We start from the raw sequence: 144179 nt of genomic DNA, 5'->3' as shown, positions 1-144179 counted from the left end.
CTTTAATAATCACTTTCGAAAGATACGTAAATATAAACAGTTTCATCAGGATGAAAGAAAAAAGAATGACAGCTTCTCTGAGAGAGATTATACGTTTTGAGTGATTAAAGAAAATTTTATACCTGACTTGTTATCCTTTAGTTTATTTCTTCAAAAATTTATTTGTGTTCTATTTATTTTATAAAATAATAGATTATATGAAAAAAAATAGTATATCTTATAAATAATTTTGTAAATCTGTCTTTATCTTTCGATATATACATATATAGCAATGGTGTCATATATAAATGTAGTATTATATTATTTTATATAATTTTATTTAATTATATAATAGTTATATTAATTCGTATAACTAAATCCAAACGAGCTATAGATATATTCTATTTATTATATACATTATATAGATAGATATATTCTAAGATGATTAAGGAGGACTCTTTGATTTGTATAATATATTATTATTTTTTCTCATTGCTAATTTTATTAGAGAAAAGCGTAACTTAAGTCATGTAATTAAATATAATAAATCTTCCTTGTGCGAATATGATCTACGTCCCAGGGAGAAATGTTATAATCTGATAGAATTTATCAGTGACTTTATTAACGATAATAGTCAATTATTATTATTAATAAAATCGTCTAGTTAAATTCATATTAATTTTCACGCTCATCTATATTCTAATTTCATTTAATCTTATACTATCTTTAATAATACTCATTCCTAAAAGTACATAGCATTCGAATAGCATTTTCTTAGCCAATTTATGAAAATTAAATATATATTATTTTTATATTAATCAGTATAAATTAATATAGATATCTAATATTTATTAATTAATATGGATTGATTACAATTAAGAAGATTAAATACAGTAATAATAATGAGTGAAACTCGACCGTTTATATACAATCAATTAGGGAAAAATCCATGCCATTTCATACCATGCCATTTAATACAATGCCGTTAATACAATATGTATCATTTTTTACACTATTGTGTAAGTTAATAAGTTACAATATAATAGAATAACATTCAATACATAATAAAAGAAAACAACTTAATATATTTTTTATTACATTTAAATCAACATTATTCTGAAATTAAATATACTCGCGTTTTCTTGTTAACTATTATTGGCTTTTTTTACTGTTTTAAAATGTATTATATATTTTGCCATTCAGACCAAAGAAAGACTATACAACTTTGTCTCTCTGTGTGTGTATGTATGTATGTGTGTGGAAACTTCCAGTAGGATTTTATCTCTCTCTTCCGTGCAATCCTGTAAGTTCTCGGTCTGACGAAGAAACAGTTGATCAGTTTCTTCGTCATCTTTTTCTCCCTTTCTTTTTCGCTCTCCCCCCCCCTCTCTCTCTCTCTCTCTCTCTCTCTCTTTCTTATCTCTATCTTCCTTTCTTTCTTTCCTTTTAACAACGCCAGGCAGTGGCCAACATATGATCGCATATATGAGACGACAGTGGCCAAGTCACGTTTAGGGCACCGACAGGGTAGTCAAGCGGCAGGGAATTCCCTTCGAATCTCTCCCTCCCTCCCCGCCCGTAATGGAGGCAGCCCCCACGGTAGGGGCTCACCTGCCGCCAGGTGTGACTCCCGGCTTGCTCGCCATCTGCATGAGGGGCTCGTGCCGTGCGCGGGGGCCGTTTCCTCTTTACTTTCCTCGTGCGAGCGCGTGATTAACACACGCACACACGTATGCGAAGAACCGTAAAACTTAGCACGCGACCACGTTCGTGCAGGACATACGTCACGGGGAAACGAGCGTAGCGGCGGTTAACCGAGCATAGGGTTACCTCGGTCAAGTCGAATTCTCTGCTTCGCTCGAGCTGAATAGGAAGTATAAATAATGAAATATAATAATATAAGACAATAGAGCGAACTTAAATGAAACCTCATTTAGCTTTAAAAGCATAACTGTAGAAATAGATTTTCTACAGTTTTCTTCCATCAAACAAGTAATAGTACATATATCCAAAATATTCTAAAATATACTTTACGAAAATGAGAATGTTTTCTCAAATAATTTGATTTATTATAAAAAACTTAAATATTTTATTAATCTAATGAATTAAGGGGTTACATATGTTTGACAGACCTAAAATTAGTCAAAATTAACGAATTTTTTAATGAAACATAATTTTACCTATAACAATAAAAATTCATTAATTTCGACCTAGTTTTAAGACCTGTCAAATGTATGTAGCCTCGTAAAATAATATAATTAATCTCGGAATACATGTAAAATTGTCAAGCTTTTTTTCTACTTATGAAGTATTTTAATAATAATGATGAAATATTGATAATGCTTCTTTCCACGCTTTTCTTAATATATTTCATTTTATTATTCCATATTTTCATCCATGTACATTTATATACTATACGAGGATTTATTTATTTTATTTTAAATATTCCACAGATTGAATGATGAATTAGAATATGGAGACAGAATAAATTGATCAATGTTAGCACATAATATTGCGAAATATTCACGAATGACAAAATTCATGAATAAATGGAGGGGTAAAAATCACAGGGGTGTAAGTCAAATTTTTAAAAATATTTTTTCGTGTGCATAAATGCAATTTATATATTGTATAGATTGCATCTATGCACACGAGAAAAAATTTAAAAAAATTTGACTTGCACTATGACTGTTACCTCTCCAAATACATGTATACATATTTTATATTTATTATAACATTTATTATAACATTTTATTATTCTGCACATTTGCACATAGGAACTTATTCTTATAATAAATTCTTTGTCAATTGATGTCTTGTCACATAACAAATAATAATATGTCATATATAATTAAATTAGCTTTTGAACTTTACTCGCTTCAATCATATTCAGCCCCGATAGTAATGCTCATATCGTCGGAGATGATTTTCGTTTGGTGGTACCATCGATTCGTATCCAAGACGACTGTAATTGAAAATCACAATATATCAGAATTAATCAGAATGATGGAAAGAAATTGAAAACGCAATATAGCGTGTGACAAAATTGAATTTATTAGCGGTCGCAATTATCTCAAATACTTCTTCTAAAGTTTCCTTATTTATTTTCGAGAAAAAATTAAATCACTAATTTGATTTAAAGTATTGTTAAGCGAAATTAATCTTTTACCCCCGATCCAAGGACATAAATGGAGTATCCGCGTATCCCGCATTTCAGCGTTAAATGTGACCGAGCAATTCTCAATTTGGAACAACATTGAATGCAACTGTCGATCAGAGCGCCACATTTAGCGCTAAACGCGGGGAAAGCAATTAATTTTGCAATTAATTCGATCATTATTTATTGGCATATATCGAATGGTTCTCACTTATCTCTCCGGTATGCACAATCACTTCCAGCCTCTTGCATGTGTAGTAACACTCCCGCGGCGGATCTAAAAGCCACAATTTTTCACCTTTTATCTGCGCCTGCCAGGACGGATAGTCCACATCGTCCACCTTGAAAAATTTCATATTCTCGAAATATAATACGATTAATGACAGTCGTCTGTACACTTAAACACACATACGCGTGTGCACATTTAAATATTAAATATATATATTTACATATCAATACAAATACAGTTAAGAATAAGATTTATATGTATATATTTATTTAAGAAATATATAATACAAAATAATTAATAAATCTCTATCAAAGTATGTTGTGCATGTCAATAAACAATTTTGACAGACATTGTTCTTCATTTAAAAATGTCGTTATATGATTGTTATGTAATAAAATAGGTTTCATATAATTTTCTATAAAACCTACATGCATCGGTGCGCCATAGCCATTGCTGCCCATAAAAATCCAATCCGTTTTCTTGCTTTCGGCAGTGGCGGGAAGAAAATATGGTCTCTGGTAATGCTGCCTTAATATCATGCCGATTTTCTCGTCGCAATTGCTCCTGAGAGGAAGGAAACAACGAGATAGCGTTATAGAATAGAAGAATAAAATTAGAGAAAATTACAATAAATATTATTTTTTCCTTTCTGACAGTTTCATTGAGTTTTCAGAAACAGGAAATCGGTCGGTCTCATCGAAATTTTCTATGGACAACCTTTCGATCGGCATGATACTGGAAATGATGTGATTTTCTTTGTAATCCTATTTGCGAAATCGTACGCGAACGTTGGTAATATGAGGGAACATCGGAAGCCGTGAAAATACTCGCAGGTAAGTATACTTTTAACTCGCGACAAGATACGTGGAGTTTCTCAGAACCTATAGAGCTCATCTTTTACGCTTTCTTTCTTGTTTGCATAAAAAATATACATATAACTCAAAGCAATCTTAATGCAAAATCTTTTTCTATTTTTTTTTCTATCTTTATCTTTTAAGGAAACTAGAAAGAAAAAATTTTCGGAAAATATCTAAATGAAAAATAAAAAATAAAAACTCATTACGAATTGCGACAACTCTCACCACGTCGCTTAAACGCAGTTTTCTAAATGCTGTTTATTTTGAAATCATTTTTCCATCACCTAATATATTATATTAATCGATGCGGCAGACTCTGCATAGACATAAGATAATGATACCGAGAAAATATTGTCATTAATAAAACACTTTCAACTTTCGTCATGTATGAGAACCGAGAGAAGAGAAATAGAAATGAGGAGAGTATATCTAATTATTTTGTAATTATTTTCTTCTTCGTCTAATATTATATTAATCGAGCAGCGTACACTGAACGCCGAAGGAATAATATCGCGAGAATTATCATTAGCGAAATGCTTTTCGCTTTATCTATTTATAACAATTAAGGGGAGAGAAAAAGAAGAAGCAAATAAATTTAATAATATATCAATCGATATGGAGTAAAGCGGAGATAAGCTAATAATACAGATAAAATCGCCGATTAGCGAAATAATCCGCTTTCCACTTCTTTCAATTACAACAATTAAGGATGAACAAAAGACGGTTTATTTAGCGTAGCAAATCTCTCTAAAATATTAATAGCGCGGGAAAATCAAATGTGCGATGAACACCGATGACACGCGTTTCTTCAAAATTATTCATTATATTAAAAAATATTGTTCCCACGCGTTCCCACAGGTTTACCGATTCCCGGAATGTAGGCGCGAGCCCGTGTTTTGCTTTGATTCGCTCGCTCGAGTCGCGCTTATGCCCCTCTCCGCGCCTAGCTTCAGGGTAGTCGGAGCTCGGATTCGGAACGCGTCGACGGAATCGCGCGTGTATGTCTCCAGTATCAATTTGTAATTCGCGCGCTCCCGCGCGCACACAACGGAGCCAGGGGGTCGATTCTGTATCTTGGGACGAGGTGAAAATTACAAAAGTGAGGAAATTCACTAGAGAATCTACAATTTCATTTGTCGAAATCTAGTAAATCTGTTCACTTTTGTAATTTTCACCTCGTCTCAAAATACAGAATCGACCCCCAGGCCTCTCATCCCCCCCACCCTTATCCCCCCCCCAACGCTACCTTTCTACTTATGACCGACATCTCAAGTGGCAATACCAGCAAACTAGTAGCACCCCTCTGACCTCTCAAGCAACCTACACAATCAGTGGACTAATCTGGCCATATTGCTCTCTGAAAAGAGGCAGGAGCCAATAAAAATAAAGAAGAAGAAGAAGAAGAAGCGCGTGTATGTTTCTCTCTCTCTCTCTCTCTCTCTCTCTCTCTCTCTCTCTCTCTCTCTCTCTCTTTCGCGCGTCGAAATCGTGTCGAACGCACGAATTGGGAATTTAGTGATCGGCCAGTTAATTGCGTGTGCGCGTCAATTACCATATATCGTCGCGATCGATGGCTCCGTCAATAGATATGTTCGTCGCGTTTAGCTCCGAAGCTCGCGCCGTCCGTTTCGGAATCGTTCAGATTCCAGTACCCCCTCCCGATCGATCGATCCGTTTACTGGAACGCGGGATTTTCTCGGCGGATCTTCCGGCCGATCGAATGACTGACCGTCGAGCGATCGCGTAAGCATAATAATGTCCAGCGAGAATTTTTCCGAAAAGAGGTTACGCCTGACGGTAGCATCGCATCGGTGTGAAGTCGGGTAATCTTGCTGCTCGTTTGAATCTTGCCGTTAGCCCGCGCTAATCGTGTGTCTGACGTCATCGGGATGTATCTCATGCATATATAATTACTTCGGTCATCGATTTCTTGCGGGATTTATTCGGACAAGGTGCGTCGCGAGTGCGATAAATGTATTATGCAATGATTTGGAGGCTTCCTGCGAGATTCCAAGGTTCCAATTCGCCTATAATGGGAAATCCGCTTCCGCACGTAAGTAGTACATACATCACAACGATGTAGTGAATAAGAGTTTCGTTCTATGTAAGAACATATCGTGTTCGAATTACATTTTTATGGAAATAAGTGTCGCATGTATTGCAAAAACAAACATGTATTGAAAGTTGTAATTAGGCATTAGTCTGATAAAATTTTTCATTTGCGTTTGTCGGACAATTTTTCGATGAATTTTTGAGTACCGAAGTGACGTTGAAGTCAGGTTATTCTGATTTTTCGTTTGTTTAGGCAGAAAACCCACTTAGCGTCTATTTCTATCAATGTAATAAATAGAAGAATTAGAAAAGATAAGAAATAAGTTAAAATTAATCTTGATAGAAATAGACATTCGGGTCAAAATTTAAGATATAGAATTGTATTCATAATTTTAATATTAAAGTATTTGAAGAATTAGTATATATTATCATTTTACGATTTCAAGTTAGAATTTTAAAATGGACTTAACGTCGTCGTGAGTGATTATTTCGATCGTTGACACGTTTAATTCGAAAGAAAGTATCGTCGCGGATATTACATATTGTGACTGTTTCGTCAAGTGAACTCCGTGCGACCGTACATCGCTCGTGCAATGGAATTTCCACGGATCGATCACCTTCGGGCGAGTTAGTTAATACCCTCGGTAATAATTGGCAGCGATTTCTACATTTGCCACGGTCATTAGTCGTAGTTGATCTCTTGATTGAAACTGCAAAATTAATGCTATAATTATAACGTTATATGATTTGCATGTTAAAAATCCCTCTCGTCTCGTCGTATTTGAATTACGACGTTAAAACCAGACGAGCTATATAATTTGTGTCAGGTTTCAGGATAAAATTTTATTTATCCTGAAATTTAAATTTATTTATTTATAATTTCTACGTACCGTGTAATACGAAAAATATTTCAAGCGTCAGAAGATACATCCGTTGTGTAAAAGATATAGATATTAAATGAATATTTTAAAATACCCGGTAAATAGAGACCTGATATCCGACGCAAATTATGGATTATCTAAATTGGTCTTTAGTCGTTAAATATCGTGTAAAACGAACATGTGTGTGTATCGATAATACCGAGAAAAAGTATCGGGCGACCATCACATTGTACGTAATAGAGTTGACGAATTTTGGCATCCCTGCACGATATCGGGGCCCTAGGCTGCACCTAATTAAAAATTCACCGCCGTAAAGAATAAACGGACAGTGTCACGTCGCGTTAATTAGCCGTGAATTTTTACACATTTTATCATACCTTTATTAAACTTGCGTTAATTAAATTCGCCGAAATTTGTCGCGCTACCGCGCGAGGGGTCGAGCGAGGTCCTACGCGATTGTTTAGAGCGTGTCGTTAATTAAGTACGTGTTCGTTCGAAAAAAAATGGCAATCGCACCGCGCGATCGGCGAGTAGAGATTCATTTATTACAGACTACATGAGTTGTTTGTTTAATTTCGCCCTCGCGCGGCGCAATGATTCGATGCGCCCGTTGCGCAATAATAATTGGCACTCGCTTTGGCATTCGTCTCGCATTCGTTCTCCCCCCCCCCCCTCGGTGAATGGAACAACGGAAAAATGACAATTACGAATTGCCCGAGTAAAATGTCATTTATTCGCCGTCTGCGCACGGCAATTTTAAATTGATATTCTATATTTTCGATAATTATGCTTACTAGGACGCGCCGCGGAGGAATGCGGCAACGGCGGTGAGCGAATTCATATTTTACATTTGCGCGACTGATTTACCTCGCTCGCGATTATTTTAATGTCATTGGGAGCGCGATGGTTTTCCGATAATGAAATTAATAATTATTATAAAATTGCTTAAAAATAACGAACATTCGTTTATATATCAGAGCCGTAAGGAGCTCATAAAAAATTCGTTATTAATTCACTACCAATTTGAAAAATTTGTTACTGAAATTCCTCGTAATACTTTTCACGTTTTTAATTATTTTTTATCATTCAAGTTTCGAGAAAATTGCATTAATATATCGATTTTGTTACGTTGAAAAATCATATTATCACTTATCTCATTAATCTTCGTCTTTGCATGGAATTGAAAATCTAACGAGCTCATAAATTATCTCATGGATTCATAATCTCGAATAGCAATAGAATAATTTCGATAATTTCGAACTGAATATGAAACGCAGTTATCGAGGTTTCTTTAAAATTTATCCAGAAAGGATAAAAGATTTAATGATCGGAAATATACGCATATATCGGGCATACCACAAAAAGAGATTGTTCAATGACTCTCTTCGTCCCTCCTTACGCATTCAAGGATCGAATGCGAGTCCGAGTTACTTACCATCCGACGTACCAGGGCGTCGTACCCTTTTCCATCATGGCTCGATCGGGGCTCATGTCGAAGACGTCCTGTAGACTCCGAAATTCCGTCTTGTACGGGAAAAACTGGCAACTCGCTTCCGCCCCGTCGTAGAGCGTTTTGAAAAACGAGAAGGAGAACACTTTAGGTGCCGTCCAGTTCGCCATTGCGTCGCTTATCACCACTGGTTTTCCTGAATACGCGTAGCTGATTACAAGTAAAGTACAATCGTGGAGAGATACCAAATTATTAATCACACGCACAGAGATATTATTGCCAAGTGTGTCGTAAATAAATAATAAAATTATAAACAGATAGAATTTTTCAGCAAGTTGTGATTATGACAAATTAATTCTTAGAAAGATTATAAGTTCTTTTTTTTTTAAATAATGATGCGGTGCATTAATCTTTAAGAAAGCTCATTGTTAGCAGCGTTAAGTAAACAAGTTAGTTAATAAAAAGATAAGCAAATACTTTTTTATAAATTATATCTAAAATCGGGATTGACTTTTTAAATATATTTCATTATTGTTCAAGTAAATAAATTAACAAGGTTAATAATTATATTAGGTTTTTATAAGCGATAATTGAGACACAATTCGAAATATTTTAACAATGACCTTTATGTCGTATAAGTAAATTAATTGAGACTAAAAGAACTTTTTGTATGTTGTTACGGAGTGATATTCTGAAAATTCTGAGAATATCGCGCATAAATTACTGAGTTAACAAAATATGCAGGATGCGTTTTAATACCGTTGTTCAAAGATCGTTGGATCGACGGCGGAGAGTTTGTCAACCTGTTGAACATCCTGGCAGATCGAACAGTCTTCCGGCGGTCGGAAAAGTTTTAGCACAAATGAGGGCGTCGTTATCCAGCACTGAAACAACGACTCACAGTTATCTGAGATTCACTCAGGTCTATAACTCGTAACAAAGATCCCCGTAACATTAATTCGCAATTAATGTCTGATAAAAATCGATTCTTTGTTTTGGATTGGATCTTTGATTCTTAGTCTCGCAATTTTGACCGACCAAATCTGAGTTTCGTCTTTTTGCTGTCTTAAGTATCACCAATTTATCTGGATAAAAACAGTCTGCGATCCGTGCTTTGTGACGTTCAATCGAGGAATTAATACGGAATCTGCGTCGAGGAAGATATGCATCGCATCGAGATAGAAACGTAAATTGTCGAACAACGTAGAATTTGTCTTACCTTGGTGTATTGATACGTTAGCACATGAGTCCTCGCAAGTTGTACCGTGATCCACGTGGCGATCAGCAAGAAGAGCCACAGGTGCCTCGCGCGGACTTTTATCAGTTTCGTCGGTCTCAGTCGCGAACGGGCGCGAAGAAGCAGCCAGGCCTTAACTGGATGTCTCAGGTCGTCTATTTTTCCCAATATCGCGCTCAGTTCCTTTCGCGCGAGGTCCGTGGATTTTTTCGAAGAGTCAGCGCTGACCGCGTTGTCACTTGTATTTGTCATGACGAAACGACTCCGTATTTTAACAGAATTGACGATGAATTAATGATCTGTATCTCTCTTTTTCACGAAAATTTTTGAATCTTAATTTTAAATTAACTTAACGAATTGATATATGTCTGATTAATTATAATTTTATAATTACATATAAAATTAATTATTTGGAACACGTGAATTACAATTTGTAATTCTGTTGCTTCAGAAAATGGGTTTAAATCGAGATAAATGTCACGGTATATCACGCAAGATTTGTTAGAAAACGAAATCTTTTTTTTATTTTTACGCAATCGCAACAATTACTTATTGTGTATTCGAACGGCTCCAGTAGTTGTGATGGCTAACGTAAAACTGGGACGCGGTCCTTACCTGCTGCTCCAGCGAGCCAAGCTCCCCTCTCGCATTCACCCTCGTATGGGGGTGGCAACAGCAACGAGTTCACGGGGGTGTGAAACGAAAATCAGTGCCCATCGATCAGTGTCAATCGGGTCGCCGATTGGTTTCGATCGAATCGGTTTGGCGCAATAGAAAGTGGATTGTTTCGCGAGTGCTTAACCCACTTCTCTCTCTTTGTCCCTTTCATTCGATTTTCCTCTCGCGGAAACTTCAAAACTTTTTTTCGGAGATTTCTGGACGCGTGATTTCTTAATACTGAAAAAAATGTAGATAGGTTGTGAAATGAATACTTGTTACTCTTGCTTAATTTCACGAAGAAAAAAAATTTATAATAATTTAGGAGAAGATAAAACAATGGATTAAGAACAATTTAAAGATAATTTGAATTATAATGAAAATGAAAAAAAAAAGGACCAAGAGAGAGATTGAATTTATAAAGAACAGAGAGTCGATTTTGCCGATTAATTAATATTTCGCTATCGTGCCACATGAGCGCGCACAATTTATACGAAAAGTAAGAAATAAAGAAAGAAGGAAGATTAAAGCCAAGGGAATTATGGGGTAAATTTTCCGCTTTTCCGTTTCATGGGGGAACGTGGGCGCGACGCCTGTTATCTCGGGTTGCAGCTGGCCCCGCTCATCGAAGTGTACAGACTTCGCCGACTTAAAATACGATTGACCTACTTCACATTATTCCTTATACTTCGCGCAACCTGCCCGGACGACGCAGAATCTTCCCTCGTCGGGGAAGAAATACGTGAGAAGAATATATACCCGCTTTGGAAAAAAATTTATTTATAAAAATATATGTCCGCTTGAAACAATACTTTTATCCAACTGTTGCTTTCCGACCGTGCAAAAAGGGTTGTAAGCACGGATTTGGTATATTATAATGAAGAGAAATAAGTCAGGCGAGAGTAAACACAAGCTAGAAAATTTATAGCAACTATCGCACTTAAGTCGCTTTTAATAAAATAAATTATTACGATTTACTTATTTACGCGCGCGTGATATACGCATATATTTTTATTGATTTTTAATCCGGTAATAGACGAATTTTAACGTGGACTTTTTTTCCGCTCGTATTTGAACGTTTCACGAAGTTTTGCGAAAACCACCTCGCGGACCCGTGACTGTCAATCCGGCCGCACTTCGGTTGAAACTTTTCTTCGAAATTCGTTTTTCCGCGCGTGGAAACGGTACTTGCGAAACAATTTCGATGCGATTGGAAACGTGTGTGCGGGCGAGATTCGCTCGGGCGATACGCGAACGAGATTACGCGCGAGGAACGGATTTTACAATTGCAAATTGTCAATCCGCACGGCAATCCGCGTCTTAATTAACAATTAGCCCCGCGCCGAACCGGTTTCGTTCCGTGTGAGTTCGCCTTTTATGGAATAAAACCGCGCGCATCTGCCCTTACGTGCCCTTTTTTTCCTTCTCTTTTTTTCGTGCCCGCTTCTTTCTTTTTCGTGTAAAAAGCGCACGACGAGCGAATCGCACGCGAATCTCGTTATCTCGGCGACGAGGCGTACTCTTCCCAGACACGCAATAAAATCGCAATCGAAGGGACGAAAGTCAAAAATGCGATTACATGCTCTACGAACGTTTAATCCCTTAAACTGCGCGTTCCTCTTCGGCTTGCGATTCGACGAAAAATATATATTTCCGCAACGAGCCTCAATTATTTAAACACACAAGTCTTTGGTAAGTTTTTTTTTATTATTTCTCGCACTACGCTTTATTTCGTTTGAAAGCTGGAAATGTTTTTCATTTTTTCGCACTCGTCGTTGATTAAAATTAAAAATAACATCTTTTTAAATTGTGTATTTAAAAAATATAAGAAATAAATTGTTATATAAAATATATCAAAAAAATCACAAATAACATTTTACAAATTTGGTGTGTACAAGATGTCCCATTTTAATTTAAACAGTTAAATATTTCGAAAAATATGGAATCCTGAAGAATGAAAAAAAATGATAAGAGATCTTTTTTGTAGAGCGGTAAATTTACTACAGAAAATCTATGTGGCGCAATGCTGTATTACTGTTTGTTAAATAGTTATAAAATTTTTTCTATCTTACTAAATGAAAAATAAAAATCGCGATGAACGACCTGTTAATATTAATATTAAGGGCTAAAATTTGAACAGGTATCTTATTTTACCTTCCTGCAAGTATATATGCTATTAGTGAAATGAAAAAAAAAGTTGCTCCAAAATGACACACCCTAATATATATGTATATATATATATATATATATATATATATATATATATATATATATATATCTTTCTTTTCTGTTTAATAATAAATGAGGGAAATAGGAAGAAGAGGATTTTCGAGGGATAAAAAGACGCACGCGCACGTGTCAGCGCAATTTAATTCTTTAATTGTTGTCAGTCGGATTCGAAATACACCAGTCGATCTTTATTATAATTATTATTGTATATATGTGGTACTCTTTCGAGAGATATAAACAATACATAATACAACGACGAAATAATGACAACATCTGCCTCTTCTTTGTATAACCATCTTAAAAATTATACATACATATACAATCCGTCAGTGGGAATCGCACTCGCAATTGAATCGCGTGTGAAACACATGTGAGTTAAATGAAAGCGATGATTTTTTTATCCCCAGCAAGTTTTTCCCCGGGGGATGAGACGAGGGAGAGGTTCGCTCGTTCTTTTTTTATTGTATTTTTCGTGGTGCAGGCTTTTGCGCTCCCGTTATCGGAAGTGCAAAGTTACGCCAGCAGTTCCCTGAAAACTGAATAATGATCGCGATAGATCGATCGTTGACGCGATTGTTGACGATTGAGCATCCTGATCGTGACATTTTGGAAACATATCGACAATCAGAATAGCATCGTCTCCTTAATGGTCCTAAGAAATATTATTATAGAAGGATTACGAAACTGACTGTACACTTACGTCAACTAAAGTGCTCGATATCATGATATTACGCGTCCAAAAAGAATCGTATTATTTTATTACGAAAAACATCCAGAATAAACGTAAACGGGATTTTTTCTTTCTTCTATAGGACTTTTGAGATCCTCGACTCGTAAACTTTTTCAATTAAGAAATTCTCAAGATTCTACAAGATTTAAGATTTCCGGGTGTTCAAAAAATTTGTATGGATCTATAAATTTTTTTTCATCCCTAGTTATAGAAGATATTTTCCATTCTTGGCCTTTAGAGATCTACAAATCCCGCGCGTTCTAATTCTCGGATTTTTCGTTTCTTTCAGTAACAATTAAGTATAACAATAACTCGTTCGACAGCAGATTTTTTTGGACGCCGGTGTACGTAACGCAAAAATCTACAGCTATGGAAGATCCTAATCGTCGCGCGCGAATAATCCTCTCCCTTCGCATCCCCTGCCCCCCATCATCGCTCCGTAACGTTTTTATAATTAACACTAAACGCGTGATGGTAAGTGGTGAAGATGGTGATCATAATGGTGGTGGTGGTGATGGTGATGGTGATGGTGATGGTGATGGTGAAGGTTCTCTAATACATCTAAGATGCACACCCATGCTTATTTAATGCTCCGTTAATTTAAATACGTATGCAGCACAGTAGACTATCATTTTTCTATTCGTTAATGCACGTGTTACATGTGTGTAATGGTAATGCGTGAGTACGATTTTATTAATTTTTTTTCTTTCTTCACTTCCGCCCCCTTTCTCCAACCCCCCTCTTCTCGCTCCCTGTTCGAGTTTAATAGACGGCCTCGTCGAGCGGATCGTCGATCTACTTGTAGTAAGTCATCTCTCTCGCGATTGTTTTCCCCCTTTCTCAGTTAAAGTGGCGCGGCGGGTATTTCGCTCCCCCGGATATAATAATTCGACGTTTCCAAGTAGGGAAGTACAATATGGTTTTCGAGGCGACGGCGCCGTGGATCGTCGTCGATCGTCGATCGCGCGCGTTTCGCGAAAGTGCACCGACGACGCACCGATCGAGGCCGGCAGTCTCTCTACCCTCTCTCCTTTTTTCTTCCTCCTTTCGACGTGTCGCGTAAGAATGCTTGCGGGGCGCGAGACGAGATATATTCGGTCCTTCGTCCTGCCTGTCCGTTTTCTCTCTCTTTTTTTTCAGTCGCTAAAACGGGGATCGAAACCGATGTGAGTAATCTCCGCGAGATCAGATTTCTCCGCGCCTATGCCGGGACGCGTTGGAAAACGACCGACAATTTTTCCCGCCGTTTGTAGCGCCGGAAATTGAGATAACTCATCGAAATTACGACGATTCCCCTGAATCTCTTATTCCAAGAGTTAAACGATGATGACCGCGCGGGATTCATCCTTTTTTTCCTTTTTTTTTTCTTTCTTCCTTTAACGCTATCAGTCTTTTCAAACCGCCAGCGATTGACAGCGATCGCGATCGGTGAATGCGTGGGATGAGTCGATCGGGAAACGGGTTGATGATGCGTGTGTCGTGAAAAATCGCTCTCGATCGAATAAAAAACCGTTCGGCGAAGAATCTCCTCCCGGGGTAAGGGGAAGGGGCCCCCGCCGAATTTACTGAGTAGTGTCCCCCCGTTTTTAGGCCGACACGACGATTGTTCTTTTTTCCTTTTTTCGGGGAGGATCGGAGTCCTTACCGCGAACCTCGCGAGATCGCCGGTTTCCGATTATATTTCGTAGCAAAACAGGTCCGTGTGTCGGGTGTCGGAATTCGAGGCGACGAATAATCGGGCGTTCGGCTTAATTAGTTAGGTCGTTATTTCAAGATGTCGGAAATCGGGATCGACGCGGCGCTCAATTTCGACCCCTGCTCCTCCCCGCGCAGTTAAAATTCGCAGAAAATAACGCAGAACGTATACGAATAACAGGCGGTCGAGTCGATACGTACATATGGCCGAATAAATCGCGAGAAATAGACGCGGGAATAAATACCGGCGTATATCCGAATCGGTCGAATCGATTGGGCGAACTTGAGAACAAATTGGAGCCGTCGTAAACGAATGATATGTCACGTAGAATCGTAAAATTGCATAATCGCTACATACTTTGTGATAAATACGATTTTCGATAACGGCGAACATCGACAATTATCACTGCAATTCGATTTAATTTACCAGCAATTTATAAAATTGAATTATTATTGACTGTATTATGATGGAAAATAAATATTCAGTGAATAATTGTCACAAACAGAAAAATTTATAATAATTTCATTATTAACCCTTAAATGCCACACCTCTCAAGAATCTCGTAAATGACACATGGGGCCTAAAAGACCCCAGCATGAAAAATGTCTCCTTACTCATTGATTTTTTGAAGTTATGAAAATTATGTTCAATGTTGTTCAAGGCTTAGAAAAGAGAATAAAATGCTTATATTGTTAAAATTTCAATTTCAACATAGTATAAAAAATTAAGTAAACTGAGTACTGCTAAGTGTACAACCGGGTAGGTCAATCACTCAACTATCATCAATGGGAGCATGAGCTCCATTTTTGGGGGGAATATTTGAAAATATATCATTCTAAAGGGTCTGGGGTCCGCTGGACCCCGGGTGGCATTTAAGGGTTAAATTAATTAATATTCATTGATTAATGTTATTAAATTAATATTAAAGTTGAAAATGAACGATGCGTGAGATGTAAGCGTATATCGACTCCGCTTCTTGGCTAGAAAACGATCGATATTAAAGTTCAACCACATCGAAAGAGGAGCGTACAAAAGTGTATCATGTTCTTCCCCATCGCATCGCACATCGGGGGGGAATCATAGGTCGCGATATCTACGATGGGTCGATGGGATTATCGAAGATTGAGCGATTACGTGTAGTGTATACAACATTGCGTGAATAAATTGCATATCCTCGTGATAACAATTATAGTCTCTCGCGTACGAGGATAATGACGAACGATCGCGAAACGAAGTTCCGTCGAAGGACTCTATACGGGGTGTCCGAAATGTCCGAGTGGACAGAAGATATACGACATTGAAAATGGTTAATCGTTAAGAGGATAGTTAAAAATTCTTCAATGTCTTTACGTGTCTTTTCGTTAAAAATTTATATTACAAGTCTCGCGAAGGATTCATAGCAAAGATGGCAAAAGGTGAGTCGTCTACCCCGTATAAGCCGTGAGAAGGTGCGAAATGACTCGTACGATTCCTACGTCGCATAAAACTCGAACGATCTATCGCAACTGTGAACCGTGAATGAAAAGAGCGTCTTCGCGCCCTTGCGAACGGTTTTGTACAAACGTGAGTGATTGATTTTTTTTACGTGCTATATAGGTGCAAGCACCTGCTGTGCCGCGGGGCCCAACAATCGGATCCTTTTCTCGGACGAAACGCAGCGGCGCAAGATAAAAACGAGTAATTATTAAAAATCCACTCCCCGGACCCTTTCTCCTGCCGTTTAATTCACATGCCGCCGGGTGTTCAATGACACGAACGGTCGATACAGCCGGAAAATAGACGCGACACAATGATTCGCTGCTATTCCGGTGCGACTGTAAATGAATTTTTCAACACCCCGCGAACAGTATAGTCATTAAAACCATTATCGTGTCCCACTCTCTCCGTTTTTATGCAGGTTGTTAGATAATCGGTCGATACAGCCGGAAAGTAGACGTGACAACAAATCGATACTCTTCCGGTTGACTTTTTAAACACCTTGTTTTTCTTATCAACCCCTTACTGTTGATTGTGCGCGCAGGCGTCACTTTTGGAAATTGACTTTTCTCGCAAGTATAATTTCGGACATTAAGGAGCTCGCAGAGTTCCGTTCAACCGCTGTTTTCCTGAGTAACATAATACCTAATATAATTGTATCGTTACAATTAAATCGCGCAACATTTTGCGCTGCGGCTTAGGCGAATATATCTGGCAGCTTGCGGTGTGTGTATGTGTGTGTGTGTTGCGGCTCTCAACAACTCAATATTATATACTAAAATATGTAATATGTTCTCTCGATAACACGCCGGCTCCTTTAAAGATCTCAATATACTATATTTAATATATAATATCAACTTTTTCTCTCAGCGTCGTCGTGGTGTATCAAGTATAATAATTTAATAACTACAGCCGAGCTGTGTCAATTCAAAGACATCCGATTGTTAGGTCCGCGCGAGTGAATGCGTATAATACAGTGACGCGAGGGGGTGCCAAGATGCGCCTAGTGTTGCCTCCACCCTTCTTCGAGGCCCGCCCTTCCGCGTCGAAAGGGTCGCCTCGCTTTGTGAATGTTATAATTAACACCGACAGTGGTATCGTACGAAGTTAGACTGCGTCCTTACTCCTTCGCAACTTCTGCAATACGTAATTAAAAATAAAAAGCAACAGAATTAATGTTTACGGTGATTTTTCTTTCTGAAAAATGTAGGGGATTTGAGATTCTTCAATTTATTTTTTCTTCCAAAGCAGTATGATTACTTTTTCCATGCTACTGTCTAATTATGATTTGTAAAATCTAATTATAGTTCATAGATAGAATGTTGTAAGAATAGAAAAATTATAGATTTAATTACTTGGCGAAAAGTGTTACGGGAATTATACCCAGTGATACCACTGCCGGGTTAAGTGATAAACTATCGTTCGTCGCGCATTTGTATAAATTCTACATTTTCGTCGCTTTTCGCCTCGGCTACGCCGAACCTGGGGTGCAGAAAGCTACCTCACTTTTAATACTCGTCGAGCGCTTCCGCTCGACGCGCGACGTCTTTTTACATCCTTATAAAATCGCCGGGAAACAGTTTTTTCTACATACGCCCTCCGAAGCTGCCGCCGCTTCCTCCCTTCGTTCTTCTCATCTTCCGTGTCTCTCTGCTTTGTAGAAAATTATAAACACCGGAGTTACGCGGGACAGTATAGTGTACACACACAAAGAATGAAAAGCGGATATCAAAACCTCGGTCTAGTCGTCGATCGATCAGATAAATCGTGATCGCTGTGATCTCGGAAGGTCTCGCGGTGCTGTCGAAGCCCGAAAATTGAATTTCGGGAAAGGTCTCGGCGCCCCACACTGGGAAAAAACCCAAGAGAGTCTCGAGTGTCGTAACGTGGTATATATATTAATATGTACATTAAAATACTCGATATACGTTTACTTGACCGCGACAAATAGCCGCGGGCAGCTATTAATCAAGTATCTCCGTCGCCCATTTCGAATTTCGGCCTGTGAGAAATTAACGTCGCAATTAATACGCAACGCGTTGGCGATGATGGGAACCGCGGACGCAAATATCGCGTCGACTTTGGAAACGTCCGTCGAAAATCCCCGCATCGATTAATCTCCTCGTCGGCGCATCCACGACAGGCGCCCCCCATTCAGGGCGTCTAAAATGCGACTAACTCGCGGATTTTGCACAGCACGGTGTAGTATCAAAATTCATAGAAACGATGAGGTCACTCGTTGCATGCTCTTTTCTTCTTTTTACCGTGGGTATATGCAGTATAAAATTCTACAAAAAACACGAGGTCCAAAAGTTGCGCGCCGCCGAGGAGACAGATCTGCGTTCGCTTCGTATTTGCATTAATCCTTTCCTCGGGATTTTCGGACACTCGAGAGTGCACGCGAGACTTCTCGCCAGTCGTCGGGATTGTTCGTTGCCTCGATCGTAAAGATGCACAGGGATGTTATAGTTTGATTAGCAAGTTCGATCAATAATTTCCGTATTATTCCGATTTATAATAATTTAACGATGTCAATGACAACCTTTTAATTAATAATTTCGGTTTCCGTGTTCAGATCAATGTAAATTTTAGTACAAAAATTGCTGATTATTCTCTAAATAGAAATCAATAGTCTAAATAACATAAAACCAAACAAGCTGGAAATTTCTGCTTTACACCTTGCACGTAAGTTTTATTCGAAATATATCGAATTTAGGCACGTTTGAAATTTCCGAAGCACCTTAAAAATTCAGAAACCGACGGGGAACTAAATGTGCGGATACGAGCAACGAGTCCCGACGAGATCGATCGACCTCGAGATCGCGACCTCGTGTCGCTCGCCAAATGGTCCAAAATCTTCTAAGGATCGCGCCAGTACCGCGCAATAACACTACGGCGCTTACTAAAATCACGCTTGTGTTTATCACGAGCGCAACGGATCTGCTAGCCAGTCCGAGCGAGCGATAAGCTCGAAGGTTTCCTTTCCTCCCTCACCCTTAATCGGCGAGAGAGAGAGAGACATCAGTCAGCTCGTTCGAGTGCAATTTCACACAGTCTCTCGTTAATTCGCGTGACAATTTAACGCGACATCCGCGCCGAGATGGAAATGATCGTATGGAGAGTTGCCGCTGGATATTGTTCTCGACGAAGTCCAGATCGTTCGCTCGGCGATCAAATCTCGTCGAGCGAAGAAAAAAAAGAGTGCAAATCCTAAACAAATCGTGTAAAAGAAAATAATTGTTAACCGGCAATACTTTTCGAAAAATAAGAGCGATATATTTTTCAGGTAATGCCTTAGAAGCTAAAAAATGTACAAGTTCGAGCGAGGAAAATGCGCGGTGAATATAAGAATAATAAATTAAACGGTCTTCTTTCGCAAAATTTTATCCATTTTCTTAAATTCTAGAAAAGGGGAAGGATGCTAATTTCTAGAGATGGCGTCTTCAAAAGAACGGAAAGCAACGTGAAAAGTAAGCGGCTTACATTATACCAAATAACTAAAATAATTATAGAGTTATTTTCGAGTAACGCATTGCGTCGTCTCTCTCTAAAAATTTGCATAATGCGGAATAAAAATTTGCATATTACAGAGGCTGCTAGGTGAAAATTCTTCGGTAATATAAAAAACTGTAAAAAAAAGAAATTAAATACGCGAAATAAAGGTCACTTTTTCCAGGACTCACACCAACATTTCCATTTCTAAATATTACGGATGATCCAGTCCAAGTTTCTCTGCGCTCAATTCCCCTCGAGAACGTCGCCACGGAATAAAGTGAGTGGTACGTGATAGAATAACGCTTTTTTATACAGCCGTCCGATTGGCGACGATCGTCCACCTTAACAAAACCAATCGAACTCGTCCCGCGATCGACGATAATGAAGGCTGAATTCGACGTCGTGTTATCGCGCGACGTCAATTTTTAAGACTACAATCCGGATGGTAAATTTTTATGTCTAAATTACGTAATGTAAATTTTTCTGCCTTTCCATGCCTTTGCATGTAGTAATAATGTACCACATTTTGCATAAATAGATAACATATCAAGTTTAAGTTTCAGCTAATTTTTGAAATCTATGATTCTATTCTTATATTTGCGTTTCCGAAATTTTTGTTTAATCTGAATCTCCTTTGACGATGAAATATAATCTCGAAGGTTTCGCGGATAGACGATCGTCGTCGGGTCTTCTCACGGAGAGCAACCATTGTTCCATCGCGTGTTCCTCTCTGATCAACTGTCATAATATTACTTTTAAGAAATAGAGAACAGGGATATATATATATTTTATATCTATAATATGTATATCGGCTAATTAATATGTCACCTTGTAACCATCGAATAACGTTAACACACACAAAAAACACATACATTCTCTCTCTTTCTCTCATTTCGCTATTGGGTTCTCTTGCCACGTGTTCCATAGGCTCGACGTACATTGGTCTCGCAGCTCGCTAATTGTAATCTATGTAATTGTGTCATATAGCAATAGAGTAAAAGGCTCTAAGGCGCCGCGCCGATCAACCGCAGATTGCGTTTTTAGGACAAAACGTCGACTAAAGGTGGAGACCCACCTTTATTACGTGAGCTCGCATCTTATTATATATTGCACTATAAACAATAATAGCGAAGCATCGATGTTAATAGCATGACACTGATTGTTATTGTTAGTCATTAGTTAGTCATTAGTGTTGTTTCATTGATTTTATACAGAGATACAATGTTTTTATTTGCTCGGATTTGTCGAGCGATCCATATAATATTTTATTCATTCAGTTATTCTATAAATTATTACACCATGTAAATATCACGCTTCTCTCAAATAAAAATATACAAAATAGCATATACGTGCGCGTATATAAAAAAGTAAAATGTAAAAAATAAAATATACCTTTCTAATTTATACTTTTCTACTTAAAAATAAATCATGCTCCTCTAAAAAATTCCCCCTTTAAAAACGTCGAATGGTTTAAATTACAACTTTCCTCCTTGCGTTGTCCGGATATATAAATCCAGGGTGTAGTCGTGTCCATTCAACGGTACAATACTACCGTGGTGAGACAATACTAGCATGAGCTCGCGTGTACACGATGATGCGTCTCCACCTCGACACGCGCACTTTCGTTCGTACGTTTTGCGCACACGGACAGGATTCACGCGTACCTCAAAAGTTAAAAGTATACTCCCTAAAGTCACACACGTTGCAACAGTGCAGCAGCTCATATAATAAATCAGCATCCTTGTGCCACACCCACAGCCTCAGAAGTTTACATTAATACAGTCATGTGCTAAATTCTACGCCAATGTGTCGCCAGTGTATATATAATATATATGTATATATAATATATATAATTATATATAATTATATATAATATATTTATTTATACTTATATGTTCATGTCTCCTCGAATATTTATAATGAGCGCACGCACGCGCGCGACGATTGGTGGGTATCCAAGTATTACAAAGAAGCAAGTGCAACTCTCTCTTATAGTGGTAACGGGATTAATTACTAATTGGCTCTTATGATATTTCTCCGCTAACAGAAGTATATATACAGATTTTTTTCTATTCGTTTGAATTGAATGCCATTTCTCCGAGGATTGTAAGGTCTTCTCTGTATCGTTTGATGAACTTAAATCCACGAATAATTATAATAACTCGTCGAATAGTTTGTCATCGTCATAATTATGATAATTATCAAACAATTTAATAATTTTAATAATATCGAACACAGGATATTATGTTATTTAATTGTCTATCGTACGTTCCATCGAAAGAAAAACAAATATTATACATATAGGTATATAACTAAATATAATTATGTATATTTATAATATGTAAGATTAATCTTGATATAATTAATTGATATATAAAATTAATTAATAATTATATATTATTAACATTTACAATAATTAGTTAATTTTATATATCACTTAAATATAATAATGTTAATTTTATATATTATACATATATAAAATTATATATATGTATGTATATATATATATATATATGTGTGTTTATTTCCTTTGTATTATACATATATTTCCATTAATTTATTCAGTTGCAAAATCATGGGTGATCCTTTCTTTAAGTCGCCATGGCGCTTCTTCGCCTTTACTTATTTATAATACTTACATAGACACACCTAACTTATTATTAGCACAGTACTTCGCGATGATCGGTATACGCTCGCGCTTTTGCCGCCGCTAATACCATCTTAAAATATATATACTTAGGGGGTATGTGTGTGTACATGTATACGTGTACGCATGCGCGTATATATGTGCCGTGTTTATAATATATTAATACGCAGACATATATATGTATATATTAATTTAGATTTGTGCCATGAAGGTATTAGAGCCATTAGTGCGACTACTGCTGCGGATGTGGTTGGACGTCTCTCTCTCTCTCTCTCTCTCTCTCTCTCTCTCTCTCTCTCTCTCTCTCTCTCTCTCTCTCTCTCTCTCTCCTCTCTCTCTCTCTCTCTCTCTCTCTCCCTCTCCTCTCTCTCTCTCTCCCCCTCTCTCTCTCCTCTCCTCTCCTCTCTCTCTCTCTCTCCTCTCTCTCCCTCTCTCTCTCTCTCTCTCTCTCTCTCTCTCCTCTCTCGCACTGATAACTATTATCGTATATCAAGATTGCAGGTGCGTGCATCTGCAAGTGCGTTCTCGCGTTTGCCGGATCTACTTGGTGGGCACGACTCGTTCCGCTGCGTTTCCCTCCTCGCTACCGATCTCGATCTTTATTATCCCGATGATGGGGTTCTCGGACTTCGATAAAAATGCGTCAAGGTCGGCCGGAGCTCTTCTCAATTCATGTGTACTTAATCGAAGTGTACCAAAGACGTTTCGATTATATATCTTAGGCGCGCCCCTTTGATCTCGACCCCTTTCTCCTTTCTCGGTTATTTAAAGTTCGTGCCGTTATAACGCGCCGCTCGTACGCTGTGTGAACGCTGGAGAGACCGTGGGAAAAGGGTTTTTCTCGCGTCGTCAAAACTAAGGCAGAACGCGCATCGTTTCGCGCATTATCCCGGCGAGCGTGATCGGGATCGGTTGGGATTTTTTCCAGCACGATCTTCAGCTTCCGCTCCCGTTTTCGAATCCGATCTTTCAATCCACTCGTCGCGTTAGTAGCGTATCCTCACTCGCGAGTACCGGAAGGGATACGTCGTTTTTCCGTTCCTCCACTTGTTGATCCGTCAATCCGCTCGTTCGTTTCATCATCGGTCCGTTTATCCCCTGTCAGCTGCCGTTTCTATATACATCCTCGTTCGTAGTCTCAAGTAGATCAATATACACTTCGTCCTCGTTCTCCGACTTGAAAGCTGCCTGTCTTTATCACCCTATAGCTTCACATTCAGCTGCCATTCGTCCGATTAACTCGACGTAGTTAACTTTCCGCATTCTTCTCTTCAAGATTCTTCCTAATATCATAATATGGACGTCTGTTTCCAATGGTAAAGCGTAATGTCTGATCGCCCTTCCGCCTCTAGCCGTGGCTCGGAAGTGGTGCGCGTCGCGTAATTCTTCGATACCTAATAATACTTTCGCGCGTATTCTCTCGACAATACTCCGAGTACAAACCGAATACTCGAATACTTTCCTTCTATCTCGGATCATCAACGATTCTCCGAATTTCTATGCTTCCCACATTTTCCAATATAATCGCTATATTCTCGATATTCTCCCTCTGTCTTAACACTCTGCGACAAACGTTTCGTTTAACTCGTTCTACATCCAGCTAACTCGACCACGACGTCACCAACCGGCGATCTCGGGGCCCGAATAAATTACAACGGGTGTCCGTTTTGCGCTCCCTTACGTCGTCATCGAGCAGAATCCGCGTCCCGGGGATTTTTAAGTCGAGAAGTCTTCCTCAGATCTCTCGTTCACCTTCGACCCTCCGAGATCCCGCGCAGGAGTCATTTCGCATCTCGGGGCGGGGGGGATGCGAGAGACACGACGTCCTCCTCCCGTCACATCTCCGCTACATGGACAGGCACGGAGATGGAGACAAAGGCGGCGGCCGCTCGACGCGGCCGTGGGACACGACGAGGCCGTGGTTCCTAGCGAGGTCCTCCCGGCGGTCCCGCGTAGGACCCGCTCGTAGAACCCGTTATACCCAGGAGTCGCCGGCGGCGGCGGCGGCGGCGGCGGTCGAGCTCGGCGGCGGCACCTGATTCGCCACCGTCGCCGCCACCGACGTGGCGCCGGTACCGTCCGGCACCATCCCGACGCCGTCCGGCACCCACTGGCCGCCTCCGCCGCCGCCGCCTGGTCCAGCTATGCCGCCGCCGCCCCCGGGTATCGCGGCACCGCCGCCGGCCTGACCCACCTGGCCACCCTGGCCCACCCCCAGCTCGTACTGCCGCTTCTTTTTCTTCTCCAAGTTAACTTGCGCGTAGAGCGGCTCACCGGGTTTCGGTTGCTGCAACACACACACAAGCCAACGGTTAGCCAACTGGTGGTCGCGCGTCTCTCTTGCGAGGGGGGGTGGGCGAGGGTGGGGGGAGAACCGCGCGGCGCCTCGGCCCTTCGGAAACGCTGAAAGAAGCTTAGACACTTTTGGGGGTGATATTTCACGCACACTGTACCCTCGATTGTCCAGATATTCGCAACTTGCTGATGGGACAATAACAATAATTGCTACATGTAAATGCGAAACATTTTTATAGAGATATTTAAATAACTTTTTAAAAAACATGTATATTATTGAAAAAATTACTTTTCGAGTAATTTTTGTTTGTGTCTCATAAACTGATGTCACTTGCATCCTGTTTTTTATCTTTGCAATTACTTCCTGTATTCCGGATAATCGAGAGTACACTGTAACGTGTTGGCAAAACCACGAAAAAGATGTGATATGTTTGGCCTTTATTTGCAATCAGGTATATAGGCTATCTAATATACATATTTTCAAGTAATCGTTCTCTTTTGTTACATTTTAGTGTATCTCGGCTAAATACAGAATATATAAATATATTCCGACGGTGACGTAAGTAATTCGTAGCTGAAATACACATGATATAAAGACGCACATGAAATCGCGTGTATTGTGTATACGTGTGTATATGTGTACGCTACAAAATTATACATAATATTTAACCTGTGCACAGGTTCCTTCCTGCGACCACAGCATGTGAAATAAAATTCTATCGCGAATGTCCTCCATTGCCTCGCGCTACGAAAATGAAATCTTCCATCACAAAAGATCGCCAATTTATATTCCTACGTCGCGTCAGCGAGCTGAACAATTTGACGTGATTCTCAATTAAGCTTCATATTCAACGGTATTATCCATAAAATAAATTTTCATAGGACAGAATATACCGAGGGGTTAATAATTTTACGGCGTCGTATGTGGCGTGCGAATACCCATATTAATTATACTCTGTGTATATTGTAACTTACGTATACAAGATTAATATAATCATTTCCTAAGCTTATATACAAAATCGGGTATACAGTACAGACTATAGGCTACGTAATAATTTAGTTGTAAATGCGTGTTATATCTCGCTAATAAAATATATAACTAAACTAGCAGGGCACTGGGAAAATTGCGTAGGAAACCGAGTTCGCTTCCTAGGCTCATACGAATGCTTCTTTTCTCGATAATGAATCGATATATATGAAACCATTTTCTTATCATTACGCTACAAGTTAAAATAATTGTCATTGTTAGTGACGGTGTGAGGGTGTTCGTTTTTTTAGGCAGTGATTACGTCAGCCGTAGCTCCTCATTGTCAGTGTAAATTTGTGCGCTCTTCCGGAGACAGAGCTGTGTACAACATGATGCGAATATCTCGAGTATTCTCGCTTGGACCTAAAATCGTTAGTAGCAACATTGCGCGGGTGCGTTTTCTAAGGCTACATCACGCGAGATATATCCTCCTCTCTCGCGGTCGATTAAATTAATTAGCAAGTTGAAAAATTGTTATGAAAACCGTGCAAAAAGTTTCAGGATTTAGAAAGTGGCTACGCGGCGTTTATTAAAAAGTGAGAGTTTGGTCCAGTCTCGTACGGTAATTCGTGTGAACGTTGCGTTAATACTTATGTGAATTCTTGTACAACCAGATTCGCATTAATGAACGTACATCATATATGACGACTAATTTTACCTTTTAACTTGAATGTATAGTAACATTTATTTATTAGAAATATTTTTGTTCGAATTTTAATGCACTAGAAAAACATTAGAAAATGTTCATTTTATTACACATAATTTTTTGTTGCATCTACTGAAGAAAAAGCGCGATAAAAATGGAAACTTTACAAGGTCATCCAAACTGCAGGAAGACAATCACTGATAAATTATTTAATTAGATTGTGTACAGTGGTGTTTATCACGATAAATTACAATGGCTGTGTATTTTCGATTAAAAGTTACGGAGTGACGTTTGTTCGTTTTGGCACAATCGATTGCGCCAAAAGCTGCGTCGATCGTCCTAGGTAACTACTTTTGTCGTTTGAATCACTTTGCGAGCCTAAGTAAAGTCAAACACTAACTACAAAGTTAAATATAATTATTTATTGGTGTATACGATTCATCTGGTGTATTCAAGGAAGTCATGTCGAAAGACTATAGTTTCTTAAATTCTATTCTGTATAACGAATATTTAGAAATTATGATAGCAACGAATAATCGAGGTTAATAGGACGAAATTTCGTCAGTCTTAAGAAAGAAGTTGTCAAAATTGACAAATTTTTGTGAAATTTATTTATTTCTGTTATCGAATTAAGTAATGTTTTATACAAAATAACGATCGAATTTAAACAGGTGTAATAGATAAACGTAGAATGAAGTATCCGAAATGTAGAAAAATTTGTATAAATTTGCGACAGTATTATATAAACACGAAATGTAATTCCACATTCAAAAAGTGAAATTTTTTTATAATTATATTTTCATAAATCTGCTTTTTTTTATTATTTATTAAATATTAGTGAACTTTTTCGTAAGACTGACGGCTCAGATTGCATATAACGTGTGATTTCTTTCCCTACGCTTCAAATACACTTTTCTCATCCTATGGTGTGTCTACGCGGCGTATATTTATCTAGTGATGCTGTTAGTTATTATTACTTACTGATTGATATATAGTAGGTCGACCGACATTATTCGAATTCATGTTTGCTCGCTGGATCGTTCGATCCTCGTATCTTGTGCTTCCCTGGCTCGCCATCGGTCGATTCAGAGTGCTGCAATCATAGCTGTATTTTAACGTAGAATCGAGTTGCTCGAGAGAAAAGAGGGAGGACTCCGCATAATAAATATCGCGAATAATCATAAATAAATTCACGTAACAAAACGAATAAATCATAAACGAAAGATAAGCGGAGTCCCAGAAATGAAAATACCAGAAAGAAATATCATAAATTCATACTCAGGAGAAATCAAAGTAATTTAATTTAATGACGATAAAATAATGTTTTCGATAATTAAATGTAAATAAAAACAGAGAAATAAGATTAATTAAAAAATACAGAAAGTTAAATAACACATAATGTCAAGTATTTCAAAACTTAATTTAAAATATTGTTCTATTATTTATATTTATAATTTAATTTTAAAAAATCTTTCAATAATAACTGTTAAATGAATTTGATATTTATTTGGCCCCTTCGATATTTTAATTAGCCATTATTGCGGCAGCTTATCAGCCATGTATGTAACTAATTTTATACGTTTTGCTCCATCACAGATGATAATTACCTGTTAGCGTTGTTGGGTGAATTAGGCCCTGAATTCCTGGCGGCGACGGTTTTCGTGACGAAGTCTTGCTCCTTCCAGCCGTGCTTCTTATACACATCCCGCAGTTCTTGATGTTGCCACATAGTAAACAATACTTGTCCTAAAAACACGCGTAAATACGATAATCTCTTCCTCTCGTATATACATATAATAATATAATAATGTATAATAATGTATTATGCGCACAATTAATTAAATCGGTTACATATTTTCATGATGCGTTTGTATTATCTATTTAGATAATTATTTTGGATCTATATCCTGCCCCAAAGTGTTACCTGCAAATTTAAGAACGCGCGGCGTGTATTTCTGGCGTTGCCTGGTGATGTTCATCAGTCTGTCGACACCGCCGGCGTCGAGCAATGACCGCGAGAACTCGGCGTTTTTCTTGATGACCTCGTTCAGAGTCGCGAGCACCGCGGCGATCGTGTCGTCGCTCGTGCCCTGATCGTGCTGATTATTTCCAGACGGTAGCTTCTGGATGAGATCCCTCATCGCGTATTTGCCTATTAGCTCCTTATTGCGTTGGTCTATCGCCAAGTTTCTGAGCGCGGTCGCGACCGCGCAGACTACTCGGTCCACCTAGCCGCAGAAAATACATTATTAGCCACAATATTCAATTTTACTTATTTTGAAGAATAATTGAGTATCTCAGTTTTAGTAATACTTAAATCTATAACTAACTTAAGATCTAAATATCAGAAATTAGAAAAGATATCTTTCCATTATTTACTGCAGTAAAATATAATTTACGTATCATCCACTAATATCTTTTGACAAATATAATCGAAATCTAGAAATATAAAAAATATAATTAAATATCGGAAATATTTATATACATGAAATTTTATATATGAAATAATAAATGTTAGTTTGAGCAATAAAGAAAATAAGTGAAATAATTAGATTAATGTTGGATAATAATTTCGTTGAGGCAGCCCAAATATACTCTAACTAATTTAATTGTTTATTTAAATTAGTTAAACATATATACATTTTATAATCCCGGGTCCCCTTTGGGTATTCACGGTTAAATATTTTACACAGCGTAATTACCTCCATTCTCAAGAGCTCCACTAATATAGGGAGACCTTTTTCCTTGCGTACGGCCGCGCGAATCTCGATGCTCGGCTGCCAGTAACAGGCCGCGAGATTTTGCAGGGCCCCGGCGGCGGCCTCCAGCGTTTCCGGATTCGAACACGTTTGCAGGAGACTGAGATACGATTGGACCACTTCCGGCTGCCAGAGCAATTCCATTCCCCTGACTGGCTCGGTCCGCGGACTCGTCGTACGTGACGCGGTGGTCTCCTTTTGGACCGGCTGACCGTCCTTCTTCTTCTTGCTCCCGCCGAAGCAGCCCAGATTCTCACCTACAGCAGAATGACAGAGGATTCGTATTAATAAGTCGCCAGGAAACTGAGAATATTATAAAGCCAAGAGGCAGTTGTCACATTGATTGATTTTTACTTGAGATTCGGGACCAGATTGATTTGTGTTCCAATTATCGAGTCGTTTTCCGTAAGATTCCTTATTCCGCGATATTGCATCTTGCAGCAGCGTTGCAGAGATATATTGAGCGATATTGAGAAAAGTACGACTCGCGTGTTCGTATTCCTAAGGCGCCTGTTACTTCTAAATTTTCTAACTAACCCGCTAACAATAAGTTAAACGAAATACTTATCTACGCAACAAACAAAATTAGAAACTAAACTGTAAATACCATACTTTGCAGCAAGCTCGTTGAATTTGTTCGTGGTCGGTCAATTTTGCTTTTCAATTTTAGCAATTTTGCAATAATACACAGTGTATACAGAGGTATAAATCATCGCTTCAAAACGTAGCGGTTACAACATCAAATAAAAAGAAAAAGAAATTATTTTTACAGGGAAAATATATAAACTCATGTATATAACGTGGTCAGCTTACGATCTGGCAAGGCGGCGACGCATGCAATAACTATGTTTTCGAAAACGGAAAACTAATAATTTATCAATGGAATTGCAAGAGGGGGCTTACCTTGACATAAACTGTATGCTAAAAAGATTGAAACACAGTTTAATCCATGCTGAACTAGGATTCGTAAAAAATCTGTATGATTCGTCAACTAAATTCCGAAAAATCAACCAAAAAGAAAAGGAACTCTAAGTGTTCAACTAGGATACATGTGTAATTAACTGTTGTCTAAAACAGAAAAAGAAACAGAAAACTCAACGGATACAGACAGAGGTACGCAAAGATATACGGGATCGCCGTCGTGTATGTACATTTCCGGGTACACTGTTTATATCCATCCGTCTTGAAAAACATTAAAAAGCAAATTAATCAAAATCAAAAGAGACAGTCTGAGAATTAATTGTGGAAGGATTGTGAAAACGTACAGTTATCTATCTACGGGCAAACCATCTACTCTTATAATTGCAACGTTTTGCTATCGCCACTTTTCTAAGTACGTTATTTATGGTTTACGGAGCGATACAAATTTCGTCCTCACGCTACCTCACTTCGGTAAACCCCGCGGCCCCGGAAGTTTTAATCAAATTTAATACGCTACGTAAACTAACTATGTATAAACTACCGACTACGCGCCAGTAAAATATCAGCGAGCGGTCCGTGTCTGCGCGAAATGTGAGTGGTAGAATTAATGGTACAATTTTCATTCAGGCCAATGTTGCTTATTTCGCAAGCAAATGTAATCGTAAGTATTTTAACGACTCGCGCGTAAATATTTCACACGATTTTTACGGGGGAAAATCGGAATTCTCGATAACGTGGAGATTTAAAGATTCAGATCTACGAAGATTGCGCGCGCGCTGAAACAAGAGATTTCGACAAATTGTCTTGTTTGAATTTAGCGTGAGATAATTAACCGTTCTTTTAAGGACGCGTCGCGACAGTTTCGCACAATGGCTGGAAAAGTGTCTGCAACAGGGAAGCTGCGTGTCCCCTCCGATCTAATTTCATGGTTGGTTTAAGGGGTGAATCATTTACCTCCTATCCTCACTCCTCCCTCCCAATCTTTACATACACACACATGCGCGCACACACACACACACACACACACAAGCACACACGTACACAGACGCGCAACGTCTGACTGTGGCCACATGCATATCGAGGGAGACTCGTGTTGTGGGAAAACATACACTCGTTCCAAAAACAACGCTCGAGGTATCCCTCTGTCTTCGCAATTTATTTTTCCTCGTTAAAGTACACTATTAAGTACTACGTTTACACGTTTACGGTCTGTGCAAATTACTTTTATGATAAAATAATTTCACGATTGCACATTTATTTGTTTACTCTCGATACGAGGGATCTACAAACGGTCCAATTCTTCAAGAACTCGTAAAAATTATTTCTAATTTAATTCATATAATTTAATTTAATTAAGCTTAATCTGATTGAGGGATATAAAAACACATTTCGGATTCTCTAATTTCCAAGATTTTTTTAGGTAAAATTAAAACCTCTGACGGAAGATATTCTTTGCTTATAATGTGATAATTAGGTGTGAAAAAAGTAAACGAAAAAGAGAGCCAAATAAATTAAAGTAAACCTAATAAATTAAAACTGGGATATTTGTGTGTGTAAAAGTTTTACTTTTATATCCTTCAATTAGATTAAATGTAGCTTAAATTTAAATTAAAGTGTATTAATTTTTTCCAGTTTTTTTTCCATCCCCCTTCGAAAAAGATAGAAAGAAATCTAGATCGCTGTCGCGCATCGAATCCTTCAAAAAATTCTCTTATCGTACTTCCCGAGCTCACCTTTCGCGGGCGCGGTGACTCTGTTCTGCATCGTGGACTGGATCGGGTGTTTATCGTAATTGGGGTCCTCCACCTCCTGGCAGCGGTAGCTCAGATTCCTCAGGATGCACACGCAGTTCTCGACGATCTTGTTGCTGATGTTGGACTTCTCGATCGCCGAGCGCATCACGTAGAGCAGAGCGTCCACCAGGCCCTCGCACTCGCGCAGGTTCTTCCGCGCGTACTCGCCCGCGCTCGATACGTTTCTCAGCACGCCGGACGCGTTCCTAAATACGGTGGACCAGCAGGTCTCGCCGCACGACGAGCTCGGGTCCCAGCCGCTGTGAGGTATTATTATGTTGTTCACCACCATCGTCACGCCGTCGTCGATGATCGATCTCTTCAGGTCCTGAAATTGATCGCCAGGTGTTAAAAGTCAGCACTTCGCGACCTCGAAGAGTCTCGCCCGATAAAAAGGTCCTGTTCTGATCGAAGTTATAATTAACTCGGTCACCTTGGGGTTTTTTATACCCCAATTAAAATCATTACATATTGCATATTTTTCATTGTTCTATAATTTATTAGTATTTGAGGACAATACGTATATAGATTTACTCAATATTTTCTGAAAAAAGTAGAGAAAAACCAAAAAATATTTTAAAAAGCACATTAAAATTACTGTGACATGAGCTTTATTTTTTTTGACAGGTATAAAAATCAGTCCAGGTGACCGTTTCTGGGTTAAACGACTGAACCGCGAGTCTGCGTAAATAAAATTATATTTTGTTGCAAACAGTACTAAGACAGAGAGAGAAAAAGAAAAAGAAGTCATTAATATAAATAGATTTGAACACGCTTCTAGTTTTTATAACAATTTCGTGCGGTTCGGCGGGTCACTCACTTCGCACGATGACAGATTCCACAGTACCCCCGTAACCAGCTCCTTGACCTCCGCGTCGGACGTCCGTCGCAGCAGATTGATCAGGGCCGGCACGCCGCCCGCGTTCTTGATCGCGCGCTTGTTCTCGTCGTTCTGCCGGCCGTACGACAGATTCCGCAGCGCGCCGCACGCGTTCCTGTACACGTCCGGATTGTCGTGGTCCAGCAGCTGCACCAGCGGCGGTATGCCGCCCAAGCTGCGCGTCTTCTGCTTATTCGGGTCGTCCATGTAGCAGAGGTGCTGCAGATACGCGGCCGCGTTCGCCTTGATTATGTTGTTCGGGTTGCTCAGGAAGCCGATCACCTCGGACAGGTTCGGGTCCCGCCAGCGCATGGACTTCTGGTCGTCGTCGAGCGGACTCGCCATACCCGGCACCACCGGATGACGCGATTGCAGTCGCTGCAGGTGCACCTCGTCCTCGAAGATGCCGGGCGGCACGGCCGACGTGAGGGGCACCCCTGGGTGACCCTCCTCGTAGCCAGGCACGTCACTTGGCACCGGCCCGACCCCCACGGCGGGCCCGTACCCCACGGGACCGTATGGCGACGGTGACACGTAGCCATAGGCCACTTTGCTCTCGTCTGAAACGGGACAGGCCATCGATTACTAATCGTGTTACGATCTAACGTCGTTCTTACTCGAAGTTGCCGTCGAACTAAGACGAAGAGTCTCACTCTCGGAGGCGCATAATTCACTTACGTTATCTTTAGCGATAACCGCTTATCTTCACTTCGGGATTCGATAGTGCTTTTCAAAAGATTCGCATAGGGTTTGCCATTTTAAATGGAAAATATCTCGAAAAATATAGAAGACATGAAAAAACGTTTTAAACAACTTTGGTTTGAAACGTTTTTTCGTATCTTCCATATTTTTCGAGAAATTTGTTTGGAACATTTAAAATGACACACTCTGTATATGCTTTAAAAAGATATAATATCGTATATAAATATAGTACATATAATATCAATAGTTTTACTCATTTATTAAAATTTTTCAAATTTTTAATCACTTATGACAAATATTAATTTTAATTGCAAAGAGGCACTTTATTTCATATTTTACGATTTATTTTCCATTTGACCTCGGAAATGAAACAGACACCGAAAAAGGAGCGATGTGATTCCGAATTAAAACCATATATACCGTTAAAAATGATATATCACGGGTCTAAAAATATAATTTTATATCGTATTACGTGGCAGATTAAATGGTCTCTTATACGTGTCACATGTCTAGCCAAACGATCGTGAAAAGAAGATAACGTTATTTTTCAATCAGGTTTAATGGAATATGGATAGCCTTAATAAGTCACATAAAGTCATTAAGAGTTCGAGGGAGGCGGGGAGGGGCGGGAAGTACTAATCTGCGTTTAGATATTAAAAGAGCCGTTTAACAGATGGGAAGGGAAAAACGGAGGCCGGAGGGACGCGAGTTAGATAAATGGTGGATGTGACCTCCATCACGGGGGAAGACGTTGAGAGGGCTCGCCGGGACCATTCGTTATTCCGCGTGTTGCCGATCCGATCTTGAGCGAACGTGAAGTAACGTCAGGAGATAATCGAAGTGAATTATGCGGCATCCCCCCGCGTCGTATGCGTAAAGCGCCGTTTTCGCCGTTACCGTTTTCGCACGTGACGCGATCTTAATCGCGGTCGTGGCGAACGTTAAAATCGAGTTCGCCGTCCCGGCGCGCGAGACCTTCTCGGATCGCACTTGTTGGAGTCTCTCTGTTCACCTACCATACTGATCTCCAGGACCACCGGGACTCGGAGTAATACGATAATGGTCCTGCAAAGCGGGGTTTAAGCCGGGGTCGATGTCGTTATAGCTACCCTCCACGTAAGGTGCACCCTTGCGCATGTACTCTACGGAAAACAGATCACCGTGTTTATGTTGTTATCGAAGATTCACTTCGTGCGTGCCGCCTCTCCTCCGAGACGTCTTAGAAACGAGGTATATAACGTTTTCGAAACAACGTTACGTTTAATAATCTCCCTCGGCGCGGAGGAAAAGTTTTTCTTCGAAATGATCATTTATCTGTTATAATACCAGTTGCTATTTTTCAATCATTTTACGCATATATACATACTTATTGGACAATATGTCAAATTGAATTGAATATATTATTTATTATAATCTATACTTTATCATTATATTACATATATTATAACAAATAATATATGTTAAATTTTATTTCGATATATTATTCAATAAGTTTCTATATATACGTATTATATTATTTATTATAGTATAATATAATTTCACTTGTTAATTTTAAGCTTTTAGATTATTATACATATATATAACGATCTAGGCAGAATATCACAATAATAAATAATATATTTGCTTATTTCGCTCGTCGATAATGTTTGCGACAGTTGAAAATTACCAAATCGAACGAGAAAAAGGCACTGATGAGCTACGTACCGTGTGGCGGAGAAGCACGACTGTGTTCCGACGGGCTGTGAGGGCTGTGGGGAGAATGCGAGCGCGGCATGTAGATGCCATGGGGTCCCGGATACCCCGGCTGCGGCGGGTAGCCCAGGTACGGGTCGTAATGGTCGAAGCTGACCATGTACGGATCCGCGGGGTAGCGGGGGTCCGCGTGCTGATAATCTTGTGACATCAACGGCACCGACATGTAACTGACCGCCCCCGGATCCGGCTCCATGTGGGAAACCTCGCGCACGACTTTCGTCACAGTCGTCACCTGAGGAAGGAAGCGGGGCGCCGTGTCATCGCCGTTTCTCTCTTTCGCGCGTGTTCATTCGACAGGATTTTTCGCCGCGCGAAACACGTACGTTAATATCCGCGTTCGCGCGCGTCGTACTACGATGCGCGTTGTACGAAATCCGATTATATCGACATCGACGATGGCGGGATTAGATTTCCGAAATAGGGCGCGACAAAAGTCCCGGTGATTTCGGATGAAATTCACTGAGCAAATTCACTTCGTTTTCATTTTTAACGTACGTTTAGGCATAGGAAGACATTAGAGACAAATGTAAATAGAAAACTCGCTCTTGAAATGATATATAGATATAAAAATTATTAAAACAAAATAAATATTATACACTGTTAAATTCAACATCAAAGTATACTAAATTTGAGTAATTTTTAACCATTTCTATAGGTCGCTGCTGCTCAATATATTAATTTAATTTAACGTTATTTTAACTAAAAACTAAATCAATGAGGTTTTAAAATAATACTACAATATTTTAAAATAATAAATTTCGACACACAGTTAAAATTTAAAAATAACCAAATTTCATCTAATTCAAGGTATTGATTTAAATTTCATCCTTTATAATATTTAACAGTGTAATAAAGAATTTTTAAATTTCCTTTAATGCAATGCTGCTTTACTGAATTGTGCTCTTATAATAACTGTCGACGGGTAAATAAACTTTCGGAAGAACGGGTCGCGCGCGAAATTTCGGAAGTATATCGGCCGGAGAGTCGGTCTCACTTGTTGAGAAGTCTGTTGCTTGTGGGTTCGGATAAGCAGCGGATCCTCCTGGACGGACAGATGAGACGAGTGCAACGAGTGGGTGTCCGCCTGTCCGTTACTTCCATGGTAGTCCGTGTCGCCCTGTCCGCTACGGCAGGTAAATCAGAGAAATGAGAGATCGACAGAAATTGCGTATCGTAGCGTTGTGTGATATCGCAAATTACTATATAGCGAGCTTACGTGTATTGCGGCATGTCGGGGGCTTTCTCCTGTAGGACGCGTCTGAAAAACGAAACGTTTCACTTTGAGACTCGCTATACATATATCTCGGCATGCAAGGAAATGCTTTATGAAATACTAACGTAGGTACTGTTTAAGAGAAGGCAGCTAGAAGAAAGTGAAAGAGAAAGGGGGAAATATCTTGCGATAATTGACATTTTATAATACTAGCGAAGCTATAAATTCTACAGGGTATTATTTTCTGAAACAAGGGTAGCACTTTAATACTGACTGTCAAAGCTGTAATTTCGACATTGAGGCCTCTGGTAGGCCCAAAGTCGAAAAGTGCATGGTTGTTTATAAAACAAGAGTCACATTACAAAATAAGCCATAATACTAAAAAATAAATAAATATAAAAACTATAATATATTAAAAATTAATAGAGGTATAATGATCGACCCAACTGGCCAAGTTTTATTGCTCAAAACAACGCTACGTTTCGACCGTAGATTCCGGTCCTTTTCAAGCGTGTGCGTACTCACAAATATTGATTGGTCAGACATAATGTTCAAACTATGTCGAATCTAAAAACTAAGCAACACAGTTGAGAGCTCCGCAATGAATATAAAAGAATATAAAAAAGAATGTAAATAACTACTTATATAAACTTGAACTTACATATTTGTGCGTTGAAATTAAAACAATAGAATACTTGTTAAACGGCATAAATTCGTTGTGTCGGAGCCGTGCGGTGGCAAATTCCACACTGACAAACTTGAAAATATGAGACAGACGCGTGTCGTCAATAACAAACTATGTCGTGGAGAGAGAAGTGGCGAAGAAGGAGAAAAACAATTAAATTTCCTTTATAATGTGTTCGTAGAGAACATTAAGATTCTCCGTGTCCTTTTGTAAGTTAATGGTGTCATCGAATTTTTTAATACAAAAGACATCTCCGCCAATTCCCTCTTTCTGATCTGTCTCTCTTTATGGATTAAGGTAAAGGTACCAATACCCGGACATGTACCTATATCCGGACATCTTTATTATTTATAAGTATAACGCGAATTAAAATCAAAGATAAAAGTATTTTTTCTTGTAGTTTAAAACTTCAGTTATAATATCCAAACGTTATTTTCATAAATTTATATTTTTTTAAAGGTATCCAGACACAGATACGTGTCCAGGTATTGGTACATTTCTTATGCTTAAGTGTCCGGGTATTGGTACCTTTACCTTACTTGTGGTTTTTTCCAATCGAAATCGTGGCCGTAAGGATATTCGGTGCTCGCTCACTACGGACTGTTTGCCCGTGTGTTTTCTGACATCATTCTACCGGGTCGATCATTATACCTCTATTAATTTTTAATTATTCACTGGCGACTCAAGCTCTCCTGTTGTATAATATATTAATATATTATATATTTTATTATTACATTTCTAATAATATAATTTCAGATGGGACACAAATAAAACTGTCCCTCACAAACCGAAATAATCGATATTTTTATGATTGAACTAGAGCAGACAAATAAAAAATGAATAACTTGGTTTTTAATAGCGTATTATTTTTATACTTAAATCTTTTTAATATAATATAATTTATATTATTTTTTTAATGTATTAATACTTATTAAAATTGTTCTTAAGCGTGAAAATAAAACTATCACAGCCACAAATGGATGACACTGATGACAGCGCCCTTGCGGAAACTTATGCGTCACTCAGATATGGTTGATATCGCAGTCAAAGTGATAGTTTTACACGGCGGTATTTCATTCATGTTTGAAATAATAAACCACCGATCAGAATATAGCACACGCAAGATAATTAACAAGATAATTACATGAAACAGGTTAACGAACTTTCAGCCGTATTCTTCGATCGATTCAGGATTGATTTCTTATTAGCGAAATCTTTTACCATGATCTATTTTGAATTTCTTTTAAATTAATATTAAACGAAGACCAATGTCTTGTTGCTTTATATCCTTTACATATACAGGGTGAATTTTAATGGATGTCCCATTCACAATTGTCATCTACCAATTTGTCTCAATTTTCTTTCTATATATATAAAAAAATTTTCCATTTTGTAACGAAGACGTAAAGTTTAACAATTATTCTATATAAGTGAAGTGCTCTTTATCAAAAAAAGGATGCTCGATGAAGTATTGATGGTAAAAGGATGGGACATCCATTAAAATTCACCCTGTATATATAAAAAAACTGCTCTCGATATTTTCAGGAAAAATTGATCGAAGAACACGCGAATTATCTCATAAAACACACAAAAGTCGTTTGTGTGGCGACGAGCAACACTTTGCGCGCGCGTGATTGACGCGTAATGAAAAGCAAACCAAGTATACAAAACGAAGGGATGCACACAGCAGCTAGGCGCGACGGTGATCTCGAGGAGAATGATACGAATTGCGTCGGAGCATCCTCTCCTTCTCGGCCACGTCACGCCGGTCATGCTAAATGATTGCACAAACATGCGTCGATGTGCGGGGCGGTATTACTCACTCCGAAAGCGTTAACGTACGTCTTAGCGGGATTTAGCGGGTTATTAGAAATTACGCGACAATGTCGGGTCAATTAGCGCTAATTAGGCCGCCCCGACAATTTAGAATGCGCGCTCGTAACGGTTTACGCGCGCGAGGATATCATTTATGGAGATCGGTCGCCGATAAACGCGGTCGCCTTCGTCACCCGTGGAAATTGACATCCTTTGTAAGGTTTTATTACACCAATTGTCGGGTTAATAAGATTACGCACGCGCGCGCGCGCGCGTAAATCGCCGTAGCGATAGCAGATCGATACAGAGAGAATTCGTAATTAATGGGATAAAATTGATCGTACGCTCCCGCGAGTTTCAGCGTGAGTAAACCGCATGATTAATGCATGATTAGTCACCTCTGCGTGATCTCAGTGCGAGTTATGTTGTGCTCCTGTCTCTGCTCAATCCGGCGATTCACCAGCCTAATGGTTGATCATTCGCAGAATTATCAAAATCGTTCGTTCTCGTCTTTAATTCTCGCGTCTAGTGTCGTTGTAACTGTCTTTTTCGCCGGAGACGCACCATCGTGCGGCCTCGGGGGCTTTTTTTCAACGTTTACGATATTTAAATACGAGAGGAGCCGTTCTCGAATTAAAGGCAATTCGGCGCGGAGTTCCGCTGGATAATCCAGAGGAGAAAACGAGGCTTCGTTGTTTATTTGCAAGCCCGCGGCCGGAACCCTTTTTAATCCTTCACGTTAGGTAACTTTGTAATTATACCTGAATTATCGCAAAGGAAAGTTGACGTCAAAGTCGTCAGGGAGTAAGACTGGAGTTTACCGCGAGAGAGCCCGAGAAAATGTTGCGCGAATTACTGGCGGAATTTATTGCGGATATATAGGTATACCACAGATTGTTGAGGAAACAAAATGGAAATGCCGAAAATGGAAGAGTGTAATGATCCAGGGGAGATCTACGCGATCGATGGTAATGAATAGCTTGGAGATGACATTACGACGAGACATACAATGTTAATTTCTTATCGTACACGATAATCGGGGAAGCGTGTGAGAATTCTGCCGCGGTTTTAATTTAACATAGAGAAAGACACTTACAGACAGGAGTCAACCAGCTGATTATTTGACATACCAGCTGATTTGCGTCTCGTGCTCCCGAGCAGTGGATGATGTCCCCTGAAAGAAGAAAGAATGAAAATGTTACTTCGGAAAATAATCTATTTACGTATCTTCCATCAAAAGTAAACTTAGAAAAAAGTTCCATCTATTTATACATGAGATTCTTATCGAATAAATATAAATCATAAATTAAAACGCACATGAAGTTACGTTTCGATCTAATATAATAAAATCCGTATAGAGAATATTGCATTATCCATACTCCATAGATAGATACATAATTTGAAACTGACAAATCACGTTTAGCGTTAAATACGAAGTCAAAACGACGACAGCCGAATATTGGCCGACGCGGTTATATCTCTCCCTCATCCGTTTATCGTAATTCTTTATTTGTATTATTATACCTTGCGAAGCTCTAGCAATTGATTTAGGCGCCGTAACCCGTAATTAGTTGTTGGTTCACCGTATAACGTATATCTCGCCCATCGGCGGAAAAATCCTTTTAATTCATCACTTAACACGTCCGAGACCTTCCGGGCAGCGATTAATTTCTCGCCCGCGGCGGACGCCCCTTTTCATCACGCTTTTCGATTTATCGCGGATTTTCCGTGGCCGGCTACAAAAAAATTAGCGCCCATTGAGAAAAAAAGATAGAGAGAAAGTAAAAGAGAAAAAGAGAGAAAGAGAGAGAGAGAGAGAGAGAGAGAGAGAGAGAGAAGGCTTTGGGAATCATTGCTCGCAGCGCGAAATAAACTCGCGATATTCAATCGAAGATAGAAAAAAGATCGACGAAAATAATCCGGCGTGTTTCTCTCCCATGAGAGAGGAACTGTCGACTCCGCGAACGGACCGGTCGATTTTCGGAATAATCGAGCGGGGTTACAATCGAGCGTGAGGCAAAAACGGGACGGAAAACTCTGCCGCGCGCGAGGGACGGTCGGACCGATAATTAATTTATGCCCCAAATGCTTTATTAATGAAAGCACTTGATTGCCAGCGGCGAAATGAACACTGCCCGTCGCGGTGGAAAAATAACGAACTCCATTCGGGTTATCGTTTGACCAAGTACACAGTACACTGCATGAATTTGTGAAATCATAATTCGTTTAATTTACGCGGCGTACGTCTCGCGAAAAGAGTTTTAGTTTCGAGAGACGTGATGGCGCAAAATTTTCGGGCAATTAGACCGAGCCGGTATTTACGATTCACGATTAACCGTCCATAATTTCCTGCTTCTTATTACCATTTACCTCATTTACATTACATCGACATTGATATTAATGTTTTTCATACTTGTTCGTTACGATTGGAAATTTTTACATTATGTGCCCCCTGCTTCTATATTTTACATCTCATGTATGTAAACCTCTTTCCCCCGATATTGTAATTTATTATGTACATTGTATTGTGATTACTTCGTTATTATTGATCATTTCATAAGCCGCTGGAGGGGGAGGGGGGTACCGCAATTTCCGCATGTCGATGCTTCCGCAAACGCGGGAGTAAAATTCATTCTTAAAGATCCATCTCGTCGTTGCATGCAGGGAAAGAGTTAGAGAGGCGTTCACAAAGGCTCGCAAGATCGCGCGCGCGAGCGATGACAATTCTCGTGAATTAATAAAACGGCATATTAACAATCATGCGCGGATGGCGCGCGTCGCGCCGGAAGCGGAAGCGGAAAGAGAGGAGGAGGACGACGAAGAGGAGACAAGCCCGTCGTTTATCTCCGCCATCTCCTGCCGCGGGAGGAGAAAAATCGCGGATCGTCCCGACTCGTTGAATCATATCGAACGGGGCCGTAATGCGGAAATTTAATGTACATACATCCGAAAAAGATATTAATTACACGAGTAAATGCGTCGCGTGAGAGATGGGCTCCCCCGTCCTTCCCTCCCCGCCCCCTGTTTGGTAATATATATCCTACAACGACACAGTGGCTTGCGCCCCGCATTGAAACAGTTGAACCGTTAATTACGACGGATATTCACCGGCGTTAATTTAAAATTGCCATTAACGCGCGCGCAATGATAGAAAACCAATTACTGTCGCATTTGAACGATAATGGGAAATAACGTATGGCGGGGAACGGGGGAGGGGCAGGGGGCAGGAAGTCCTCCGGGGAAACAGACGGATAATCCGTTGTTAATTCATCCAATGCGTAATATTAATTTTTTCTTATCGGCAATAAAGATAATGCGAGAGTGTATGAAGCTTGTCACCGCAGGTGTGAAACGCGTGATCGAATATTTACGAAACAAGGCATCGGCCAATAGAAATCAGACATAGACTAGAGTTCCTATATAAGTATAGAGTTGTGCGAATACCGTAGCTTTGTCTCACTCCCACTAACGTCTTGCCGATAAATTGCGGACCAATGTACAGTATGTTACAGCTTTGTCTCACTCCCACTTATAGCTTTGTCTCACTTCCACTAAAGAACCGGAAGCGCTGATCAGGAAATAGCGGAGCCAATCAGCGAAAGGAACACCATTGGCTTAACTCTTCCTTGATCAACTCTAACATAGACACTCCATGCCTGCGAAGACGGGCGTTGATCACGCTTCGATCACGCGTTTCGCGCGCGGAAACCGTTCCTCGGTCGCGGCCAGGAATGCAGTGAGCCTACAGAACCCACGAGAGCGACACATCGAGCGCGATAATATTGGAACAAATCCGAAACTGTGAAATCGGAGCGGTAGCTCCAAAGTTCGGAGCGAAGGGCATCAAAATCGCCACGTTCGCGAATTTAATAAAGTGAAGAGAACTCTACCAACAACTATCAGTTTCGCGTTTCCTCTCCTCGTCTACGCGGAGTGTACTCCGACCGGGATATTGCGCCCCGACGCGTACAGAGCGGACCCCGGCAATATTGATACGAACCAGAGAGGAAAAAAAAAATCAGTCAGATCGGACGTAACATCGCGTTTTATCTTCGAATTTGGAAAATCTCATAATATTTAAGCAGAAATAATGCGACATGAAAATTGAATGAAAAACACGCAACAGCATTTTGCTGCGAAGCACCGATTACTTTCGACCGCGTTTGATCTGCTTTCAACTGATCTCCACGTCGCACTCAATAATCTGCTTCGGGCTAATAATGTCCGCGCTGTATTTGACGATTCGCCGCGGATCGGCGGTTTTTATAGGATTTAGCGGTCGATTTTCGCTCCGCCCGCAGCGATTTTCGTTCGCGTATACGCGATTGATAACAAATTTTTCACCGCGCGGTCTCGCGATAATCCAGCTCCGAGCCCGAGGTAATAATGCTCGGCGTTTGGCACCGCCTCGGATCGGGACAAATTTTTAAATCGGATTTAATAATTTATTTCAAGCCGTCGACGTTCATTTCGCTCGCGGGCGCGATCGCAGGCGCGGACCTGTCCCGCTTCCGTTTGACGATCCGCGTCGGATCTGTAATTCTCTGGCGACTGCCGCGTGGGACCGCGGACGAGAATGTAGGGCGACGCCCGCCCGCGGGCGGATTTATCCCCGTAATGGTGTCGGGCATATTAGATTTTTTTTACACGTCACGACAGATTCACGAGCGCCTGCCTTTTCGCGTCCGCCTTTTCGCGGTACGGAGAGGCTCCGTTTCGAGGACGGAACGAAAATCAACGTTCCGCTGCCGGCGACGGCGATGGTCTCCGCGCGATCGACGAAGATTTCTCCTCCGAAAGGGGTTCTCTCGGCCGGAAAATTTCAGCGCGACAAGCCGACATCCGGGGGTCGCGGATTTTTAATTAAATTCACATCGACCGCCTCGGCGAAAATATCAAACTTCGCATTAAATTTCTATTAACCCTTCGCCCGAACCCCGAGAGAATTTTTCATTAAAATTAATGTGCATTCGCGATTAAAATTCTTATTTCCATGACAATCGGAGAAAAAAGTTTTTTTAATTATCCTTAATTATATACTGGACTACCTTTATCTATCTTATATGTATATATCTAGTCAATATACTTCCTCTTGAAATAAGACTTAAGATCACGTTTTTATATATTTAAAGCTAATTTGAAAACGTTAAAAATCGCCTCTGTGCGTTCGCTCGGATAAACCGAGCTGACGACTCGGCAATTCTGGGTCAGTCTGCGTTTTGCCCCGGTTTTTCTCACCGCACTTTCGCTCCTTTATTATATCGCGGATTCTTTTCTTCTCCCCGCAGGCAGTCGGCAACAATCGAGTCGCACGCGCGTTACGATTACGACCGCGATTAGAAATTCGTATTTTTCCGGTCTTTGTCCGCGACGCGCGAGACGCGCCAGGGCGTCTCGCGCGCGGCCGATTCGCGGTGTGCGACGTGTGTGCGTGCTCGAATGCAAAATAAAGATCTCGCCGGGCGATAATGGACGTACGTATGTAAATACGATATGTAATTACACGTAAGGGGGAGGCCGGTATTCTCGAAAGGCCGTACGCTGCCGTGTAATTTACCCTTCCCCTCCCCCTCGTACCCCCCTTTGGATTTCATTTGCGAAATAGCGTCGATCTGTCCGCCGTATAAACTTCTATCCCGCGGCACTCGCGAATATAAAACTCGCGACGAGAAATTTAAATGGCCGAGGAAAAGACTGTGTATCCGCGCAATCCCCGCGTGACTTTTTCCCTTCGCTCCCCCCTTCGTGGAATTGTTAAATTCTCTTCTCGTGACAACGTCGCGTACCTTGGGGGCACGCCGGAAGTTTATTTATCCCCGTTTTATGCGGGGACACGGAACACGCGAGACGCGGAGAGATATAGAGAGATTTATAATTGACTGTGTGTCGAGAGTAAATATTTTTCCCCGATCCCCGTAATCGTTATCTCAATAAAATTTTGCATTTTATCCCTTTTAAACGTGTAACTGTTGTGTGAAATTTTTTATGCTTTTACTGGCGGAATACTTTGATTTAAAAACACGTTAAATCTGTCTCTCAATCCGATAAATAATCAGCGAATTTCTTCCTCGAGAAATGTTTAATTTAAATTCAGCTTCTCCCCAAATTAGCCGGAGAGCATGTAGCTCATAAACAAGTGATTTTCTTTATTTATTAATTAATTGTATTTTTTATCAAAGTGCACGCGAATTAATTGATATCGGACAGAACGCGTAACCGGATTCCGTATGCGTGTTCTGTCGCGATTGCTGAGCAAATCGCGGAAAAACACGGAAAATCTCGATTATTCGGTTCGAGAGAGAAAAAGAGAGAGAGAGAGAGAGAGAGAGAGAGAGAAGTCGAATCGGGAAACGTAAAAACGTGCCAACGTGCATTATATCGGTGATCGATGCAGCGCGAGAGTCCGCTCGATAAGAGCAATCTGTTCCGCTTCGAGCTATCCGTCACGGAGGGTGAAGGGTGGACAGAGTGGTGCGGGTGTAACTCGAAAATCCCCCTCTTTGCTCTCCGGTAAATCTCGCGCGATCAGCCTCGAACTCGCGTCGCTATTATTTCGTGCGCTTTCCCATAAATTTTCCGCGAAATTATGACGCGAAAAATCACCGCGGCGAAAACGACCGCCGCGAGTGCATTATTATATTTTTTTTTTAACGCGCAATGCGGCATTGCGCGATTCTTCTTCATTATGCGCGAAACGCAAAAATATCCGTGATGTTGACGATTTCACGTCCGAGTAAATGTTTTTCCCGACGCGGACGTGGCTTCGCATTAATGCAATTGATGTTTTTTGTTTCCGTTATCGTGCTGGTATAATTCAAATTATTTGGCATCTTCCTGGCATACCTAACTAAGTTTAATTGACTAACGATTAATTAATTCAAAAAAAGAGGTCTGATTGGCGTCTAACTGCCCCTGCAAATGCGTAAATATAATAGATATAATAATTACGGTTTATATATGTTAAAGATTAAATATGTAACATATTTTAAACCGCATATCTTGAATGTAGACATATACATTTAAGTAATATATTAAGAAATATATATATATCTTATACATTTAATACCTTATACATTTAATATCTTATGTACATTTCAGACGTATATATTTCTTAAGAAATACGAACTATTTAGGTTCAATTGTCAATTGACTTTCGGAATTAATTAATTTCTGTCTGGGCGAGAGAGCACCGTATAAAATTTAAAGATGGGAGAATTGATAAAAATATATACGGTTACCTTGCGTGAGAAAGTTCATTCACTTTTTATTCATTCGTAAGTACACACACGTTTCGCTTATGCAACTCCTAATTATTACTCTTACTTTCAGTTATGCCATTGTACATTTTTATAACCGCGCCCGCGCCCGCGCCGTTGCGTCGCTAATTCGAGAGCAGCTGTACTCCTTCCGTTCCTCATCCTTCGAGGCCGGGACGCAGATGTGGGTCGGCCCGTGCTCATCCCAGGTGATCCGTCTGAAATCCGTCCCCGACGCGACGGATTTCAGACGTTCGTGTCCGTCGATCCAACCGTCCATAATTATCCATGCACGGTCGGCTCTCCGCGCGGGGCGTAGGCGAGGGGAAGAGGAAGGGGAAGGAGGGGAGGAAAGACACTCCCGTCTGGGGAAAAAGGGCTTTTCGCCGAAGGAGAGAGTTTCTTCCTCCTGGCGCGATTGAGTTCGCACGGCGCGCACGAGGATGGGGGAACACCATCAATCAATCGCACGTTCTAGGAACTATCTCGCGATCGATGCCGGGGCCACCCCCGAAGTCCGGTTCCCTCTCTCGCTCCGTCGCGTTCCTCGACAGCGGCGGCGTCGCGGCGTCGTCGTTGTCGTCGTCGTCGGCGTCGTCGGTTGACGCCTACCTATCTCTACCTACCTATACCCTACCTCGGGTAGGTATTGTACGGTTTCGACATATTCTCTCTCTTCCGTCGTGCACGCGCTTTATCGCCTAACGCAGAATCGACGACGTCGGCTTACCCGGCTCGGATCCCGGCGCGGCGCGATTGCGACGTTTGTTCGAATTTTCGCAGATCCTTCGATCCCCCCTTCCCCCCTCTGTCCCCCCGGCGCGCGCGACTCTCGAGATGTAAATCCGGGAGAACGAAGAAGGATCGAGCTTCGCACTCCTCTCGTCGCGCGTACCCCCGTCGTCGATCTTTTTCTTCTGTATATTTAAAGTAGCTCGAAGCGCCCGGGCGACTTAATCCTCCGGTGGATTCTCTGGCGATTTCACGACGTACTTTGACGACGTCTCTGAGCTTTGTGTAAACGTCGGATCGTTTCAAGTCCTTTCCTATTTTCTTTTTTTCCCTCTCTCGCTCTCCCTCGTTCCGACAACTTTCTAACGTTTGTCTTCAAATTAAGGCCTGTTGACTTAAAGTCGAACTGAAATTACATCGGGAGCAAGATTTTCTTGCTCACCACCACCGCGAGACTTAATTCGCGAGTCTCCAGTTTTTTTTATTGTTACCCAAAAATTGATGTGTCACATTAACATCCCCATTTGCTCAAAACACTATCGATGCTTCTAATAAAAAAGTTTCCAACAAAAAGTTCTCATTAAAAAATGATATTCATCTAATAGAAAGCATATTAGACACACAGAAACGAGGTCTCCTTTCCTCGCAATATGTCTTCGCGCGATAGCGAAGCTTTATTTCACGTTCACCCCTTACTGAAACGAGCGGGCGGTGTTCTCTTATAAGGGCGGGAGGGAGGCGGTGGAGGAAAGCCGGGACGGAAAAAGGGACGGAGTGCATCGCAGTGCGCGCACGCAGGAAGTAAGTACGAGCGCGAGAAGCGTGCAGCGCGTTGCTCGCGCGAGAGGAACGGGGCGGAGCGAAGCTAAAGGGTGACGAAGAATACTATGGGGAGTAGAAAGAGGCACACGCATACACACATACACGGGAGAGTGGACGAGGGGGAAGCGAGAGAGGGGGAGGGGGAGGAGGAAAGCAGACGACGACGGTATCGCGAGGGAATGAGAACTCCGCGCCGCAACCTCGTTCTCTATTCCGCGGCACTGGCGCGTTGTTGAAAAGCTGCTCTCTCGCCCTTTCTGAACTTTTTTTTCTCTCTTTCTCTCTTCCGCTCTTTCTCTTTCGTTCCCTTTCGCCGTCGGGAAACGGAACGATCGTGACCGCGACGCGTGCGCCGGCGTTCGGCAAAATTCACGCGACGATCTCAGTTAACTCTCGCGGGATCTGCGACACGCGCACGGGATATCTTCCTTCTTCCTTTTTTCAAGAAAATGAGAGTTCAGAAATGAGCGAAAAAGTAAGCGAAAGAAATTGAATGTAATAGGAATCAGAAAGTGGGAAGGAAAAGAGTGATTTAAGAATACCTTTTTTTAGGTGTCATACTGACACTTACAACCAAGCGAAGAAACATTTCTTGTGCAAATGTGCTATTGGAAAATTAGAACGAAAATAGCTTTAATCCCTGTTGAACTTATCACGTGTAAATGTGATAAGAAAATTTTTTAACAAGAAATGAAAAATCCATGATATTTATATCAGAATAAAATAAAGGTGAGAGAGAGAAAAAAATCCGTACTAAAAATTTACTATAAGTGATAAAAACTTCATTTAAATCCTATATATACAATTTCAGTCGATATGTATGAAATATGACAATTTCAGGAATAGGATATTGGCTTCGCTGTAACCGCTTGAAATCCGTCCGAGCCGTTCTCGTTATTAAAATACGAATGATTCTGCGAATACCACTGGTGACGCGTTAAAATTTTATGACACTGTCAATATTGCACTTGCAAATGGTGTTACAGCGTAAGAAAACGTACGCGCGTTTGAACGTGTTCGGTTAAAAATCGCGTTTTGTGATACACGAGTGTCGTATCGTCCGTAAGCTCGAACGTGCCAGATCTGCGCGAAGTGAACGAATGGAACGAATAATGAATGGAGGGCAATAACGTATCGATAATAACCCGCAGGCTTTTACGCTTGTTATTAATACACGTCGTTTTCCTTGATTAATTCTTCCGCGTCGCGTCGCGTCGATCGATTAATACATAAGCGGCGGTAATAAGAGGAGTGTCATGGGCGTCGATGCGGATGTTCTCTGCCGGAGGATTCCGTCATCGGTCATTAAGTGATTGACGACACAGCCGTGAATATCCGCCCGCGGAAAAGCGATGCGACGTACAACGCGCCCGGTCGAGAAAAATGTCGAGGGGGGTCGTCGGTGTGGCGCGGGGGGCCGGTCCTCCTTGTCTCTCTTGTCCCTCGGCGCGGATCCCCCGGCCGTCTCTCTTCGCTCCCTCTACTAATCTCCCTGACTCTCCGACTCACGGTTGTTCCCCGCCGTTCCCCCGTTCCCCTTCCGACGGCGCGCTGTCGTGTCCCCCCTTCTCGCTGTGGCGTACAACGAGGTCGATGTGTGTTTGAATGAATGAACGTAGAGACATGGGAATGCACGCATGTGCGTGGCCCCCAACCAGACATCGGCGTACGTGCGTACGCCGTATATCGGCGTATACCGGGTGTCCCGGGACCATCACACACACGCTACGCTCGTTCTTTCGATCGCTTTTCCTTTTTCGTTGGCGAATGTCCGCTTGACGAAAACGCCGAGGCAGAAATCGAGAGAGAATCTTCAACTTTGTGTATAGAATTCCTTTATAAAGCTGCGAAATAAAATTCCGTTGAAGCAAATTCCGTCCGGAGATTAGTCGAGAATCGCAATTTTGTTGCTTATTTTCTTTCTCTCTCTTTCTCTCTGCCCTCTCCCCTTTTCTTGTAATTTTTCCGAAAAGAAGAATTCTTCAAAGGTCTTTTATTTTCGGTGATTTATCGTTATAAAGAAGTGGAAGAGCATTCTCGAAATTCTTTTGACAAGAGAAAAGGACACCCTTTAATTTTGGACACCCCATGTATGCGTTTCTATGCCGGCGCACGAGGGTGCCGGAGCACAGGGTCGAAGAATGAGCAGGGAAGAAAATCGCAGGAACCCGCATTGACGGCGCCGTCATGTCGGTCGAGACGTCGTTGAAATATGGAAGAATCGAAAGAACCAGAGGGAAAAAGTAATTAGGATCAAACAAACCAAAGGAAATTGGACAAATATCATATTTGCTCCGTAATTTTTATCTCGTATAACTGATGTTAATGATGGAAATGATATTTTTATACGATACAATTGCTTTTCCATGACGAACCGCACGTGCTATTCAATTGCTATTCAAAGCTTATTTCTGACGTAAAAATTTGTAACAAATATTAGTATGATATTTCACACTATATACATGAAATGATATCCGTTATTAAAATTCGTAATTGCGAAATATCTTTCACATATATGTATAATAAAAGAATATAATAAATTTATTATAACAAAAAAGAGAAAAAGCACATAGAAAATTACTGTAACAATTTCTGTTTTAAATTTATTATAAAATCTATTGTACTCGTTTATGTTCCGCCAATATGGAACTACATTTCCGTAATTAATATTTGCGAATCAAATAATTCCGGAAACGCGTGTGTGCGAGACGGTTACGAGATTGCTGAATTAATTTTCCCCCAAAGAGTTCTCCCCCAGCCCCCCCCTCGCCCCCGTCCCGCATAAATCCCACCCGCGCGTATCCATCCATCAATCTTCATCTTTCATCGCCGGTGTGAAAAATGTCGAACCACTTATCTCGCCGTCCCGATTAACGGCTCCGGGGTGAAATCGCTCGCTCGAACGTGTCGCGTTTAGCGTGGATTAACATCGCAGAGATCGCGAGCGAGCGGAACGCGACGTTCTCGTTTCACCGGTTTCCCCGCTTCCGGTCCCGGAGCGACGAGACAAACGGCGAGAAACTTCGCATTCGCATCTCGAGTGCGTCGCGACGCACCTCGGGGAACAAAAGCGCCCGGTGAGAATGAGGGAAACGCAAAGGGAACGACAGAACGATGAAGAGACCTGCGCGCGCGCGCGTTCTTTTTGTCGTAGCCAGGAAGCCATCGAAGATGAGAGCCATTTCCTGGCCCCTAGGAAGAATTCCGGTGACATATAGAAGTCCTTCGCCTTTTTTTTCTTTTCTCGCAGGGGCGCCCTCGAGGTCGCCGCCCGTAGATGCCGGGTGAGCACGACCGTCCGGTAAAAACGGACGTACATTTCGCCCGTGAGACGTCGGACGGGGAGGGAGTCACGGGGACAAAAGTGCTGAATGGGCACGGGTGAGACGAACAGTCGTGCTTAATTAACGATTATCGTACGACTGTCATTCGTGCGTCGCGACCCGTTAAGACTCGCTCGTTAGCGAATTATCTTTAAAAGCGCAAAAATATCTGCGTTGTTCTAGTTTCCATTCGTCGCCCAGTAGTGCGATTTGTAATTTGTATTATTCAAAATTGTACGACCCCGCGTAATAATCTCCTTAGGCCCTGCGCACACTAGAGCACATATTAGGAATAAGAATAAATATTAAATATTAGGATATGTATATATTCCTATTTATATCTTATATTTTATCCTTTTCCATTGTGCGTCGTTTAATTATTTTTTTTCTAATTCTGATTCCTAAAGGGCCTTATTTTTTTAGGTTTACGTATAATAATTTGGATTATAATCGGATTGTAATTCCTCCAAAAATTATTACAGCCGATTTACAATTAGTTTATAATTGGTTTAATAATAATCCTGGGATGCCGCTTTGTATAATGTTCAATTATCTAATAATTTTCCCACACCAGTACTGCAAAATACGGGTGCTCTTCGCGAAATTAGTTCCCTTATCGCCGAGTGCAGCGCGCCATTTCGGTGCGAGATGCGCTTTTCCGTATAACTACGGCCGATATTCCGGCGGGCCGTTGGGACGTGCCACGGTGGTGCAATGCTAGCGGAATACAGGTATACTGTACAATAATGCCCGACGAAGTAGGGCGTTAAGAAGTTGTCCCCCGATCCAATATGCTTGCCTCGGTGAAAGCGCGACGCATCAGCGCATCAGCGCGAATCATCGACGCGGTTTTGTTAATCGCGCGCGTCGCGGTTTTTTTCTTCTTTACTTTTGCAATCGTCCTCTCGGAATACGCCGTTATTCGCGGAATCGCGGAGACTTGGCCGCGAGCCTGCGTGGCCATTTCCGAAATTGAGTATACGCGATGTGTTTCGCCACTTGCCTGTCCATTTCGGGAATTGGTAATTAATATAACCCCCCCCCCCTAATTACGTATTTTAGCGACGACGAGAATATATCAGCTCATCTGAGAATATTGCTGAACATTTCCGATGACAAATAACCGTGATAAAACCAGATTCCCAGATCCAGGATTAACTCGAGCACAAGATTTCATCTTTTCATCGGGAATTCAATGGCGCGTTTCGTGCTCGACGGACAACGATCGGTCCCCTTCGAAGTTATACACGTCGCTCATTCCGGATCGAATAAGCCGCGAGCAGATATCGACGAAACGTTATACGTCCGAAATTCGAAATTCTCCGTAGAGTCAAAATTAGCCGGTACGAATTCGGCACGGAGGGAATAGGGGGGGAGCGGGGTACGGGGAAGAAAGCGCGACATCCTCTCTCCGAGTCTCCTCTGATAAATTCATTCCGGGTCAGTCCGGGGAGGTCGACTCCACCGCTACTATTCACCATGCGGCTGAATCAGCGCTAATGGGTCGGCGAAAGGGGAAGGGGAGAGACGGCGCCGACCCCCCCCGGTCGGACTGCAATCTTGGGCTGAATTTCAGCGACGCAGCTCAGGTATTTCCGATTACGCGCTACTTGAGAATTCCGCTTGATTGCCCTAATCGCCCGCGTGTCGATTTCCTGCTCGCCGCGCCCGTTTTTCCTGTTCCCCCCTCTCCCCCCTCGCGTCGTATCGCGACATGTCGCTCGTCGAACGTATACAATAGGTGCTTTCCATTTACATCAAAACTCAGATAATTCTCACTTGTGACGTCGTTCTATCCTTTTTTGGCAATTAATGAATAATAAAGACAGAATGACATCACAAGTGAGAATTATCTGAGTTTTGATGTAAATGGAAAGCAACTAATGTTTGCGTTTAGTGGCATCCCTCGCTGAGATATTTAAACGTTCGAACCCCTAAACCTAAAACCTAAAACATATACTTAATGTTGATGAAACAACTGTGCGTTATCGTGGTTAATGCTCATTTCGCACCGTTGCGTTATCGTTCGCGATTAACTTATGCGCGCGAGCACCCGCGCGCGCAGTTTAACGCAATGTCGGCAGAATTAGTACATCGAAATACGCCCGCTGCAAAACGGTCCGTATTGCGCAAACACGCCCCGCGAATAATTCAGATTGCGCAAATGCGCATTTAAATTTCGGATTAATTATTTGTAATTCGCACATGTGTATAATTGCGCGCGCGCGGGCGACGTTTCGTTAAATTTATACGCGATTTTATCGTACTTATAGAAACGAGTAGCGGCAGTTACGCACTATAATTCCGCTCAAACAGATATACCCGCTCGATGTTATTAATTATGTTGTTAATTGTATACGCGAGCGCATTCCTATACGTAAACTACATTTACGTCACTCTCGCTATTTTCCCGGACGAGCTTCCCGACTCTTCTTTCCTCCTCCGGCCGCGCGCTCCCTTTATTTATTCCAGTGGAATTCCGGTGTTGAATTATAGATTCGGTCATTGCCATCGGAAAAACGGCGCGACCGGCGTGGCGCGTTGGGGATTGCGTTTAGCGTGCGATCGAGACCTAATCGCGTGAATGATTAAAGACATCGCGACGAGGGATGCGGAGCGGCACGGAGGCTGCACGGAGGGCACCTTCTTTCCCCGAGCAGGAAAGTACTCCCGGCTCTTTACGCCGAAGTAGCTCTCCTTTATTATTAATCCTAAACGCACCATCGGACCGCAGGAATGTGGAACGGAACGGAAATGAACTCGGAGAATTCCGAAAATCTTGTGGCGTTTATCACGCCGGATTAACGAAGTCCTGTCTCAAATTTAACTGTTGTATTATTTCGGCGGTTAAAACTGCCTCTTTAATCATTGGCAAATGTCATCGCGTTGCTACTCTATTTCCTTTACTGAAATCTTTGATTATTATGTGCTCTTACTGTTCAGAACTATTAGTTTATATTTAATAATATTATAGAAAAATATTAATATGTATTACTATTATTAGTTTTTATTTATTTTTAAAAGCATTTTTTCATTAAAATTAAAAGGGCAAGGATCATTAGCACAAAAAAAGGTTAGTTTAATAACAAATAAAATATTATTAATATAATGAGAATTGGTACGTTTAAGTTTTATATATATTGAAAATATTAATATGTAGTATAAAAACATTAATATATGGTTACTTGTTCTCATATATTATTCTTGTTATCTTTCGTTTCTCGAATATATACAAGTTCTTGTGTTGCAGAAAAAATTCGAGAGTGTCAGGTGCGAGGAGAACAAATTGTCTGAGGACGCGTTTGTCTAAGAACGCTAGTAAACCGACGCGGCGTAAGATTAACATCACACTCCTATCTCGAGCTCGTATGTGTTATAATTGCTAAAGTTAACAATAACATCGAGTTATCCGGAGGATGAAGAAGCGACGCGGGATAACAAAACTAAACGGCGGCGTATATCGTGCCGCTTGTTGTTTAAGGTGGTCCTTTCGTGAGAACAAGTATTAGATAGGTACCTAAATTTGATATATGTTAAATATACAGTAATAAGGGGCATGTGTACGAAAAATCAAGTAAGGTTACCGACACTTTACAAGAAATAAGTCATTCTAAATGTGCGTTCGCGGAGCGTGCCATTGTCATTCTATAATCCTTGTTTACATCTAATGAACGAGAAAGATAGAATGATGCAAATCGTCACGTCCGAGGTTTTCAACGAATAAATACATGTACTTAGCGATCAGATGAATACATTATTCATGTCTTAAAATATTCCCTGAAGTTTCCGGATTTCGTACATACCTTGAAAATAAGGGCTTGCCGAATGTTTTGCTCTGATATATGAGGTTAAATAAGTAGTGGTCCAATCGCATATTGCTTTACTCGTACTGTCATGCCTGACCTAACCTAAATCGAGTCCAACCGCACTACTATTGTGATATTTTTTTAATTAGTAAATAATTAAATACGATTAAATCGTGCGTGTAAAATTATATTATATTATTATAATTATTGGGATGTTGTGTAATGTTTGTCAATATGTTTGTTTTCAATTACCTCATGACGGACTGTTACTTGACTAGCTGGGTCCGCGAAAGGACCACCTTTCTACCAAATTGCACGTCCAATTTTTGTGATAGACGCAAGACGGATAGAAGATAACGCTCGCGGCGTAAACGTGGGAACGCGTCACGTCACAGCCGTCGTCTCTCTGACAAGGAAAGATCTCCAACTCGGAAATTTAAAAAATTATGAAACTTTAGCAATATTTAAAGGATGTTCTGTTATGTAATAAGCTATTTTTTTGTTGCCCGAATTCACCCTGAAGTAAATCAACCCCCGGAGATTGGCCCATTTTTTACATTCGTTTTATAAAATTATATAAAATTACATAAATACAAATTTATATGTTTACAATATTTTTGTATATTTACATGTTTACACTTCTCTAATGTTATATGTTTATATAATACTCCCATGTTTATTTGTTCGTGTATTTATAATATAAATAATGTAATTAAATACACGTTATTATAATTTTATATGATTTTATACAAGTAAATAAAGTTTAAGTAAAACACGTATTAATGTATAATGTGTTATAAAAAAAATCGTGTTAAAAATATAAGAATATTGAAAATTTATTCCTCCCGTTTTGTTTATATATTTTTTATAATTCCTCAAACAATCGATAAGTTTTCTAATCTCATTAAAAGAAACAAGTTTTCTCTGCAAGTTTGTTCTATTTCCTTTTGCTGGGGAATAATAAAACAAAAACGAACAGGTCAATTTCTATATAAGAATAAACTCGGGCAGCAAAAGAATCAGCAAAAAAAGAAGCAGCAAAAACTATAATAGCTTATTACATAACAGAATATCCTCTATATATAATTGTCAGTTTCATAATTTTTTGAATTCCCGAGTTGGAGATCTTTTCTCGATCGAGAAATTGATGCGCGATGCATTCCAACATTCGTCGACAAGTCGTTCCTTTCGTGAGATAAAAATGATAACCGATACTATCAGCCCCTCCCACCCACAGTGACATCGGTACTTTTATTGAGATATATGCGATAAAATAGTTCGCTAAAACTGTTGCGCTTTTCCTGTTATATATATCCTCGGGCGCCTGGAAAAAAATTTCCATTAAATGTATATAACTTATTGTACATACAATACTCAAATGTCAATAATATTTTATCTGTCATAAAATGAACTCTTTCTATTCTAATAATCCCCGCTGTTTTAATTTTGAAATAAAAAAAAATACCTTTAAAAATACGAGAGCGAGAACCAATATTAGTTATATTTAATAATAAATAAATATTAACTCGTAATATAAAACATTAATGTATATTGCACATCGTTGCACATGTAATGCGTACAATATGAATTATAAATTGTATATTTTTTAATAGAGATTCTTTTTCAGTGAAAGAATATATAACAGGAATGAATAATAAACAGTATTTTTTTCGATTCTATTGGCAAACATAACTGGAATCCTTTCCTGATTCGTTCTCTCTTCTACTTCCAACAAAAAATTTTTATAATAGAAGAGATCTCTCGAGCGGCACACTCTCTGCATGCTTTTGCCCGTTTTAGATAAAATTAACGCGCATTAATTAACGTAACCGCGATTAGTATTCCTCTCATTTTCGAGCGTTGACATTTCGGATAAAGCGCCCGGCGTGTTTTGAATAAAAATCAGCATAATTCAGAGGGGTTATATTGTAGCCGGGGTAGTTTGCCGTGCGGCAATCGTGCAATCGCCGCGTGGCATGTGACACTGACAGCGCTATTTCCGCGGTTAACAATCGTCGCGGTCGTCGGCATCCCCAGTCATTATGAACGTTAAATATGTCGGTTCAATAAAGTCAGTTGCAGCAGAGAGAGAGAGAGAGCACAGAGAACGTTGGATGTCACTCCAGCCATTGGACAGACTTCATGGCTACATCCCGAGGAAGCTCCCCCGCCGTTGCGGAAAAGAAAATTATAGGTATTGCGGGCCAATAGGAAACGTTTCACCGCAAAAAATATATGACAATCATATTTTCTGTATATTTTCATTTTTATAAATAATCTACCGTTTTTTATGTGTTATATAAGTTATATAGATATAATATTAAATATATATATAATTTATATAAATACTCTATACAGAAATGTTAAATTTACTATTTTTAAATAATATTTATAATTGATAAAATTACTTAATTACGCTGTTAATATAAATTAGGTATAGTTAAGTAACTTTCGTGTAATGCAAGTAAATGTAACTGTAATTCGTTTAACTTTACATCACATTTCGCAGCACTTCCGTGTTACGCAAGAAAATATAATTATAAGTAATACCCTGACATAAATTTTATTTATATATATAAATTTCATTTATGTTAAAACATTTATAATTATTTACTTGCGTAACGTAATGAAAGAATCGCGAGTTAAGTTGCGACGCGAATTAAGTGAACAAATTAATTACGTTAATGGAACACGGCTATCAAAGAATTTATAATATGGTCGAAATGAGAAAAAGTTCTTACCCCGGAGTAGTCGTCGCGCGCGGGAAAGAAAAGTTACACGTTGTTACATGAATGAAAAAAAATATATATTTCTCACGAGCGACTAATTACGTTAATTAACAATTAGGCTAGAGAGGGATATTATGCGCCACGGATTATTCGCGCTTCTCGCGCGTCTTTTCGCAATTCCGAATTGCGTCCCGCGGGAGGGACGTAATTTCGACCTGAAAGAGGCCGGGATGCTGCTCGCGTCCGACGTTTACAAGCTTTATTTTCCGGTGCGGCGACGTATCGGGATGCCGTCGTCGTCCCCCTTACAAGTTGCGGTATCCTCGACGGGGCCGTAAGTCACGACGCGCGTCGTCCACCACTCGAAATTACTCGGACGCGATATCGAGTGACATCGAGCGTACACAGGGGCGGTTCGTCAAGTGGGAGGGAGGGGGTGGGGGTGGGTGAGGGCGAAGTGACATTGTTTCGAGCGAATGATGAACAGTAGGCGGTCGCGGAATTGTCCAAGTTGTCGGGAAAAGTCGGGGAAATTGAAAGCGATCCGGGGCGCGGCGAGTCAAAGGGAAACGGCTGCGGCGAGTTTCCACTTCGATGATTGACAGCGACGCGATAGAAGATCGTTTGATCGGCGACATAATCACCGATGCCTGAACATTATCGAGTCCTTGGACCTTAAGCGTTATCAATCAAACGTGCGAGCGTTAATTAAAGAAGACAGCCGACTTTTTAGTGTCTAATTGTAAGTATTAAAAGTGTCGTGAAACCTTTGGAAACGGAGTGGTAAAACATGAGATGTAATAAATATGAGAAATAAGAGAGAATAAAATAATATGGAAAATATAGCAAAGTATAGGATTACCAGTGTCTACTTGCACGTTTCATATTTTACGAGATATTTTACTTCTCATTTCGGTCCATGGACAATAATATACGCGGAAACGTTGCGACATACAGGGTAGTTTTTAAGTACCATCCAGTATTTTAGGAATTGATTTTTTTAGACATTTTAGGAAGAAAAAAAAATTTGTCTGTATAATTTTCTTCACAAAGCGATCTCAAACGTCAATTTCTAAAATATCGAACAGTACTTAAGAAACATCCTGTATACATTGTTAAATGTTAAAGAATGAAATTTGAACCAATACCTTGAGTTAAATAACATTTTGTTATTTTTAACTACCATGTGTGTTGCAATTTATTATTTCAACTCCATTGATTTAGTTAAATTAACGACATATTGTATAAAAGCAGTGACAACCTATAAGAATAGTTAAAAATGACTCAAATTAAATATAATTTGACACTAACGAATTTAACAATGTAGGGGAAGACATAGATAAAGTTTCGTGTTACAAGATCGTATATAGGAAAAAATTTGCTGGCAATCGGGAAATGGTCTTCACATGGTCTTCATTGCATATTTTATATTTGAGCTTAATATCAAATATAAAATAAATCTCGACTGAAATACAGTTATTTAACTACAGTGTCATATTAATATATAATATAGGTTTCACATATTTTAAGATTTTAATTCTAACAGAAGATATCTATACTAGTTCGATTCCAAAACGTTAGATTTCTCTTGGGTCTTACGACGACCTTTCGGCGGAATTTTTGACACGTACTTACGCTGCGGCAGGTTTTCAAATCCGGAAAAAGGGTCTCAAATCCCGCACGACGGCGCGGCGGCGGCGGCGCGCTCTAATTTTCTATTTCCGGCTTGTACTTCTCTCGGCGCGACCGCGGCTTAATTAGAGGCACGAAAAGTGGAAAGCGGACTGGAGGGAGAGAGACGGAAAGAGGATCTCTCGCGCGCGCGAGCCTCGGCCCTCGGCTCTCTTCCCGAGATAAAAGATACTAACTTTCGAGCTTTATCGCGGCGCGCCGGATCTGGACTTGTGTGCTCTCGGGGATAAATACGCCTTGGCTTCGTTATCGATCCCGGCGACGACGCACCGTCTGATAACGCGGAAGACGAACTTCATCGTTTTCTGCGGATTCTTACGAGTGTTTCCGTCGCCCCGCGACTCTTCTTGCGCTCCGCGCCGGCCGCTCGGTATCGCGCGACCGAAGAAAACGCGACTTCAACTGCTGGGCTGAATGGCACTTGAATTCAATCATAAGGATGTTACACATGTGTCTATAATTGAATTAAATGTACTTTATAAGATTACAAATCACGATTCTTTTATTGCAAATCTTGCAATTAGATTAAATGCGTGATTTGTATAAATTAATCGTTGTTTTGATTAAACTGGCCGCGATTAAAATCGATTATATAAAGCATCGGGATACTTCGGCATTATTTTAGAAATTATACTGATGAACGAATTCATTGTTCGGAAATCAGAAATTGTTCTGTATTGTAACTTCATATGAGTGCGAAATATTCCGATGAATTTATCTTTTTTTTTTATTCTGCTCGTGGTTATATTTATTTTATAATTTCCTGTCATCGGTGAAAAGAGCGCAAATAAATAAGCTTTTTAAAGTCTTTTTATTACGATCTTGAAAACACGTAACGTAATTTATTTCAAAATATCCGACTGAAATGTAGATTTTATGCTTTCTTTATTATTTTATCTTTTATATCCTTTTAATCTTGGATAAAAAGATAAATAAATCTATATTTAGCGGCTTTTTCATTTTTATTGTATTTATTAGCTGTTAATCCTATTGATAACTCTGTGACGCACGAGTGTTTTTCTCGCGTAGAATAAAACGCCGAGAGGTGATGTTAAATAATACAAACGTAATTTTATTTTTAGTCAAATTCTAACCCGTCCGCCCTCAGAATGGACAGAGCGACACTCGATTATTCGTCTGCGCATATAACGCCGCGGGCGTAGATCTAATTCGAGAATGATAACGCAGTTCAAAGACCTATATACTTCCTCGCCTTGCAAGTCGAACCCCGAATAGCCGAATAGCTTCATCAGTATAACATAATCAATCGGATTGCCCACCGCGATTGGTCGGTCCGCCCGCGGATATAAACGGATAATGCAAATAACGCCGAATCTCTCTCGCGCCGATAATTACAATCATTCATGGAGTAACACGCGGCGTGCCGGGGTCGCGCGACCGCATATAATCCACGTGAATAATCAATCAACGAGTACGACTATTTTCGAAACGCTCTCGTACGTTCTAGTTTTGTGGCTTGAAAAAAGAGATTCGGGGCGACCGATCGCGAGCAAAACGCTGCGGCGAGGAAGAGAAGAGCGCATGTGTCGCGCAAAACTGAGCTATGAACTCCGGATTTAGTGTCGCGCGATGGATCCTTATTTAATTTGGGAGGGTTCAAAGGCCGAAGCTCGAGGGGATCGGAGCGTTTAGCGACCGGAACGTATCGTGGAACCGAAGATAAAAAAAAAGATACTGCGAAAAGAGGATTGAAGATTTTTAAATGTGCAAGAATGCGAGGGGACCGAAGTCTCTAAGAGGATTCTAACATATAAAATTTAAGACCTGAGGATGTCCTCAAAGAGAATCCAACCATTAAGAAGTATAATTTTAATCATAATTTTTACAGAGAAAAGATTTTCACATTTCTTCTTCCACAATGGATCTTGAAATTTTCTTAATTAATATTCAGCGAATATTAAAATTTGAGTAGGGAGAGTCCGGAAGATTTGACCATAGAGGAGAGTTGAACCACTTCAAATATCTCGTTCAAATTTTGCGCCAAGCGCGCAATTGTTAAGTTGCTGTATTATATTATATTGTTGTATTTATATAATACAACAATATAATATAATACAGCAACTTAACAATTGCGCGCTTGGCGCAAAATGTATTTATATAATACAACAATATAATATAATACAGCAACTTAACAATTGCGCGCTTGGCGCAAAATTTGAACGAGATATTTGAAGTGGTTCAACTCTCCTCTATATGGTCAAGTCTCCCGGACTCCCCCTAATCCAGAGGTATATCAGAATATAAAGTTCCACATCAAACACGGCACGATATATTGACATTATTTTCCTCGTTAGAACCAAAGTCCCTTTGAAAATGCGTTAAAATTCCATCAAACTAAAGATCTAACGCAAAGTTAAAAGACGGATAAAAAGTTCCATTTGCATTCTCGAAGTTTGATCTTTGAGGGTGCTCTTCATTATTAAACAGATAGTGCAGCTTCCGCGTTGCTTGCTCGATCTCGAGGAGGAACCGGCCGGCCGTAAAGAGCCTCCACGCGACGATCGCGCGGGACTCAAAGGGAATACGCGAACAGGACACTCGGTATGTATCCATCCGCGAGTCTCGAGGGATTCTGGAAACTCGAAACACGGCCTCGGCCGATCGAGCAGCTCCTCGGAATCTCCAGCTACTCCAGCTAACTCTACGGTGGTACTACTCCCCCGGCGTGCATCTTACGCTTTACTCTCCGTTCTTCTCCCCCTGGCTTACCTTTTCTACGACTCGCTACTCCACGCGCGACGTCTCCCGTCACATTCCACGTATCAGCCGCGACACCCGTTACCGCCGCAGGAAACACGATCCGCCTCGTGACTGCCGTCCTCGTCGTCGTCGTCGTCGAGTGGTCCCGCGAGCCCGCCGGTATCATCCACGCCTTTGTCCGGCAGAGACGCGCGTCACGCGCGAAATTTTCCAATTCTTTTCGAGAAAATCTCCGCTTCCTTGATTCAATAAGGCCAACCGGCGTCAAGCCACGCGCTTCCTCAGGCACCTCGGCGCGCACATGGAGGGCACCGGTTGTGCCGTCTCTCTCTCTCTCTCTCGTTTCGAGTTTCCTCAGTAATAAAAGATCCTCCGAATAATAAACTTCGATATCCCGTCGAAATTAACGTTTCGTCTTTCCTTCGCAGAGGCGGAACGACCGTCGGGACCGTCCTTTCGGCCTTCGAGAGAAGCGCAGGATGCGGCAGGATGCACACCGCCGCGCCGAGGCATGCACCGCAACTAGCCGCCCGCTTCGCCGGTCGGATCTCCCTTCAGGGCGCCGGACATCTCTCGCAGGAAGCCGCGGCTCGCAGAATTATCTTCTTCTCTTAAACGGACCTTTCTCAGCTCTTCCTCATTTAGCGTCTCCTTCTGACGTTGATCCCAAAAATCCGTCCTTCGATCACTCGCGCGCTTAAACGTTTCTCTTATTCTCCGCAGGATTCCGGATAGTAAAATGGGACCTGAAGGGACGGGTAATAGACCTCGAGACGGAGAGCGTGCGGTGGGCACCGTTGTTGCGGCTAATGGATCTGCTTTGAGGCGAGTCACTCGGGGAACATCACGTCGCGGCGAGTGTCAGGAGGATCACAGAAAATCCGCCTCCTGCTGCTGCACCGCTGCTGCCTTGGTCCTGGTTCGACCGCGGCGAGGAACGCGGTCAGCACGCCTTTCTCGCTCGGTGCTCCGTTCCTCGCGGAGTGGTTCTTTCACTCTCTCTCTCTCTCTCTTTCTCTCTCTCCTTCTCTTTCTCTCCTTTCTCTCCGGAAGTCACGACCTCTACGCCAGCGAGCGAGAGAAAGAGAGGGAGATAATCGCGAGCCAGCGAACGACGTGCAGTCAGCTCCGAAAAACGTTGTTGCTCCGAAACGACGTAGCGATGCCGAAGGACGATGCTGCGACGGCGAGGAGCGAGGACAGACGTCTCGTCTCGTTCACGCCCCCGTCCGTTCCCCTTTCTTTCACGAACGCGACACGACCACGGGGACGCCGCGCTCGCACGGGGGGGAGGGAGGCGTTGGCGGCGACCTTCCCCGACCACCACTCGCGGAATAACAATAATCGCCGAGCGAGGCACCCGCCGCGTTATCGGAGAGACGAATGGAGACGTGGCTCCTCCGTCGTGGCCCGAGGAACGAGGCTAGAGAGACAAGGCTCTAGAGGCACCGAGTACGAAGAGGTGGGAGAGGGGAGGGAAGAGGGTGGAGAGCAAGAGTGTGCGTGTGTGTGAGAGAGAGCGCGTTAGAGCCGTTTCTTTCGGGAGCGAAGGAAACCGAGCGCTCGAGCGACGGAGGATTCCTCGAGGAACGCGACGCGACGCACGTGCGGCAAAACGCGCGAGCACCGGGTTGCCGCGGAACGCGGGCACACGTTATTATTGTCCTTCTTTTTTCCCCCTCACGGATGACACACGTCGCCCGAGAGAGCGAGCAGCGAGTGGCGGCGGCGGCGACAGCGGTCTCGCGGCTCTCGCCTCCTTCCTCGCCAACGCCTACACGATACACATTGCACGCAGTAGCAACGACGCCCCTAGCCCCTACACGCCGAGCGTCAGTGGTGCTCAGCGAACGGCGTCCGTCGGCGACCGCGCCGGGATACTGAGAGCCCCGTTTCCAACGATGCCGGAATGATTTTTATCGATGCAATCGAGGGTATTTCCTTTTGTATTTAGGTCGACAATTTTTCAGAAATTTATCGTGCATTGTATTTGGCGCTTCGATTGTTCGTGATAATACTTTTTTTCAAGTTGGAGAAAATTAAATGCTCAACGAAATATAGGGATGTTTTAGTTGCATGTTTGTGACGCTGGTTATAGTGAAATTCTTAGATTTTCTAGTAACTTTGGCGCTAATAGGCTTGTTCGCGTTGCTTGAAATCCCCAAACATTTTTGCACTTGAAATGAGATAAATATATATTCGGCCGTTGGAGAGAGAGAAAGCGAAGATGCTGAGTGCAAAAAGTGCAAGCAACGCGAACAGATCCAATGTGTAGATAGTTTATTTAGAAACATATATGTATCCCTAGATATAGAATACACTAGATATGCTAGTTATTCAGCTAATTTTTATTCCCTAGCTAATTAAATCTCAATGTTTATAATAATTTTAAGAATAATATATAAAGCACGATAAAATGTTATAATAATTTTGCTTAGAGCCAGTTTTAAAATATTTTAAAAAATTTTGTTTGCATTTTAATAATCTCAAACTTTTCTTCACATTAATAAAAGAACTATAAAAGGTAAGTAAATCATATAATACCGTCAATAATTCTATAAAAATATAAAACCTTTATACTATTATACATAATGTAAACCTACGAATATAAATACATAACGTACAAAGGCAAATTAATTTTTTTACAATTTGCATGCCATCAAGATAGTGGAAAACACATTTAAAAGTTGCAGATATTCATCGCTCCCTTCTGTTAATCTGTAATCACATTCCTAAAAAAAAAAAATTTTTTTTCTCATTTACATTCAGTTTATATTATTCTTTTTGTTTATATATCTAAGAAGTTACTTATACTTACACCAAGCACATCACCAATCGTCGCTTTTTGTTTGTCAGTAAGTTCAACGGAGAAAATAATTTTCTCGTTCAATTGTTCAATTACCTGAAATTTAACATAATCAAAATCAAACAAAATTGATCTAATCAATTGATCTAATCAGTATAATTTTTTTACTATCATTATTTAAAACATTTAATTTAACAGATTATGGAAATAATTAAGACAATACTTGTGATCCCGGATATCCTTCCAGCAGCAAATTTTCGAGTAATTTCTGGACATTATTGTAACTCCCCTTTTTACAAGCCTCCCACAGTGTATTAATTTGATCATCGGGAACCAGCTAAAATGATAAATGCACACCACAATTTAAAATTATTCAATCTTGTCACACAAAAAAAAATTTTACAGGAACCTATATTTACCCCAATAACGTCGAGTGCATCGTCTACGGTAATCTCGTAGTCTTTTCCCTTCAATCGTGTGATCGATTGCAAGCACATGACAGCCTGTCTCAAATCGCCACCCGATGCTTCAACGATTTTCTCCAAGACTTTTCTGTCAGCCTTCAGACTTTCCTCGTTGCATATGTACGCGAGCCTGGCAATACTCTTGTCGTCGGTCAATGGCTTGAACCGGAATTTGGTACAGCGCGACGCTATCGGCTTGATGATTCGCGACAGATAATTGCACACCAGACAAAAGCGCGTGCTGTGCGACTCTTTTTCCATAATCCGACGAAGCGCCGTTTGCGCGGCGCCGGTCATACTGTCTGCCTCGTCCAATATGATGATCTTAAATGGCGGACATTTTCTCCCGCTGTAAATATAAAAAATTAATTTCATTAATCCATTGTATTATCTATTTTCATTAATTAATATTAAGTAAGAATTACATAATGCCTCAGATTTTGACGTTTTGATCATAAACTGCAGTACGGCGTGCAAGACGTTCAAAAGAGATGATCAACTTTCAAGTATTTGCGTCAGATCAATTCGACTTGTACAATTTCTTTTTTCTTACGTTTATAAAATAAAATCGTTTGTAAAAAAGACATTTAAAATTTAGTTGTAGTATTTAATTATCTCAAGTATAAATATAAAATTTTCCTTTAAGAAAAATATAACCAATCTCGATAACATTTACGCGACTCACGCAAATATTTGAAAATTGAAAATGTTTGCTCACGCTTCTCAGAAGGTCACTAATCTTGCAGTTCCTTCTGCCGTTGTGAACATTTTTTCTGTTCTGTTGCCAATAAAGAGTACTAAAACACTTTATTAGACTCCTTGATAAACAACAAAATGTGCCTTTCTCTGAACAATCTTTTGCACCGAAAATTCTGCAGCCGTCAGACCTTTTACTGGTTCATCACTGGCATTGATCACTGATCATTTTTAATATCTCGATACAAATAAATGACATTTATGACTCGTTACAACGAATTAGAAATAATGGCCTTTCATAGCGAAAGGGTTAAGAAAAGTCTGCCTAAACTCACTCTGGTCCATTAGGATTAGCCCTGCGCAACGCAAAGGACTTGATTTTCTCTCTCACAACCTGAATGCCCCTGTCATCGGAGGCATTCAGTTCCAGTATTCTGTCCTTATACATGCTACCAAACATCTGTCTCGCGGCTGCGTGGATGATGCTGGTCTTGCCGGTACCCGGTGGCCCGTAAAACAGCATGTTAGGAAAATCTCCATGTTCCATGGCCTGCCGTATCACGTTCACCACATCCGTTTGCTCCACAATGTCGTCGACATTTTTCGGCCGGCTGTAAACAAAGAAAAGATGGAAATAAAAATATTCATCTTCGATCTTAATTCTTTTTTGCACTGAAAAGAAAATAATCATAATTTCTGGCTAGAAAAGATTGCCTTCTTGCGTGTGCTGGTCAAGAGGTTAATCTTGCCGGTTGGTGGAAACTCACTATTTTTCCACCCATGGCGTCAGGTCCTTCTTATCGTCCTTGGCCCGAGAGGTTGAAGGTTTCCTGACGTCCGCCTGAGCGCCCAACTTCCCGGTCTTCAAGAAAGCGTGCATCCTTCCAATCGACCCAGCTGCACTCCGGCTTCGCACAGTTCGCAGTGTTCGCACTGGTTCGCACAACGCACAAGCTTTCCCGCAATCCCGCCTACTCGTCGCCATCTTTCTTATGCTTTCTTGCCGGATTTATACAAAGTCAGCTTGGAGACTTAACATGACTTAACACTTAACAATTGTTGATACAAAGACAAGTATTGTACATACAAATATAATTTGTGTGTTTATATTTATAACATATAAATATTTGAGCATATTTATCGTTGGAGTTGACGACAAAAGTAAGAGTGGAGACCTCTGTCTGTCGGCCGGTCGGGAATTACGGATTCGTTTTTCCCAAAGTTTAGCCTAATTAATTAACGAATCTCATTTAACTTATGCTCGTTTTAATCAGTAAGATCAGCCGCAAGCTGGTACATAGCCGGATTTTGGAAAAAAGATCGAAATAAAATTTATAATAAATGTGGGGAAACGCGCAGCTAGACACGGGTTGGGTCGTGTCAGCTGCGAGTCCGTATTTTATTTATAATAAATTTTTAAGAGTTAAAATGCAAAATCCGGCTATGTACCAGCTTGCGGCTGATCTTACTGATTAAAATGAGCCTAATTTTAATGAGATTCATTAATTAATTAGGCTAAACTTTGGGAAAAGTGATTCTCACTAAGAGCAGCTCATGGGGAATTTTCGTGGTAACATACTTAAAGGTGCCAATTCTTTCTGCCTGGGTCTCCTGCAAAAACCAACTAGAAACTAATGGCAAGAACCAATCAGATTAAAGAATGCAGCCAATGGGCTCTTTCGAGCATGGGTCTGTTCGCGTTGCTTGCACTTTTTGCACTCAGCATCTTCGCTTTCTCTCTCTCCAACGGCCGAATATATATTTATCTCATTTTAAGTGCAAAAATGTTTGGGGATTTCAAGCAACGCGAACAAGCCTTATGACACGTACGAATGGTCAACATAACCCAAAGTTGACTGCCAGGTTAGTGGACGGTGTTGTAGTTGTGTCACTTTTGATCGCCGATATTTGACACACGAGATAAATCATGACTTCGCTTCTCGCGCCGGAAATCCCGCCGTCAGGTTTTTCCTTCGATCTCTGCCAAAGGTGAGAGTTTTGTCTTGTTTCGAAAATTTATAATTCTGGGAGTAATCTGAAGTTCTTCTAACTAACCTGCATACTGCTGTGTCACACATCAGTTTTACAAAAAGAAGCTCTTGCGATGTAACTGTCATATGTATATTGTAATATTATATATTTTCAATCTTTTATTTTTGTGAAAGAAAAATTCCAGGAGTTTTAATGTGAATGTAACAATAAGTATGTGATCGAATTGCTGTCTTCTGTAATGCTAACTACTGTAATTCCTAATATAAAAGTATCAAATTATTCGACAATTTTTATTGTTTAAAAAGATTCTGTAAATCAAGATTTATTTCTATCGAATTAATTATCATAGATTTGATTTATACATTTTTAAATTTAATTTGGAGTTTATTGAGTTTGCTAATTTTTATTTATCTTGCGCAGAAACGATGCCTTGATCAAAAAAGGCTTTGCCGCTCCGAAAGTAGTCAAGACAGGTACCACCATCGCTGGAGTAGTATACAAGGATGGCGTTATTCTCGGCGGTGATACACGAGCCACCGAGGACACTATTGTGGCTGACAAGTACAGCTTGAAGATCCATTATCTCGCTCCCAATATGTAGTAAGTATCGTAGCATCCTCTATCTTTACAACAAATCAATTTCACGAGCAACATATTAAGAGAAATGTAAATTATTTTTAGCTGTTGCGGAGCTGGTACAGCGGCCGACACTGAAATGACCACCGAGATGATAGCTAGCCAATTGGAGCTGCATCGTCTGAATACTGGCCGCGTCGTGCCCGTATGCACCGCCAATACTTTGATAAAACAAATGCTATTCCGTTATCAGGGTCATATCGGTGCTGCGCTCATCCTGGGCGGTTTTGATATTGACGGACCCCAGTTGTACTGCATTTATCCGCATGGTTCAACCGAGAAGTTGAAGTACACCACCATGGGATCTGGCTCACTGGCTGCTATGGCGGTCTTCGAAAGCAGATGGAAGCCTGACATGCCGGTAAAGAGTGTTTTTAATCAGTCGAGTATTCTGGATCTACAGTAATCGCTGTTATTTCAAGATTTTGAATTCAGAGAAAGCTGAATATTCAAATAAAAATTTGATAAATCTACAGTCTAAAATAATGTTTATTTTAGATATAACTCTGTGTAAACAGTGACAAATTTATCACGTTATTATTTATTATAAAATCTATCATTTCGTACATTAATGTTAATATATTTATATTTATATATGTATTAATTAATTTCGATTTATGTATATCTTTTTATATTAAGTAATGTATACTAAAATGATTTCTTATATTAAAAACTCCATGTTCTCAAATAAAAAATTGACGGTTTTTAGGAAGAGGATGCGAAGCAGTTGGTGGCGGACGGCATTCGCGCGGGCGTGTTCAACGATCTTGCGTCGGGATCCAACGTGGATCTCTGCATCATTCGCAAGAACAGCGTCGAGTACTTGCGACCGTATGACACCGCCAGTGTGAAGGGCGAGCGGCAGATCAGTTATCGCTACAAGTCCGGCACCACATCGGTGCTCACGAAAACAATAAAACCGATCGTCGTGGAGGAGGAGACAGTGCGCACGATCGAACTGATGGACACGTCCGCATGAAACTCCGTTAATTAATCTAGCGTTCTATATAAGCTTCAAATAATAATTTTTTTTTCAAGCAATGAGAATTGTCGATCATAGATCAATTCGATGTTTGTAATAAAGATATTACCGGGATTGCGCAGGAATAACTGTATAATTTCTAAATTCTGGTTCTGGAAGGGGAAGGAATAATATTTAAATTAGAATCAAAGTAAACAAGAAAACACATTAGAAGAGTCCAGCGGCCTGCTTGAGACGCTGTCTCTTCCAGGCCGGTAATTTCTCGAATTCCGCGGGTTCCATTTTGAAGATTGCGATGAAATTGTCGTAGGTCAGATGCATCTCTTTGCGTCTAACGTCCACGCCGGCCGGCAGGTTCTCCGGCTCGCTTTTCAGCACCACCGGCGGGTACTTGATGTAATTATCGAAGTCTGGGGTGGCCTTCGAGGTCGTCTGCGTCCTCGTCGATTGATCTCTATCCTCCAGCAGGGCGCAGAAGGTGTCGAACGGTTTGTAATCCCTCAGCAGATTATGATTCCAATTGTCGAACAGCCCGATAAAAGTAGCTGGCTCCAAACCTGAGAAGCGACAAAAATAAAATCGTAGACAACAAAAAGTATAAAATATATAGATCTAAAGTTCTTTTACGGAGGAGTTTGAGCTGACTTTAAAAAATAGGTCGGACAAACCTATGAAAGATATCTGAGTTAAGATATCTTTTATGTTTGTCCGACCTATTTTTTAAAGTAAGACTACTACGTCTTAGATTTTTACTTAAAACTTGCTATATATATAGTCCGGGAAAGATATTCAGCTTTAAGAATTTTTTTCGACTTTGTATTGCCTGGAACTCACCTTGTTTGATCACAGAAATGGTCGTGTTGCGATTTCGACCAGCGGGATGAGTGTAAAGATATATAGTGGCATCCTCGACGCACTCTTGCAACGTTCTCGGGCTGGAGAACTTGCCTATCCATATCCAGATTACGCTGCCGGCGTCTAGCAGCCAAGCAGCCTCCGGTATCAGAGAATTCTGTCGGAATCCGAGGATCTGTTCGCCCACGAAGAGGCCGTTCTCGGTGCGGCATTGAAACAGGTGCTTGTCCAGCTCCTCGCCTATCTCTTCGGTCTCCGTGCTGTAGGCGCCTCTTCCTGAGCGGGACAAATTTACGCGAAGCAACGATGATTATAACGTCGGATGTGATCTTAGAAAAGTTTGAGCCGCGCCATATACTCATCTAGTTTTTTTAATTACCTCCGAGTTCGGTCCAGAAGTCGTTGCCCTCCTTACCCTCGGCAACGAGGGGCGCGTTTCTGGGCGCGAGGCGTCGCGACGTCTGTCTAGCGTCGCCGGTGCTCTTGCCGCCGCACCAGACGATCGGCGCGCTGGAGAAGAGAATGAACACCGCGCTGGAGTCCAAGCTGCTCGCCCGTAACGGACGTTCCACGGCTTTCGACGTGTACGGCGTCGAGCCGAACACTCTGACCAGATATTTTTTTGGCGCTGCAAATCGAGAATCTTTATTGTAAAAGATGGTATGATGCACCCTTCGAATTTCATTCATATATATTTCACATATAAATTTAACCCTCCGTAGTCACACCTATTTTTTCAAACAAGAAAGTCACTCTGGGTCGTTTTGACCCGAGACGAACTTTGATCGTTCGCCATTTGATCATTTATCCACCGATCGTGTTGAAAAAATTCTCGAATGCACTTGTGTTATTGCTAAATTAATTGCTAAAAAAAAAGAAGTGCCTCAGGAACTTTTAACATATAAAAAAAATTTGCGAAAAATTTTCGTTTTTAAAAAAAATTTTTTTTTGTTTTTTGAACTACAGCTAGAGGGCGTTATGCCTGCCAATTTTCAAGTTACGCGCAAAATATTTACGAGCAAAGTTGAGGCTCGGGTCAAATTGACCCAGTGTGACTACGGAGGGTTAAGTATTCTATTTTCTCTTCGTGCACTATAACAGTGAAACTTCTTTTGATGTTTTATCTTAGTGAGTTGGGAGTAGACGAGCGTAAACAAAATCATTTAAACCTAGAATCAGTCGAACAACTTTCTTAATATACATTTTGATCCAAATTGAGATCAGCTTCAATACCAAGCAGAAAGTTTCAAGATTCATAAAGGTCAAAAATTTTTGTTGCTAAAAATATTTTAACGATCAATACCTTGTTATTTTTCATTTATCGTTATTATATGTATATCTATATATTTCTTTTTTATCGTTATTTCTTTACACTTTTATTTAACCGAATTACAGCAGAGAGATACTTTACGCGAGTCACGGTGGCGTCCGGCGAGTATCTTGAGCTTCCCGTCGTAGATCTGCAATAGATGAGGCGGTTCTCTCCCTTGGGACGCCTTCACCAACTGCGCGTTCGTCTCTTCTGACAGACGACAAGCCACTGTCAAAGCTGCATCTCGATCCACTTTGACAGAGTGAACACCTTCCCAGCAATAAACCTGATGAAAATATAGTCGTTTCTGTTCGAATCTTTCACAATAATTACAACCACAAGATGAATGCTACCTTTGCGTACGTTAAAAGAAATTAAAGTCCTTCCCCTTTTTCCAATTCTTGTGTGGTATTCAGAAAGTTACGAATGATATTAAATTCCTTTAATAGTTATGGACACGATTGAAAAACATTTAATAAGCTTTATTGACAAATTAAATAATTAGTGTAATAATTTAACGATACAAAACGAAACATTACGTTTAACAGACTCCCTCGAAAAAAAAAGATTATAGTAAATTCAAAGAGTTCCACGTACAATACTTCGACACCTTCGCCCCTGCCCGTACTTGTACAGCATCACGTAGCAGGCTTCCGCGTAATAGATTCCTCTGTCGTCCTCCACCTGGACCATGCCCTCCTTCAGTTCGATCCTCCACAAGGTCCGCTCGCCGGACCCATCGTCCACCAGCTGGCACTCGGCCGCCATCCTGGGCCTCTCGTTCATGTAATCGGGCTCGAAGCTCGTCGGCAAGGTCAACGGCCTCGTCTTGGAGGGCTCCCAGCCCCTCAACAGCGCCTTCATCTCCGTCGGTTCGTGACCTTCGTTTCATTTTATTCATTTTATTCCCGTTCGGCTATTACATGCATCGCGCACGCTATTTTATTAAGATCTCAAAATTCTAAAAATTCTCCCGACTTACTAGCTCAAATTTTGTCAGTTTATTTAATTTTAATTTGATTTCAATTAATTAATTTCAATTTGTATATGTATAGTGTCGATCGTTTCCTTTTTTTCTTTCTTTCGTTACAATTAAGACGAATAAAACCTTCTGCATTTAGGTATCTGCATGTATTCTTAAGAGATTTTTTAAATAATACTGTGCCTCCGAGTGAAACAATTTTATGGCGCGATAAAACAAATCCCGCTCTACCTTCCGTCGTCCTGGCCACCGGCACGCCGTCGCTGTAGTCCTTCTTCTTGACGAAGCCCCGCGCGTTTCTCACGGCCTCCAATCTCTCCCGCGCGTTGACGTCGCGGCCCACCCAGGCCCAGACGCCAGCCTCGCCCCGGTCCACCAGGTACACGGCACCGGAAGTCAAGTCGCCGCGCAGAATCGGACCGGACTTGAGCTCGGCGACCTTGTACTTGCCCGACTGCTCGCTGCACTTGTACAGCTTGATGGGGCTGGGGGGATTGACACGGTGCTGACGATCGGGCGCCACCACCCTCGCCGAGGGATCAAGCACGCTGCTGAAGAGCTCCCGGTCGTCCGCGGGCAGGGTCTGCTCGTAGCCGTCCTCGACCACCACCACACGGCCGTTGTTGTTCTCTTTCCGGGACTCCAGGAGACTGGCGGCGTGACGTTTGTGCAGGGGATCTGACAGGGACCCCAGCCACAGGAAGACGATACCCCTAAGAATAAAAGAGAAATATCTTTTAACTACTCTTGTAAAACTCATGGTCATATAAAAGAAATTAAAATCCTAAGATTTTTATTATTTTATTTTCAAAATTAGTAGAGAAAAAATTATATAAATTGCTAAATTAATAAAGAAAAATGGAATTTAGAAGTTACAGAGTTATTGGGAACTAATAACAAGAATTTATTTTGTGAAATTGGAAAGCCGGTGATGAAAATAAATTTTGCAAATTAAAGTGTTATTAGTGATTGTAATTTTAAACTACTTTTGTAAAACTCGTGGTTATATAGAAGAAATTGTTATAAAATTTTTATTACTTTATTTGCGAAATTAATAGAGAAAAAATTATATTAATTGCTAAGTTAATAGAGGAAAATGGAATATAGATTTTACATGCAGTTCTATCGGGAACTAATAACAAGAATTTGTTTTGTAAAATTGGTCGAACAACGGTAAAAATTAATTTCGCCAAATTGAAGTGTTATTATTGATTGCAACTTTTGCTGTTGTATTATTTACGAATTAAACGCGCTTTTCTTTGTAAAATTAATAAAAAGAATTTATATATAGTTTATTAACTTTAGCAAAACAGCCAGAAAGTGGACTTGGTTTACAATCAATTCCTTATTAAAAAGAATTTATAAAAATCTAATAAAAACGGAGATATCATATACTCAAGAATAAAAAATATTTATTGCATTTTGACATTAAAAAGTAAAAAAACTGTAAATAAAGAAATAAAAAATAAAGAAGAAATAATTACACGACAATTTTTTTCAGTTCTCAAAAAACGAAATATAGAAAATTGAAATTCTATCTAGGATATTCAACAACTCGAACAAAATTATTAAACTTTCTTAAACGTATTAAATTTCTAGGTGCTAAAGGGATCAGACCTATCATTACTCGGTCCTCGGTTTGCGTATATACATTTTTTGCACGCGAAAAACTTTCACCGGCGGATTTCGACATCGTCCGGCAGTTACGTAAAAATGATTCGCGTCGCGTAGTACGCGATCGCCCTGAACTATCACGCACTTTGCGCGGACGTCCATGAGGATGACGTCCCGGCAGCTGAAGCGCTCCCAGTGGACCCTCTCCAGCTCGGTCAGAATCGGCACGGCCACGCCGGAGACGCGATGCAGGGTGCAGGCGGGCGGCTCGTGGTGCAGGTTCTCCACGACCAGCCGCTGCCGGAAGTAGGCGAGGAACCGCGGGCTTTCGCGGCCCTGTGCCTCGCGCGTCAGGATCATCGCCGACGTCTGCGAGTCGAGCTCGGCGGCGCGGAGCGCCGCGGCGCCGGACGCCGTCGAGTCGCAGTTGGCGCCGATCCAGAAGTGGATGGCGCGCACCACCGAGCTGTCCTTCAGATCCTTAATCTATCAGAAGGAACCACCAGGAATATATTAACTAAATAATAAAGCGAATAAAAATAAAAAAGAAGAAAAGAAGGGCAAATATCTTTTTTAATGCCAAGTTTTTTAAACGTCGCAGCTTATCTTTCATAAATGTAAATGTCTTAATTCTTTGCATAGACAATTACGCGTGCATGAGAATATATAAGTTTATTTTCTTTGCGGAGGAGTGATTCGACGCCAAACTCGAAGTCAAAAGTCCGTGGAAGAAAAATCACGTTCTAATAGGGCGTGGATTTCGTTAGGCGAGGCGGTGCTTGCGCTTTCGTGCGGTTTCTCTCACGACGACGTAACACAATGGAAGTAAAAGTACCGGTATGCCCGGGTAAGGAAGTGCACCGTCCTTTGCGGACACGGCGTAGACGATGTATGCCGACTCGGAGAGGAAGAGGCCCATGTTGCTGCTGCTTACGACCGTCGCCCGTAGACCCTGTCCGACAAAAGCGAATACGTAACACCGAGTAAACGAGGCGTGAAATAAATAATTATACATAAGACTAATTAGAGGAAATTAATAATTACAAATAATAGCTAAAAATACACAGAAAAATATTCTTGATTTGAAAATATATCTTTTGTTTCAACGTGGAAATCTTGAAACAAGATTATATTGCGTCAAACGAAGAAAACTTGCATTGAATGAAATCATTTTGTATTATAGTTCAAACCATGAAAAAAAAGTTAAATTTTTATGAAAAGATTATAGATTCTTGCGTATATAAGTACTAGTATATATAAATTTTTATTTGACACTTCTTGTTTTTCTGTGTAGTTAATAAATAATTGTAAATACTTAGTAGAAATAATAAATAATGAAATAAAAGACTAAATAAATTAAATATAAATCAAATTAAATACAAGATTAATTAGAGTATAAATTTAAGAAAGGGATAGAATTTGATTTGACTATTATAAAGAGGATGACGCTTGTTTTGCAGCCGACATAAAACAACTCATTTTTATCCATAACGATTTATTATATGACCAATATATTTCTAACTTTGTACATTAATCTTTCAACTATATACATTAGTCTTTATGATCTTCTTTTTGTACCGCAATGCGTATTATTTTTTATCGTTGAAGAAAATGTCCATGTCACAGTGTTACAGTTATTCAATCATTTTTATTGATAGCTACCTCGATCTTCCAGACTCGGAAGATGCTGCTGTTCTTCGGGATGTTTCTGAAGACCTCGCCGCCGGAATCATCGCTGCGACAGCTCCTGTCGTCCTGCGGGACGGTATTTATAATTTCAGGGTACAGCACGCTCGTCATGTTCGTCCACGAATAAATAATAACAAGGCTCCGGCTCTTCGAAAATTCCTCTCCTCCCGACGATTCGAAGCTTTTCTCGCACTTTATTTCTCAAAAATAATATCGCAGCGCAAAGTGACGAACAAGCCGAGACGAGACTTGAAGATCATAGAGTTTATCCAGCGATCGCGTGTCAAGAATGAGGAGTCGAAGCACTCTAGCGAGTTCTCGAAATCGTTGCGAAAAATTGCCGGAAAACTCGAAAACGGATTCTAAGGTCGACGGACGGACGCCCGCGTGCAGCAATTAATGGTAATTAATTCCGGCGTGCGCGATAACATTGTCGGCGATTACATTCGCAGGCGCGCAGCGCGAGCCGAGGTGTTTCGCAACGGACGCGCTTCGCGAGCGGACTGAAAACTGGGATACAAGAGCTCGCGAGAGGATCTTCGCCTCGCAGGTGCGCTCGAGTGCGTGCTCGACGCACCGCACGCGGCCTTTGCCGGAAGAGCGCTTAGCACATTAAATAAGTTTACCTCGAATCAATTTAGCTCATATATTTTCCAACATTGCGTAGTCCGATTTAAATTTGTATCGATCAATTAATTTGGAAGCTAAATATATCATCGGTTTACTTATAATTATTTTACTTAGTTGATCAGTAAATTAATTATTTGATGATCAAAATGTAAAACGATTCTAGTTTATTCAGTTAATTATTTTATTTAATTAATTAACAAATTAATTATTTGACGATTGAGATATTAAATGGCTCGAATTACTCATTTATTGCTATATAAGTTTTAAAAAGAAGCTTCAAAAAGTTATCGCTATCTAGAAACGTTAGAAGAATATCTAAGAGATCTCGAACGTTTCTCCCGGACATTTCTATGACGCTGTTAGACGTTCGCTTCGCCAGAGCGGTCGTTCCGGACAAATTACAAGGGGAATAAAATTTTTTTTAAATCTCTCATCGCGACTAGCAATTGTCATTGTTCTCTCCTGTCAGGAAAATGTGCGGCTTTTGTGCTGCTCGCTTTCGGCTCGAGTTGATTGACCTGTAACCACATCGGATCCCGGTGAAGACGAGGGCCCATTATGCCGCGCCGCGCCGTCGCATTGTGCTGGTTTCGTTCGCCGCGGCGTGTGTGCGTGCAATGCGCGCGAGTGTGCGTGTTTATACCGCGCGATTCATTCATACATGAGGCCCTCGCATTCGCCTCACGCATGTACGCACGCACGCACGCACGCACGCACACGCGCGGCCCGACCATCATCCGCGACGATCATCGTCGCCGCGCGGGACAGGGCAGGAAGTCGCAACTGTCGCCCACATCTCTGCCGCGGGAATCGCGGCAAAAGGTGAGAATTCGCGGTCGCTCGACCGCGAACGGCCGCGAGTCTCCCTCGCAGGAGAGGATAACATACGTTTTTTCGCTCGTAGAGTGAAAGACTCGTTCATTCAACGACGGTGGTGTAACAGGTGGTGCGAAGGCAGCGGAAACGCGAAATAGAATGGCATCGATTTTTATCTCTCTTTTTAAAGGAATGAGTATTTGATTGTAGAATACACGATGTATATAAGATTTAAAAACAAGTTAATTAATTTATCATTATTTCTTCAAGCAGTTAAAATTATATTTATAATTAGTCTCCTCCCTGGCAATTTTTTTGTACATGTTTTGTATGGAAACACCGTTCTTGTTAATTTATTTTTTTTTTCAGAAATTTGACAAGAAATATTAATAGATTTTTCATAGAAATACTATTAAAATGAAAAATATACATTGTTAAATATTAAAAGATGAAACTAAATCACTATCTTGTTAAATAACATTTTATTATTTTTAACTACCAAATTTATCAAGAAACACGGTAGTGTCTCGTGTCAAGTACACGCGGAGCGAGACCGACCGTGACTCTTTTACGCGACGGGTTGCGAGTACCCGAGATGTTGAGATCTCGATAACGAGTGATTATTTTAACACAAAACAGTATTAGTAAATATAAAATAAAAAAAGAATTATCTGTATTACAGTCTCTTCTTTAGTCATCTACAAATAAATCGTGCTTTATTTATGCAATCTTCTTCAATAATTAAAATGTATTATTCTTCAAAATATGTATATCATTTTTTGTTTGAATTTTTTTTAATAATTAATACACGCTATCAAATATTAAAAGATAAAATTTGAACCAATACCTTTAGTTAAATAATTTATTAGTGTTAACCACCATGTGTGTCAAAGTTCATTAATTTAATACAAAACAGTTATTTTAATTCCATTGATTTAGTTAAATAAATGTCGATGTATTGGGTTGGCAAATAAGTTTGTTCGGTTTTTTATATATATACCAGTCAAAAAAACCGAACGAACTTATTTGCCAACCTATTATCTTATCGACTATTAAGAAGTAGCGACCTACAACAATGGTTAAAACTCAAATTGAGTATAATTTGATGTTTCGAATTTAACAGCGTACTTTTCTTACGCTTATTTTAATGTCCTTACTTATATGAATTGATTTATCATGCTTTCTTCAAGTAGTCAAGATTATAATAAAACACTGAGAAGTAATCTTTTTCCTTTTAATTAATATTCAACAATTCCGTCTTATTTGCAACTGTGTATTTTAGTTTTTAGTCATGAATTTTTTATTTACTTAAACATGAGAGCATTAAACAGAGCAGAAATGAGAGCGGGAGTAGAAAATTTAATAACTTATTAATTAAAACTTAAAAAAGAAATTCGACATCTTTCAGAAATCTTTTAGAAACCCGAGGCTGAAAATAAACTCATCCGTTAATTAAAACTTTTACAGAAAAGTAAAAAAAAAAGTTAGAAGTAAAATAAATATCTCCCAAAAATAAACATTACTCGCAAAGAACGAAAAAGACTGTGTCTCAATTAACATAATTATCATATTATTAATTATGTATAATTCTTCAGAATTGTTCCCAAATTCGTCACATTTGGCTCTCTCTCTCTCTCTTTCTCTCCATTTATCGGAAATTGAATCCAAGGATCGAAGGACATCCGGTTCCGCCGTTCAAGGATCTTCCTTGAAAAACATCGTTCCCCGCGTCTCTCGCTCTCCGGCGAGATCATCGAAGTCGGAAGGATTCGCGAAACGGAATGGATCTCACTCACCCGCCTGGGGAAGTCCATTGTTCTCCGGTATATCTCGCGGCACGGAGAGGCCGGGGCCCATTTAAACCGCCTCCTTACCTCGGCGAAGGGACACGCGCGAAGGAGCAGGACGCGCGCGAGCTCTCCGCGTCCGCGTATGATGCGCGACGGCTAACTGTACACTGCGAATAACGCCTGATATTCCCGGCTGAAAACGAGACCGTACCGGTGCCGCGCGCGAGTGTCCGGAAGTGGGCCCCGGAACTCCGGCCGGCCAGCCGTGACCGATGGCAACGGCAGGCGGCCCGGGACGAGCTCTGTGCGGCCTCATGAATACGTGAGCGCGCGCGCGCCTGGGGGGCCCGAGGGGCCCGTTGTGATATCCTCGCCTGCGAGTAACATACAACAACGCACACACGCGCACACCTGTTCCGAGGTCCGTTGCCTTCCCAACGTTACTTCGCCACGGATAGATAGAGCACGGCGCTTTATTACACGTCCTAGAACACGCAATGGGCCCCCCGCGCGCGCGCGCGGGACCGTTCCGCTCCTACGTGCGTTAAATGCGCTCCTCGTACGAATATAAGAAACTGAGAAAGATCTCGGGAGAGCCGATAGATCTCGGATAAGGAACCGATCGTGGCGATTGAACAAAGATTGAGAAAAATAATGAGAAAAATCACGTAAATTTTAATGAAAAATAATTATCTCAGTGTAAAACAAACGTTATCCGACCTGTGCACAATATTGGATAACTTTGCGTGTCAATAAAAAAAATCAGCGTTCGTATACGAAAAAAATACAAGGGTCCATTTTTGTTGTAAATTTTGTCCACAACAAGATGCATACGATAAAATTTGTCTCAAATAAATTCTAAGGCCTGAAAACAGCGAAAAACTAAGACTATTCCAAAAAATCAAAATTTTTTGCTTACATAGCTACAAACTAAAGAAAAAGTGTCTAAAAAATCGACACCATAAAAAGTATTCTTTGTCGTTCTCAGATAATGTGTGATTTTTTTGAGATTTTTAATTCCATTTTAAATGACGGAAAAAAATCACCGGCGCAACATTAAAAAAAACGATGAAATCGAGGGTTTTCGAGATCCGAGTCTCGGACTTTGACGGCGCGTGCAAGCTAAACCACTGATTTGACGATAAATGTTGTTCAGATCATTATTGTAGATAATTTTACGGTCTACAAAAAAGGTACGTATAGTTAGTAACCTTATCTTGCTTAGTTTTCGAGATATTTGAGAAAAAATAAAAAAATCATGTTTTTTGTTGATAATAATGTTAATAACTTTTTATTGCGCATTAATTTTGCCAAGCAAAATAAATCCCACTTAGAGCACCTCAAATCAAAACGATTCTTAGTGGTTGCAACCTGGGAAGATTAATTGGAAGATTCATCAATGTCTGTAATATGACTGGCCTATATAGCGTTCTGCGAGAAGCATCGCAAGAAAACAAACAACATTTAAATTTTTTACGTAGGGCATTTTTCAAATACTTGTTACAATGGTAGAGACATATGTCTCTTGAAACTTGAGATAGCATTACTGTGGACACATATAGCCCCCGTAGACAAATAGCCCCGGTCTCTCACATAGTTAGAAGAAGTTTATTATTCTCATATAATTCACGAAAGGATGTGTACCATTGAATATTTGATCAGGTTTTAGCCAATACAATGCAGGAGAATTTGATCTTGTTTTATATTCAATCTGTATTTTATATCTAAAAATACGACATTGACATATACATATACATCCTATACATATAATGTCTTTACGGTCCCGCGAAAAACGATTGTATTAAAACCGTATTAAAAGCTTATATGAATTTATTAAGAATCTTATTAGAATCGAATATGCAAATCAATTATAATTTAAATATGTCATATTTAAATCAAATTAAAGTACCCCATCTTATTTAATCTATATATGGATTAAACTGGACCTTGCTTTGTTAAAATATGCAAAATCAGCCGCACAGACCAAAAGAAATGCAGAGTTAATATGGTTTTAATTTGCCAAATGTGGATTAAATATGGTAATAAATTCAAAATTAATTTGTTAAATATAATCATATAAGTCAAATATAATCATATATAAGTCAAATATAATCATATAAGTCAAATATAATCATATAAGTCAAATATAATCATATAAGTCATATAAGTCAAATTTGTCATATATAAATGTTATTTGATCTTATTAGAATTTTATATAATTTTGTTTTAAATTTAAATTTATACCAATTTATAAATTTAAACAAGATTATATAAAATTTTATTTTTTAAGCGTGCTACTTTATTATAAGAGTGGACTTCACGATATAACTGATACAAAAATTGTGTCGTTCCGAGACAGTGTCGTGTCTTCTTGATACCGTTATCTTATAACACTCTTTGTCAAATTTTAATTACGAGAAACAGATCACATCGAATGCCATCTATCGGATACTTTGAGATGCAATATTCTGATCTGATCATATATAATCTTATATGACTATATTATTTTTTTTTAATTTGAATCAAATATTTTACATGTTAAGTTCGACAAATAAAGAAACAAATTTTACCGCAAATATTATTTAAACATTATTTAAACAAAAATACGTTTTAATAAGAATCAAATTAAAACCAAAGGGCCTAGCGGAGTAAGCATATGAAATCGGCCCTTGATCATACAGAGCTGACATTAATGTCACAAGTTAGTACCAATATGATAAAACTTTCCACCAAATATTATTTTAAAAAATCTACTTTTTTAGAAGTTATGCAGGGAGAAAGTAAAATAAAGAAATGTATTTTTCTCGAAAACCACTTGACCGATCTTGATGAAAAAAATATATGTTATGTAGACTAATAAAACTAATTAACAAAAAAAATGTCCAAAATGTTTGCCAAAAAAAAAGACCAAAAAAAAATATTTGAATTTTTTAATATTTTTTTTTAGGGTGATATTTTCGAGGTACCCCTTTGAAATTTTTACGAAAATTTCTCTTAAAGTGTCCACTATAACATATATTTTTTTCAATTTTTTTTAAATGGTGGAACATAGTTAAAAATACGAAAATCGTAAGCGTCGCGTCACTCCGGCGCACAGTGCAGTGCCATTCCGCGTTGCGGGTGTTCGATGTAACTTTACTAGCACATATGTACGTCTGCAATTAGCCTATAATATGTATACTTTTTAATTTTTATAGTTTCCAGAGTTTACCGCGTGGAGGTTGCAGTACGGTTTTAAACTCCTTATTGGGGTGCTTTTTAACGTGAGTCCCCTCGCCTCTCACTATATTTCCGTAAAATCGGGGTGCTTTTTTAACGTGAGTCCCTTTGCCTCTCACTACGTTTCCGTAAAATCGGGGTGCTTTTTTAACGTGAGTCCCCTCGCCTCTCACTACGTTTCCGTAAAATCAGGGTGCTTTTTGAATGTAAGACCCCTCGCTTCTCATTACACCCTACACCTACGATTTATTTAATCTTCTTCACTATCACTGTCTATTATTACTGGAATGTTATTTTTTTCTTAAACAGATCGCTCAGTATTTCTGCTGGTTTCAAAATTTTCGCTAAATATCTTGCATGAGATAGATAATATATAATTGCAGCAATATGACAGCAGCATCCAATTGTTCGTAGCCCATTAGCGATCTGTTTAAGAAAACAAATAACATTCCAGTAATAGACAGTGATAGTGAAGAAGATTAAATAAATCGTAGGTGTAGGCTGTAATGAGAGACGAGGGGTCTTACATTCAAAAAGCACCCCGATTTTACGGAAACGTAGTGAGAGGCAAAGGGACTCACGTTAAAAAAGCACCCTAATTTTACGGAAACGTAGTGAAAGGCAAAGGGACTCACGTTAAAAAAGCACCCCGATTTTACGGAAACGTAGTGAGAGGCGAAGGGACTCACGTTAAAAAAGCACCCTGATTTTACGGAAACGTAGTGAAAGGCGAGGGGACTCACGTTAAAAAAGCACCCCAATAAGGAGTTTAAAACCGTACTGCAACCTCCACGTGGTAAACTCTGGAAACTATAAAATTTAAAAAGTATACATATTATAGGCTAATTGCAGACGTACATATGTGCTAGTAAAGTTACATCGAACACCCGCAACGCGGAATGGCACTGCACTGTGCGCCGGAGTGACGCGACGCTTACGATTTTCGTATTTTTAACTATGTTCCACCATTTAAAAAAAATTGAAAAAAATATGTTATAGTGGACACTTTAAGAGAAATTTTCGTAACAATTTCAAAGGAGTACCTCGAAAATATCACCCTAAAAAAAAATATTTAAAAATTCAAATATTTTTTTTTGTCTTTTTTTTGGCAAACATTTTGGACATTTTTTTTGTTAATTAGTTTTATTAGTCTACATAACATATATTTTTTTCATCAAGATCGGTCAAGTGGTTTTCGAGAAAAATATATTTCTTTATTTTACTTTCTCCCTGCATAACTTCTAAAAAAATGAATTTTTTAAAATAATATTTGGTGGAAAGTTTTATCATATTGGTACTAACTTGTGACATTAATGTCAGCTCTGTATGATCAAGGGCCGATTTCACATGCTTACTCCGCTAGGCCCTTTGGGTTAAAGCCGCAATTGAATCGAGTAAAAGTCGCATACAGAACACATTAACTTTTTATTAAAGTCTTATATATAAATATTCTGCATCATGTATGGTTCTGGATCATATATAATCCACATAAGTTATCTTATTAAATACAAATTAAAACCATATTTGATTCAAAGTGTTATATGATCCACATAAGTGATCTAATTAAATTTTTATTAAAGCCCTATTTTATTGTGGATCATATTTAATCTACATTACTGATTTTAATAAGTGCAAATTAAAACTGTATTTAAACAAATATAATTTTAATATAAAATCTGGATTTAATTTGAATTTTACCCAAATTAAATATGATTTAATATGATTTTAGTTAGATTCATATTAGATCGTTTTTCGCGGGGTTTTCTTTCTCAAATCAAAACTATTAAATTATTAAATAACTAAAATATGAAGGTTATAGAAAATCTCCGAGCATATACGTCTATGCTAAAAAAAATACAAGAAATATATGTTGTTAATAAAAATAAAAATAATTTATTAAATGGCAAGAATAATTAACAATCGTTTACGTTTCGACTTATACTTATGTTAGTTTTCATCAGAACATTCTGGGTCAAATCAATAAAATTACATTACAATGAATATGAAAAAATTATACAGAAATATAAAATTAGTCTCATAACTAAATAATTTGTCGGAAACAAATACATTATATCGAAACAAAGATTGGGAGATACAATAGCTGATGATTTTATTATGACGTATTACTTCGCAGTGCATCTCCAAGTCCCTGGCACACCAGAGGCTGGTTGTCAGAGGGGTGGGTTTTTTAGTGGGTGCAAGCCCCACATAACTCCTGGGGAACGGTCCTCAGGGTGTGCTAACATTTTTCCTATCCTACGCAAAAAAGCTGATAATAAGCCATAAATATAAAAAGTCAATTATTTCGGCGGTATACAAATTATTACAAGTCGTAATCAAAAAGTTATGACAATTTTCGTCGTTGTTATAAAGCGTGACCATACTTAAAAATGAAATCCAATATAAATAGAGTCAATGAATGTACCGATTTGTTGGTCATTATATAGGTATATATACATACATATAAAATACAAAGAACAAAATAACTACTCATGAAAACAAAATATGCAACTAAAATTCACGTTGAGAATAGTAACAAAGTTTTTTAGTTTCTAAAAACATGAATTATAGTCATAAGTTAAAATAATAAATTAATCGTTTTGTTAAGAATTAAACGCATTAAAAATTAATAAAAGCTAAAAATCTTGAGAGAGAGAGAGAGAGAGAGAGAGAGAGAGAGAGAGAGAGAGATTTACTTCAATACATTTTATTGTTACATTCCACTTCTTACAATATTACAAAGTAAAAAAAATATTAAATTGAAGCCAACCTAATGTATGCATCAACATAATATATGCGCGCGCGTGCGAAGAATATTGTACAAAAATATATAATCTCTTATATTTAACATAATCTTTACATATATACTTACATTATTTTATTGGAAATACCGCTTCTCAAGTTTGACTTTTAAAGGTTTCTCTGTAGATATTGTCGTGCTAAACTTCAATTTTATTTCATCAATCTTAACGCTTTTATTTACTTTGAATACGAATGTTCGTGCCAACGTTGCTAAGACAACTTTCATACACATCATTGCATATTTCATACCTGTAAATTTGCAATTATATGTAAATCAATTTTATCATAATACTTTGTGATTTATTGAAGACTACCTATGCAATTCCTCGGTCCATCACTAAAAGGTATGTAATAATACGATTGACTTTTTATTCTTTCTGGAAGAAATCTGTCCGGGTCGAACATTAATGGATTCGGCCAATATTTTTCGTTTCGGTGCATTTTAATAATTGGTATGAAAATATTTGTTCCTTTTGGTAAAATAACTTCTCCTAAAATATGTATTTTTTATTACTAAAATTACTACAATAAAAACTTAATAATGTTAAATAGTACAACTCAAAATTGTTATTATATAATGGATATGTACATAAAACTGACAAAGCGATATTTCATGTAGGATATTTGAATGTCTATATTTTATTATTTTTTAATCTTACAGTTAGTAAAATAAGAATAATATCATTTGTAATTTTGCAATTTGTTAAATATCGAAATAAATATCTCTCAATTTTCTTATTATTTTTAATTTATTTATGAAGAGAAGTTAACAATAAATATACATTTGCTTATATTTATAAAAAGTAAACAAACCTATTTTTAAATCTTCTTTGGCTTGTCTTCCAATTATAGGAACAACAGGGAAAATGCGCATTGTTTCCTTAATAACTCGGTCCAAATAATGCATCTTTTGTAAATCGTCATATTTAATTGGTACAGATTTTATCGTTTCTGTACCATAAATTTCCAATAGTTCTTCGAGTACTTTTTCCTTTATGACGTGAAATATTAATTTACATAAATGCAAATAATATTTAATAGACTTTTTATTAATTGCATTTAGATTTTATTTTAGTCATAAACGAAGTGTTGCTATTAATATATGCTAATCTAGATATTTGCATAATTCTATTAAAATATTTAATCTTAATAAAATATTATGCATATTGCAAATACAAACATACAAAAAATTGTTAAATATACGTTTTATATAAGGCTGATGTTAATTAACTTAATTTCTTTATAAGCTTAGATATTTTTGTAAATATTTATACAATTACAAGTTAAATTAGGTTAACAACAAACCTATAATAATATAATGGTTCATTCAAAACGGTGATAAACATCACAACACAAACGTGATATAATAAATATTATAATAAAATAATAAATATAATAAAAAAATGTTGTTTTAATTATTATTTAATTATTTTTTATATTTTAAAATTATCAGTTTACAACGCTTCGTTTATTTAATTAGTAAATTCAATTGTCTTGGAATGAACATACATACTTGTACTTTTGGGAAATTTGCTAACATGAAGATAACAAAATTCATCGCAATACTGATTGAGTCACTGGCCTATGGGTACATAACTATTTTAATATTTATTTATTTATAAATATCATGAAATATTGTACGTACCGCTAATAGCATCGTTATTACAATATCGCGAATCTGCTCTGACGTGAAATTTTCTTTGGGAGATGCTTCCATCAGGATATCGAAGCACGTTCTATCTATATTATATAACGAATAGTATGAATATGAATTAAAATGTTTATCACTTATTTAATCTTGTGTTAGTAAACTTTAAGATTAAATTGTATACTTCCTACTTAAAAATTGAAATTAAATTTAGGAAAAAACGATTTCTTACACGTACGATGTATAAAGTAAAACATAGCATTTTAATATTGCTTTAAGGACAGCTTCAAGCAATTAATTTTGTTGTCATTTTGCAAACGCTGCATTTTCATAAAGATCATATTTTATGTAAAATGGTGATAAACTTACAAATTTGATTATTTTCATCCTCGAGTATATTCGAACTATTTAGTTTATGTATGCGTTGCTGTATCATCTGTATAATAATAAATTACATAATGGACAAAATAATTCAGAATGTTAACAAATATAATTATCATATACCTCATCAGTAAGAGAATACACCAAATTTGTATCTTCTTTCTGTTTGCCTCCCAAAGCAGTGAGATTGAATATAACATCAGAAAATAATGATGTATTCCTTATTCTATGTGAAAGAATATTTTTTGACCTAAAACATCGTTTTTAATGAAACAATGTCAAACTTTGCATAATTATATATGTAGAGTATTAAGTCCAAATAACACAAAATAATTTGTTTACCTAAAACATTGTTTTTTAATGAAACAACGTGAAACTTTGCATAATTATATATGTGTTATCTAAGTTTAAGTTAAGAAATAATTGGCTATGAGAGCCGACGCAGGATCGAATATGCGGAAAAATTATATTTGCAGTCAAAACATTAAAACATTAAGATCAATCAAACGTTTCGGCCCTAAATCGAGCCCTCTTCAGTGACTCATATAATAGTTAATGTGAACGCAACGACGCGGTATCGCAATGGGCTGATTACAATATCGGATATGCACGCGTATACAATGGTATCGCAATCAGTTAATGCGAAACGCATTATCTAAGTTCTAATAACACAAAATAATTTTTTTTGCTACAAAGCGGTTTTAGGAATAAAAATATTCTACTCTTAAGCGTCGTCTACAATACACGGAATAAGCATGGAGTAAGGAGTAACAGTAGGCGTAAGAGGGCTATTTTTGGTTTAAGAGAGCTGGCATAAAGGCGTAAGCAAAATAAATTAATTTTATTTTTTACTCCTACTTCTACTTTTACTCTTACACTTACGCTTAGACAATCAGGACGCAACAGGCTATAACGCTTACTCCTGCCTACTCTTACTCCTTACTCTACGCTTACTCTGTGTATTGTAGATGACGCTTTAAAGAGAATCGATTTTTGCATTTCTAAGTAAATGTCATCGAAACGAGAAGATGAAAAACGAGGTATGAAAAAATAGCTTAAATAAAAATTTCATCATTTTAAATGTATTTTACAATAGTGTATCTTAATTATTCAAAAATGCCTTCAACACTCGTTATTGTTTTTGAATATTATAAAAAAACCTTTAAGTTATAAAATTATATTAAAGCTTATATTGCGCCATATTCAACCATGTATCATAAAGTTGTGTTGCAAAATATAAGATAATTCTTGTATTTATTTTTGCAAGATAAGATAAGGACGTACACTATTTATACTAGTTTTACCCAGCGCTGTTTGATGATGGTTTACAGTTTATATACATACGTAGTCTGTTTAAAAAGTATAATGAGACTGAATTATTTTCTCAACAACTGGTAACACTGTCAAAACGAGACTGCAGTGGATCGAAAGCTACATTCATACTCTACTTTCAATTAAAATTTTAAGTTGATAACATTAACACTTGTGATTCTACAATCATTTGTATAACAGTATGTTTGGGTGACGCCATAAGATCGATTAGCGAGCAGCGTTATGTAACCAAATTATATGTCAAACTCTAGGACAATGCGATGGGAACATTTAAGAAGTTGAAACAGACTTACAGAGATCAAATTCTATACCCGGCACAAGGCATTTTTAGATGACGGTGAAGTTATAAAAATGAATCCCGTTCTGGACCAACAATGACATAAACAATTTGGTGATTCAAACCACTGTCAACTTCTCAAATATTTCTCTGTCACGTTATCCTGAAATTTGACAACAGAATTTGCTATGTTAAACTTCGCATAACGCTGCTCGATTTTCTTATGTTCCATTTTCATGACGCGCATCACTCAAACATACAGTTATACAAAACAAATGAATGTAGAATCACAAGTTAATGTTATCAACTTGAAATTTTAATTAAAAGTAGAGTATGAATGTAGCTTTCGATCCACTGTAGTTTCGTTTTGACAGTGTTACTAGTTATTGAGAAAAAAATTCAGTTTTATTACTTTTTAAACAGACCACGTATATATTTTTTTTTCTTTGTAAGTTTTTGCAATACACGCAACGATGTTAAATACGTAGCAATATGTAAAGTCTAATTACGTAAATAACCTTTATATGTATATTACATACATGCATTACAACCTTTTATAATATAAAAAACGGATTGTATCTTTGGTGATATATTGATAATTATATGATTTTAAACAATTATAATTTTAAAATAGGATTTTGCAAATTAAATTTAATTTAAGATGTAAAAGCATAATAATATCAGAAACATTTGCAAATGTTTTATAAAATTTTTCTTTCAATGAAAATCAGGTCGTATCTAATAATTGTAGATATTTTTTCTCTTGTTCCAAATTAGTAGATATAGTTAATAATATAATATTTCGTATAAATTCTGGTAAAAAAAATACATATTTTAAATTTTTTACGTAAAACTATAATACAGTGTAAGTTTTATTTCGTGTGCCAATCATCTCCGTCAATTATCTCAGAAAGAATTGGTTTATTAGAAAAACGTTTCAGATAAAAATTGGAAGATTCAGAGGGGGCCAATAAACGATTTTATTAGATTTTGGGTCTGCTGCGCGCGTGTTGGGCCCAGTAAGACTCAAGTAAAATTTAAATAAAAATCTCCATACTTTATTGTATCATTTTATTTCTTGTATTTCTTTCTATTACTTAATGTGAATAACTTTTGTCAGAAACATTTCGTTATTTGCCTTACATATACTTTTGAGATATTCAAGGAAAACTTGGCAACTTTTCAATATTTAGCTTACACGATATCTCGATAATTGTTCGTCGAGAAGGAAAAGTGGTACAGGAATTTTTAACTTAATTGTATCTCAAAAATATACTGTTGCAACAGTACTCCAACTTTTGCAACAGCGTATTCTTGAGATCAAATAAAGTTAAAAAGTCCTGTATCACTTTTCCCTTTATTTCCATTTAGAAAATTTAACTGGGCCCAACACTGACCCTAGACCTAAAATCTAATAAGACCGATTTATTGTATAAAAAATAAAAAATCATTGTATTGTTAGAAGTGTTAGGACATCTTAATATACATATAGAATATAATTACGCAAAGTTTCAGATTCTTTTAAATTTTTGCGTTACAGAATAGTCTTTTGTAGAAAAAAAATATAGTTTGTTTAGTAACATGATAAATATTATATAATTTACGTATAGCAAAAATTAACTTTAAATAAATTTCTCCAAAATTTTTTTTAGGTATATATACAAATGTATTTTTTTTTAGGAAAATATAAAAATTTTATTCAAATAGATTTATTCGTAGGGGAGACCGGGGTGAAGTTGTCACCGGGGCGGAGTCGTCATTGCAATTATCTCGAAATCTGTATATGTTACCATTGTATGTCGCCATTAATACTGTAAGCGCGGCTTATGGTGCCCATGTGACCAACGTAGTTTAGTGAGATTATGTGCCATGTTGTGATTCTTATCAAGGCAAACGTTCGGAGGTCAAAAGTAAAATTTTTTGCGCGTCGAAAATTTGTAATATCTTAAATATTATATATTGTGTCTTCGAATCTCAAAGTAAGTGATTCTAAAGAGTAATGCATGCTGAACACGAATCCAGTGAAGTTTTGTTTTTATTTTCATTGATTTCTAATATTTCATGAGCGACCAAATTTGAAACTTGTATCCGGGGCAAAGTCATCACCAAGCCCTATCATGGAGGGTTCCGGTGAAAATCAAAGTCAAAGAAGCAGCAGTGGTCAGATTCCGGCGAGAACTTGGATAATATGTGCTGCGTGGTGTTCAGAGATGACAGAATAGAGCTGACGAAAAACGTGCGAGCGTAGGGCACATAAGTGTGTGCGCTTTTCTTGTAATTATTTTCCGCCATCGTGTTTTTAATTAATGTTTCCATTTTTCTATTAAAAAATAATTAATAAAATGTATTCAATCATTTTTCATGATTGGAATTATGAATTTTCATTTAAAATTCAGTTCGAGAATGAAGTGACGACTTCGCCCCGGCAATTTTGACATTTCAATTTTTGCACCTTTGTCGTTTTCACTTTATACCAGTTGAACAAAGCGACGTAGACCAAAAATGTCCGTATAAATTTTGTAGCTAAGGGTTCACTCTTTACAACGGTATACCACATTTAATTAAAATTATTTGTTTTGTTGTTAAAAATCGGCACCGAAAAAATAGTGACGACTTCACCCCAGTCTCCCTTATTGAATAATATTGATGTTACACAATTTTATTAATTATGAGCATTTAGAATAGAAAAAAATGTTAATACCTTTTAACTGCTTTTAGATAGTCATTGTTTTTATTTGGTTCCAACTTGATACCCATCATAGAATCTTTATAGTAATAACATAAAAAGAATTTTATTATATGAAATATTATTAATATACAATCGATTAAACGATAAAATTTTTATTATATGAATACACTGTCTAATTTTCAAACAGCTAGAACTCGGCTAAAAATTATCTCCGCAAAAAATTGAAAAATAATTTTGATGCTTGAAGCTCATACTTTAATGTAAAAATGTTTTATTTTTATCGTTCTGTGGACCAAAAATCACGTTATTTTGTTCTTTAAAATTATATTGCCATTTTTTAAAATATGGTTTAAAAGTTTAACAATTTGAGTATTTGACATATATTTTTTATTTTTTGTTGATTAGTATAGATATATCAATATAGTTTCTTTTAAAGATAAAAAATTATTTTGTTTTTAAGCACGTGAGAGTAATAATCAATTGCTTAAAAAATAACATTATATAATAAATACTTTTTAAATTTTATCAGTAAAATATCTTATAGAAAGTAATCTCATAGATAATGGTTGCGTTCGGGGAGCGCGCTATTAGCGCTATTGCATCATTTTATCTTTATCGCTCATTAGGTATAAAACAAGGATAGAATAAGCAAATAGCGCCAATAGCGCGCTCCCCGAACGCAGCCAATATAAATCTTGAAATAATTAAAATGTATTATATATACAAATATATATAATAAATATTTTTTCCATATAGTACTAAAATTTTTTTAATATAGTAAATTAATCTTAACTTAAAATTAATAGCATTTACAAGTATTCTATTAATATAAAAACTGTATTTTGTAATAATTTCGAACAAATTTTATTGTATGTTAATACAAATATATCAAATTATGTAATCTTACCACATGCTATTCTCCAAGCACAATGTGATATTTGTTCTTGAAGGATAATTTCGTTTCCACTTAGATCATCTTTCTCTAATTGATGTGTAAATATTGCAGATTGTTCAACAAATATATTAAAGAAATTTCGCAACATCATTGCACTAAATGTTGGTGCAGTAAGTTTTCTCATTCGAGTCCATATGGATTCTGAAATAATTATTAAAAGCATCATAAATAATATCACAATATTTAAAAGAACTTATAGTATTAGAGATTTTAATTTAAAGAAATAGTTCAAGAAATTGGCGTTGCTAATAGTAGTATTATTAAACAATATTAGGAATTATAAACAATATAAAAGAACTATAATAATATAAAATATAGTATAAAAGTAACTATATACAGAGTGAGACAATTACCTTAAATATACCTTCGAATCTATAAGGTCTAGAGGAAGATTTGTATAACCAAAATTGTACGAAGGAGGCTATCATATTGCGACAATAATTTTTGTCTAGGCGGAGGCGCTTCGGAGATATCAAAGTTAGCTTTATTCTTTAAATGGATTCGGTATGTTCTTTTTTCCATAATATAATAAAAGAGCTGAAAACAAGTTCACGACACAAGATTGTCACAAGATTATTGAACAAGATTAGAAATAAAGAAAAAACGATAAAAAATATTTTTTTATATTAAATAAAATTTATTTTTAAAGAAGATGTTTGAAGTGATATTATCGATCCAACACTGGATTCTTCCGATCACAGGCTGAATGCGATTAGGATGCGTTAAATTTTTTGCTCGCACTGAATTTTGTTGACATTCCAGTAATTTAATTACTCGTAAAAACAAACGTTATATTATAATAACTCCCGACGTTACTAGAAGAGCAAGCAAATCAATGATCGAAAGAATCCATGGCAGTATTGCATCGATAATGATGGCCATCACTTAGAACATCTTTTTTAAACGTTTTCATTCAATATAAAAATGTATTTTTTAGCGTTTTTTTTATTTTTAATCTTGTTCAATAATCTTGTGTCATGAGTTTTTAAATTTTTTCCAGCTCCTCTTTCATATTATTAAAAAAAAAAAAAACATCAAATTGTTGTGCCGCGCCTTGAATTGGAGCTCAGGGCCGGCACCGGGTTCTTACCTGGTGACCCGGAGCCTGGAATGCCACCTCAGGTATATTTGGCAATTGTCGCAACACGGAGAAAATTTTATAGTAAATATTACTATGGTGTCGCACTAGCTGCGGACCATCGAGGAATTTCAAGTTAAAATACTATAATTATTGTTTTAAAAACGATTAAATAACGTAATTTTTACCATAAACATAGTAATTTAACTTAAAATTCCTCGATGGTCCGCAGCTAGTGCGACACCATAGTAATATTTACTATAAAATTTTCTCCGTGAACTTGCGCTGGCAGCTCGATGTTGCAATGAAGAACCGTCGACACCACAAAATTTGCCTCACAACAAAATTTATTTTAAAAAATGAAGTTGACCGTGATATCTCCGAAGTGACTGGACAAAAATTATTATCGCCATATGATAACTCCCTTCGTACATACAGTGCAATTTTAATTACAAAAATCTTTCTCTCTAGACCTTTATAGATTCAAAGATATTTAAGGTAGTAATAATTATTGCCTCATTTTGTATACATATAAACAAAATGAGTTTTATTTCGCGTGTGCCAATTATCTTGGTAACATTTTCAATATTTAGCTTACAATATTTCGACAATTGTTTGTTGGAGGGAAAAGTGGTACAGGACTTTTTAACTTAATTTAGTCTCAAGAATATTCTCTTGCAATAACACCTAAACTTTTTTAAATATTTGTGCATACATAGAAGCTCCAAAGAGATGTATACACAATTACATTAGATATATATGGCTCTGTTGGAAATCTACGAGTAGAAGAGAAATGGGCTAAACTTTTGCGTATTAATTACTACATCTGGCTCTCATTTAGCCTGCTTTTCTTGTACTTATATACGCAATTATTTAAAGTTGAGGTATTATTGCACATTTAACAGCACATTCTTTAGACCAAATTATGTCAAAATGTCATGTACCACTTTTTCCTCCGACAAGCAATTATAGACATATGTCGTAAGCTAAACATTGAAAAAATTATCAAGTTTCCCTTGAATATCTTAAAAAATATATGACAAATAAAAAAAAGTGTTTCAGACAAAAGTTGTTTAAATTAATTAGTATGAAAACGATGAAATATTAAAAAATAGAAATCTTTACTTAAAAAATTAGGCTTGGGTCTTACTGAACCCAACACGTGCTCCGAACCAAAAATTTAATAAACTCATCTATTGGCCCCCTTCGAGCAACTTTACAACTTTTATCTGAAATATTTTTTCATCAACCCCTTCCTTTATGAGCTATTCGACCGTGCTGTTTTAAATGGGACACCTCGTATATTCATGTGACTTATGGTATATCATTTAATACATTATAAATGCAGCTAGAATATAAACGGTTACGAAATAATAATAAATTATAATTATTTCCTTAAATTAATTACAAAGAAAGTAACTATAAATTACGTACTTAAAAAGCAATTATAGTATAATGCTTTACTCTTGTAGATATATCTTACCAGGAGCAGTGATCAATCCCATACCAAGTAGAGGAACAACTTTATACAGCATACTTTTATCTATACAATTTTTACTCTGTAAGATAGTCTAAAACATAAAAAAATTATTTATTTTTCACTGCATTGTAGTGACGTTCGCACGTTTGTTTCGTTCGCATAATTAACATATATTTTATTAGTTGTAAACTAATCAGAGTTATTTAAGTTATTAATTAATGTTAGTAATAAAGATTATATATGTATACATATATAATCTTTATTACTAACATTAATTAATAACTTATATACATATTACGTATAATTTATATAAAGTATAGTTTATAGCTGATGCTTATTAAGATATAATAAAAACGTATTGCAGTGAACGTTCTTTCTTTACTTTTACGTCATCCGGTTCGTAAATTCCAATGAACAACTTGCTGCCCAACCAAAATTGAAAAGGAGATGAGTAATCTTCTGTCATCTTCAATATGATATCCAAAAATTCTAAAAATTTTAGTATATCTTAGAGATATTTTTTGTGAGATTACTTATTTACATGTTATTATTACAGGAACAAAAATAACTTATATTTTAATTGTACATATATAACATATATAGATACACGCGTACTATTCAGTAGGGGAGACCGGGGCTATCTCTCTACGAAAGCTATGTGTTCATAGTACTGCTATCAGTGCTATCTCAGGTGTTAAGAGATAGATATCTTTACCATTTTAACAAATAATTGAAAAAAAGCTCTACACAAGAGATTCAGAAGTTCGAAGCTTTTGTTCTCTTGCGATGCTTTTCACAGACGCAATATGCATTACAAAAAAAAGTAAAAATAATTATTCACATTTTTCGAAAAAATTGTTGTGCGACAGTTAGTCAATTAACTCAAGACAATTTAACTCAAATTAAGGCAAGCAATTCATAATGTTATCAGTTATTATATATAGTTATCAAATGAGAAGCGTCAAATCTTAAGTCTGCATAATCTAAAATTCGCAAGGTGTTAAAGACTATAAAATGGTCGGGGCTATATGTCTTATTTTAATGGGGCAATCTGTCCACACATTTTAATAATTAATTTTATTTTTTTGTAAATAATGGTGCGTAACTACAAAAGAAAGGTGTATAAAATTGACATACACTGAGAATCGAAAAACAGTAAGTCTCTGAATTTTCGTTCATTCTCATCTTTTAATCTCAATAAATACACAGATGCTCACTTAAAAAAAAAGTAATGTCTGCTAAAAACCACAGTAATATCTAAAGATTAAGATTGTAAGCGATACTGTCTATGAAAGAAATAATAAAAAAGAAATAATTACTGAAAAGTTTCATTATTCAGAATGTGCGATTCAGTAACCATTACTGTTGGCTCTCCATATTCGTTCTATCGCGCGAATTCAGAGCAGTTTAGAGATATATGAGATTCATAATAGTTACTGTAGAATAGATTGTTAGCTCAGCGTTAGCATATTAGGCTGTCATTCCGGAATCTTAGGTTCAAATCCCGTCAATATGTTTTCAAAAATTGTAAAACAGTGCGTAATTTTAATTAATAAAATAGGATATATGCGAAACGACGAATATAAATTAAACTATAAAATTATTAGAAAAAAATAAAAACCATTTGAAAAAAAAAATTTTTTTTTTCCGTTAAAATATTGCACCGGAATCATTACTGGTCTTTATCGTAATGATTACTGTGAAATCCGTACTAGTTACTGGGAGAATGTTTACTGTAGTAGTGCGTAATGATTACTGTAAGAAAGACTAAAAGTTGAGAGTAAGCAAAAATACAGTAATTATTACTATTTTTTAGTTCTCAGTGTACCTAATAAAATTATACTTAGTTAGAGTGATTAAAAGAATAAAAATCGAGCGAGAAGCTTTTCGCAAAAACAGCATTGGAATTGGGAATAAATGTTTGGATTCTCACTCGCTACTGTAAAAAAGTGATTTACGAGCAACTATCTTGATTCTGTGATTTACGTTTAAAAGTGCGCATATATGTCAAGTAAATATATGAGTGTGTCTTAAATTATTTAGTATTTTCTATTTTAAACGCTGCTGAGGAAATGTAAATGCCTCAAATGCAAGAAAAAGGATTAGATAATTGCGGGGACAAAAGAAACTCATCACATTGATTTTGCAACGGACTCAAAATCAGTCTGATGCCACCGAAAATAAAGAAAAGTTAGTTTTACGCAGGAATCCTATCAGAAAGCCTACGCAAAACGCCTACTACTTTGACTCTTTTGATTAGGCAGTTTTTTCAATATTATATATTTGATAATAATAATTAAATAATATTATAAATAAGTATAAAAATTAATATAAATAATATTTTTTTCATTATGTGAACAGATAGCTTTTCGAATGTGGCCGCATACGGGACCATCTGTCTATATATACGCTCAACTTGCCTATTAAAAAAATTTATCTCTTTAAAATGTTAACAGATGAACGATTCTAATTACGTTGTTTTAAATGGAAATTTTGAAAGATTACAGCATTAAAATGTTCAGCCAAATATCTTTATTAATTTTTCAATAAACTTTCAAAAAACGTAAACAGATAGCCCTGGTCTCCTCTACTTTAAAACTTAAAACAATAACAAAAAAATTTTATAATCTGTTAAGTAAATATGATTTCAATTATGTTTCTTACATATACACGTATACTGAAAATCTTTAATTTTATTCAGATATTTTTAAATTTAGAAGCGCTCATGAAAGGTTTGAATTATATACATTTAACTAAAACATTTAATTATATTTAATTCTGTTGTGTTGATATTATTTTTATACATCCGATTTTATACACAATTTTATTAAGTTTTATAATTTAATTTTATAAAGTTTCTTTCTAATAAAATAATATCTGGAGTAAAATAATATCTAAGAATTAATTTGACGGAAAAAAATAGTGCCTTACACATTCATATTAAACTCAATATCTCATCTTTAGTCATTATACTAAATTAATAATTGTCATAATCATGATTAATTCTATTTGGGATATTTACTTCAGAAAATTTTAATGCCAATTTTTAAATTTTGTGTAGTTTGATAATATTTATAATATATATGTAGTTTAAAAGTATTACCTTCACAACCCAACAACATATGACAGTTACCAATAAATGGCCATGTTTTAGGTCCTGGTAAAGTATCTAGCCTTCTAATAAAAAACACTCGGCGGTATAAGTTCCAAAGAAAGTAACATATAACAATAATTGCCAGATAAATCAACACACTATTTTCAAACAACATTGTAGTTAATGATCATGCAAAGTATTAGTTTAACTTGATATAAGTATTACTGTCCGAATGAGGATATCATTGACTTCGTGTTTCTTTTATTATGTTTCCCCCGCCCAAGCCAACAAATCCCAAGCCATCTGACGAGTTTAGTAACACATTCTTGCGTAAATCTTTTTTTTTAGACTACGTAGTATCTACCAAAGTAGTTTGATGTGCTATAAAGTTGAATCTGCTTTCACAATTTTGCTATCGCATCATTTTTAAAAAAATTGATGCAAAATGTCAAAAAGTTACAATTTTGGTTATATTTATTGAAAATAAAGTAAGTAAATTTTTATATTTTTACCTATCTAAAAATATATCCTTTTATATAATATAAAAATGTATATTCTTTTATATAAATATAATTTTTTTGTTTTTGTATTTTCTTTTATTTATACAAGTTTGATTAAGTTAAAATACAGTGAGTTTTAAGGTGTTAAATGTCCTAACTTAAAATATGAATTTAAGACCTCAAAATAAGAACATAAATATTATTTGATTGCTCGACTAACTGGCACAAAGTAGAAAGTATGCACTAAGTTTCGGCTCAAGGTTCAAGCCCTTCTCAAGTGCGGTCTATTCGTCTAACTGACTCGTCATATGAAATCAACGGACATGCCTGTGATACTTATATAAGCATCTGATTTAAATAATTAAATTTATTGCGACAAAAAATACCTCAGCCACGTAATAAAATAAAGCAATAAAGTTTAATTATTTAAATGAAATGCTCATAGTTCGCCTAGCGCGCCGTGCAGCGAGCGAGAGCGTTCACCGTACAGACGTGGCTGCCGCACAGAGTACTGAATATTCACGCGTACGCACAAATTAAACAATTATTTTCTCGATAACAAAACAAAACACATCAACGAAAATTTTTTGTGGTATATTGGAAGTTTGAAAGTTTCTAACAAAATTTTTTTTATTTTTTGATCGTCTCCCTGACAGTTAAAAAAATTATTGAAAAATAATTTATCGGTAATAATTTCGTCCGCCAGTGAATAAAATCAGCAAATTCAATTTATTTCTCGATTAACTGGCGCAATATGTACAAAAATGCACGACGTTTCGGCTCAAGATTCGAGCCCTTTTCAAGTGCGAACTGAAACAGGAACAGCGAGAAAGAAACAAACAATATAAATGAATCGAGATAAATATTAAATTAACGACGTGTCGTAAACACGTCCTTCAAGCTTCTTCGCGCGCGCGACGTTACGCAACGGCCCGCGCCGAAATTCTTTGCAACATGTTGCGCGTGATATTTGTGCATGCGGCCCGATAATGGGAACAACAACGCATGTGCGACGTGAAAAGCATCTCGTGGGCCTGCTATCGCGCGACGCGATGCGACGCGACACATTACAGAATTTATTAATAATTTCGGGATTAACATACGCCGATGAGTTCTGCATATTTCATTATTTCCACAAGTGTGCCGGCGAACTGCGCTGTCGTCCGGCCGTTCCACGCGTCTCGGAACGTATACTTTGCAGATGTACGGAAATTAAGGGCCCCGCAGGGAATTGTGCACATCTCTCCGCGGTATTAACTGTCGACAAATTTCTGAATTCTCGCGAAACTAAAAATTTGTTATTCTTAATTAGGCGAAGTGGGAGAATCTCTTTCGCATTTATTTCTCTCGCTCTCGTTACGCGTACGACATATTAATGTACATACGTGTTATGACTGCAATGTGAATTCGTCTGGCGAAGTCAATGAGTATATAAATATTCGTATAAATATTATCAAATTACTTATTATACATATTTATTTTTTAAATAATTTGTGAGACGCATTAATTTTTTTAATAATTTAGTGTGCACATTTATTTTTAATTGTTACAGGTTTTAATATTTAATTATACTTGTCGTGCCATGCTTCTGCCTCTTCTTCTTTGTTCTTGACAACCTTGTTTTTGTCGCAGTCCCCAATTGATGCGCGAAAGTTTTATTTTTATTACTATTTTACATATCTTCCAATCTTGACTGCGCGCCGACTAAATTTGTCAGACTTGAAAGCACATGCCTCAGTGATCGAATACGTTATACGGAATTTACGGAATGAAGTAGATTCAAGGTTCGAAATCTAGCTGAGGTAATATTTTTCGCAATAAAATTTAATTATCAAGGAGTGTCTCTCGCGCTTAATTATCACGGTAGTGTCTCGCGCCAAGTATGCGGAGCGAGACCGACCGTGACTCTTTTACGCAACCGGACGAGTTCCGAGTACTCGAGATGTTGAGATCTCATATAACGAGTGAACGGATCAAGTTCTAAGTAGGCTTGATCGATAGCTTGGGGTCAATATATAAAGAAAAATGTTTTTATTTTTCCGCAACGTGCCCTACGAGCGGAGATATTGCGACGCAAAATCCAAATGTGAAAATTTTACTATTATGTTAGATACGTAAGATACGTCGACGTCTCTCATACATATTTTATATTATCTGGAGTCGCATCCCTTTCACTTTTTCGACACTGGTTTAACATGCTTATATCAAAGCATCTAAAATTACATCACTTTTAGAATTACATCAACCAGAATCCTTGGTCAAAACGCGGTGACGATTTTTCACGCATTTTACGCATTGTTTAATTGATAAATCATGAAATTTGTGTGGAAAATTTTTTATTAATTATTATATTATAAATTTATATCTGAAATCATATACATATATTAGGTATACATTTCACACAGCGATAAGTTTTGACATAAAAAATTTTTCATATAATAGCATATCTAAGATTTAAAATGATTTACATAAAAACAACATAAATTTCGCAAATAATAATTTTTACTTATTTAAAGAAAAAGAGATGTATCTTTTGTTGTTTGATGACACATGCAAGTTGCCGACAATCGAGAAACGGCCACACACAGGTACACGCAATTCGGCCGTTGCCCTTGCATATAGTGAATAATAAGCTATCTGGTCCAAACATCTGTAACGCGCCTATCTTATATTAGGCAACTTATAAACAGCAAGATTATTAATATACAGCGACTAAAATAACGCACAGAAAAAAAAGAATATTCTTGATTTGAAAATATCTTTAGTTTCAACATGGAAATCTGTTACAGATTTAGCTTGACATTTTATTGGTCGGATAAAATTAATTCTGATTGGTAGATTATTTGGTTCCTTTTTACAGTCACTAGTATGCATTAGAAGTAAAGTCATGCATACGCGTCTTTTCCTTTTCACTGTTTCTTTGTCTTCAGGTTATAAAAAATTTCAGTATCGGTTTCCAAAAAATCGGAAAAGAAAAATTATACTCATCATGGCGATCTCCAAAAAATTCTATTTTCTATATAATTCTTTAAGATTCGGTCCGTCCCTAAAAAATTAGAAAAATTTTTGCACCGGTTTCAAGAAAATCGGTCCGTTAATGAATGAGTAACTCGCTGTCGGATATTATATAGATACTTATTATTTCTCGAAAAATTACGTTTTATTTCTCAAAAAATTAGACAAATTTTGGTACCGGTTTCCAAAAAGTCGGAAATGAAAAATTACACACATCATGGCAATCCCCGGAAAATTTTACCCCTACTTTCTATATAGTTTTTTAAGATTCGATTCGTCTCCGAAAAATTCGAAACCGGTTTTCAGAAAATCGGTAACAAAAAATTATCCATAAAAATTATCCATAAAAAAAATTTTAGCTTGATATCTCAAAATTTGCGGAAATTAGAGCAATCACGTACATTTTTTTTTAAAGAAATTGGAAACTTTTTTATTATTAGCAATTATTCTAATTTTATTACACATTCTTTTTAGTTTTTTCTACCTCTATTTTATATATAATTCTTTAAAATTCGGTCAAATAATTTCCGAAAAATTAGAAAAATTACGCAACCGGTTTAAAAAAATCGGTCACAAAAAATTAACCCCGCCACCGCCATTTTCGAAAAATTCTACCCCTGTTTCATATATAATTCTTTAAAATTCGGTCTATTAACAAATGAGTAGTTCGCGGTCAGACAGACAGACAGACAGACATACAGACTGGACGTCAGGTTCTTATAATAATTGTCATATCAAGAAAATCGGTTATAAAAACCACCAAAATAAATTGCAGGAACATTTAGCTCACATCGAGAGCTTTCAAAAACACTATAATAAAGTATATTTTCCTTTAAGGGTCGATAGGAGTCATTTATTACTAGAATCGTAAAATCTGTATTACGACCAAAATAATGAGAAAATCGCACTTTAACTATGATATTCGTAATCAGCAGCATTGCTTTCAAACTGCCACAAAGCGATTTTTTTAGAAAAGTGGTCAAAATAAAATTTTTGAGTTTCTATATAAAAACTCGAAAATTTTAGTAGAAAATTTAGTAGAAAAAAAATTTCTACTTGCACACTTAGAAACTAAAAACTATGAGGAAGCAATGTGCAAGCAGTTTTTTCGTATATAGGTACCTCAGTTTTCTACGCGATGGAATTAATTTGTGAAAAACATCAAAATTGTAGTTAGTGTAAAAACATAATAACGGTGTGTTGAGAAATTAAATTCTTTCGTTTACTTTTTTTAATAATTAATTTTATTGTACATAGAACAGAAATTATGAAAGTTTAAAGCTGAACAAAGACTTAAAAATCCCTCTATACATTCGTGCAACGTAGTTAATATGCGTTTTTCTGGCAAAAGAAGACATAAAAAATAATACACAATTTTATACTATGTTATATATATATATATAATATTTTTATTATTATTCTTTGTCCTCCAGCATGATGGAAGGTCTCTTTTCATCGGGTATCGAGTTTCCTGAAGCCATATAAATTCGATTCGATTCGGTCCTTGAAACAAAGTGCGCTCGCAGCGCATTTTTCCCCTGACGGGAGGGATGCGGGATGCGGGTCTCATCGACAAATGTCAAAGAGCTGTCTTCGTCTTACCATCCTTCGACGGCGCGAGGATGGATTGGCGAAACGAGGAGTCTGATCAGTCGAGCGGTATAATATCGAGGTAGAAGGACGTTGCGAATTTCCTAACGTACAACGTGCGCTTTTTCTTTCCGGACAGTTGAGAACCTGAAGTGGGATGAGAACGATCATCCCGCGGCCAGGACGAAGGATGCTGCTGCCGCCGCCACCGCCGTAGCCGCTTTAAATCGCCACGTTTGCTCTCAAGGAATTCAGGTTTATCGAGACATTAAAACTAAACATATTCATAAATTAATTTAATCCTATATATAATTATAACAATTTTATTTTATTGTTATTTAATTCCAATTTTTAAGTTAAAGGAATTCCATTTTTTACATTATTTTAATTTTGAATTAAAACGGCCGTGTAGATAAATGTTTAATTTATTGAATACAAAAATGATTACAAATAAATACAAAGATATATAAATAATTACGAATTAAGAATTAAAAAGTGATAAAGACTATATATGTTATAAATTCTGTGTTGAAAAATATATAAATTAATAAATCTAATTTTTAATTAATTTTTTTAAGATTCCGAGCTAATGTACATTTTAATTATTCAATTTTATACTTTTATATAGTGCAAGATGAATATTTTAAAATGAAAACTATTTTTTAAATGAATTTATTTGATTTAGGTTGGAATTGGGATTTGCAAGGACATTGGAAATTTCACGTCCGCTTTGGAAAATCTGGAGCTTGAGACGAAGAATTACCTAGGATTTAGAACAAGCGACGTGCAAACGGATTACTTCAATGATTCCGAGCAGGAGCAAACCGTTCCGCTCTTCAAGACGAGAGAAAAATCTACCTTTCAATTGGTGATCCAGGGACCGGAAATCTTAATTTTCCAGGTCAAATGTTCTTATTTATCCATGACTGTTTAATCTTTTTGGGAAGCAAATTGATTTTTCAAAATTCAGAATTTGTATAAAACCTATATTGACAAAGAAATTCAAACAGACATTAAATAGTTTATTCACGATATTCAGAATGTTATTAAAGACAGTAAGGACAAGATTTTGAAATAGTTTTCTTGAATATTTGATTTTTTATATTCGTATATCGAATTTAAAAATTATAATTGTATAGAAAAGAATTACATATTGAAGATCGTAGGAAAATATTAAGATTTTGTCTTCCTGCAGGGCATCAGGCATTCCCCCGCGGATATCGCGCTCTATTGGAAGAAGGACTCCCGGATGTGGCTGTGGAAGTCCGTGAGGCTCGCGAGAAAACTGAAAAGGACCAAAGCGAAGACAATTCCTGCGGGCGCTTTGTACCGCGAGGATCTTTCGTAACATGTATCTTATTTGACTATGTACATACTTTTCGAATTTTCGAATTATATTCAATTTTTTTATATTTAAATACATTTTAACATTCGAACAATGTTGGTGACGCGTGTAAAATATTCTGTCGCATTTATCGAGAAAAAGAAAATATATAGAGCGCAAAAAAAAATAATTTACACGATTTCTTAATTTTTTTTGCTATAATAACATAATTCTATAACTGCAGTGAGAAGACAAGAGCTTCAAGATTTGATACACGTTAAAAGGATAATTGAAATAATTTAAATTTTACGATAGATCATAATCGATTTTATTACAATACAATACACTGTACATAGCTGGGAAAACTGAGAATGACTGTTCCTTTCAAACGTTCGTTCTTAAAGATAAATAACTCAAGAATCCATTTTCACATATGATTTCTTCGCTTTTTTGATGTAAATAATACAAATAATAGCTATCGTGTATTACCGTGAAACTTATAATATTAACGATAGATAACAATCGGCAGTCGACATCAGCCGCAAGTCAGAACGCTCTTCAGCGTTGGCTCCTCGTCAAGCTCCTCGCCGATCTCGAAACGCGCGAAGTCAACGATCTCGGCACGCGTTTCCGCCAGCAATTGCTGCACGGAGAGACTAGGATCGAGCAGGAATTCCTGGTAGATCATGCACTGCTCCTCGTCCGCGTTGTTGTGCGGCTCGTCTACCCGCGGGTTTCCAATCTTCTGCGGATCCATGCCTACAAAGAAGAAAACAGTTGCGAATGCGTTGCGCTTCTTTTCGCCTTTCGATCCAACTATCCGAGTGTCTTCACAAACAAGACCTACCGATGATATGTTGGCAGAGCTGTGTACCCAGCATATTGTCATTTTCCTCGCACTTGATGGCCACGAGGGCGCCGTACTTGCCGAAGGACACGGGTATGGGATTCATCGGCGCCGGATGCGTGCAGCCGAACAACGTCACGTCCGGCGATCGTACGCTGATGGCGAGAGCGCGCCTCAGACTGATGTTTTCGCCCACGTTGCCGATTGTCAGGGCGGAATGGTCGCTCAGGGGCTTGCCATCCGTGGCCGGGAGGTTTTTGAGATTGTCCGCGTGAAAGATAGTCCGCTGCACTTCGTTCTGAATCTCCTGGGACTTCGCGTGACTCAGTACGGTGGAGACCACCACTTCTGCAAGATTATGAAACTTCTTGTTTCGCGCTACGAAGTCGGTCTCGCAGTTGATCTCGGCCAGCGCTGCGTGATGTCCGTCCACCGTCACCGTGATCAGCCCTTGGCTGGTGTTGCGGCCCTTCAGCTTGGCCGCCTGAGTCCAGCCGTAATGCTGCGCCTGTTCTCTCAGCCACTTTTCAGCCTGGAGCAAGGAAAAACTAAGAGGTTCCGTCATAAATCAATTGGAGTCGCAGGGGTGCATGCTGAAGCGGTCGTGGAATGCCTCTTACCTTATCCACATCGTTCTCGTGCAGCTCCAGGGCCTTCTTGCAGTTCGCAAAGGTGTAGCCAGTCTTCTTTCGCAGCTTAGCCAGCAGGGATTTGTTCGTGGCCTGCCAGAGCAGGCCGTTTGTGTGGATCAATCGGAATATCTGGGCCGGAATCATCTGAAGAATACCTTTATGTTAGTGCCAGTTTCTGATACAACAAACAACTTAGGGAAATGCGTTAATTTGAGCGGCTGCATCTTGGCGCTACCAACTCCGTTTGATGTGAATGTAAAATACAGGGAAGAAAATGTCACGTAGACAAGATCAGGTCGTGAATCTTCATAGAAATCAAAGTCACATTGTGACACTTCGCGTAGTTTCGGTCTCGGGCTACTGCCACAATCGACATGCAGGTGGTTCCTGGGACATAACCTAAAAGGGAAAATCGCACACCCGGGACTGCTTCTCGCCGAAGGGGTGAATGAACGAGATATGCGAACGCGAGAATTGTCTTTTCGCCGAGAGGTTCGCGAGATTTGTTAATTCTGCCGAATCGATCGACCACGTTGCCTAGAGACTGCGACCGAGGGTGCAGTTTGCGGATCTCCATATAAGAATGACACGAAGACGCGAAGTGTGGCTCGCGCGAACGCGGATCGCAAATTAGCCGTTAATCACGCGAGATGCTAGCGAGTGAACATTCGTGAGAGATTGGGCTAGTTTTGCGAATTTAGAGCTATATCGCGGCGATTTAACGACGCAAAACGCTCACCGTGTTTGAAGGTTAAAGGTTAGAGTACAACACAGGTCCGTAATCATTCTTCCGTCAAGAGGGCGTTTTCGGGCCCCCTTTCATCTCACAATCCAATAAACGCAGATATATTGCTCAAATTCTGTGGAAATATCTGCAGTATAACATATTTCAAAAAAATTATGAATTATATTATAATATTGCAATCATGAATTTAATTAAGTATGTAGAATAATTTTATAAATATATATTATAGCAACGTAATAACTGTTATTGTGTATGTATTATTATTGTGTATATTTTATTATATATTATTACAAATATATTGTAATATATTTTATTTATATTATTTTATATTTTATTATATTTTTATTATTTTTTACTATATTATTACATATATTATATCACATTATATTATTTTTATAAAAATTATTAGAGTTTTATTAAGTCATATTTTCAATTTTAATTATGTAAATTTTAATAAAAATGATAATAATTATTTGAAATTAAAAAAAAAATGTCTTTTAACGTAAATAATTACCAACAATTGTATGATAAAAATCATGAGGAAATGCGCAGGGGCACCACCGTGCATGAACCACATTTGTTATCTACGTAGAAAAGGAATATTTTCCACAAGTTCAATATTCGTTCAATGTTCATTATTCGTCAACCTTAGAAGCTCGTGAAAGAGTATATATACGAGCGGTTGTGTGTAAATATTATACGTTATACAATGCATACTCGTAAAACGAACAGAGAATACATCGAATGCTTTATAACTCGGAAATAAATAGTTTTTGGAGTAATGTTTATGAAGACTTTTATTTTCACGAGTACTACATACTCCTAAAATTTAGTATACCACCTTTTTTCACCACACCTTGTACATAAAATTTTAAGTATCTGTTTGAAATAGAATATTTATAAAATGCAGCTAGATAATTACTTCATACAAATGTTAGTAATTATTAATTCTTATTATTCACTCTAATATTAGACGAAGTTTTAAAATTAATGTCTCTAATTAAAATATATTATTCTAGAAAGGTCGAGAGTAAGCTTGTAATTTCGCGCACAGTGAAATACTATTGTATATTTTTCAGAGATTCATTAAAAGTCTGTTAAATGTCGCTTCGTGTGACATTAATAATAGTCCGTAATTGCGATAAACATGGAAAGTTCTCGCTTGGAAGAAACGAAGGCACGAAAGTGCGAGTCCATCAAGGATGCGATTCTAATACCAAAGATCCTCGACACAATGGTGGAACCACTATTTTCCTTGCCATTGGACTTGATAAGTCCTAAAAGATGTAAGAGAAAAGGAGAGGCGCTAATCAAGAAGACGGGAAAGATGCAAAAATTTCGTGACGCTGCACCTCACACAGCGAAACGTCTACGCGAGGAGAAGTTTCGCAGGTACGAAAAGCAAAAGGGGACCCCGAAATTTTGTATTTCTAAGAGTAACTTCGAATTTACTTAGCGATCACAGTCAGTAATTAAACTATAAATTCTCAAGTACCGTCAGATCTGAACTTGCCGTAATCATTTTAAATTTACATTAATTAAATAAAATTATTCAATTAATATAAATTTATTTAATTACATTAATTTAATAAAATTATTAAATTGGTTAAATAAAATTATCATTAAATATATAAAATTTTAAATGTGTGAGCACATTTAGAGATATGTTAGGTCAAAAATAATCCAAATAATAGAAATTTATTTAATTACTTTAATTTAATAAGATTATAAAATTAACAAAATAAAATAATCGTTAAATTATAAGATTTTTAATATATGAGCATATTAAAAGAGATAAATGTTAAGCTAACTTAATATAAAGTGGAATAATTAATTATTAATCATGTGAATTACGATAATAATAATAATAATATAAATAATTATTGAGTTCTTTCGAAAGAAGTTTGAAGCTTTAATGAATCTCCTTGCGATTATAGATTTATGGTAGGTTTGATAGTGAAACCAGAGCTATCGGAGAAAGAGAAAGACGTGGATCTGAGCGATGACATGGACATCAATAGATATTATTATTATGTTTGCAACGGAGTCGATACGATTCACACGGTTAGCATCGAGGATGTCTTCGTCGAGGCGATACTCGATCTGGTTCCCGGCAGCCTGCGCGATAAATTTCCCGAATTTGCCAGTGATCTGATCCTCGAGATCAAGGAAGACTTCACGAAGAACATGAAGAAGGCCATCGTCGAGTTCGCGCTTACGGATCCTTCCGAGGTTAGATTAGGTGTTCCTGAGGAACATCCTTCAGAGGTTGGCCATCGCCAAAAAGGAATTGCATTATAAATTAGATTTTTTTATATCAATTTCAGAATCAAATCAGGTCGGAGACAACTGAAGATAAACTTAATATTTTTATATTCACAAGATTTTGATAGAGTATAAGAAATATATTGAGTGTTATTTCAATATAAAAAATGCAAGGTTTAAATTTTTTAAAGATATATAAATTTAAAGCGAGATGGAAACTATTCTAAATAATTTATTAGTAGAGAGATTTTTTGTCTCAACATACAATATAGATAATTATTGTAGCAACAAATAATTTTTTTTACTTTACACTTGCTGTTAAATAATTTTTATTTTCCTTTTTTAGCATAATAATACTTGTTTCGTAAGCTCCAAAATAGAGTATATTAGAGATCGGAGCTTTTGTCATCAGCGATTTAATTCTTGCCGATCGCGTTGCAGCTTGATGCGGTTCAGAAGGATGAGCGATGTATCCAGCCGGACTCGTGGAAACACATAGAACACTGTCGCGAAATTTTGTTCACCGATCTGTATTTAATAAATCCATGTATGCGGATGACGCTGGAACAGTGGGTCCGCGATTACAGGTATCAATCCGATTATTTGTACGAATACACTTCGATTCGCGCTGTTGCTGTTTTAGCGAGAAACGGATTTTATGATTTTTTTCAGTCAATTTCGGCTGATTAATCTGGAGCACGTTGCCGCGCACGAAGAAAGCTGGGACCTGCCGAATTTTCATACCTTAATCACTCGTCAGATCGTTGCCAATCGGCGGATTCTGAAGAAAGACTGGTATAACGGGATTCAAGAGATATTTCTCGTGGTAAAGCATCAGAAAAGAATAATATTATAATGACGTCGATAAAAAAGGCATTCCGTTAAAAAGTAAAATCAAACGAAGTAACAATTTATTTTGCTCGATTCTTATTTCTGATTTTTTTCTCTGTTAATTGGAGCTTTTATGGACTTTCTATTTAGATTTCTTATTTATCTAAGTATTTATTTATATAATTTCTGAATTAAAATTAAAATTAATTAACAGTTAATTCTTATCAATTTTAACTTTTCATTTTCCTTGTTTATTTGTCTGTTGAATTTGCTTATTATCCGTATAAAAAATTTGTTTACGAGCGAGAAGCATTCTTCGTTTCCATCGATTCCATTATCCCGTTCCTTTGCAGAATAACAGAAAGAAGATGGTGCCGAGCCCGTTGCGACGCAAGCAGTTCAAACGATTCTTCGATTGCGCCGGCAAGCTGATGGAGTCGCAGCTTTTAAGGGCCTGCAAGCGCTCTCTGCGGGATTTCGTTAATTACGTCGCGGACGGCAAGGTGAAATATATACATATCTGCCTTCCGCAATCGATCGACGTGAAATCATTTCCATCAGACGGGGAAACACGCACGCGTTCGGCGTTTCCTTCCTCCGCTTATCCGCTTATACTGTCGCACGCGCGTTATTGGAACGCTCCGAGACACAATTTCCATCAATTTCTGCTTATCATGGCTTTTCAAGGCTCACTTGCTCATTTTACCTTGGGCCCCCATCTTGCGCGCGCGTAACCCAGATGTTACGACAATCAATTAAAGGTTTAAAAATAAACAATAGATGACATATTATGAACAAGTAGTCAGGAAAAGAAAGTTTTATTTAGCTCTTAGGTTTTGAGCCTTCAGCTTGGCTTTTATTTTATTCTTTGCAGATAAATAGATATTATTGTGATAATTAATTTTTCCTAGCATTTTTATTTTTGCAATTAATATCTCTTCTTATGTAAAGTCTTCGATTAATGTTTACCTTGCATTCCCTGCAGATTTTATGAGCACTATTCAGGAGAATAATAATTTTAACAAATAAGGTACTTTTTCTTCGCCAGTGAGATACAATTAAACAACTTTTTTGCTTCGACCGAACTGGCAGTATTTATTAATTTAACAAGCACAAACGTGCTTGTTAAATTAATAAATACTGCCAGTTCGGTCGAAGCAAAAAAGTTGTTTAATAATAATAATTTTCTTTAGCTTTCTTAGGGTGCGTTCCACTTATCGCTCACAACGCTCGTGAGCATCGATCATTTCGTCCTTGTTTAACATTTAACAAACAACAAGGATGAAATGATTCCACGAGCGTTGCGAGCGATAAGTGGAACGCACCTTTAGATTTTACACCTTTGACTTCGACTTTATCTGATTTTTGCAGATAAACAAGTATTATAATTTTTAATGTATAATATCTTTTTTTAGGATTTTTATTTTTGCCTTTATTTTGATTCTCATGAAAAGTCTTCGACAGAACGTATGTTCGGCAGAGCGCATTATTTCTTTTATGTGTATCTCTACAGCCTGTAGCCTGTCGCTTTAAGGTGAGCATCGCCGTGGTCTCCAAGGAGCTCGCTTTTCAGCCATCCTTCGACAAATTCAAGAAATCACTTTGCGACATTCTCGAGGCGATATGCGACGCCGTGAGGAATTTTGAAAGATTGGAGACGCAGCTCTATCTCGATTGGGCGGGGCCTCAACAATTTCTCAAGGTTTCGCATCACAAAATGTGGAGAACTGATTTCCTATTTTGAAACTTTTGATCGTAAAATAAGAATTGCAAAATAAAACTATTTTTCTTTATCTTTTAAGTTATTATTACGTTACTATTTAGAATATACTAATAACAATTTAATTCATTGTTTATACATAGATATATAATAAAACTATTATTAATAATTTTAATTTAAATATTTTGTAATAATTGTTATAATTATTATGTATATATCTAATAATTATATTTAAAAGACCACAATTTTATAATTTATGATTTATGATGTAACAAAGAAATTATATATACATATACGTATAATTATATTTTTTACATAATAATTCGTGAATTATAAAATACTCATCTTTTAAAGTACTACATACAAGTATTACATACAGTTGTCTGTGCGCTTCGCAGCCGCAGATATCGCAGCCCATCGTGGAGCAGCTCAAGGGACAGATAAATCAGCTGATCGATCGCGAAAGAATAATCCCGGAGCGGAAGATGGCAGAATTGAGAAAGTGCTTATCGATCCTATTGTCGTAGGCGGCTGTGATAAACTGTATGATAACGTAATTTCTCCGTTTTTTTCCTTACAGATACGAGCACCTCTACAACGACGAGGAGCTCGATCGGACGGAGGCTTTCTTGTTGAACGAGAGGATGAAGCTGGGGGAGTACGAAAAGAAAATTAAACTCTATCACGATCTCGCCGGAAGAATACCAATCGAGATCGAGAGGACCGTCTTCGCGGGATTCTTCGAAGTTTCCCACGCGCCCTTCGTTAGGGCCGTGGTGGAGAATGTCGAACGTTTCGAAGGGCTTCTAGTTCATCGCCTTGTCGACCGATATCAGAATACGACAAAGAAGTGAATGTTATAGTTAATATTAATTAGTTAGAAACTAATAAAAATAATGAATTGCGTAAAATTAAAGATATAAGAATCAACAAAAAACGCTTTAAAAAAGCATAGATTTTGCAATTTTTTTCTTGGCTCCAATAAAACGAATCTTTTCGAAACTTGTTCAGCAATATCTACAACCACGTTTTTCGAATTCTCGTACAAGATAGAGAAAAATCTATTTGACTAATCGACTTGGTCCAAGATTTTTTAGTTACATAATTGCATTCTCTTTTATGTGAACCTAAAAAAATTTTTTAATATTGAAAATTAAACTAATTGTGAGACTTTGAAGAAAAAGTTACGATTTTCGCCAAAAATTTTCAACTTAATTGTTTAAAAAAAAGTTGTTAAATTTAATTTTTTTATAAATCTCTTAGGTTCACATAGAAGAGAATGCAATTATGTAACTAAAAAATCTTGGATCAAATCGATTAGTCAAATAGATTTTTCTCTATCTTGTACGAGAATTCGAAAAACGTGGTTGTAGATATTGCTGAACATTTAATACTAAAAATCAATATTTTTGTATAAAATTTTTTTTTGTTAATGTCAAAATGTGTGATAAAACACTCCAAAAGTTTCGAAAAGATTCGTTTTATTGGAACCGAGAAAAAAATTGCAAAAATTATGCTTTTTTTTAGCATTCTAATTCAGGCTCCCCCTTACAATATTAATAATAAATATATTATATATACGTCCAAATTATTTACAGATTGATTAATTATTATTTTTATATTTCTTGCAGAGTATATAGGTGATTGTAATAATTGCGCAAAATTTGAATTTTGTATATAAATTATTTTATTTTCTATTATCTATTTATACGCAATACTTATTACAATGAAACGTGCACAGAATGTAATTTTTGTATTTAGCGCGCGGGAGTAACTTTAATTGCGGAGTAACTTTGGGAGTTATCCAGTGCAAAGTTAATTTCGCAGTTTCATCGACGATTCTCTCTATCTCGAAACGTTATATGGTGTTCAATTCTCTCAAACTAAATCTGTACCCCAGTATCATAGCGGAATATGAAGCTATATCCGAGCGAGTCCTGACCCCGCCTCCCAATACCGCGGCTCTGATGGAACTCATCAAGTTCGTCCGAACTACCAGTGACGTCACTCTAAAGAGCCTGGAGCTCAGACTGCTGGACGTGATCGAGCACATCGCGTTCCTGTCGGATTACTGGCTGCTAACGGAGAGCGAGATAAGTAACAACAGCGTGGCCTTCCAATGGTATCACAGAATGCCCCAGATTTTCGAGGACAACCGGGTGATCATTGAGAACAAGACGCAGGAGTACCAAGATGCGCTGAAAGGTTGACCCAACGATACTCCGTCTCACTGTTGAATATTAATGGATAAAATTTAAATTGCAGCACACCCTTGAGTTAGATAACATTTTGTTATTTTTAATTATTATGTGTATCAAAATTTATTATTTTAACACAAAATAATATTTAATAGTATTTTATAATATGTTATAGTATTTTAACACAAAATAGTATTTTATAGTATTTTTTTAACTTTATTCGTAATTAACTTTAATTAAATTAATTATTGGTTTAATTAAATTAATTGGTTTAATTAAATTAACGACATATTGAGTTAGGAGCAGTGGCGATCTATAGGAATGGTTAAAAATGACTAAAATTGAGAATAACTTGACGCTGTAAATTTAACAGTGCTTGATAATAATCTTGATTAATTTAATCAATTAAACTTTTCTCATAATTTGAACCGAGGCGCGTAGGATTTGCTGTCCAAAAATAAATTTATTTTTTTCCAAAAAATATCAATCACGTGTATTTAAAAATTGAATATCTGACTTTTCAGAGTAACAGTTGATTAAAAATCGATCGCGAACTCGTTGAAAATCTTTTATATTTATGCGTGGTTTGCATCCGCATTTTTCCAAATCAATTTTTAACGTTAACATTACGCACTATGATAAATATTTCGAAAGGCAGAGTTTGTTTTTTTATTTTTACAGTCAGATATCAGAAGTTCGAGGAGGAATTGGACTCGTATGTGAAACAAGTGGAGGAGATGCAATACTGGGGCGACATCGACGAGGTGTATCGGTATCAGCGTAGGGCGCAGAATTTGGAGAACCGGCTGATCACGGCGATGGACAAGATCGACAAGTTCAACGAGGAGGAGGTCGCTTTTGGCTGGGAGATCACACAATATCCTCTGCGGAAACGGATCGCCGATCGTCTGCAACCCTTCAAGAAGCTCTTCGATTGCGTCTGCGAGTATTTGACCAAATACGACAAATGGATTAACAGTACGATCGGCACTTATAATCCCGAAGACATCGACAATGACGTAGGAACGTATTACAGGTCGATACGCATCTAAAAAGTTATAATAAAATTATGAGATTAGATATTGCAATAAAAATAAGAAGTCTTGATAAAAATAGAAAATATAAGAATGAGAATATTTAAAACTACTGTATATCTATCTTTTTCTACAACGGTACTACTCGGCTATAATGTTACAATTAATATAATTTTGGTAGACAGTTATTTAACGTAGTTCGGATATTATTATTACGCCGCACATATCGCTTTGGTTTTTTGACGATGAAATCGGATTCAGGACGATCTACAAGCTAGAGAAAGCGTTTCAAGAACCGGACGTGCGTGAGCTGGCAGCCTCGGTTCGAGAGAGAATCGAGGAGTTTAAGGATCGGGTGCCAGCAGTAATGACTCTGGGCAATCCCGGGATGAAAGCGCGACATTGGGATCAGGTTTCGGCGATCGCGGGCGTTCCCATCAAGTTCGACGCCGATCTGACGCTGGGCAAGGTCCTGGCTATGGGTCTGGACGCTTATATCGCGCAGTTCGAGGGTGTTTCTGAAGCCGCCACGAAGGAAGACACTTTGGAGAAGGGCATGGACAAGATGCAGCGGGACTGGACCGATCTGACCTTTACGGTGAATCCTTACAAGGACACCGGCACCTATGTCATCGCCGGCGTCGACGAGATACAGCTTTTGCTGGACGATCACATTACGAAGGCGGTGACCATCAAGAACTCGCCTTACATTAAGCCTTTCGAGGCCCGAATAATGTGAGCTTAATTGCAAGATTTTGACGCTGAAAATAATAAATTAACGTTTCCAAGAATCTTAAATTTTATTTTATTTTGATATATTTTCTTTATATCGTGTATATTATCTGTTTCATGTTTTATTTCTAAAAAATATTATGTGATTTTATATTTTTATTATTGCGTTATAATTTATTTGTAATTTTATTTCTATAATTGTTACCTGTTTCTTGTTTTGACTATTATGAGTTAGAATTTTATTTTAACTTTACATTTATAAAAATTATTTAACATTGTTACGTAATACTTTTCAATTGCAGTAAATGGGAGAAGACGTTGCACTTGCTGGAGGATATTCTGGATCAGTGGCTGAAGGTACAGGGCACGTGGATGTACTTGGAGCCAATCTTCACCTCGCCGGATATTCAACAGCAGATGCCGGAAGAAGGAAGGAAGTTTGCACAGGTCGATAAAATATGGCGGGACATCATGAAGAATGTTCACGGCGAGCCGCATGTTCTCGCTATCGTCGAGATCGAAAAGATGCTGGAACGGCTGAAGAAGAGCTTCGGGCTATTAGAACTGATTCAAAAAGGTCTGAACGATTACTTGGAGAAGAAGAGACTCTTCTTCCCCAGGTTTTTCTTCCTTTCCAACGACGAGCTGCTGGAGATCCTCTCCGAGACGAAGGATCCCACGCGGTAAGTCATTTATAATATACCAAGTTAAAAACTTTCAAGTGTATAATGATAATAATAATCAGCAAGTAATTTTAGTTTCTAATTTTATACGTATATAAAATTTATAATAATTGTAATTTTATACAGTTTGATCTTATATGCATATATATTAATTTTAATTTTACTGAAAGGGATAAAGTAGACTATTTTTCATTTAATTAATTTAAAAAAAATAAAATTATTATTTATTTGTGATATCTTATTTCAAGAATTATTACTATTTTTTATTGAATGAAACTGTGTTCTGCAGTGTGCAGCCGCACTTGAAGAAATGCTTCGAGGGTATAGCTCGACTGAAGTTCAACGAAGACCTCGAGGTGCTGGCGATGCGATCCACAGAAGGCGAGGAGGTTGATATCCTAGAAATCATATCCACTTCCATCGCTAGGGGTCAAGTCGAGAAATGGCTGATCGAGCTCGAGACCGAGATGCGGAAGAGCGTGCGCCACATGGTGCACCAAGCGATCGTGGCGTACCACATCAAGGCGAGGACGGCCTGGGTCCTCGAGTGGCCCGGCCAGACCGTTCTCTGCGTGGATCAGACGTATTGGACGCAACAAGTCGAGGAGGCCATGTTGAAGGGTGTGGCCGGGCTGAAAAGATACTTGGACCAGTGCCAAGAGGAGCTAAACGATATCATTCTACTGATCAGGGGAACTCTCTCGAAGCAGAATCGCATCACCTTGGGTACGTAATTAAACGACGATGGTCGTGTAACTTTTAAAACTTTTGGGTGCACTTTTGACAATTTTTTTTTATATTAATTGGAAATTCCTCTTGATGTTTGTCTTTTTCAGAGGCGCTAGTTACTTTGGATGTTCACAGCAAGGACGTCCTCGCGGAACTGTACAAAGAGCAAGTGGTAAAAAATACCGACTTCAGATGGCTGTGCCAACTTAGATACTATTGGCTGGTACGACTATCTAATTAATATTAAAATTATATTTAATAACAGTCAAAGTGCGTTGCAAAATCTTACAATGTATCTTCTACTATTTTTTGTAATACAAAGAGTTTTACTTTTTTACAAATTTGAAAAAAAATATTGTAATATATGATCTACTAAACTACATATTTAATTTTACTAAATTAATTTACTTAATTAAATTAATTGATTTTATTAAATCTTTATAATTACATTAGCGCTTATGATTACAATTGAAATACAATTCACATCAGTAACGTGTTAAATTAATTTGTTACATTTATTTTATCTTCAACTTTATGTTTTACTTTTGATTCTTCTGCTCGAGCAGGAAGACAACATGTGGGCGTACATGATCAACTCGTACATACGTTACGGTTGCGAGTACCTCGGCAATACGTCTCGTCTGGTGATCACACCTCTGACGGATCGATGCTACCGCACCCTCTTCGGCGCTCTGAGCCTTCACCTGGGCGGCGCGCCCGAAGGACCGGCCGGTACCGGCAAAACGGAGACCACGAAGGACCTGGCGAAGGCGGTCGCCAAACAGTGCGTGGTCTTCAACTGCTCCGAGGGCCTCGACTACATCGCGCTGGGCAAGTTTTTCAAGGGCCTCGCCTCGTGCGGCGCTTGGTCCTGCTTCGACGAGTTCAATCGAATTGACCTGGAGGTCCTGTCGGTCGTGGCTCAGCAGATCCTGACGATTCAGTGCGCGATCAACGCCGGCACCGAGAAAATGATCTTCGAGGGCACGGAGATCTACCTCGACCCCACCTGCGCCATATTCATCACCATGAATCCGGGCTACGCCGGCAGAACCGAGCTGCCGGACAATCTCAAAGCCCTCTTCCGCCCGGTGGCGATGATGGTGCCCGATTATGCTCTCATCGCGGAGAATACTCTGTACTCTTATGGCTTCTACAACGGCAGACCGTTAGCCGTAAAAATTGTCACCGCTTACAAGTTGTGCTCGGAGCAGCTCAGCAGTCAGCATCATTATGATTACGGCATGAGGGCGGTTAAATCCGTGCTGATCGCTGCCGGCAATCTGAAGCTTCGCTATCCCGACGAGTCCGAGGATATCTTGATGCTGAGGAGTATTCTGGACGTTAATCTGCCGAAGTTTCTGGTCCACGATCTGCCGCTCTTCGAGGGTAGATTTTTCTTTACTTTTTTTCATTTGGAGGTGAAATTATTTCTCCGATTATTTGACTCGTTTTACGCAAAATTTTTGCTGAAATATGTGTATCGTACAGTAAATAAATACATATAGAAATCTTGCTACAAAAATTAATTAATAAATACATTTTATAATATTAATATGTTAATATTTTAAAATTAATTAATTAATTAATTTTAAAATCTATATTATCAAAAGTAAATTATATAATTTTTTTTTTTTAATTTAAATATTGTTTCTAACTTTGCTATTTTAGAGTTTACTACATTTTTTTTAACAAAAAGATAAAGGAAGAAAATAAATTGATCAATTTTGTATTGTAATAAAAATCATGAAAAAACTCAGAAAATATCCTGTTATAAATTTGATAAAGAATTACAAGCTTTGGTAATCAAACGTCAATATCCAATATGGATCTTTTTTAATGCCAGGGATAGCTTCGGATTTGTTTCCCGGCGTTGTGCTGCCGACGCCGGATTACACGCACATCAACGCGTGCACGCGGGATGCGTGCGCTGCGGCGAATCTGCAATGCACGGACCACTTTTTAGAGAAAATCCAGCAGATCTACGAGATGATGATCGTGCGCCACGGCTTCATGATCGTCGGGCTGCCGTTCGGCGGCAAGACCTCGGCCTACAGGATGTTAGCGGACTGCCTCGGCCTCTTGGAGGACAGGGGATTGATGGACGAGCATCGCGTCGAGATCACCGTCATCAATCCCAAGGCCATCACGATGGGCCAATTGTATGGCCAATTCGATCCTGCGTCGCACGAGTGGAGCGACGGTGTTCTGGCGGTGTCCTACCGAGCCTTCGCCACTTCCGTTAATCCGAACAGGAAATGGCTGGTCTTCGACGGCCCGGTGGATGCACTTTGGATCGAGAACATGAACACGGTATTGGACGACAACAAGAAACTTTGCCTCACATCTGGAGAGATCATCCAGCTCGCGCCTACGACAAACTTGATTTTCGAGCCCATGGATTTAGAGGTAAACCGCGTGAGGTATTTCTCGTGACATTTTACATTTTATCAAAATCCGTTCGTAAACAATGGCCATCTTATCATTGTTGAATTTGGTTTATGTAGAAAGGTATAGTTATAAGATAAAAAGCTGAATTTTATACTTAAAATTTATGGGAAAGTATTTTTTATGAATTCACATAAGTGTAAAATATTTATGTCTAGAAAAAATTTTAAATTAACTTTATTGAAAAGAATAGATATTCAAGGTTTAAATCAATTTATATTTAAGCTTGAAAATTTAGCTGAAACTTAGGAATTAGAATTTAATAATCGCAACTCACAAAATAACAGGATTTGGAATTTGCAGCACTCCTAATACTTACTACTAAAATTGTATATCCAAAAAATTAACAAATTTAAATATAATATAAAAACTTATCTCTTCTTGATTATCTCTTTTTGAAATTTTATGGTATTGTATCTCGTTTAATTTTTCTAATTGCGAAAGTGTGACATTTATTAGTAACAAGATAAAAATCTGGAATATAAATGCGTGTTCAAACACTTTATTAGAACATCCTTCTTATCAGGTTGCGTCGCCTGCCACGGTGTCACGGTGCGGTATGATCTACATGGAACCGGTGAGTCTGGGCTGGACGCCACTTTTGACGTCGTGGCTGAATACATTACCTCCCAGTTTCACCGAGGAAATTAGAAGCCATTTGAAGGACATGTACCTGCGCTTTTGTCCGCCTCTGTTGCATCTGATTCGCCGTTGCGGCGCAAAGGTGAGAGCGCGGCGTCATTAAAGCTGACTCTTTCCTCCGAAATTCGAAGCATTCAGATTCTTCCCAATTTGCACCCCGATCCGCCTTTCTAGATTTATGCATAACACTGGAGAATATCTTGTTGTTAGGAAAAGAATAAACAAATGAACTTCGCGTATTGCGCACCTCGGAGAAACTTTTCTCGTTTCCGTCGGAAATTACGTGTTCTCAACGGTCTGTCCGCCCGCAGGAAATGATAACGATGCCGGATGCTAATCTAACGCGCTCGGTTATGTACTTGTACGACTGCTTCCTGGACGATTTTCGCGACGAGAAGTACGTGAGCGCGCTCTCCGACTTGGACATGAGAGCGCAAGTGGAAGTGAGTCTAAATTATATTTACATAAATTGTGAAACCACTGGGCATTTTTTCACCTTTATAAATACTTTAATTCTGTTCAATTTTAAATTAACAAAAAATTCTTATTAAAAATATATTTCTCGGAAAAAAAAAACGCAGTTTGCTTCTTTTTGTTTATCTCATCAATAACAATAATGTCAATAAGTTAAACAAAAAAAGAATAACGAATAATTAATCTTTATTTATACAGTTACTTTAATTCTGTTCAATTTTTAATTAAAATTTCTAATTAAAAATTTATTTTTTCTACAACTGCAAAAAATGCATTTTACTTTTTATTTATTTTATTAATAATAAAACATTTGGACACATTATAATTAGTTATGTTAAATTAATAACCAGCATTTACAGATTTTATGTTTGTAAATTATATACTGAACTCATCGACATTTTGATCATTTTCATAAACCACTAAGTTTAATTTTAGTGAAAGATCACTTAGGAAGAGATATTCTTCGATGTATAGGGCTGCTTCTTTTTCTCATGCATCTGGACGATGGGTGTCACATTGATGGTCAACTACCGCGAGTGGTTTAGTATGCTCTTCAGGGCGTTGGCGGAACGCGAATTTCCGCGGGAAGTGCGTCAACGCTTCGGCATCTCGCCGGAAATTGACGATCTGAAGAAACCCTACATAGTCCCACTACCGACCACCAGTTCGGTCTTCGACTATAAGTACATCAAGGAGGGTAAAGGCAGGTGGAAACTATGGCTGGAGGATTTGAAGGACGTTCCGCCGATCCCCAGGGACATGCCGGTGAATCAGATTATCATCTCCACGGTGGAGACCGTTCGATACTTCCATCTCTTCTCGTACCTCGTCCGCCATCATAAACCGGTCCTTCTGGTCGGGCCGACGGGCACCGGAAAGTCCGTCTACATCATGGAGTTCCTGCTGAAGAGGAACAATCCTGAGATCTTCAAACCGCTCTTCGTGATATTTTCGGCGCAGACTACTGCCAATCAGACGCAAGATATCATCATGAGCAAGCTTGACCGAAGAAAGAAAGGTTCGTCGATTTATCCTGTTTTAATTTTATTGGAATTACTAGTTGGGTAAAAGTATGCGTGAAGCAGAAGAAAATTTGTTATTAAAGATTATCAATTGCAATTGTCGATTTTGACACTTTTAGGCCCAGTTTCACAAGTGTCGGTTAACTTTAAATCTTAGATTAACTAACTCACTCTTTCGTCTCCTTCTAACGTCCCCTTTAGAAAGAGACGAAAAGTGAGTTAATCTAAGGTTAAAAGTTAACCGACACTTGTGAAACTGGGCCTTAAAATCGTATTGGCAGATAATAATATCTATTATATAATTCTGTTTAAATATTTTATTATTTTATTCAAATATTTAGAAATAAGATAAAAATTATTAACGCCAGAAATTATTATTGCAACGAAAAATTATTTCGAGCCATAAATCAAGAGATACGGTAATGTCTCGCGCCAAGTACGCGCGGAGCGAGACGCACCGTGACTCATTTATACGCGGACGCACGAGTTGCGAGTACTCGAGATGTTGAGTACTCTCAATATTTTTAGGTTTTATTAATATTTTTGAATTTAAAATTAATGATACTATTGGTCTTTTTCGAGGTAACAACTACGCGTGTACTTGGCGTTTTTTTTATCTTTTTGAAAAAGGTTTCAATAACGTTGCGATAGATAGTCATAGAGTCATTTTCTAAAAAGCACTTTGAAATATGAGATTAAAATCTCGTTAAATTTTCTCTTCGCAAAAAAAGAAAGTTGTTTTCAACTTTGCTCACAGGAGTACTTTAAAGAAGAGACTTTAAGCTTTCAAGAGATCTTGGACAAAGTTGAAAACAATTTTTTTTAGCTGTGCGTGATCTCGAAGCTGAAGTTTTTTCGTCGAGTTTGCACGACTGACTTAGAAATGCGGCCGTTTGAAGCATCGCCAAAAGACACCCGACAGGTTGCAAAAGCAGAAAGCTTTAAGGCAAAATACTGTTTTGAAACATAGCTCGATCCATAATTATCGTTAAGTTACATTTGTAATTTTGTCACTTTTGCCAACAATTTGAAACGTTTCCAGTTTTGTTGAGAAGTGTATTTGTCCTTTACTATTATTACTATTACTATTACTATTATTATTATTCAGTATTTATTTATTTATTTACATATTTATTTATTTATTTATTTCTGATAAGGTCTATATGGTGCGCCGCCCGGCCAACACTGGGTGATTTTCGTGGACGACGTGTCGATGCCGCAGAAGGAGGAATACGGGACGCAGCCCCCCATCGAGCTTCTGCGCCAATGGCTCGACCACTGGACCTGGTACGACCGGAAGGAGGTGGTACCGATCAGGCTCGTGGACGTCCAGCTGATGTGCGCGATGGGTCCGCCCGCGGGCGGACGTGACGTCACGCCGAGGTTCAAACGGCACTTCGTCACTCTGGCAATCTCCGAGTTCGACGACGACGTCCTGGTTACCATATTCGGCAGGATCACCGCCTGGCACTTTGCCACCCGCGGCTTCCCGGAGTTCTTCGAGCCGTGTATCGATCAAGTGGTCCACGCCACTCTGGACGTGTACAAAGAGAGCAGAAAAAACCTGCTACCGACCCCCGCAAAATCGCATTATCTGTTCAATCTGCGAGATTTCTCGCGGGTCATTCAGGGGGTGCTACTCTCCACTCCCGAAGCCATTAGCGATCTGGTACGGGGCAGAGTTAATTATTAGAATGGAAGTAATGCAAAGTGAAGTCATCTTCTTAATTCGTTTCTAATTTCAAAAAAGAAACGATTGTAAGATTATTGATATTAATTCTTCTTGAAAGAATTCCGCGCGATCGTTCTTTAAAAATATATATATTAGTCCTTACATTACCCTGATTTTACATAAAATGAATTTTTCAGATAAGCATGAAACGTTTGTGGGTCCATGAAGTGCTTCGAGTTTATGGGGACCGGTTGGTGGACGAGGCCGACAGCAGGTGGCTGGTGGAGCAGATCCGGAAGACGATAAAAGAACGTATGAACGACGATATGGAACGCCTTTTCCAGGATCTACAGGATAAGCCCGGCGCAGAAATAACAGAGGTGAATCTGCGAAATCTCATCTACTGCGACTTCCACGATCCGATCGCCGAGCAGAAGTTGTATATAGAGATCCAAGATTGGGACGCGCTCGCCGAAGCGGTGGAGGAGTATCTCACAGAGTACAACGATATCTCGAAGACGCCGATGGATCTGGTGCTCTTCAGGTATGTTTTTAATCGATCTCAAAGGAAATCTTAAACTCGTTGAATTAAAACTATAAAAAATATTAAAACTACAAAGCAAAGAGAAATCTATTCTTCTCCTAATTTAAAAAAATTATCAAAATATAATATATACTTGAAAATTACATCAATCACTGTCAAGAAAATTTAAGAAATAAAATAACAATTAATATTAATTCCCAAGTATTTTCTAAGATCACGAATCAATGTACATATAATTTTTTTAACCGTGCTGTCGACAATTGATATCAATTTAAAATCTGTTTTGTTTTTTCATGTTACGGTTTTGATTGCTAGAGATCTCGAGATGAATTTCATTAGATCGAGCAGTTGGACAATTAATTTAACAAATAAATCCCTTCAGATTTGCGATAGAACATCTCTCGAAGATCTGTCGGGTGATGATGCAACCGCGCAGCCATGCTCTTCTAGTTGGTATGGGCGGTTCCGGTCGGCAATCCCTGACGAAGTTGGCGGCTCACATATCCGACTACGAGCTCTTCCAGGTGCAGATATCGCAGCAGTACGGCATGTTCGAGTGGCACGAGGACCTGAAGAACATCCTGCGGAAGAGCGCCGCGAGTGATCTTCACACGGTCTTCCTCTTCATGGACACGCAGATTAAGGAGGAGGCCTTCCTGGAAGATATCAGCAACCTCTTGAACTCTGGCGAAGTGCCTAATCTCTTCGCGGCGGAAGAGAAGTCTGAGATCTGCGAGAAAATGCGAATTATCGATCGGCAGAGAGACAGGTTTATCTCATTCATGAATATAGAATATTGAAATCCATTGAAATCGGATAATTAAATTGTTTGATTAATCAGCGATAATATTAATATGTCTTTCGTGACGCGGCCCGTATATTTATTAAATCTGTATAATAAGAATGAAATTGTTTGAGTAATATTAATAATTACGCTGTCGCTCTTCGCGTAATAAAATATGGAAAATGCTTTTGAATAATATAAAATATAGAGCGATATATAATCTTTTAATTATGATTTTGTAATTATTTTTCAGGTCAATTTCTCAAATACTTGCTTCGTGTAAAATGATATTTATTTAAATTGAATTTAACTTATTAATAAATATTAGCATTGACTGAAAGATTAAAGTTACACCGAGAGAGATTTCCACACCGTGCATAAATACATTTTTTTATGTTTTAGAATTTTTCCATTAATTAACGTATTTGATAAAACTGACTAATGAACTCGGAAGATCAAGATTAAAGTTCAAAACAGAAATTAATTAATATTTTATGAGTTTGGTAAGATTAAAAATCAAACCATTATAAGATGATAAAAAATTTAAAAAATACTCCAGGTACATGACAAATATTTGGTCGAAGTAATATCTTTCAGTTTTAATTAAATAGTTAAAATAATAATTAATACAAAATAATTGATATTAATTTTTTTGAATTGTTTAGGTCCGTACAGACGGACGGCAGCCCGGTAGCGCTCTTTAACTTCTTCGTGCAGACGGTGCGCGAGCACCTCCACGTGGTGGTGACGATGTCGCCGATCGGCGATAGCTTTCGCACCCGGATCCGCAAGTTCCCCGCGCTGGTGAACTGTTGCACCATTGACTGGCTGCAACCCTGGCCCGAGGACGCCCTGCTCGCAGTCGCCACACAGTTCCTGGGCGATATCGACATGCCGGGCGACGAACGTCACGCCTGCATCACGATGTGTCAGTATTTCCACACGTCCACGCAGGAACTGACAAGAGACTTCCTGAGACGGCTGAATCGTCACAATTACGTCACGCCTACGTCCTACCTAGAGCTCATCAACACGTTCAAGGATCTACTAGACCGGAAACGAAAGGAAGTACTGCGGGGCAAGAAGAGATATGAGGCTGGTCTCGGCAGGCTGGACAACACGCGCAAAGAGGTCACCAGGATGCAGCAAATCTTAGTAGCTCTTCAGCCGAAGCTGCTGGTGGCTGCGAAGGACGTGGAGGGCATGTTTCTAGATGTGCAGCGGCAGAGCGAGGAAGCCAGCGAGATCGAGCAAGTTGTTAAGAAGGACGAGGAGGCCGCTATGGTGAGAAGAGATTTTACAATTAAATTATATTTATCATTTGCATTGTCTCCATTATATCGATATCCTAATTATTATATTTTTATTAATTTTATTTTATCTTATTATAAATAAGATAGAATTTTTGATACTTTAGTATGTAAAACATTAATCAATCTCCATATTTTAAATTTCAGTTTTAATTTTTCGAGTAAATTAATCCATTATTACCTAAGTAATTTAATTTTTAATATTGCACACGGATTTGATGTTTGTTAGAAATTGATCAGTTTCCGTGTTTATTTTAGTTTTAATCTTCCGAGTTTGATTTCACTTTTAATATATTAAAATATTTTGGTAATTAATTTATTTCGTGTTAAATAATTTTAAATAGAGGGATTTAATGACCAATTATATATAATTTGCATTATGCCGTCAGATCGTCGCCGCGGAAGCCAAAGAGATCCGCGTTGAATGCGACGCGGACCTTCAGGAAGTAATGCCGATACTGGACGCGGCGAATGCTGCACTGAACACCCTGACACCGCAGGACATCCAGATCGTCAAATCCATGAAACGCCCGCCGGCTGGCGTGCGATTGGTCATGGAAGCGATTTGCATACTGAAGGTATATTAAATAATTATGCAGGAATAAACGATATGTAAATAAGTGTATCTTGCTCGTTGGTGGAAATAGAAAATTAATTGATGTCAAATGATATTTAGTTTCCAGCCTGCATGAGTAATAACACGTTAATATTAATATATGTATGAAATACATATTTATGTAGCACCTAATTGCATGTAACATTAATGTGTAATAAAATACCCGAACCGGCTATATATGTAAATTTATAACACAAATATAAATTATAATATGTAACGTGAATATATAATAATATAAATTTATGCGTCAAAGTTTGCTCTGATTTCCGTTTGCTTAAGAATCTCTTTGAAAATCGTGCAGGACGTGAAGCCGGAGAGGGTGCAAGGTCCGGAGGGTCCGATGGACGACTATTGGAAGCCGTCGCTTCGCATTCTGGGCGACATACATTTCCTGGAATCGTTGCTGAACTACGACAAGGACAACATCCCCGAACGTATCATGACCAAGATCCGCACGACAATCTTGACAAATCCGAACTTTGATCCGGAACGAATCAGGCAGGTGTCGACTGCCTGCGAGGGTCTTTGCCGTTGGGTGTTTGCCTTGTCGGAGTATGATAAGGTCGCTAAGGTAGTAGCGCCGAAGAGGCAGGCCCTAGCGAAGGCCGAGGCCGACTACTCCGCAGCGATGGAGCAGTTGACGCTGAAGAGGAACCAGCTGCAGGAGGTGCGGGAGAGACTGGCCCGACTGGAAACCCTGTTGGCGCAACGAAGGGCCGAGTACCAAGCGATGACCGACGAGGTGAAGGAATGCGAGGAGAAGTTGAGGAGGGCCGAGGAGCTGATCGGAGGTCTCGGTGGCGAGTACACCAGATGGTCCGAGACCGCCAAGTAACGACATTTTATGATCACTTTGTTATTCTATTTTTTCCTATTTTCTTCGAATAATCAAAAACCAAAATTTAATACATATAGCTTCTTTAATATTATAATTTTGTATCCTTTTCTTTTCTTCAATTTCAAGGATTAGTGATTATTAGCTCAAAATTCATTTCTTGAAGATTTTAAACTTTGAATAGCTATAATTAGCATCTGGCAGGTCTATAAGACTATTATCATGCTTTTAATTTTTAATTTTAATCTTTTATTATTTTGTTTCTTAATGTTAATTTTTATTGTTTATTTATTAATGGATTGCAATCTGAAATATTATCATGACTTGAAATCTCATGGTTATTGACAGATCGCTCGGAGAAAGCTACCACAAATTAACGGGCGACATTTTAATCGGTTCCGGCGTGGTGGCCTACCTCGGCGTCTTCACGACGCAGTATCGGCAGCGGCAAGTGGAGAACTGGGTGGAGTTCTGTACCAGACTGAATGTTGTCTGCACTCAGGACTTCCAGCTCACGCAGGTGCTGGGCGATCCGGTGCTCATCCGCGGCTGGAACATATTCGGCCTGCCGAGCGATCTGTTTTCTATCGACAATGCCATAATCATCTCGAACTCGCGTCGCTGGCCGTTGATGATCGATCCGCAGGGTCAGGCAAATAAGTGGGTGAAGAATATGGAAAAGGCATCGAATCTGCACGTCGTTAGACTGACGCAACCGGATTACATGAGGATCCTGGAGAACGCCGTGCAGTTCGGACAGCCGGTGTTGCTGGAGAACATCGGCGAGGAGCTGGACGCGGCCCTGGAACCGCTGCTGATGAAGCAGACTTTTAGATCCGGCGGCGCGTTGTGCATCAAGATCGGCGACAGCATTATCGAGTATTCCGATAAATTTCGGTAAGTCGACCTGCTCGAATTTCTTATTCCATTCCAAATACACTGGATATAAGAGTAATTTATAAATTATGTCATTTTTTTATTATTTGGTGTTAATAATGTCTGATAATGAATTTAAAATTATGAGAAATTTGACAAACAAGAATGGATTTGATATAAAAAATTCTTATTAATTTGTCATAAAATGTACGTGAGATTTATTTATATACTTTGACGGTAGAAATTTTTGTCTGTAATATCCATAGATTTTATATCACTACGAAATTGCGGAATCCACATTATTTGCCGGAAGTAGTGGTAAAAGTCACTCTGTTGAACTTTATGATTACTCCGGTCGGTCTGGACGATCAGCTTCTGGGAATAGTCGTTGCGAAGGAGAAACCCGAACTCGAGTCCGAGAAAAATCAGCTGATAGTTCAAGGAGCGGCTAATAAAAAGTATAATAAAAACATCTTTCTATTCTATCTCTTAATTTTTATTTCTTATCTTTTCTATTTTTATTTTAATATGAAATTATCGTAAGATCATTTGATTGAACAATTATTCTGCATTTATAAAATTATTAAAAAATATATTTATATCGCTGAGACGAATAAAATTGATCATGAATAATTATCGTTTAATTTCATTCTTAATTGATGAAATTAAGTACTGTATGAAAATTCCCGAAAATGACAAATAAATATATATATTAATATGTATTAATAAAATAGAGATTTTGTATGTAAATAAATATTAATTCTGTAGAGCTTTGTTAGTTTGCAATTCGGGATTATCGTTGCTCCGTCGCGTCGGGGGCGATATTTCACAACGTTTTTTCGCAGGATGTTAAAGGAGATAGAGAATAAGATCTTGGAGGTGCTGTCCGCGTCCAAGGAGAATATTCTCGAGGACGAAACTGCTATCGGTGTGCTGAGCTCATCGAAAAGTCTGGCCAATGAGATTCAAACTAAACAGACTGCTGCTGAAATTACCGAGAAGTCGATCGACGCGGCGAGATTGCAGTACACGCCAATTGCGGTCTATAGCACCGTTCTCTTCTTCACAATTGGCGAGTAAAAAATGCAAACCAAACTAGCGTTTAGTCTGTACAGAAATCGCTTGATTTAAACCAATCGTCTAGTTCTGTTAAAATATACAAAAACGAAATATACAGTCTAACAATAAGTGTAACATAAAAACAGCGTCTAAAATTCTATTAACTTACAGGAATCTTAGTTTTCCTAAACTATCATAGTACATATTTAAAATCTTTAAAAATAATATAGATATATATCTAAGGATAAATAAAAAGCAATAATTTTTGAAAGCAATATATAATTAAAGTATATTTAAAGTCATATAAAAAATCGTATGATAATAATTTATAATATATTTTTTTTGAGGGGAAGACAGTATTTATTGTTCGTTAATCTTTTTCGCAGCCATGCTGGCAAATATCGATCCGATGTATCAGTACTCCCTCGCTTGGTTCGTCAATCTCTTTAAAAATACTATCGACAACACGCCACCAGTGGAAGACATAAAGCAGCGTCTGAAGGACCTCACCAAGTGCTTCACCTATTCCCTATACGTCAACATATGCCGCTCGCTCTTCGAGAAGGACAAGCTGCTCTTTTCGCTCTTGCTGTCCGTGAACCTGCTGAACAAGCAGGGCCAGCTCTCCATGGCCCAGTGGATGTTCCTGCTGACCGGCGGCGTCGGCCTCGAGAATCCCTTCGCCAATCCCACCGAATGGCTGCCGGCGAGGTCCTGGGACGAGCTTTGCCGATTGGACAGCGTTCCAGGATTCTCGGTAAATTTTTCGGATTGGTGCAAATTAACATTAAAGTTAATACAAACGTTTTCTATAAAAAAATTGTTAGTTTTTTTATAAGAGCCAATAAAAGTTATTACGGAAATTTATTAGAACGTAAAGTTTTACTTATTGCAACAAAGTTGTTTTTTGTATTTTGTCATTCAGGAAATAAGAGACTTCTTTATGAAAAATATCGACGAATGGAAGAAGATATTCGATCACAAAGAGCCTCATACTTCATCTTTTCCCGCTCCTTGGAATAAACTGAGCAGCTTCGAAAAGATGCTGGTGCTTCGTTGCATTCGTCCTGACAAGATAGTGCCGGCGGCACAATTGTTCGTCGAAGGTAAAGTTATTAAAAAAAAAAGGAGGCCACCGAAATCTAAAAATAGATCGACCCAGCTGAAGGGTACGGCGCGGGGGAAGAATCTAGAACAGGCCATACATTTCGGAGCGAAAGGGCGAAATTAAATTCTTTACGACAATGGGAAGTAGATCCTTCTTCGTGTAATATTATCCCTTTGTATCTTTCCTTATAAAATACGAAAGAAACTCGACATATATAATGTAGCCAGAAATTCGTTGGACCGAAAACATCAGTGTTGCTACTTTGCTCGCCTAAATTTTCCAATCATCCGATAGAACAATTAGGGCATCAGTACATCGTGCCACCGCCCTTCGATCTGGCGGCCTCCTTCGCGGACTCGCACTCCTGCATCCCGCTGATATTCGTCCTGACACCCGGTGCGGATCCCATGGCGATCTTATTAAAATTCGCCGACGATCAGGGTTTCGGTGCCAGCAGGCTGTTCTCCTTGTCCCTAGGCCAAGGTCAAGGGATTATCGCCGAGGGTCTCATTGACGAAGGCGTGAAGAACGGCACCTGGGTGGTGTTGCAAAATTGTCACGTCGCCAAAACTTTTATGGTCACTCTGGAAAAAGTAACTTCTCGCATAAATTCAAATTTATTACACGACTAAGATTAACGCTAGAACTTCCAAAACAATTAAAATGACTGATTTGTAATTTCTTATCAAATTTATGATGGTATATTTTGTAAAATTTTCTGACTTTTGTTGCAATATGTAAATAATTAAATTGATTAATTTACTTCCTCCCTCTTTTTAAAGCAATTTATATATATTAATTTATTGTTTTTAAAAATACATTGTATATTACATTTAAATAGTAAAATTAGGTATACGTTAGTTCTAGGGTAAAAGAAAAAAAACATTAATTTTTACATATAATTTTAATTAAAATTATACTTTTAAACATTTATTAAATATTTCTAAATTTGAAAGTCAATTTTAAATTCGGGAGACATAAAAATTCATCAAATTCAATAATTTAATTTATAAATGTACATAAAACCTTCAAGTGCAGGATTATTTAGTTTAAAATATGTCGCTTGAATCTAAATGTAAGATTATTACAAACTTTTTGTTACTTCTAACTTGAATTTTGAGCAGCTTAAAAAAAATGTTTAACGAGGATCCTTTTGTTCCATTATTTGCTGTCTTAATATTTTCATTTCGTCATATTTAGATATGCGAGAGCTTCACGAAGGAAACGGTGCACCCGGACTTCCGGCTGTGGCTGACGAGTTATCCGGTCGAGCACTTTCCGGTCAGCGTTCTGCAGAACGGCGTGAAAATGACGAATGAGCCTCCCAAAGGACTGCGCGCGAATATTTTGCGATCTTTTCACCAGGTAGATGCAACTTCCCGTTTCGTTCACCAAAGAGACAAGTTGCTCTAAAAGATTCGATTAAATCTCGTGGCAGGACCCGATCTGCGATCCCGACTTCTTCGACAAGTCGAAGCAGCGGGTGACCTTCAAACGGCTGCTCTTCTCGCTTTGCTTCTTCCACGGCATCGTGCAGGAGCGACGGAAGTTCGGGCCGATCGGTTGGAACAATCAGTACGAATTCAACGAGACGGATTTGCGTATCAGCGCGCTGCAGCTCAAGATCTTGCTCGACCAATACGACGACGTTCAGTTCACCGCATTGAAATACCTGACCGGTATTCGAATAAAATTGCTTATGGTCACTCTGGAAAAATTTACTTCTCGCACGTTGCTCCTCCTTTGTCTAAACTCTTTTTTACACACAACTGCGTGTGCGAATCAAACTTTTACATTAAAAAAATACATATAAAAATAGATATTGTATATTAAAAATAGATAACGGTTAACGTATTTTTAATTAGATTCGGAATTAAGTTGAAAAGTTAGCTAACGTTAATAATGGAACCTGATTAAAAACAAATATAGAAATGATAGAAAATGATCTTTTGCTTCGTCAATAATAACTGATAAAAATGATTGTTTAATTCGACCCAACTGACCACATTTATCGAATCAATTCTTTGCGAAGAGTCGATAAATGTGGCAAATGATTGTTTAATTGTTCCCAATTGGGTCTATTAAGCAATCACTTTTATTCACAATGTTCTCATCTTATATAAAAATATAAAAATCAATAAATGAATAAAAATTATATTTATGTTAAATATATATATCTATTAATATAAATATCTAAAAATGTATTTATATTAAATGTAATTTGCGTCTTCGTATATTACAGATTATAATAAATTTTGATTGACGTTAGAAACAAGAAATTGTAGAAATAAAATGTCGTGGAAAGAAATATCCGAAGCGATAAGCCATGGTAAGCAACAAATTTTCGTCAGCGTGTTTCTTAATCCTTTTTTCTTTAAGGCGAATGCAATTACGGCGGTCGCGTGACCGACGAGTGGGACCGACGAACCCTGAACACGATCCTGATGCGATTCTATCACGAGGACGTGGTCGTGGCTGATCGGAAATATCTGTTCGATCCCAGCGGCCTTTATTACGTACCGTCGGTCAGCGAGTACGGTCAATTCTTGGATTACGTGAGAGAATTGCCGATGACCACCGCGCCCAGCGTCTTCGGTATGCACGAGAACGCCGACATCATCAAGGATCAGCAGGAGAGCTATTTGATGCTGTCCTCCATTCTGACCACTCAGGTATTAAACCGAAACATCGAGATTGATTGTTACACTTCTACGTGGTTCTTCGGTAAAGAGGATTTATCGCACGCATACACGTGTTCCGGTCGATTCGAGATAAATTACAAATTATAAAAAGGCGCTGGAATGTGAAACGAGGAGGTAGTTACATGATTTTCCGAAAAGGTGTTTTCTCCAGGTGAAATTAGAAGAAAATGGATTATATGTCGAGCTATATTGTACCTGTTGTAAAAATTGAATGTTTTTTTACATTATTTTTAGCTGTCGGCTTTTTTAATCGAACGAATCGTAGTATTAGAATTTTAAAACTATGACTTTTTGATTTTTTAGAATCAAGTTGTACTAATTTAACTATATTTATACAATCACAATGTGACATGTATATTATATATATATATATATATATATATATATATATATATTTATTTATTTATAATTTATTATTTTATCGATTCAACAAAACCGCAATATTATATTTTATGATAAATCAGACTTATTTATATAACACGAATCTTAACTGTTCAAAATTATTTTAATTAATTATATAACGATAAGCTAACAGTATAAAAAAGCTTTTAAATAAGGTAGAATGTTTTATTTTTCTATAAAAATGATACATTAACGATATATTATTAAATAAAATGTTTTTAATATAATTTTTTAAATTTAATATTGCACTCTCAACTTCAGAGATATCTTTTTTATAAAACTTTCGTTATTGTTCCGTGACTGGTATTACATAAGAATTAAAGTTTCCAATATAACAAGGTAAACGATATCCATTCTTATATAATAAATCTGGCGTTACTACCTATTGATCTAGAGGACAAGATGACGCAGCATAATATATTGATTTTTTCTTATCTTTGTTTAATTTCTCGATTCCTCCAATATAATGGAATAATGAGAATTTTTTGTTGTCTTTTTATCTTTACCCAGAATGTAGAGGAGTTTAAAGTAATTAAGTAATATTTATTTAAAGAAAGAAATCTTATAAAAAGTTGAAATAATTGAAATAATGATGTCGTTTAATTTTCACACGAGTGTCAAGGAAGAAAATCAAGAAAGACGGTATTCTATAATATCGTTCCTATTCATTTTTGCAATCCAAAAATTGCATTATTAAATATAGAATTAATTCTAGAAGAATTATCTAACTATAGAAAATAATATTTTATTTGCTACCATTCTGTAACATCAATAATGACTGAAATAAATTTGATGTACAAATATATATAAACCTGAATATGTACATACATACGATAATATTTTATTTTTTACTATTTACGAAAAGACCTGACGTTGTTATTTGAAATAATAAAGGAATGATAAGTTAGACTCTCAGATATATGAAAATAATGCGAAGAAAGATTTCTCAGACGTCGCAACCTCTATTAAAATTAACAACATTACACAACAGCATTATTAAACTCGCGAGTCTCCGTTCTTCAATTTAAGAATCTATTTTTACTTGTCAGAGATAACAGAATTAAAACAGCGCGGTGCAGGCACCTTGTCAAAAGTTTACGAAAGTTCCGCGTTAAGGAAATCTTCTGATTTTTCAGGACACCGGCCAGGCGGAAGTGGACGCCGAGAGATCGCCGGACGAGGTCGTCTACGGCGTCGCGTCCGACATCCTGTCGAGATTGCCGCAGGACTACGATCTCGCGGTCGCCCTTGACAGGTATCCCACGCTGTACGAGCAGAGCATGAATACCGTGCTGGTTCAGGAGATGGGCAGATTCAACAGACTCCTGCACACCATCCGCAGCAGCCTCGTGAACATCCAGAAGGCAATCAAGGGTAAAGAACAAACAAGTCCTTGCGCTTCGCTAGTCTTACGGTCCTTCCGAATTCTATTTATATCCGTTTAGGCCTGGTGATAATGAGTCCCGACCTCGAAGAGGTCTACTCGTCGATCATCATCGGCAGGATACCCAAAATGTGGATGACGGATTCTTACCCTTCTCTGAAGCCGCTCGGCAGTTACATACACGATTTTCTGAAGAGGCTGAACTTTCTCCAGGTGAAATTAAGAGAAAACGGATTATATATTGAATTATTTTGCTTTGCCGTAAAAATGAAATTATTTTGTAGTTTTTTAATTGAGTAAACCATAGTTTTTAAAAATTTTAAGACTATCGCTTTTTGATCAAGTTACGCTAATAGTCTTACAATTTGTTATATTTACAATGTGACATCTACATAGCTTTATTTAATATTATTTTATTAATGCAATATAACCGTAGACATTATAATATTTTATAATAAATTAGATTTATTTATATAAAAAAATTTTAAAATTATCTTAATTAATTACATAGAATCTAAACAGATTGTAACTGTTTTTTTTTAGGCTTGGTATACGGAAGGACCTCCCACTTCTTTCTGGATTTCCGGTTTCTACTTCACACAAGCGTTCCTCACCGGTGCCCGTCAGAATTACGCACGAAAGTATTCCATTCCCATCGATTTACTGATCTACGACTTCGTCCCTCTGAAGGACACTGTTTTCAAAAAGCCGCCGGACGACGGGGTATACATTTACGGGCTATTTCTCGACGGAGCTCGCTTCAACCTGAGCACAATGAAGCTCGACGAATCCTTCCCGAAGATCCTTTACGATACCGTGCCTTATGTAAGTGTCAACACAAAACGAAGTTCAATCTCTTCAAACTAAATTTGATGTTTTTCCGAGTGGTGCTTAAATAATTCACAAATTCCTTTATGGAAGGTCGCAGAGCTTCCTGCGAAGGACCTTCTGGAACTTTTCCAAAAATGCAACATGTTCCGTCGTGGCTGTTCAAACTTTTTGAATCGAGCGACAGGGCAGGGGCTTTAGAACGCGCGTTGACTCCCACGCGTTATGCTTTTCAGATTTGGCTGATGCCGGTGACGAAGGAGCAGGTGCAGGACAAGGACACGTACACGTGTCCGGTGTACAAGACCAGCGAGCGGAAGGGCGTGCTGTCGACCACCGGCCATTCAACTAATTTTGTCATCGCGATCTGGCTACCGACGTCGCATCCGCCGGAGCACTGGATCCTGCGTGGCACCGCCATGCTGTGCCAATTGTCAGAGTAACATGGGGATCGATCTCTTGATAAACGGGAAAATCCTGGACATTTCTCGCTTTGGAAAATATATACGTCGCCGTAATTGACTTCCTTCAGCGAATTAAATTCCTCGAACTGTTTCAATGGAGAATATTCAGTTATATCCGTCTTTAAAGAACAGATTTACTTCAACAGATCTGAGTCGCGATAATTAATTTCTCTTCAATGTTAAGTTCTTGGTGTTCGTGCGATTGAGAAAAGAAAATGCATAAGTATTATAAACTTAGCTTATTTAGCGATGCGTTCGGGAATTTCCGTCTCGTAATACGTAATACGCACATGCCCTGCCTTTCACGTAACATAGTAAACATGAGAAAATAGAATACATAATAATTACAAGTCAATAAAAATTACATTAATATTTATTTGAAATACATCAAATATGTTTTATGTATTTAAAATGCTGCGTTTTATAATAGAACAATAATTCTATGAAACACTTTTGCTCGAGAACTTTTGTGCCAGTGATAAACAGCGTCGTAACAAACAATAACTAGGACATGAAATAAAATTTAAAATATTGTCTTTTGTACCTATGAATAATATCTAAATATTCTAAATACATGAAAATTCAAATCTTAGATTGATTTTTAAATCCAAGTATTTTAAGAGCAATTTTTACATTAACAGCATCAGTCCTGTTTCTAAACAACCTCGAGAAGAAAATATCGGCGAAAGTGCCGTGGGAAATTCGAATGGGGAGAGGGGGGGGCTGAAAAGCGTACGGAAACCGCCCGTTAATTAAACTTGTCAGAAATTCTCGTCGAATTCTCGTTGATCTCCTTTCGTCAACGAGCACCATTTTCGCTGGAAAGCGCTTGTCTCCTCGTGTTATCCCGCGCGCCGTGTTGCACAATTGCCGGTATTTATTATGTGGAATATAGGCGCTTTTGGGGATGGACCAGTGGGGGCGATCAGGGGAGAGAGCGGGGTCGAGCCGCCATGGGGGTGGCGGGGGGTGGCTACAGCGGCTTGCTTGGCGGCACCCTGTCTACCCGGACCGAGATCGCCGGAGGCTCGTTGCCTAGCAACCCCGTATTGATCTCAGCCTGCGTATCTCCCGTCCCTACCCCCTGTTCCAGCGAGCATCCTCGCATATCTCCCTTTTCCTCTTCGCTCGCTCTCTCTCTCTCTCTCTCTTCCTTGTTTGCTTTCTCTGCCCTCTCTCTCTCTCTCTCTCTCTCTCTCTCTCGCAATTATTATGCGAAACGTATTTCTCATTGTATAATTTTACGTCTCGCGTATGTGAGACGTAATCGCACCATGTTTCTGTCGCGCGAACCAGGCCGAAAGTTCCCTCCCGAAGAAGCGCTGGATTATTTCTCTCCGGCTGTCCCCTCTGCCACCGCCCTCCGCGTTCGCGCGTGTCCCACCTTCTCCTCACCCTAAAAGTTTTGCATCTTTCGTGTCAGTTTCCGCGAAGCTTCCTTGACCAGGTGTTCTCTACTTTTACCAAGCGACCCTATCAATTTGCAGTCATTCAATTTGGTCTATCATTCACAGCTGATAGATTAGATGATCAATTTCCATCAATTTGTCTAGAGAAGTTTATTTACTTTACAATTATTTCCCTTTCTCAATTTACTCGGATTCTTTTATCTTCCGTCCACCTGCGACCATCTCGTTCTATTTCTGTTTTATTTAGCCGTTCTTTTTATTTTTTTCTTTTTCCCCCGTTCATCTTGTTTATTTTCTATTTCGCAGTACCTTTCCCTATTTTCTCATCCTTTCGCTCGCGTTCTTCGTGCGAAGTACCATCATTCGAATTAAGCCCGCGACGCGAGCCATGAAGAAAATATGTGATTATACTCGATGCAATTTCATAAAGTGCACTCTGCTCTCTCTCAATATCTCTCTCACTCTCGCCCTCCATCCCGTCGTAGAATTTCTTTCTCGCTTCGCGATATCTCGTAGATCCGAGGTCCAATTAAGTCAACTGCGGGGCGAATACGAGCCGTTTCTTACGAGGCACGCAATAACGGCTTCAATTATCTTAGATTCTTATATTTAGTCGATCTATATATAGTCGTCAAATATAATTCGAAGATCATGCACTCTGTGTGCAAATTAATGCTTATTTTTATCGATTCTTCTGTCGATCTTCTTGATATATTCATTGATAATTTTGATTCTATTTATTAAAAATCTAAGAGAACGATTATAAACAATTAAAATTAAAATCTGCAGAAATTACGAAGTACAAAGTTAGCGAATATAACGAAAGACGACGAATACATTAATATTTAATCTTGTAACATACAAAGTGATTAAATCTAGTCTTAAATAATCTCTCGACGTAATGTTAACAAATGTTTTCCATAAATAATGAGCAAAAATATATTTGCAAACTTTAAAAAGCAATGTTTGCAAATTCTAGTCCGATGTTGGGACGGGCCGGGAACGGTCGCGTTAATAATCGCGTTAACAGCTGACTAATGCGATTGGGATCGGCCGCGGTCGCCTAAGAACACATCGCTTGAATGGACAGGCTCCCGATACAAGCAGCGGGAGGGTCGCGGAGGGTGGAAAACTCACGGCGAGCGCGGCGAGCCTCTCCTCCCCCCGCCGTTTCGCGTGCATGGATCCTCTTCGCGGACCCTCCCCTCGCCTACCTCCGTAACTCCGTTCGCCGTCAGGCTATCTTCCTATTGGCAAAGTGACCTTCATCTGAATTTCTTTGTTGCGCCTACGCTTCACAGGGTCGATGGGGCGAGGAAATTTACGACGGGATATGGCGACGGAAACTGGGGGGGGGGGCACGCGCGGGCGGGAGGGACCGTGCCAGAAATGGCGGTCTCTTTTATTTTTACCTGCGACAATCGTCACGCGAGAAATCTCGGAATAGCAAATCGCGGCCGCTGGGATTGGAAGGATTGTTGCCAATTCTTGCGGCAACAGCTAATTCAATAACATTAAGTTACAATCGAATAATTAGGTAATGTCTCTTTTGCTCGAGGAACACTTTATACCACCTGCGACATCTTCATTTCCTATTCTTGTTGTTTCTCATTATCATCGAGTATCGTTGGGGATCCAATTTACCTTCGGGTTTGCCGGGGATTATAAGGGTTCGCAACAGGTGGCAAAATAATTATCATTACCGAAAGTTCGCAAGATATTCGCACATACAACTCCTTGCGTGGAAAGTTCGCGGTTTAATTGGTATTCCCTACCGCCAAAACAATTGGCGTAACTTTCCGAAAGCGATAAAGCTCGCGCGATTTATGTTGGGAGATGTGGAAAGAGAGAGATTTATCTCCGGCGCGATTATATCGTTTTTCTCGGATATTACATAAAGGAATAATACGGATACGGAAAAAAGTAAGTATAAAAGGATCGCTAAATTAGTTTTCATATAACGATCAATCTCTCTGTCACTTAGCTTCTTAGGTCTTTGTCAAGAAAAATAGCAGGGAAATTTCATAGACAAAGCTGAAAGTTTTTATTAAGATGAATGAATGCATTAATAAAGTTAAACAATACATTTCGGAATTAGATTATGATGCTTGGGAATATATTTTTTTCAACGTTGGAAGTTAGTATGATAAATTTATTTTACTTAATTAATTATACAGATTATTTGCAAAATTGATTAACAAAAAACTGAAACTTTTAGTATTCATTGCTACTGTACATTGCTTAATTTTTGTTACAATACTTTTGCAATAAATTAATGTATAAAAACAAAATTAGAGCAAATTAAAGAAATGTGGCTAAGAGAGTTTATAATACTTTCTTGAATATTGCATTTTTGCATAACTTTGTTCGAAGAGAAAAGCAATTATATATTTTTAGGATTAATTTGATATAATTTATAACAGTAAAAATAATATCTACAGGATTTATATAAGGAAATGAGGACGCAACGAACTGATTGTTCCATGCATACACATTTTATTTTTCACGCACACACACACACACACACACACACACACACACATCAGTGCTCTACATAATATTTTACAATATAATTTATAGGGGATTAAAGTATCTTTTTAGTGCCACCCTAACTTTTGCCACATCAGATATTTACAATACCATGAATATCTTTTCCGCTAGAGAATCCTTGAATCCTCGACTTTCTCTTTCTTTCTTCTTTGCTATCTAAAAATTATAAAATATTGATTTCTAGAATCTCTTATAATCGCGCAAACTCCAGTTTTCAATTTTGATTCAAAATGTCATATTCCAGGATTCTCCTGAAAAAAGGCAAACACGCACACGCACAGAGGTGCACACAGAAATCACGACGAATCAAGAAAACGAGACATCTCGGGGTGAGATATCGATCCTGAATAATGGCGGACGCGCAACAACGACGACAACAATGATCATGGAGGTCGTCGATGGCGGCGGCGGCGGCGGATAGGGGCGGTGGCGGCGGCGGTCCAGGAGGGATGCTGCGGGAAGGTTGCCAGGCAACGTGCAGCGTGCAGCGTCCACCCTTAAACCGCGCAGCATCTCCCCACCATCGCCGGCATCTCCCCTCGCCCGCCCTTTCGTCTCGGTCGATACTACCGATAGCCGTTCTCTCGTCCTCCTACGCCCTGGGAATTCCCCGATTTCCATTTAGGGGCTTTTCGGCTTTAAACCCGACCTCGGCGACCCCCGTCCGTCGGGGGGAACGCTTGTTTTCCACCATTACCGTTAACCACTCTACCCTCTTTCTCTTTCTATCTTGGTGCTCGATGCGCTTGACGGAGGAAATCAGAAATCCAATGTATATCTAATTTTTTATGTTTGACAGATCGATTTTTTTGCCTTGTGCATGACTAAGCCAGGATGTCAGCGTTTAGATTCGTAAACAAATAAAATAAATAGATATTCTAAAAATAGGAAATTTCTAAATGTTATATTAAAGATTTTTGAACATTATTACGAACGATAAAATGTCGTAAAATTATGACAAATGCACAAATGCACAATAATTATCAATACGTATCACAAGAATATTATATATAAAATATTTTTTTACATGTAATAAAAATTAAAGAGATGATAATTCTATCCAAATTTTATATTCTTAAATCTTAAGGAATAAAAGTTCTATGAGCTATATAATATATGTAAGATATATAAGATTATATCTTATAAGATATAAAGTAGATAAAGACAGTGATAGAACGCCGACAGATAGCCACTTTATCAAAATCAGATATCTATTTATATAACGTGCGATTAATAAAGATAATTAATAATTATTAAGATAAAAGCTTATGAATGTATTGCATAGGTAATCATAGATAACATGAATCACAGAAGACTTTCAAACTTTGGGAATAAATAGAGTGTTATGTCGAGGATATATTCAATTAATCATTATTTAAAGAAAAAACAAACGCAAAAATGAATAGTCACGTTTGCATTTACGTTCACGTTCCCTTAAAGGTTACAGAGAAGTAGAAACGGAGATAGTATCATCGTGTTATCCGTTGATACTGACCTTTTTCACCTTGAGATCAGACGTGAGACATGTCACTCCTGAGACGTTCTCGACGAATTCGCACTGAGACGTTCGATCGCGAGTCGCTGCAGATCGTTGAATTTGGTCCGCTCTTGGCATTCACCGCGTGCCTTATGAATTTTGAAAAGTTGGCACATGGAAGCCCGCAGTGAACGCAAGGAGCACAGACTCACACTTTCCCATCTCTTCTCGTCTCGATCCTTGTCGCCCTTCGGATATTGTCCGGTACCAGCAGACATGACCAGCACAGTTAGGCATGTTCGTTTTAGCTGAAGTCCTTGCACGGTTCATTTTTTCTCCTTTTCTCTCCAACGTGAAAAGAAACCCTGGTGGAAAAATGTCTCATATTTTCTCAGAAATTTACTAAGAATTTCTCATATTTTATATTTAGGAAATCTCAGATACTTTCAGAAATAATTAAATGAGAATTTTCGGAAAATTTAAGTATTTGTATGTACGAAAATTTCTGATAAATTGCGCAGATTTTCTCATATTTATTAAGATTTCTATAAAGATATGTTAGCGGGAAAAATCTGAAATATTTCATTACTATTATAATATACTTATATGAGAAATTCTGGAACTCTTCCAAGCAAGTAGCAAAGTAGAAGAAAATACGTCACCGACAAGACCTTGTACGATTTGAAATTAATTAATCGAATCCGAAGTGTCTCACAGAAAAATGATATTTTAACCACATAATTGATGAATTTCAAATTTTATAAAAATATTTAAGATTTAATATAAGATCCGATTCTTGAATTAATTTGCAAGATAAACGTGTGTAAATTCCGTTCTTGCGAAAGATCTACAACTTGATTGACTTTGAAGCTATGCGATAGCCAATTGCGCATACATTTTTCTTGCGAATAAATTCAAGAATCGAGCCCCATATTAAATCTGAAATATTTTCATAAAATTTAAAATTAATTAATTATGTGGTTAAATTTTGATCTCGAAATGTTTAGGAGAAATATTAAGAAATACTCGAAAATATTTAGAATTTTTCAATTTTTGTCTGAGTTTTTCTGAAAAAACGTTCCATTCTTATAAAAATTCTGAGAAAATAATGAAATTTTCCGAGAAATTCTGATAAATAATATAAACTGAGACCTTTCTGCACCAGGGAAAAGAGGAAAGATGACCGTGCGGGACCGTGCAAGAAGTTCAGCAAAAACGAACAGGCCTCTTGTAACTGAAACTCGTCAGGCTGATGACAGAGAACGAGACATCTGTCGTAGTCGTGGACGTAAAGTGAGGCGGAGAAAAACGTAACGTCGTGACAGGCTATTGTACAAAACGTTTCTTTCTGCCTTGCTTTACGTCCACGACTACGACTGACGTAAGCGTTTACGCGTCTCGCTCTCTTTACAACCTTCAGAGAACACACTTTGTCACTTTTGATGATATTTCCAGTTTTCCTTCTTCGATCCTCCCTAAAAATATTTCGCGCACACCTAACCGGATTTCTTAATGCAATTTACGTTTCATTGTATTTCGGTATTATATTAATTAATTGGGCAAAATGTTTCATGTATTTTGTATAACGAGTCACTGCTTGTAAAAGAAACCTTCGAATCGAAAATAGATAATTTATCGATAATCACAATAAACGATCGTCATTTTTTCCACTTACAATTAATTACGCACTTATTCAATATAATATAAAAATATATCTGGGACTATGAAATACTTTCTCCAAATAGTTCAGTCATCCACACAACCGCGAGAGCAGAGTCACGTGACGAACGCCGAGATGTTTCGCATTGGAAATAATTGCAACCTAGTTCTTTATCAAATTAGTCAATTAAAACAATCGACAAAACAATGTTTTTTTTTTATTTACAATCCTAGAAATTTTCGACGTCAATACCGGACACTAATGCCCGTTCTAGACTGGAGGATGAGCCGACTCTCGGCTGATCCGCCTTCTATAGTGTACGTGACATAAACTATACATAAACAATAGATTTTTACCCGTCTACACCACTCACTCGGATGAGCCGAGAGTCGGCTCATCCTCCAGTCTAGAACGGGCATAAATAAATTAAATATCGAAAACTGGGTTGCAAAAAAAATTGGCACTCGAGAAACAAAATCTCGCGACCTCTTCCAATTTTCACTGA

General features: G+C 38.1%; 10 protein-coding genes across 18 annotated transcripts; 4 read left to right on the top strand and 6 right to left on the bottom strand.

Moving 5' to 3' along the window:
* Positions 1–424: 424 nt before the first annotated feature.
* Positions 425–11341, bottom strand: LOC139821491 (uncharacterized). Of its 2 annotated transcripts, XM_071792533.1 has the most exons (7): positions 10392–11341; positions 9825–10104; positions 9365–9489; positions 8591–8815; positions 3794–3929; positions 3348–3477; positions 425–2944 (listed from the first exon to the last, which is right to left on the bottom strand). In XM_071792533.1, exons 2-7 carry the CDS (start codon positions 10092–10094, stop codon positions 2859–2861), a joined length of 972 nt encoding a protein of 323 aa, XP_071648634.1. In that variant the 5' UTR covers positions 10095–10104; positions 10392–11341; the 3' UTR covers positions 425–2858. The 2 variants fall into 2 exon arrangements, with proteins under 2 accessions (XP_071648634.1, XP_071648632.1); XM_071792531.1 differs by having other exon boundaries at positions 9825–11341.
* An 11853-nt stretch (positions 11342–23194) lies between these two features.
* Positions 23195–64385, bottom strand: P120ctn (adherens junction protein p120). Of its 6 annotated transcripts, none has more exons than XM_071792487.1 (14): positions 62354–64385; positions 40360–40437; positions 36767–36808; positions 36545–36674; positions 35500–35782; positions 34812–34937; positions 33034–33653; positions 32154–32541; positions 30403–30420; positions 29443–29756; positions 28665–28968; positions 28348–28486; positions 27722–27845; positions 23195–25059 (listed from the first exon to the last, which is right to left on the bottom strand). In XM_071792487.1, the coding sequence occupies exons 2-14, from the start codon at positions 40389–40391 to the stop codon at positions 24748–24750; spliced, it is 2832 nt and encodes a 943-aa protein (XP_071648588.1). In that variant the 5' UTR covers positions 40392–40437; positions 62354–64385; the 3' UTR covers positions 23195–24747. The 6 variants fall into 6 exon arrangements, with proteins under 6 accessions (XP_071648588.1, XP_071648589.1, XP_071648592.1 ...); XM_071792488.1 differs by having other exon boundaries at positions 27722–27833; XM_071792491.1 differs by having other exon boundaries at positions 40394–40437.
* A 509-nt stretch (positions 64386–64894) lies between these two features.
* LOC139821464 (replication factor C subunit 4) lies at positions 64895–67305 on the bottom strand. Its single transcript, XM_071792495.1, has 6 exons — positions 67078–67305; positions 66646–66921; positions 65570–65963; positions 65374–65487; positions 65163–65246; positions 64895–65076 (listed from the first exon to the last, which is right to left on the bottom strand). Exons 1-6 carry the CDS (start codon positions 67293–67295, stop codon positions 64987–64989), a joined length of 1176 nt encoding a protein of 391 aa, XP_071648596.1. The 5' UTR covers positions 67296–67305; the 3' UTR covers positions 64895–64986.
* Positions 67306–68139: 834 nt separating this feature from the next.
* Prosbeta2 (Proteasome beta2 subunit) lies at positions 68140–70045 on the top strand. The gene is made up of 4 exons (XM_071792496.1): positions 68140–68299; positions 68723–68902; positions 68984–69299; positions 69648–70045. The coding sequence occupies exons 1-4, from the start codon at positions 68238–68240 to the stop codon at positions 69915–69917; spliced, it is 828 nt and encodes a 275-aa protein (XP_071648597.1). The 5' UTR covers positions 68140–68237; the 3' UTR covers positions 69918–70045.
* An 82-nt stretch (positions 70046–70127) lies between these two features.
* Qua (villin like protein quail) lies at positions 70128–76896 on the bottom strand. Its single transcript, XM_071792493.1, has 9 exons — positions 76346–76896; positions 75519–75635; positions 74829–75169; positions 73301–73782; positions 72685–72968; positions 72187–72373; positions 71155–71403; positions 70755–71051; positions 70128–70477 (listed from the first exon to the last, which is right to left on the bottom strand). The coding sequence occupies exons 1-9, from the start codon at positions 76481–76483 to the stop codon at positions 70128–70130; spliced, it is 2445 nt and encodes an 814-aa protein (XP_071648594.1). The 5' UTR covers positions 76484–76896.
* An 8598-nt stretch (positions 76897–85494) lies between these two features.
* Positions 85495–98967, bottom strand: LOC139821416 (cytochrome P450 4C1-like). The gene is made up of 12 exons (XM_071792419.1): positions 98573–98967; positions 95852–95958; positions 95473–95560; positions 92864–93052; positions 91969–92032; positions 87782–87908; positions 87647–87713; positions 87275–87369; positions 87143–87211; positions 86443–86620; positions 85944–86120; positions 85495–85878 (listed from the first exon to the last, which is right to left on the bottom strand). The coding sequence occupies exons 1-12, from the start codon at positions 98736–98738 to the stop codon at positions 85706–85708; spliced, it is 1500 nt and encodes a 499-aa protein (XP_071648520.1). The 5' UTR covers positions 98739–98967; the 3' UTR covers positions 85495–85705.
* Positions 98968–99626: 659 nt separating this feature from the next.
* Positions 99627–105225, top strand: LOC139821868 (uncharacterized). Its single transcript, XM_071793232.1, has 4 exons — positions 99627–103737; positions 103808–103923; positions 104354–104569; positions 104864–105225. Exons 1-4 carry the CDS (start codon positions 103629–103631, stop codon positions 105014–105016), a joined length of 594 nt encoding a protein of 197 aa, XP_071649333.1. The 5' UTR covers positions 99627–103628; the 3' UTR covers positions 105017–105225.
* A 71-nt stretch (positions 105226–105296) lies between these two features.
* Positions 105297–107273, bottom strand: Mefts (elongation factor Ts, mitochondrial). Of its 3 annotated transcripts, none has more exons than XM_071793229.1 (4): positions 107211–107273; positions 106460–106615; positions 105840–106371; positions 105297–105751 (listed from the first exon to the last, which is right to left on the bottom strand). In XM_071793229.1, exons 2-4 carry the CDS (start codon positions 106613–106615, stop codon positions 105528–105530), a joined length of 912 nt encoding a protein of 303 aa, XP_071649330.1. In that variant the 5' UTR covers positions 107211–107273; the 3' UTR covers positions 105297–105527. The 3 variants fall into 3 exon arrangements, with proteins under 3 accessions (XP_071649330.1, XP_071649331.1, XP_071649332.1); XM_071793230.1 differs by lacking the exon at positions 107211–107273 and adding an exon at positions 106711–107204; XM_071793231.1 differs by lacking the exon at positions 107211–107273 and having other exon boundaries at positions 105840–106387; positions 106460–106603.
* A 1028-nt stretch (positions 107274–108301) lies between these two features.
* Positions 108302–112903, top strand: LOC139821987 (dynein axonemal heavy chain 7). The gene is made up of 8 exons (XM_071793467.1): positions 108302–108608; positions 109154–109448; positions 109923–110068; positions 110154–110307; positions 110666–110815; positions 111826–112014; positions 112431–112534; positions 112613–112903. The coding sequence occupies exons 1-8, from the start codon at positions 108364–108366 to the stop codon at positions 112884–112886; spliced, it is 1557 nt and encodes a 518-aa protein (XP_071649568.1). The 5' UTR covers positions 108302–108363; the 3' UTR covers positions 112887–112903.
* An 872-nt stretch (positions 112904–113775) lies between these two features.
* Dhc36c (Dynein heavy chain at 36C) lies at positions 113776–140126 on the top strand. Its single transcript, XM_071793464.1, has 30 exons — positions 113776–114237; positions 114912–115266; positions 115526–115999; positions 116299–116679; positions 116969–117405; positions 117516–117631; positions 117975–118797; positions 119255–119817; positions 120383–120580; positions 120810–120941; positions 121447–121990; positions 123152–123663; positions 123864–124210; positions 124593–124979; positions 125660–126278; positions 126694–126882; positions 127222–127751; positions 128104–128652; positions 128898–129089; positions 129477–129703; positions 130077–130447; positions 130616–130796; positions 131093–131391; positions 131999–132163; positions 132237–132477; positions 133178–133470; positions 135039–135276; positions 135348–135499; positions 135830–136111; positions 136351–140126. Exons 1-30 carry the CDS (start codon positions 113895–113897, stop codon positions 136555–136557), a joined length of 10347 nt encoding a protein of 3448 aa, XP_071649565.1. The 5' UTR covers positions 113776–113894; the 3' UTR covers positions 136558–140126.
* Positions 140127–144179: the final 4053 nt, after the last annotated feature.

The sequence above is a fragment of the Temnothorax longispinosus genome, chromosome 11, assembly GCF_030848805.1.
Source record: "Temnothorax longispinosus isolate EJ_2023e chromosome 11, Tlon_JGU_v1, whole genome shotgun sequence".
NCBI lineage: Eukaryota > Metazoa > Arthropoda > Insecta > Hymenoptera > Formicidae > Temnothorax > Temnothorax longispinosus.
This window is presented reverse-complemented; position numbering and strand designations above follow the sequence as displayed.

What these genes read in the sequence shown, in the direction of transcription:
- Prosbeta2 (XM_071792496.1), top strand. Translation starts at nt 68,238, where the DNA reads ATGACTTCGCTTCTCGCGCCGGAAATCCCGCCGTCAGGTTTTTCCTTC. An exon ending in TATCTCGCTCCCAATATGTA is followed by an intron (nt 68,903 to 68,983) that starts GTAAGTATCGTA and finishes AATTATTTTTAG; the next exon opens with CTGTTGCGGAGCTGGTACAG. An exon ending in GATGGAAGCCTGACATGCCG is followed by an intron (nt 69,300 to 69,647) that starts GTAAAGAGTGTT and finishes GACGGTTTTTAG; the next exon opens with GAAGAGGATGCGAAGCAGTT.
- LOC139821491 (XM_071792531.1), bottom strand. Translation starts at nt 10,094, where the DNA reads ATGACAAATACAAGTGACAACGCGGTCAGCGCTGACTCTTCGAAAAAA. An exon ending in GCTATGGCGCACCGATGCAT is followed by an intron (nt 3,478 to 3,793) that starts GTAGGTTTTATA and finishes AAATTTTTCAAG; the next exon opens with GTGGACGATGTGGACTATCC. An exon ending in TGTGCATACCGGAGAGATAA is followed by an intron (nt 2,945 to 3,347) that starts GTGAGAACCATT and finishes TTTCAATTACAG; the next exon opens with TCGTCTTGGATACGAATCGA.
- LOC139821868 (XM_071793232.1), top strand. Translation starts at nt 103,629, where the DNA reads ATGCGGGATGCGGGTCTCATCGACAAATGTCAAAGAGCTGTCTTCGTC. An exon ending in TTTGCTCTCAAGGAATTCAG is followed by an intron (nt 103,924 to 104,353) that starts GTTTATCGAGAC and finishes TATTTGATTTAG; the next exon opens with GTTGGAATTGGGATTTGCAA. An exon ending in CGGAAATCTTAATTTTCCAG is followed by an intron (nt 104,570 to 104,863) that starts GTCAAATGTTCT and finishes GTCTTCCTGCAG; the next exon opens with GGCATCAGGCATTCCCCCGC.
- Dhc36c (XM_071793464.1), top strand. Translation starts at nt 113,895, where the DNA reads ATGGTGTTCAATTCTCTCAAACTAAATCTGTACCCCAGTATCATAGCG. An exon ending in GCAGAATCGCATCACCTTGG is followed by an intron (nt 117,406 to 117,515) that starts GTACGTAATTAA and finishes TGTCTTTTTCAG; the next exon opens with AGGCGCTAGTTACTTTGGAT. An exon ending in ATGGATCTGGTGCTCTTCAG is followed by an intron (nt 124,211 to 124,592) that starts GTATGTTTTTAA and finishes AAATCCCTTCAG; the next exon opens with ATTTGCGATAGAACATCTCT.
- LOC139821464 (XM_071792495.1), bottom strand. Translation starts at nt 67,295, where the DNA reads ATGGCGACGAGTAGGCGGGATTGCGGGAAAGCTTGTGCGTTGTGCGAA. An exon ending in GCTAATCCTAATGGACCAGA is followed by an intron (nt 65,964 to 66,645) that starts GTGAGTTTAGGC and finishes TTATATTTACAG; the next exon opens with CGGGAGAAAATGTCCGCCAT. An exon ending in ATGCACTCGACGTTATTGGG is followed by an intron (nt 65,488 to 65,569) that starts GTAAATATAGGT and finishes TTATCATTTTAG; the next exon opens with CTGGTTCCCGATGATCAAAT.
- Mefts (XM_071793229.1), bottom strand. Translation starts at nt 106,615, where the DNA reads ATGATTCCGGCCCAGATATTCCGATTGATCCACACAAACGGCCTGCTC. An exon ending in ACGAGAACGATGTGGATAAG is followed by an intron (nt 106,372 to 106,459) that starts GTAAGAGGCATT and finishes TCCTTGCTCCAG; the next exon opens with GCTGAAAAGTGGCTGAGAGA. An exon ending in GCTCTGCCAACATATCATCG is followed by an intron (nt 105,752 to 105,839) that starts GTAGGTCTTGTT and finishes TCTTCTTTGTAG; the next exon opens with GCATGGATCCGCAGAAGATT.
- LOC139821987 (XM_071793467.1), top strand. Translation starts at nt 108,364, where the DNA reads ATGGAAAGTTCTCGCTTGGAAGAAACGAAGGCACGAAAGTGCGAGTCC. An exon ending in CGCTTACGGATCCTTCCGAG is followed by an intron (nt 109,449 to 109,922) that starts GTTAGATTAGGT and finishes ATCGCGTTGCAG; the next exon opens with CTTGATGCGGTTCAGAAGGA. An exon ending in AAGATGGCAGAATTGAGAAA is followed by an intron (nt 112,535 to 112,612) that starts GTGCTTATCGAT and finishes TTTTCCTTACAG; the next exon opens with ATACGAGCACCTCTACAACG.
- P120ctn (XM_071792487.1), bottom strand. Translation starts at nt 40,391, where the DNA reads ATGTCAAATAATCAGCTGGTTGACTCCTGTCT. An exon ending in CAGCTGGTTGACTCCTGTCT is followed by an intron (nt 36,809 to 40,359) that starts GTAAGTGTCTTT and finishes TTCGTTTTTCAG; the next exon opens with ACGCGTCCTACAGGAGAAAG. An exon ending in AGCAACAGACTTCTCAACAA is followed by an intron (nt 35,783 to 36,544) that starts GTGAGACCGACT and finishes TTCCTTCCTCAG; the next exon opens with GTGACGACTGTGACGAAAGT.
- Qua (XM_071792493.1), bottom strand. Translation starts at nt 76,483, where the DNA reads ATGACGAGCGTGCTGTACCCTGAAATTATAAATACCGTCCCGCAGGAC. An exon ending in GGCGAAGGTGTCGAAGTATT is followed by an intron (nt 72,374 to 72,684) that starts GTACGTGGAACT and finishes TATTTTCATCAG; the next exon opens with GTTTATTGCTGGGAAGGTGT. An exon ending in CTTCTGGACCGAACTCGGAG is followed by an intron (nt 71,052 to 71,154) that starts GTAATTAAAAAA and finishes TGTCCCGCTCAG; the next exon opens with GAAGAGGCGCCTACAGCACG.
- LOC139821416 (XM_071792419.1), bottom strand. Translation starts at nt 98,738, where the DNA reads ATGTTGTTTGAAAATAGTGTGTTGATTTATCTGGCAATTATTGTTATA. An exon ending in TGTATTCTCTTACTGATGAG is followed by an intron (nt 87,714 to 87,781) that starts GTATATGATAAT and finishes ATTATTATACAG; the next exon opens with ATGATACAGCAACGCATACA. An exon ending in TAATAACGATGCTATTAGCG is followed by an intron (nt 87,212 to 87,274) that starts GTACGTACAATA and finishes ATGTACCCATAG; the next exon opens with GCCAGTGACTCAATCAGTAT.